The sequence below is a fragment of the Podarcis bocagei genome (genome assembly GCF_964188305.1).
Source record: "Podarcis bocagei genome assembly, chromosome: 1".
Classification (NCBI taxonomy): domain Eukaryota; kingdom Metazoa; phylum Chordata; class Lepidosauria; order Squamata; family Lacertidae; genus Podarcis; species Podarcis bocagei.
In genome coordinates, this window is record NC_138125.1 from 13,078,844 (window position 1) to 13,202,857 (window position 124,014).

Sequence of the window (124,014 nt, forward strand, 5' to 3'; positions counted from 1 at the left end):
GGCGGGCCGGGCGTTTTGTTTGAAGCGCTCTTCTCCCGGCCATGTAATGAGCGCAGCGGCGGCGGCCGGGCGGGCAGGGGCTCTTCCGCGCAGACCCCGCGCAGCCTGCCTGCGCCCCCGCGGAGATCGGGCGGCAGGATGGAGCCCGGGGATCCCCGCGGAGGTGGAGCAGCGGAGGCGGAGGCTGCCCCCCAGGTAGGGCTGCGTTGGGGGGGGTTATTTTTGCAATGCTGCATCCGCGCCGGAGGGGACGCATCGGACCGTGGGGAGACCCCTTGGCGGGCGTGCAAGGCAATGCATGCGTGCAGGCGTTGCATGGCGTGCAGTGCAATGCAATGGCAACGCGGCGCCCTGCATGCATGCATGCAGCTTCCACCGGCGCTCCGGACTTGGCAGGTGAGGGGGGTCCCCAGTGGGCGGCAGAGAGAGCCGGGAGGGCGAAGGGGAGCTGGGGGGAGCAGCGCTGCTCCCCGAACCGAGCCCGGGGGGAAACTTCGGCGTCGTTGCGCCGGGTGTTGGAAGCGGAGGCTGGCGGGGGCCCCTCACCTGCAAAACCTGGTCGCCTCTCATATATTTCGTGCATTGCATTCATCGCCCGCTTTCTCCTCCAAGGAGCTCCCGGGGGCGCGCGTGGTTCTCCCCGTGTTATCCTCGCAACAACAGCCCTGCGAGGTGGGTCAGGCGAGTGGCCCAAGGGAGCACCCAGGGATTGTCCTGGCCAGGTGGGGTGATTTGAACCCTGCTCTCTGCCCGGTCTTCGTCCTCATTTAGCCCCCACATGTGCATGACTGTGCATGACTGAGGTTTTCCCCCCTCGTCTTGGCTATGGTGTGAGTCTGTGCTGTTAATTAATGGGGTTCTGCCTTCGGAGAAGATGAGCCAGCCCTCAAGGAGGTGGTTATGTAATTTGCTAGCAATTCATGTCCCTCCCGGCGTGACGCTGCGCGCTGACGTCACGGGGCTGTAATGGTGGTGTGCCTCGAGATTTTTTTCATGAAACAAGTGTGCCTTTGCCCAAAAAAGGTTGGGAAACACTGCTCTAGTTATCTCTCGCTTGGACTACTGCAATGAGCTCAATGTGGGGCTACCTTTAAAGGTGACCCAGAAACTACAACCAATCCAGAATGCGGCAGCTAGACTGGTGACTGGGAGTGGCCGCTGAGATCATATAACACCGGTCTTGAAAGACCTACACTGGCTCCCAGTACATTTCTGAGCACAATTCAAAGTGTTGATGCTGACCTTTAAAGCCCTAAACAGCCTTGGTCCAATATACCTGAAGGAGCGTCTCCACCTCCATCGTTCTGCCCGGACACTGAGGGCCTTCTGGTGGTTCCCTCGCTGCGAGAAGCCAAGTTACAGGGAACCAGGCAGAGGGCCTTCTTGGTAGTGGCACCTGCCCTGTGGAACGCCCTCCCACCAGTTGTCAAAGAGAAAAATAATTACCAAACTTTTAGAAGACATCTAAAGGCAGCCCTGTTTAGGGAAGCTTTTAATGTTTAATAGGTTATTGTATTTTAGTGTTTTGTTGGAAGCCGCCCAGAGTGGCTGGGGGGACCCAGCCAGATGGGTGGGGTATAAATGATAAATAATAATAATAATAATAATAATAATAATAATAATAATAATAATAAATGCATGAAATAAATAAATAATGCAGTTTTACAAGCAGGCCACAAGAGGCCAGGACGACCCCAGGGAGTGTGCTCAAGAACACCAGATGACTGTCAAACACCGGTCTACTGCTCCTTGAAAATAAAAGAAAAAGCAACTATGATAAACCCTCAGCATCCTCCAGCTGCGTCCCAAAATGATGCATGCAAAGCAGAATGTATTTTTAAAATCAGGCTCTCCCATGCATGAACTTTCGATATTGTAAATCCCACTCATTATCCTCAAGAAAAGTAAGTAAATAAATAAAAAAGTATGTGTGTGTTGGGGTGGAGCCGGTTTTTTTGGGTGTGTGTGTGTGTGGAATTACCCTAGGGAAGGGAGGAGATACCTGTACTGAAGGGCGAGACAATAAATAATGAATATTACTCAGTAGCCCCATCCTGGTTTGCACAGACTGCCTTGTCCTGAGTGATTATGACCTTCGGATGTACATGCATGATTAATGATCTCGTTCCCTACAGGCAACCATAACAGGAGGAGGACTATGTCAAACCTGTTTGCAACAAAAGCCAGGCGTCACTCTGCAGCAGATTCTAGGATTACCGCCCACAAAATGACTATCCTTCCAGCTGGGTTTTTACACGGCAAGTGGGATTTGCAACAAAATGTTGCAGTGTGGCGTATTCCCTGATCAGAGTTGCTGTCTCTCCACCCCATCCCCTGCTTTTTAATTTCCTTTACCTTGCTGACATTCCATATCCACTGAAGCTGGTCCAAAGGCCCAGGACCAGGTGACTTAACTTCAGGAATAGCTCAGTTGGTAGAGCACGAGACTCTTAATCTCAGGGTGTTGGGTTCGAATCCCACATTTGGCAGAGGAATCCTATACTGTACTGCAGGGGGCAGGGCTAGATGACCCTTGTGGTCCCTTCCAACTCTACAATTCTATGATTCTGGCAGCATCTTCACCTCCTTTGCTTCAGAGGAATACCACAAAATAGCCCTCGTTGTTCAGGTTGCACCTGAAGCAGATACACGCTTTATGCTAAAAATATTTATTGTTGCTGAAACTTCTACACTGGCCAGAGTTGTATTATTACACTTATTGTAATAATGCAAATTTATTCTTGGAAATGACAAACCTAGAGAGCATCTTAAAAAGCAGAGACATCACCTTGCCAACAAAGGTCCGTATAGTAAAAGCTATGGTTTTCCCAGTAGTGATGTATGGAAGTGAGAGCTGGACCATAAAGAAGGCTGATCGCCGAAGAATTGATGCTATTGAATGATGGTACTGGAGGAGACTCTTGAGAGTCCCATGGACTGCAAGAAGATCAAACCTATCCATTCTGAAGGAAATCAGCCCTGAGTGCTCACTGGAAGGACAGATCGTGAAGCTGAGGCTCCAATACTTTGGCCACCTCATGAGAAGAGAAGACTCCCTGGAAAAGACCCTGATGTTGGGAAAGATGGAGGGCACAAGAAGAAGGGGATGACAGAGGACGAGATGGTTGGACAGTGTTCTCGAAGCTACCAGCATGAGTTTGACCAAACTGTGGGAGGCAGTGGAGGACAGGAGTGCCTGGCGTGCTCTGGTCCAGGGGGTCACGAAGAGTCGGACACGACCAAATGACTAAACAACAACAACATTCTTGGAAAATTTATTTTACTGGGGGGCGGGCGGGTATGAAGAAACAAAAACAATAAATAGATCAAAATAAACAAACCCCCCTGGTGCTTTTCCAGTTTCTATTCTATCCATCAATTCCAATTTGAAACTGCCCATTGCTGAGTGAGAAGACTAAATTAAGCTCAGCTGGGTGGCTCCAACGTTGGATAAAAGGAAACTGCAATGCACGTCCATAGAAAACGATGCAGTTCGTGGTGTGCTAATGTAATAGCGAGTTACTACAACATCATCATCATGGCTCACAGGGAACTGGGTGGTTAATGAAAGGTCTGAGAAATGGAGAGTGTGACAGGCAGGTCAGTGACTCAGGACAGAGGTGGTAGCCAGTGGTATCTTGGGAGATCTGGAGGAAACAAATGAAAGATGTCTGGGAGGCGGGAGCAGCAAAAAGCAGGGCAGGCTCTATCAGGCCGAGTGAGGTTGGTGCCACAGGTCTTGTGCCCCTGGCAGGGACAGCGTTGCTGAGTCTACAAACTTAGCCTTCTCTCCCTAAAGAGACTTGACTGGCTCCCACACTGCAATCCTTCAACGCCAGGTGAAAACATTTTTGTCCTTCACATTCAAAGCACATTTCTCCTCTCAAAGAATTCCAGGCACTGAAGTGCGTTAAGGTTTGTGGGGAACTATAACTGCAAGCAAACTGCAATGCCCAGAATTCTTTGAGGGGAAGAGGAATGTGTTTTGAATGTGCTGTAAAAGTATAGTGTGCGCACTGCCTTAGCTTGTCAGCCAGGTATCTCCCTTCTGAATGTAGAAGAATTTTTTAGGCTGGGGGAAAACAACAACCTTGGTTCATGAATGTTAGGAGCAAGCCAGCAATAAATCACACAGAGTACGAAAAGTACATTCTTTATTAGAAGAAACAAGGTCTGTTCAGGAGTGCCTAATGAGAACAGCAACTCTTCTTTGGTAGGTCCCGCCCCTGTGAGGCAGTTGTGGAGGCTGAAGGTCCCCACCTTCACACAGGTGCCTAAATCTGCTCCTCCCAGGTCCTTCCCAAGTAATCTGAGACTACGCTGGCACACCTGTCTTTGCTCCTCCCACTTCACACCTCTCCTGGTCCTGGGAGACCAGGTGTGAGCGTAGCTGGTCGCAGCAGGAGGGGGAGACACCCATCCTTCTTCACCAGCCTGACTCATCTCTGCCTTTTGGCTTCCCTCCTTCAGCTTCTGCCTCTGATTCTTGACTTCTCTCTGCCACAGGGGCGTAGGAAGGGGGGGCGGGGGGCATTCAGCCCTGGTGCCATCATGGTTGTTTTTTTGTGACAAATTATCAAGGAACAATTACTGCCCTGCTAGGGCGGTTCATAAAAAACGTTTTTTTTTAAAAAAAATACCTGCTCCAAAGGTCTTATCTTACTACACTAGGGATTATATAGCTATATCTGAAATCTCAAGCATATCAGTTAATATCTTGACCCTCCTCCACGAAAATAACGGTTTACTTGGCCGTTTTCATATGTCACGAAGGCTGAAATTTCAATTCAGTGGAGCCAAAACACAATCCATCCTGTAGATTTAAGTATCTGTCCACAGTCGCCTACTTGTTATCAGAGGCCCAGAATCCACATCCCTTTGTAAGAAAATATGAAATGACGCAAAACCATTTTTGCAGGCCAAAACCCCCCACAAAAAACCCCCCACAATGTGTGTGTGTGTGTGGGGGGGGTGACAAGAAATTTTCCACACCGGGTACCACCTGACCTTCCTACCCCCCCCTCCGGCTTAGCCATAGACTCTTCCGGCTCACTAAACCCTGTTACCTCTTCAGCTTTCAACACCTCCATCCTGGGTTCTGAGCCTTTCCCCCCTCTGTATCCAGCCAGTCCATGACAATGAAGCAGAATTTCTTTTCAAATGTATGCCACCCCAAGGGCAGAAAATTACAACTCTTGTTTATGTAGTGGTGTTAATGAACGCCAGTGATGCTGTCATGCATATCATAGGGAATGAATAGACGAGGTGGTCCTTTTTGGGGGGGGGGGGAGACCAGATTTCAGTCGCCTTTAGCACTTCTCTGAACTTCCCTGACAAACTGCACTACGTGACAATGAGAGATTTGGTAGGTCAATTTTACCATCCACAGACCTGAGATCTTCTGGTATCAAATGACCATCTTCTCTATCCTCCACCTCCCATCAGCCAACACAATCTCCTCAACATGCAATCTCCTCAACAAAGGATTTATTGACTAGCCACTTAAACAGCATTAAGGAAGCAATAATTTGATGATACGCCTTGATGTTCAATGGGGTTTGGCAAACCAGAAAACTGCAGAAGACTGCTCTAGTGACTGCCTGTTCATTCTTAAAGCAGGGGTGCTAAACCTAGACCCTGAGAGACATTCTCTAGTATGAAGGGTGCTTCCAGACAGGTATTTATTATGGGATTATTAGGATGCGGGTGGCGCTGTGATCTAAACCACCAAGCCTCTTGTGCTTGCCAATCGGAAGGTCGGCAGTTCAAGTTCGTGCGACGGGGTCTTGCTCTGTCCCACCTCCTGCCAACCTAGCAGTTCGAAAGCACACCAGTGCAAGTAGATAAATAGGTACCGCTGAGGCAGGAATTTAAAACGGTGCTTCCATACACTCTGGCTTCCATCATGGTGTTCCGTTGCGCCAGAAGTGGTTTAGTCATGCTGACCACATGATCCAGAAAGCTGTTTGTGGACAAACGCTGGCTCCCTTGGCCTGAAAGCAAGATGAGTGTTGCACCCCATAGTTGCCTTTGACTGAACTTAACTGTCCAGAGGTCCTTTACTTTTACCTTTTACCTATGGGATCAGTGCTCATCATGACTGCATGGTTTGCAGCATTTATATGACCGTGTTGTCTTCAAAATGGCAGCACATATTTTCCTCCCATTTAATCCAGATTTACCCTGGGGGCAGGAATCATATACTGTATATATATATATATATATATAACCTAACAACGGTTGCTAAGAACCCACTTGTGATATCTCAGTGACCCCTCGGCAAATTAAGCCCCTGTCTAGAAACTCCCTAAGGGAGAAGGACAATGCACAGTGCAAGCCAATGCGTGTTTATGAGGAAATGAGTCCCACTGTGTTTTAATGAGGTTTACTCCCAGGAAAGTCTGCAGAGAGTCACTGTTGTAAAGAACTCTTGACTGTGTTGGCTTCATCTTTACCACTAGGAAGCAGGATATAAACAGCCATCTCAAGGAGGACAACCAAAGGAGGGCATTTGCCAACACTGCAGTTCATTTTAGGGCTTACTGAGTGACCTTGGCAGAGTCCCTGCCCCTCAACCTAGCCTACCTCACAGGGTTGTTGTGGGGATCAAATGAGGAGGAGGACAACCATGTGTTGCACTTTGAGCTCCTTGGAAAAAACAGTGGGATATAATTGCAATCAACAATTTTTCAACAAACGCCATCAGAGACTAAAAATAATAATAATACACACAAACAGACCTCACCTGGAGTACTGTGTCCAGTTCTGGGCACCACAATTCAAGAAGGACACTGACAAACTGGAACGTGTCCAGAGGAGGGCAACCAAAATGGTCAAAGGCCTGGAAACGATGCCTTATGAGGAACGGCTAAGGGAGCTGGGCATGTTTAGCCTGGAGAAGAGGAGGTTAAGGGGTGATATGATAGCCATGTTCAAATATATAAAAGGATGTCACATAGAGGAGGGAGAAAGGTTTTCTCCTGCTGCAGAGAAGCGGACACGGAGCAGTGGATCCAAACTACAAGAAAGAAGATTCCACCTAAACATTAGGAAGAACTTCCTGACAGTAAGAGCTGTTCGACAGTGGAATTTGCTGCCAAGGAGTGTGGTGGAGTCTCCTGCTTTGGAGGTCTGTAAGCAGAGGCTTGACAACCATATGTCAGGAGTGCTCTGATGGTGTTTCCTGCTTGGCAGGGGGTTGGACTTGATGGCCCTTGTGGTCTCTTCCAACTCTATGATTCTATGATTCTATATGAGTTACTTACAACTATTCCCTTTGTTATAAACATGGCATCTTTTGTTAACAAAGTGTTTGCATAGATTTGCAAACCCCAAAGATTAGCCCAATCCCTCCTTGATCGCTGTTAAATACATTCCGTCAAGGAGTATCATTCCAAGTGATTCTGTCACAGGGCTCGGCTAAGTAACTTGATTTGAGAGGAATTCCAACCTGCTCAGCTAATCCCTGCACCAGATCACTGGGCCCAAAAATATTCTCCTAATTAGCTGGATGGCAGCAACATCCAGCAACATCCCCAATAGAAAAGTCAATTATCTAAGCTATCTGATTTGGCTGTGGCTCATATGAAGCTGGAACTGAAGATGCCAGGGTGTTAAAGGTAAAGGTAAAGGTACCCCTGCCCGTACGGGCCAGTCTTGCCAGACTCTAGGGTTGTGCGCTCATCTCACTCTAGAGGCCGGGAGCCAGCGCTGTCCGCAGACACTTCCGGGTCATGTGGCCAGCGTGACAAGCTGCATCTGGCGAGCCAGCGCAGCACACGGAAACGCCGTTTACTTTCCGCTGGTAAGCGGTCCCTATTTATCTACTTGCACCCGGAGGTGCTTTCGAACTGCTAGGTTGGCAGGCGCTGGAGACGGGAGCGCACCCCGCCGCGGGGATTCGAACTGCCGACCATGCGATCGGCAAGTCCTAGGCGCTGAGATTTTACCCACAGTGCCACCCGCGTCCCCTGCCAGGGTGTTAGGCGCATGGAAATGCTTGAAACCACTTTTCTTTGATTTCTTCAGAGACCCTAAAAAGCTCACTGGGTAACCTTGGGCTATTCACTACCTCTCAGCCTCAACTACCTCACACGGTTGTTGCAGAGTTCCAGTGAGGAAGAGGAAAGCCGTCTACGCCACCTTGAGCTCCTTGGGTCTCCCTCGGGAGGTGGTGGACTCTCCTTCCTTGGAGGTTTTTAAGCAGAGGTGGGATGGCCACCTTGCCATGGATGCTTTAGCTGTGATACCTGCATTGCAGGGGGCTGGACTAGATGACCCTCAGGGTCCCTTCCAACTCTGTGATTCCACGTGGATGGATGCCAAGCATGCATTTTAAGGAACGATTAACCACCCCAGCTGATCCATAGATCTTTTGGCACCAACTTTTTCTAGGTCACAATACCAACTGCAACGGTACGGAGCAGGTGGCGCTGTGGTCTAAACCACCAAGCCTCTTGGGTTTGCTGATCAGAAGGTCGGCAGTTCGAATCCCCGTGACGGGGTGAGCTCCTGTTGCTCTGTCCCAGCTTCTGCCAATCTAGCAGTTCGAAAGCACACCAGTGCAAGTAGATAAATAGGTACTGCTGTGGTGGGAAAGTAAACAGCATTAACATGCGCTCTGGCTTCTGTCATGGTGTTCTGTTGTGCCAGAAGCGGTTTAGTCCTGCTGGCCACATGACCTGGAAAGCTGTCTGTGGACAAACACCGGCTCCCTTGGCCTGAAAAGCAAGATGAGCGCCTCAAGTTGCCTTTGACAGGACTTAACCGTCCAGAGGTCTTTTACCTTTACTTTACCAAGTGCAACACAAAGTGGTGTGTAGAATTATTAACAGGTAGAAAGGTTTGCTTACCCAGCCAAGACAAGAGAAAATGCTTAGCAGTGTTCAAAGGTGAGAACTACACCAGCCCTATTTATGATGGTGACCCACCACAACTGATGCATGTATGGGGAACAGAAAAAACTTAAGATGAACTGCTGGATTATTCCCGCACACCCTTTCACTGACCTGGATCATCCTCCAGTTTTCTGGCGACTAGCAAAGGGGGCCGCATCCTGGTTTTCATAATAGATAGATAGAGTGCCAACTTGACCCCATGATCGTGGGTACCCAGCCCCTTCATGGGGAATTTTGTGGGTACCCAGAGCCTCTGCACCTATGATAGATGATAGATAGATGGATAGATAGATAGGAGCCAACGACTAGGGGCTGAGGTCCCTTCGCGCTCACACCACCCAATAAAATATTTGAGGGGCTGGGCTCCCCCAAAGTTAATGGCCAGGCCTATTGCCATTCAAATAGTGTGGGAGTGCGGTGACATGTGGTTGCTTATGCGCGGGAGGGGGGGCAGAATAGTATTTTATTCAAGTTGGCGCTCCTGGAAAGCAAGAAACGGCACCTCTCCCCCCCCCCCCCAGCTTCCAGTCTCGCCGCTTAGGGCTCAAAGAAGCAAAAGCAACGCGGCCGCGTGCTGCTCCTCCTCGCCGAGCCCGCCCCCGGGGCGCTCGGCTCCGCTCCGCCCGCCCTGCCGTCGCAACCAAACTCCTCACCAGCCGAGGGAGGAAGAGGGAGAGACGGGGAAGCCACCGCCGCCGCCACCCGCGCCAAGCCGCCGAGGCCGCACGGGCGCGCACGACGCTTGTGCCACGGAGAAGCCTCGACGGCGTCACCTGATCTAACCTGGCGGCTTGGCTGTCGGAGGAGGCAGCCCGAGAGGGAAGGGCAGGGCTGGGCTGGGAGTACCGGGAGGGGTGGAGGGAAGGGAGAGAGAGGAGGAGGAGGAGGGCGAGGGAAGCGAAGAGCCGCCTCCTGACGTCTGGAACCTGCTGTGCAAGTGAGCGCAGGCGGCGGCGGCGCTCCTTGTGTCCTCCTCCCCGGGGCGAGAGAAAGGACGATCCCTCGGTGCGCGGCCATGGCAGAAGCCCAGCAGCGCCGGATCCGGAGAGGCTAGGGGAGGCTGACGGTGCGCCCTGGGGCTTGGATCGGGCGCCCCGCACCTGGCGCAGCGTTGGAGGGCGGAGAGCCGGGGGCCGCCACGCCGGGTAAGGCTGCGCCGAGTCAGGGGTGGCGGTGGTGGTCGGGGCAGGCGGAGCCCACCCTCGGGGAAGGCGGGCAGGCCGGCGCGCAGGTCCGCCCCGCAGACAGGAAACAGCTGATCGCGCCTGCTGGGCTTTGGCCTGCGGCCTCCGGAGGCGCAGGGAGCACCTGGCCGCCTTGCGATGCGCCCTGCCAGCCCGGCCTGTCTGCGGGGTTGGAGAGCCGGGCATGCGGGGAGGAGGAGGGAAAGGCGCGCTTCCCTCTGCTGCAGGATCGGGGCTGGGGAGAGGAGGTGGGGATGGAGAGCAGACCTCTTGGAAGGTGATTGTTATTATTCTTATTTTGAGGGGGTGTATAGAATTGGTGGAGCTTGGCCAGGCCCCCCTCCCCATCTTTCTCAGACACAAAAGGAGGTGGGCTTGCTGCTGCTGCTGCTGCTGCTACTGAGGTCAGATTTTGAATGGGAGCGGGTGCATCTATTGGGGACAGAGGAGGGGGAGCATCTCAGATGGGGGAGGTGTCATTGAGAGATGGCCGCTGGTGCAGCAAGTACAGAGCCCAGCCCAGGTAAGGCAAGGGGAGGCCAAGCGAGGAGCTTGTGGGTGGATTGTGGCCAAGTCCTCTCCCAAATGGGGTCCCCGGAGCCTTGGAGGGGGTCTCAGCTGTTGGATAATGGGGGGGGGGGAATGTCAGTGCATCCAGCGTGGCAGGTAGGAGGTTCCCTTTATCTCTCAATGACGAGAGAGGTATATAAAAGAGCAGAAGGCCACTTTGGGTAGGGACTGGCGGCGAGGGATCAATAGAGCTGGAGGTTTCCTCTTCCTCCTCCCGGATTCTGCTGCTCCCTGCTAGCTTCCTACCAAAATAATACCACCCCCCTTCCCAGGGATTCACACCGCTCGCCAGCTTGGATTCCTGCTGCAGCCCCAGACTTCTTCCTAAACAAAGAGACGAAGGGGTCCCTCCAGTCGACTTATCTATCCACAACCCCCTGGAGGTTTGAATGCTCCCCCACCCCTCGAAAGAGAGACAAATTTATCCGGCTGGCTGGCTGGCTGGCAGCTTTATTGTTGCACCTTGGGTAGGGCTGGTGGCGAAGCTTCGGATTCCCCCCCCCCCCAATCCTTTCCTTGGGTGTGGATAGCTGCTGGCAGTCGCTTTGTAATGGTGGCAAGATCTGGGAGGAATCGCCTGGCTCAGCCAGTTGAACTGGCATCTGGTAGCACCAGGCAACCCAAATGCTAACCATCTTTTGCAGCTGGTTTTTCTCCCTCTTGCTTGTTATGTGTGCTGTCTTTTCTCGTTCTCCTCCTCTTGTAATGCTTTTCCCCCAATCACGCGCTTCATTTACTAACCCCTTTCCTCTTCTCACCCCTTCCTCCTCCTCCTCATTTCTCCTCTTCTTTTTTTAAAGCCTGCAACAAAAAGAAAACGAAAAAAAGGAATCAGGTGGCTTATGGTGGGCTTGATCTGTGGGCCTGGCTTGTGTGTTTTCCTTTAAATCTTCCCCTCCTGCTGGCAAAATGTCCATAATAAGCATTAGCTGTGGCAGAATCTGCTGCTAAGGGTTAGGGCGAGCTGATTAAAGCTACAGCCGCCGAGCAAAAGAAAAATGAAAAACGTGGGGGGGGGGGGGAGAGAGAGAATAGAGTTGCAGGCTTCAGTCGCTGCTCTGACTTGTGTCTGCTTTTGTGGGCCAATGGGGGCTCTTGCCCAGAGTGTTTATTCCCTTCCTCCTAGCAACAGATGCCAACATGCCCCTGCAGCTCCTAGCATGCACTGGAAGAGGGAGTGGGAAAATGCAGCGTGTGAGGCCTGGGTTTCAGCAGTTTCCCGGGAAAGGGCTATATAGCTCAGGGGCAGTGCATCTGACTGGCATGTAGAAGGACCCAGGACCCATCCCTCGCATCCTCAGGTGAGGCTAGGAGAGACCCTGCCAGTCAATTTATGCAGTGAGTTAGATGGACCAGTGGCATAAGGGAGCTTAGGTTCATACTTAGCTTTCGCATAGTGCTTTGTGAATGTTCAAAGCACTTGCATGAAAAATCCAGCATTGCAGGGGGTTGGTCTAGGACCTTCCAACTCTACATTTCTATGAAAACGTAGTGCTAAGGCTAACCTTGCATCAGTGCAAGCATTTGTCCTTGTGCAACAGGATGCCCCCCTTCTCTCTCTCTCTCTCCCCTGTGTGCCCCATAAATTTGCTCTGGTGGTTCCCCGTGATTTTGCAACACTGTGGGGTGTGAAAGTCCTGTTCTGCAGGTGCAATAATTTAGTTCACTTCAGCCCTTGATTCGTAGTGTCTTGCGAATCCACCTAACAGGAAGGGACGTTAGCAGATAGATCCAGCACCTTAAGACAGCAATAGCTGGATAGCCTACGAACAAGAGTACTTATTCAAAAGTGTACTTACTTCAGTCATTGAACATTGCATGGTATGCAGATAGAGGCATGGGAGGGGAGCTGCTTTGAATTAAGTGAGGCGCAAAGGGAGCAAATTTACAAGTGAAATCTTCCATGCAGGAGAACCTTCCTTCCTCTATCAGTGGTGAGGCAGCCTTTTCCCTTGATATGTTAAATTTCCTGCCCCAACTCTTACAGGGGGGATTTATAAAAACTAGGAAGTTGGAACATAATAGGCTTGACACTTATTTCCCCGCCCCCCCCCCACTTTCACAGCAGCCTAACACACAGAAACATCTATTTATTACCTTTTAAAATAAGCATCACCCGTCAATTGCTTTGGACATCTTGCACGTAAAATATATATATTTGCTTTTCCCTGACCCATAAGATTGGACCAGATGTCTGTCTTTCATCTCTGTTTTTATGACACTTTAGAAATTGCTTTCGTATGTTTGGATTTTTGTGCGTACTTAGAGGTTTTGAATATTCCGCAGTTTATAAGTGCTTTGAAATAAACAAATGGGGTTTATTTTAAGCCTTGAACTCTGCACCCCAAGTTGCTCAGGACAGCACACAGGGTCTCTCTTCCGCCAGTCATAGAATCTGAAGGGACCATGAGAATCATCTAGTCCAACCCTCTGCAACGCAGGAATCTTTTGCCCAACATGGAGATTAAGAGGAGTCTCATGCTCTACCAGCTGAGCCATCATTTATAAGCCAGAACATTGGAAGCTGATTTATAGTGAGTCAGAACACTGGTCCACACTGGTCCCACACTGTCACCAGCTCTCTGGGGTTTCAGACTGAGACCATTCCTACCTGGAGATGCCAGAGATTGAACCTTCAACCTTCTGGATGCAAAGCAGATGCTCAGCCACTGAGCCACGACACTAGGCTAAGAGCTAGTGACAACTCCAGGTCACCTAAGGAGCTCCATGACTGAGTGGGGGTTTGAGCCCAGCTCCCTCCAGTCAGTCCAACAGTCTTCACCGAGAATGAGATGGGTTGGCCCTCCAGAGATCAGACTACAGCTCCCATTACCCCTACCTGTTGGCTGTGCTGGCTGGGGCTGGTAGGACTTGCAGCCCAACAACAGCACCTGGAGATCACAGGTGCTCCATCCTTGCTCTAACCACAGGTGTGGAGATAAGGAGTGGGAAGAGTGCTGAATTCCTGTGTGTTAGTCTGCGGTTAAAGGTGTAGGATCAGGTTATAGGTCAAAACTTGAAATGCCTCTCTGTACTATGGTTTTCCCTAGAGCATCAAGTGGGCCTTCCAGGTGAGGCGCAGGTGGTAACCAGGAAGGAAGGCACTCAACTCTAATCTATCCCAGAGACATAGACTGGCTTGTTCTGTATGACCTGCTCTGCCTGTTTCTGTGTGTGGATGTTGTGCACGGAATTCTGTGAGCATTCTGTGTTTTCCTTGCCTCCGTTCTCCTTTTGTGTTCAGCTTCTTGGATGCTTTGTGCATGTAAATCCTCCTAGCACTGAAAGTTCAGCGTGGCCAAGAGAAAGGCTGCTTTTAAAAAAGAGAAAGGCAGAGGTTTTCAACCTTTTTGAGTCCATGGCTCCCTTGACTAACTACATTTTTTCTGTGGTACCCCTGCGGGGCTCAGGAGCCCAGTTATGTCGTTCCTTGCCTGTGGAGTCAGCAGCCCCTCACCCCTTTTTGAACACCCTCCCTTGGGGAGTGTTCCCTCGGCCTCCTCTCTTCTCCTTGGGAGTCCTCTGGGCTGCCGCAGCTGCCGCCCCTGGTCTCTGAGCTGCTCCCGCTGCCCCAAAGAGAGGTGCCTCCTCAAATTTCCCCACAGGGGCCTGGGAAGGCACCATTCGCCTGCGGAGCTTGTAGCCAGGGCTGATGCAACAAACAGCTGTGCAAGCCTTTGGGAGGCAGAGATGCGAGGGGGCATCAGAGGAGGGAGGGAAGGAAAGAGGGACAGAGGCCCGGGTTGCCCGTGGCACTGCTGACCATCATTCAAGGCACACTGGTTGAAAACTACTGCTATAAGGTGTTCAAGACCCAAGCTCAAGGGCTTTTAAGCATGATTCCAGGCTTGATGTCTGGTGGGCTTTGGCCCATACTGAACTGGGCTTTGAGATTGTCATCGGAAGCCCTTTTTCATGTGTCACCTCTGAGGATGGTGATGAGAGAAGGGGCCTTTTCTGCCCACCACTGATACTCTCCTTGGAGAGGCCCTCCTGGTGCCAACTTTGCCATGTTTCAGTGCCAGGCAAAGTCTGTTTTTGTTTTCCTCGGCAATCGGACATCACCAGTGAGTGGATCTTTTTGTTCTGTGTTTTTAATAGGCTTTTTATTCTTGCTGTAAAAAGTCTTGCTTTTCAGGACTTTTTGTTGTGGGAAGTGGTTTATAAATTCAGCAAACCTTTGTTTGTCTTCCTGGTTGGCTTTGGGTGGATATTTTCTCCATTTCCCTTTTATAATAACTCTGTGAACTACCAGAGTTGGGAGGCTCCCTGGCTCAGTGGTAGAACATTTGCTTTGCCCACAGAAAGTCCCAGGTTCCTTCTCGAGCATTTCCAGGTTGGGAAACTCCCTGGTCTGAAACCTTGGAGAACTGGTCTTGGTCAGCAAAGAATGGGGCTAGGGAATATCTGGATCTCAAATGTTGCCGAACTGCAGCTCCAAAGTTCTGCACACCTGCACCTGGGGGACCAGAGGTGGGCAAAGGGTGCATTAGGATCTGTACGGTTGGTGCATCTCTGGGTGATTTTGAAGTAGATCCGCAGGGATTTCTGACTCCCAGTTATTTAACAATGGCAATATCAAAATATCTAACCAGGAGCGGGTTTTTGTGACTGTGATCTCGGTTCAGTTTTGGTACCCACAACAAATTCCTGGGCTCAGGATGCTTTAATCCTAAATGCATGCTCCAGTTGATAGATATCTGCGTATTAGTAAAAAGCAAAGTAGATCTTGAAATCTGCTCTCATATGCTGTGGTAAAGGAATTAGTGGTCATGCTTTTTGTGCTCCTAACACTTGACATGGTTTGTTTGCCTTTGTTGGTCCACATTTTTTCCCTGGAACTTTTTTCTCTCTTTCATCTAGGATGGTGAAAAGTTGAAGTGCCAAACACCAAAATGAGTGTGACGTCATGGTTTCTGGTGAGCAGTGCAGGCATTCGCCACCGGCTCCCTCGGGAGATGATATTTGTTGGCAGAGAAGACTGTGAGCTGATGCTCCAGGTAAGTGATTATGCCTTCGTTCTCATAATTAGCACAACTTGGGTTTTATCTCTGAAAAAGAGCAAGGACACACAACCCCCCCTCATACATTTAGAACACTTGTAGTACACACTTTTTAACAGTTCTGGAGACCTCGGGAACTTTAGTTTGCTAAGGGTCCTGACTTTACTGTTGAAGTAGTGTGAGTGCTTCAAATACGGATTTTTCTTGAGACTCCAAATGCAATAGTAGAACTTAGCATGTGCCCCCAAACTGAAAATGCTATGGGTCTATGTACAGAGCGTATCTGAGTGCTCAAAATTTGGTGGTATTCGTAGTTGCTCTATTTCTATACGGACAAAGACTTTTAGCATGGTGACACCAGTGATTTGTTCCTGTTGGAATTAGCTTGGCACCTACAATCCTGGTATTTTATCACCTGCTGAAAATGTTTTTTTCTTTCTTTTCATTTCTTTGAGAGTTTTTACAGAATTGATCCAGGAGTGGTTGTTTGCTCTGTATTTTTTACATTTTATTTAACTTTTTTATTTTGATGGTTGTTTTGTATAGCACCACAATATATACATATATACATACATACATATACATGTATGTGTGTGTGAGAGAGAGAGCTGGAGGTTTATAAATTTTCTTACAATATAAATAATTAAACATTATCCCCATATTTCAGCAGGGGATAAATAGTAAGACTGATTGACTAGGAATCTGCCTGAGGCGCCTTAGTAAAACTCATGAGTTAGATTAGCAAAAGGTAGATTAGGATTTATGGGTAGATCTCTGGGCAACCAGAAGTAGATCGACAAGGATTTGTGACTTGATGGTTCTACAGTGGTAGCAAAATACACGCCCCCCCCCCCCCGCAAGCGAAGGTTCTTCTTATGAATATTTCAGTTCTGTATTTGTTTAAATCACTGGTTCTTTATCTTTTTTCATACCCTGCCCCTGGGCTCTGTTGGAGGAAGGGTGAGATTCATAAATACAATAAATAATAAATTAGGATAAATTATGCTGAGCACCAGGAAGAACCAACTAGATCAGGCCGATGGCATATCATCCAATTCTCGCGTGGCCAACCAGGTGCCTATATAGGAAGCTCAAAATAGAGGAAGGTGCGTGGAAGGCAGAGAGTGTAACCAGACATGGATTTTTGTGCAGCAGGACTGGGGCTGGGCGATAGCTGGTTTTCAGCTTCACGATATATCACCAACTAATGTATTTTCCCAGTGATCAAAACTCCTAGAAAGAAAACCTTGAGGGAAACCTTGTGTGAATCAGCAGTGAAAGAGTACAGAAATTGTGATTTCTGGCGTGATGTGGTGGTTTGAGTGTTGCACTTCGAATGGGGGCAGCCAAGTTCAAATCCCCTCTCAGATGCTCAGCTTATTATGTGATGTTGGGCTGCTTGCTGTCATTCAGCCTAATCTACCCCATAGGTTTGTTAGGATAAATTCTCTGTGTGTGTTGAAGAAGGGCCTTTGATGAGCTCCTTTGGAAGACGGGACAGTATAAGAATGAATGGATTAACACCATTCAGTTGATTCAGCACTTCTTCATTCATCTTTATAACTGTTCCATTCATCCAAGCAAGCATCCCAACTTGCATGTGTAGCTTAAAAAAAAGAAGCATTTGTAAGTGGGTGCTCAGCATCGTTCTTCTGCATACATTCTGTACGTAACCCATGTTTTGCTTTGATTTCATCCATGAATTTAGATAGGTCGCTGGGGGAAATATGGAGCCTGGAGAAGGTGGTAGTCTCGAAGCTTGGGTATTTAAATAAATTTTGCTGTTGGGGAAAAAAAGTTTAATCTTTCAGGAAACCTTCTGGGCCTACTTTACGGCTTGGAAATACTTAAAATATTTGTGAGGATTAAGAAGCATGTATTGCTGAATTTCAGGTTGTGATTAGAATATTTAGGGGAAAACAGCATGCATTTGCTCTTTTCCTGGGGGAGGGTAGGTGCTTAGCGCCTGTTGCAGGCTGAATTCTGCCACTCTTTGTGTGCCAGAAATGCAATGGGGTGTCTGCTTTGAGTGTTGTATTTAGATTTGGAAATGCTCCCAGACTTGCAGAGATCGCACATGTCCACTCAGTGTTCCGGGCTTGTGTGCTTGTGCCAAAAGATCAAGTCATGGGTGCCAGAAGTTCTGTGGAGGGGATAGGCAGGTCTCCCTCAAATTGTCTGTAGGTGCTGTAGGCTTACCCTAAACAGGCTTACTAGGGAGTAAGCCTCATTGAAACCAATGGAACTGCACAGGACTGAAGCTGCATGTCTTGCATTTATTAGGGATCCAGTGAACAAGAGTATAATGATGCCCAAAGAGCGTGTGTGTGGAAAGTTTGTATGCTGCAAGAGGAATTGAAGGTTAGGTGCATGTTAGAAGCCGCTTAACAAATGGGTTGTTTTATGTCCTGCTTCTGTTTTTGTGTTTTCGTTTTGCAAATTTGTTTTAATGGCTATTTGGATTTTGAAATTGGTGTTCAAAAGGCAGGATAGGAATATTCTGATGCAGAAGTTAAGTATTCGGGTAAGGGCTTTATACTGTGTCCTCCTACTTTGTCCATATAGCTTAGTGTTGTCTGCACTGACTGGCAGAGGCTCTCCAGAGTTTCAGGCAATGAATATTTCCCATCCCTACCTGGCGAAATTGAACCTGCCGCCTTTTGCATAGAATGCTAAGCAGAAGCTCTTCTCCCAGAGATTAAAGATTAAAAGATTCCAAAGATTAAAATTACCCAAATGCACTAGGATGCTTTGATGCCACCTGTGCTGCAGCTGACAGGTATGGGAGCATCCCAGGGTCATTGGTTAGGGCATCAGACTGGAAGACCAGGGTTCAAATCCCCCACTTCGCCATTGTGCTTGATGAGTGACCTCGGGGCAGTCACTGCCTCTCAGCCTAACCAACCTGTCAGGGTTGTTGTGGAGGATTAAATGAGGAAGTGGAAGGGGAACTCCTTGGAGTAAAAGGTGGGATAGAAATGACATGACATGGCATGAAATGAATAAATTAATAAAATTGCCCCCAAAGCCCTTATCCTATCCGTGAGCCATGATTGACGGCACAAAGGGGGAAAAGGAGCGATATAAGTTGGACTTTTTTCAGTGGGCAACCTGTTGACTGATAGAGAAATATGTCTGCATATATGCATATTTTTTTGAGCACAAGGGAACTGTGTGCCCCCCCCACTTTTCATCCAGAAGAACGATCTGTGCCATTGTACGTAAAAAAACCCATTTATTTCAAATTATTACCTATCATTCTCGCTCTAAAGTCTCAAGGCAGGTTGCAGCAGTTGGAGACGCTACATCCACCTCCTTGCTTTGCTTCCTTGTTTATGTTTGGAATAGCACATCCCATGCAATTAATTGCCCAATGAAATATAGATAACTTACCCTTTAAGCAGTAGATTTGGAGGGGATGCAATTCATCAAATGCCACATCCATTCCTAAACGACTGCAGCGCCTTTTTGAGAAGCACCAGCTGGCATGAAATGATAGCTTTGTATTTGGTTTTATATGTTTTGTCAAGTGTTAGTGCTCTTACAGCACAGTCCTAACCAGGCCTACTCAGAAGTAAGTCCCCCGTTGAAGGACCGTGGAGCATGTGAAAGACATCTCCCTGTGACCTTTGAGAACCAGGACGCAATACTGAGAGATCCTGGCCTGGAGGGGCAAATAGTATTTCCTGGAGTAAGGCAACTCCTTCCGTTTCTATGAATTGCACAAGAAACCAAGGCTACGAGTCAGTGTAAAATCATATTCATTCATGTCGGCACATTCCCCTCAGCTTCTCTGGGAAACATCGTAGGGTTTTGACACCCACTGCCCATAATGCACACTTTCTGCCTTTAAGGTGTAGTTTTTTCAGCTGATAGTAGCTTTCTTTTGATGGTGAAGATAACTCACGACAATTACAGAAGGGTGTAAAATGTGTGTAGAGAAAGAGGACAGAGGGGCGTTCCTCTCCCTCTCTCGTAATTCTACAGCTCGCAGCCGTCCGGTGAAACTGAATGGCAGGAGGTTCAGAACAACAAACCCCTGTGTTGCAAACTTGACGCAACAAGCAATACAATTAACCCGAAGACCAGTATACAGTGGTGCCTCGCAAGACGAAATTAATTCGTTCTGCGAGTTTTTTCGTCTTGCGAATTTTTCGTCTTGTGAAGCACAGCCAAGTCGCAACTGCACCTCTCCAAGCAATGCACCCTGGGTTTTAAGAAAAAGGAAACAAACTTGCAAGACGTTTTCGTCTTGCGAAGCAAGCCCATAGGGAAATTCGTCTTGCGAAGCAACTCAAAAAACGAAAAACTCTTTCGTCTTGCAAGTTTTTCGTCTTGCGAGGTACCACTGTACTAGATAGCACTGCAATTCTTTTTGCATGATATACATGATTTAGTACAACAAGAACACAATGTGTACACTTGTAAATTCTCTAATATATTTGAAATAAATGAACACACGTCTGTCAATCTTTGAAAGTCTGTAGAAGTATAATAAGTCTATGGTTGAAACAAAATAATAGATGCTATCCTGTGGGCTAAACGGTAAAACTTTTTTTAGGCGTTCATGGTGCTGAAGTAGTAAGTGAATAACAACGTAGGACAGTGATCCCGGATAATCTGACTGTTTCGCTGGAATCTTCTTCAGCACAACCCATAGATTAGAAAAATGCACATGGAGCAGTGGTCATGAGGATATTTACAAGTTTACACATTGTGTTTTTGTTGTACTAAATCATGTGTATCATGCAATAAGAATTGCAGTGGTATCTAGTATACTGGTCTTCGTGTTGCTTGTATTGTTTGTTGTGGCGGGAGGTTCAGGGCAGGTGAGGAACGGCTTCTTCACACAGCGCATAGTTAAACTGTGGAGTTTGCTACCACCATAGGCACCAACTTGAACAAAATAGGTTACCCCTTGCCTGCAGGGCTGGTAGCCCTTCACTCCTTTTCGAACACCCTCCCTTGGGAGTCCTCTGGGCAGCAGCAGCGGCTGTTGCCCCTGGTCTCTGAGCTGCACCCTCCTCCCCCCAAAGAGAGGTGCCTCCACTTACTGCCCCACAGGGGCCTGGGAAGCACCCCCCAGCCAGCCCCACAGGCACCATTCGCCTGGGGAACTTGTAGCCAGGGCTGCTGCAACAAACAGCTGTCCAAGCCTTTGGGTGGCAGAGATGCGAGAGGGCATCAGAGGAGGGAGGGAAGGAAACAGGGACAGAGGCCAGTGTTGCCTGCAGTGCCCCTGACCATCATTCAAGGCACCCCAGGGTGGCATGGCACACTGGTCAAAAACCACTGTCAATGTGGTTGACAACACATTAAAACATCAAATAGAACAGTCCAGAATAAAACAAATTCAAACTTCAAGGAAAATAATTCAGATCCTCCTCTACGTGACATTTTGCTTTCCCCAGTTGCCAGCCTGGCATCCAGAGATCTCCACTTGGTCGCAATTGGACCTGTGCCTGCCGCAAAAACACGCCTGGCACCTAGCTAATTTCTAACGCTGGCCAAATAGGGGCCTGGAGGGACACAGTTGGCAGCTAAACCTGTGCTTCCCATGCCACCGTAGCAGCATGCTGGATGAGACAGATAGCTAGGCTAGAGGGCAGACAGTGTCCCATAATGTTTATGGAAAGGAGCTCTGCATCACTTAACAACTTCTGTTCCTTTGGCTATCTCCACTGTCGGAGGCATTGTGGCTCCGAATACTAGTTTCTGGGAATCGCAAGTGGGGAGAGTGCGGTTGTGTTAATGTCTACCTTGCAGGCTTTTCACAGGCACCTGCTTGGCTGTTGTGAGAACAGGATCCTGGCAAACCAGATAGGCCATTGGCCTGATCCAGCAGGCTCTTATGTTCCTGTATTCAGGGCTTTTGCATGCCTAACAAACCTTCCTTGCATCCATTTTCCCCATCCTGTCAGTTTGCTGAGTGGTGATGGTGCTGGGGCCTTGGTCTTGCTTCTGGGTTGCGGCAGAGAAATACCGTATTTTTTGCTCTATAAGACTCACTTTTTCTCTCCTAAAAATTAAGGGGAAATGTGTGTGTGTCTTATGGAGTGAATGCAGGCTGCGCAGCTATCCCAGAAGCCAGAACAGCAAGAGGGATTGCTGCTTTCACTGCGCAGCGATCCCTCTTGCTGTTCTGGCTTCTGAGATTCAGATTTTTTTTTTCTTGTTTTCCTCCTCCAAAAACTAGGTGCGTCTTGTGGTCTGGTGCGTCCTATAGAGCGAAAAATACAGTAGAAACACTTGCTCAGCATCTGCGAAGCTTTAATTGCACATTCAAGGAGTGCCCTATTAGAAGAAAACATGCATAGCGGCTTTGACTAACTTCCTGTTTCTGTCCATTTATTTAGAGAGGGTCGGCAGGGTGCAGATTGTGTCAATGTTTACCCTGCGCAAATTAGAAGCTGCAAGTTCTCATGTTAGGAATTTATACAAAGTCCTTTGTGTGCACCGGGGGCTGCTATGTGCTGTGAAGTGTGAATTCCCCCTAAAACACACAATTAAGTAACATGGCTCTGCTTTTTGACATTTGTTTTGTTTTGATGTAGCCTTGTTCTTAGACAGATGCAGATGAGGTGTTAAAACTCTGGACTAGGGATGTTGTCAATGGGAGCAGAAATTACCTGTGCTCTCTTATTTGCCCTTTCTCCAGAATGGATTCAGCGAATACGATTGGCATTTGCTGCTGTTGTTTTCCAGTCTGGAAATGATATGCAATTGATGATGTACCCCCTTCCGCTAGGGGTGAACCAATGGAGGAAAAAAATTGAAAAATATTATAATCTTAGAATATCTAACTGTGAAGATGCATAAAATGAAAGGGTTTAAGGTCAGTGAGAAGGAGGAGGATTGGTTTGAGAAGATATTGAATTATTTGGGTAGGTTTGAACAATTTGGGGCAATTAAAATGTTAAAAGTTAAAATAAACCTTGTGGAGGGAGGAGTGTTAAAGGTATATAGAATTGTACATATGGTTGATTTGAATACGTTATTATTGATTATGTATACCCAGTGTATCAGACACCTGGGGGGGGGGGTTCCACTGTTTGTGTTTTGGTTGTTGGTAAAAAAATAAAATTAAATATTATTAAAACAAAACTCTGCCTTCCTTCCCCCAGTCTCGCAGTGTGGATAAGCAACATGCCGTCATCAACTACGACAAGGAGAAAGATGAGCACTGGGTGAAGGATTTGGGAAGCTTAAATGGGGTAAGTAAGGGAGTCGGCTGCTGGGTGGGACGGCTTCATTACTGCTGGTGTTTGGCTGTGCGTTTCCATTTTGCTTTGCTGGGAGCGCTTCAGAGACCTATGTGCTGAAGGCTATTGAAGCATCTCAGCGCAAAGTCTGTAGGGTTGGTGCTAATCATGGAAAGATAGTGAGCCTATTTTGGTGGAACCCCTGGGTATAATGGATAGGCCAGCCCCAGCTGTACCTCCATAGATGCTTCATAGTCTTTGGCTGGATCTGCCAGACATTCAGTTTTTCTCCTCCTTCTCCTCCTCCTGTTATGGAAGGTCCGCAAAGGCCTGAAAGACATTTTGACTGGTAGCAATGCTGGCAAGGGTTGTTCTGCTTTCTCGTGCATTGAAACAAGACTTCCGAGTTGCATCTTCTGCTGTAGAACTTAAGAAGAGCTTGCTGGATCAGGTCAGAGGACCATCTGCATGCAGGCTTCTTATAGGCATCTGGTTGACTTCAGTGAAAACAGGATACTGCCCTTCAACTGATCCAGCAGAGCTCTTCTTCTTATGTTCCCAATTGATGTATTTCAGGTATTTCTGTTGTCCAAATTAAATTCTATCTATCTGTATTACGACTCGCCTTGTATTAAGGTATTTGGCCTTACCGGCAGCTTCATTTGTAATTTTAGTAGAAAGTTTTGGGTTGCATTCAATGTGCTGCTAAGGTGAATGTTCTGCTGGCACAAGGATTTCTCCTTATGCGATGCGGTTCCCTCCCTCTGTTCCCCTTGTATGCAGCCTAAATATGTCCTAGGTTTACTCACAACCCTCTGGAGCAGATGCCATTGCTCAAGCCCTAATAGTAGCAAAATAGGTTTGTTGAATACTGCTTATCCCTCTCTGTGTGCATAGTTTTCTATGGAGCATCTGCGCCTGCTGGTAAGCAATAAAACAGGCATAGGCAAACTCCGGCCCTCCAGATGTTTGGGACTACAATTCCCATCATCCCTAGCTAACAGGACCAGTGGTCAGGGATGATGGGAATTGTAGTCCCAAACATCTGGAGGGCCGGAGTTTGCCTGCAATAAAATAAACAGCAGCATTTTTTTAAAAAAATGGGCTGTTAGAAAGGGAGTAATTCCATCAGAAAACATTTGGAAGTTTTTATCGCTAAAGAAATAAGACCTGACCTCTGAAATAAAAGTAGACAACTTTTCAGAGAAACCATGGATAAATCAGAGGTATTGTTGGTGGTAAAGTATATAAACTTTTGAAAACTAAATAAACACTTAAAAAAAAAAAGCTTTTCGGAGAAATGAGCTTTGAAAATTTTTCAATGGCATCAAATGAAAGAACTGAGGGCTGAGCTTCTTGCTGAGAAGGAATGTGACTTTACAGATCCTGTAAGTAAGAGGAACTCAGTCAATGTGACTGTGTACTGGAAATACAAGTATTTCATAAAGAGAGATACATGCAGAACCACTGACTCATGCATGACTATCTCCCAGGTTGACAATCTCCGAGCTACTCTGCCCCTGTATTCTACCGCATGTACAGATCTGGACATCAACGCCATCTCCCATAATCGGTTGGGGTCCAACAACATCTGGAAGGCTAGAAGTTCCCCATCCCTGGGTTAGACCTTGTTGCTGGGGCTAGATGAATATGGCAGCTCTTTAACTTGGGTCTCCAGCTTTTTTTGGACTACAACTCCCATCATCCCTAGCTGGCAGGAATGATGGGAGTTGTAGTCCAATAACAGCTGGAGCCCCAAGTTTGGGAAACCCTGGCCTAACACTTCTAAAGCAGAATTCCACTTCTGAAGCATTGTTTCAAATTGAGATTGGGAGCACAACCGTGGTTATAGCAAAACCACGCTGCCCCATGGTTAGCTTCAAGAATGAAAGGGGATGGGGTAGAAAGAAGAAAGAGAGGAAGGAAGCAGGACAGAGTGTTTGAGCCCATGAGATCTCCTCTCTGTAGGTAAGGGATCCACCAAGCAGAGTTATTGATGTCTGCAACAGGCCTTAGCTTGCATAAAAGATGTACCTTGCACAAGGCGCATAGTGAAATGATTTTAAATGATTTCAGATATGTCCTGGTGCACAGAGCTCTCTCTTTTGGCTCCCCAAACCCCCTTCTTCACCTTGTGCGAGCCCCACTGTTTTATATCTGTGCTGTCGCTGTGGCAACATACGGCGGCACATAATTTCCTGTCTCTGTTTGCTGTGCGAGTCCCATCTGCAAAAGATTGCTTGTGCTCTGGATTTCCAAATCCAAGTGCAGCTGTACGTGGCTTGGCTTTTCCAGCGTGCCAGCACATGTTTGCAATGTATTTGCATTTTAAGGGTGGAGAGAAGGCATTTGTTTCTTTGCACGTGCACACCCTTGACTGAGCAGAGCGGCTTTGTACCTTAGGTTCAGGGCAGGGGCTCGGAAGCTGTCTTTGCAGCAGACCTCCAGTAGTGCCTTGGGTGAAAAACCTCAGGGGTCAAATGTGGCTGCCTAGGCTTCTCTTTCTGGCCCTTGGCATGGGAGACAAAAGCAGAGCAACTCAGACCTGTCTCTGTGCCCTCTTTGCACCCCCAACTAATCCAGCAGCCACAAGCTGCCGCTGCGTGAAAATGACAAGGGAAAGAAATCTGAATTCCGCAAGCTTTTACAAGCTATGCAAAGCAGAGGAGGAGGAGAAGGATCTTATCCAGCCCAAGGAACTGCCCAGCTTCCTCTGTGCTTGTCCTTCAGAAGTACAGGCCATAACTTTCTCTCTACAAGACATTTGCACAACGGAGCTTAGGTACCCCTGGGAATTTGGCACCCCGGGCGTTTGCCAGGCTGGCTCCAATTAGTTGGCCTTGGCTAGCGGCAGATCCATTTGGCTGGCCTAATTGGAAAGGGCTATGTCGAGGATACAAAACAGAACTGAATGTCTGGTCCCCAGAATGCAGTCTGTGTGGTTTCATTCTGGTCCACACAGCGGGCAGGGGCCACGGTTAGACCAGTGCCGATGGTTGAATTTGCCCTCTGAGCCAAAGGCAGAAAGCCCAGCCAGCAGCCAAACGAAGCCTCAAGCGGTGGTTCCCACAGTGCAGCAACCCAGCAAAGGGGATGCAGCAAGGAAAACCACCGTCACCTCTCCGCTGGGAAGCGCTGAGCAAAGGCGAGTCCCCAGGCAATGTGGCCGATCTGATCGGCACAAGGCATGCAAGCTCCACTCCCCAGTCGTTCTTAGACTCCTTATTGGGTGAGCAATGCAGCCAAGCAACACAGCTGGAGCCTCCCTCCTCCCTGGCCGGCAGGGAGGGAGGGAGGGAGAGGAGCTGCTTCCTTTGAAACCCGGGAAATTTAAGGGACATCATCAATTAAGGGACACAGCGCTGGGATAACGGAGTTTCCCGCCAAATAAGGAATGGTTGACAGCTATGGCTATGCTCTATTACAGATCTTATGGCCTTTCCCCATTTTCCTGTGCTGCCCACCTTTGGGCTTAGAATGAACATACCTCTTCCCAGCTGAACTGTCTGTGTTAGCTGCTTTGTCATTGTTATCTCCGTGGGGCCTCAAATAGGTTTTATTTCAAAAGCCCAAGGTCTTGACTTATGAAAGCTCACCAGGCCGACGTCTGAGAACACTCTGCTCTAAAGTTCAGAGCAAACACATTTACTAGACGGCGGCTGCTCTCTAGCATCGCCAGCTTATCAAATTTCAGAGTCTCTTCCTTGCTGTGATGCCAAACCACTTTGAGTTTCCGTGGGCTGCCTGCAGATGTGTAGAATTCGTACTCTGCTTGGGTGAATAGTCCGAAAGCCTCTCCTCACATGGATTGTTCAATAAATACGGCAAAAACCAATTGCATCTCTCTGAATCTCTCTCAAGGCGGATAAAGTGTTTGTGTGTGTGTGTGTGTGTGTGTGTGTGTGTGTGTGTGTGTCACTGTAGGAATCGCAGTAAAGGGTGTCTATTGCATTGCCTGGGCAGGGTTAGTCAGTGTGGTGTTCGGTTAGCCAGGTATTGTTCAGTTCCAGCCAGCACAGCCAGTGGTCAGGGATGATGGGATTTGTAGTCCATAACATCCGAAGGATGCCTCATTGGCTGCCAATTAATTTCCAGGCCCAATCCAAAGGGTTGCTGTTGACCTATAAAGTCTTAAATGGCTCAGAATGGCAATACCCCAAGGACCGCCTCTCTGCAATTGAACTGACCCAAACCCTGCAATCATCATCTGAGGCCTTTCTTCATGTGCCGCCTCCATGAGAGGTCTGGAGGATGGCAACATGAGAAAGGGCTTTTTCTGCAGTGGCCCCCCGTTTGTGGAATGATCTCCCCAAAGAGGCTCGCCTGGCATCTTCATTGCATATATTTAGATGCTAGGTGAAAACGTTTGTCTGCCCCCACGCATTCAACTCATTAGCATTCTATAGATTTTTAAATACCGTATTGGCCCGGATATTGACCTGGATATAAGACGTTCCCTTAAAATTCCGCAGGCACTGACACCCATTTCGTTTTACCGTAGGTCTGTTTCAGCAGCGATATCGTAAAAGCCATTTTTTGTAAGGTCACGAATTTAAGCTGCACTTTAACTTTTCACAGTTGGAATTTGGGGGGGGGGAGTGAAGCTTATATTCAGGCCCACAAATGGTATGTTTGTGGGAGGGAGGTTATTGGTTTGTTACTGGTTTTGTTTATGTATTTTGTATTTATTTTTCTGTTGTGAACCGCCCTGTGATGAAGGGTGGCATACAAATTTTAACAACAACAACAACAACAACAATAGTCTTTTAAATGATGTTTTGCCCTTCTCCACAGACTTTTGTGAATGATGTGCGGATTCCAGACCAGAAGTACATCACGCTAAGACTGAACGATGTGATCCGTTTCGGCTATGATATCCTTTTTGGGCAGGATTTTGTGGGACACTTAGCAACGTCCTTCCTTCCCTGAATAATAATAATAATAATAATAATAATAATAATAATACCTTTATTGTCAATGTACAACCTGTGTACAATGAAATTAATGCACTCCTTAATGAAATTTATGGTTATTGCACTCTCTTGCAGCCTCATTTTGGAGAGGCAGTGTGGTATAGTGGTTAAACTGTTGGACTAGGACTGAGAAGACCCAGGTTCACACTTCCATTCATCTGTGAAACTCATGGGGTGACCTTGAGGCCTATTGCTAGCACTCAGTCTAACCTACTTTTCCGTGTATAAGACGCATCCTATTTTTGGGGAGCCAAACTTTAGAAAATGGGGCAGATGGCACAGAGTTGTTGAGCTCCCCCCCCCGCCTCTCATTTGTCCCCTCGCCGACAGAAGCTGCCAATCACCCGCTCAATTACCGCAGCATCAGCCAATCAACACCCCCCATTGACTCAACAACCAATACCACTCCCAATAACTGTTGACATCCGTGGCAGCAACCAATCAAACGTCCACCCTATGCAATATCCATGTATAAGACGACCCAAACTTCTTAGCATAATTTTTAAAGGAAAAAAAACGTAGTCTTATACAGTGGTACCCCGCAAGACGAACGCCTCGCGAGACGAAAAACTCGCAAAACGAAAGGTTTTTTCGTTTTCGAGTTGCCTCGCAAGACGAATTTCCCTATGGGCTTGCTTCGCAAAACGAAGCTTGCCCCGGGGACAGCGGGTCTAGTCTTTTGAAGCAAGGGGCGGCGGGGAGATTGCTTCTCCCCACCGCCCCTTGCTTCAAAAGAGGTCCGGGGGCAGCGGGAAGCTGCGGGAACACCTGCCCCAGCCGCCGAGCTTCGTAGCGCTGCTCCGAAGCCGGGCGGGGGGCGGGAACACCTGCCCCAGCCGCCGGGCTTCGTAGCGCTGCTCCGAAGCGGGGTGGGGGGGGGCGGGAACACCTGCCCCAGCCACCCCGCTTCGGAACGCTGCTCCGAAGCGGGGTGGGGGGGCGGGAACACCTGCCCCAGCCACCCCGCTTCGGAACGCTGCTCCGAAGCGGGGTGGGGGGGCGGGAACACCTGCCCCAGCCGTCGGGCTTCGTAGCGCTGCTGCGAAGCCGGGCGGGGGGGGGGCGGGAACACCTGCCCCAGCCACCCCGCTTCGGAACGCTGCTCCGAAGCGGGGTGGGGGGGGCGGGAACACCTTCTGAAGGCGGGCGGGGGGCGAAAGTCTTTGTCCCCCCTGCCTGCCTTCCCAGGGGCTTTTAAATCGCCCCGGACAGCGGAGAAGTCCTCCGCTGTCCCAGGGTTTTTTAAAATGCTGGGGGTGGGAAGAAAAGCCCTTGTCCCCCCCCAGCCTTCAGAAAAGGTCCGGGGACAGACTGTCCCCGGACCTGGTCTGAAGGCGGTTTCCCTAGGAACGCATTAATTGATTTTCAATGCATTCCTATGGGAAACCGTGCATCGCAAGACGAAAAAACCGCAAGACGAAGAGACTTGCGGAACGAATTAATTTCGTCTTGCGAGGCACCACTGTACACGGAAAAGTATGGTACTTCACAGGGTTGCTGTGAGCAACTTGCTCGTTTATTTATTTGCGGCATTTATAACATGCATATTTATTTGCAGAATTTATAACTCGGTTCATTTATTAATTTGCAGCATTTGTAGCCAGTAAGTAGTAGTTTGTAAACGTCTGTCCTAAGACGGTCCCTGCCCTCAGCCTCACGATCTAAAACATCGTTTCTCAACCTGTGGGTCCCCAGATGATGTTGGACTACAACTCCCATCATCCCTAGCTAGCATGGTCAGAGCTCAGGAATGATGGGAGTTGTAGTCGAACAACATCTGGGGACCCACAGGTTGAGAACCGCTGATCTAAAAGGACACAACACACAAGGAAAAGGAAATGGGAGGGACGAGGGGACACTAAAGCAGTTTGAATCCTCTTGGTGGGGTGTGTGTGTGTGACTTGAGGGAGTTATCCTGTCCCATCGCCAATGCCTGTGGCGGTTTGTATTTGGACAGTGAGTTAATGTAGGTCAGTCTGAGGATATGAAATGCGGGATATGAAAGCAAAGTTCTTTCCCTGAGACTCTCGTGGAAGAGCATGCTTTACATTTCACCCTACATCTCTTGGAGGTTTTTGGACATTTGGCACATGAAAAAATGTTTGCATCCTGGCCTTGAGCAAAGCCAAACAGTGGATTTTGTTGGCTTCAGTGGGGAATTCCCTCTGGATGCCCCTAAATTGGCAACAACAGCACTCTTGCTTTCCATCCCTGCCTCCCAAACCGGGATCGGTTGAAAAAAAATTCACTTGGCATCAGCTCCAGAGGGAAAGAATGCAATTGCTTAACTCTTTTGGAAACATCTGTGAGATGGAGCTGCAGAAGCTTTTGAGGCTGGGCTTTTAACCTCTTCATCGGAGCATCGTCTCCCAGTTGTCTGGTATCTTCAGCCAGTTACCAGTGTTGCGATCGCTTTCTGTGTGCGCTCTAGGTCCCCCCAGGCCAGGATTTTTAATAACAGTTGGCAGGTGGACGGACCATTTCCTCTGTGACAGAACCCATGATTTGCCTGAAGAAGGTTCCAGGTTAAATCCTGCACACCTGAGGTTAGCAGGTGCCAGGAGAGATCTCTTGCCTGGCATCCAGGCAGCTGCTGTCAGCTGGAGTAGACCAGCCTTGTAAATAAGCCCCCAGAGGTTACAAGCCTGCAGCAATTACTACTAGTGTGCTGGGACCTGTGTTAGAAATTAGCCGGGTGTGTTTTGCGACTGGCATGGGCCCAATTGCGACCATGGAGATCTCTGGTTGGCGACTGGGAAAAGCAAATCTTCACTTGGAGAAGGATCTGAAATAATTTCCTTGAATTCTGGATAGTTTGATGTTTTAATGTATAATGACCCGCTTTGAGATTTGTTCTTTAAAATATAAAGTGCTATAGAAATGAAAGGAATCATCATCATTCCCATTGGGAAAAAAACAACACCTGGACATTCCATTGCTGCAACCGCAATTTAGGTTTAAGGTGCCATTTGGTGATTACGTACTGTATTTGAGTTTTTAACTCTAGCTGAGACTGGAGCAAGTTGATAGAAAGGGATGGAGAGAGCTAGGAAGGGCATGGCTGAGAGGACCTTTCACCTCTGGCACATGCTAGGTTTCCGTGCTTGGCATGGTCCCCTCATTTTTCTGCTTCCAGCTCTTCATTGCCTGCTTGCGATACTCTTCTTCTTCTTTAGTGATCACTCGTAGCTGAGTAAGATTGTCTTCCATGAACCTGGTCTTAACAGTGAGTCCATAAGTGACTGTGGAGGCCAATTCTGGATCCACACGTCCTTCCACAGTGGGGACATAGGTTTCCGGGAGGGAGTTGATTACGGTGAAGTTTTGCCAAGCATGACTTCCTCTTAGCACGTTTCTCCCTTTCGTCCTGAGTTTGAGCGTCTTCAAAGTCCATTTGGTAAAGGCTGTTCTCCAGCTGGAGCACTCGCAGGCCAGTGTTTCCCAGTTGTCGGTGTTTATACTACTTTTTTTTTATAGATTTGCCTTTCGAGAGTCTTTGAACCTCTTTTGTTGACCACCAGCATTACGCTTACCATTTTAAAGTTGGCAATAGAGTACAGTGGCACCTCGGGTTACAAACTTAATCCATTCCGGAAGTCTGTTCTTAAACCAAAGCTGTTCTTAAACTGAGACGTGCTTTCCCTAATGTGGCCTCCTGCTGCCGGTGCCCTTCCACCGTTTGGATTCCATTCTTAGAGTGAGGTAAAGTTTGCAAACTGGGACACTACTTCCGGTTTTGTGGAGTTCGTAAACCGAATAGTTCGTAAACAGGGCTGTTCTTAAACCGAGGTACCACTGTAGTTGCTTTGGAAGACGATAATCAGGCATGCGCACAACATGACCAGTCCAACGATACTAAGTGCTTTATGGCTACCAGGCTTAAATGCAAGGCTGGAATGGATAGCACTGGTCTAGACAAGCAAATAGTCTGACCTAGTTTAAGGCCACGTCTGCTTCATGCATTTAAAGTTCTCCTATACCACTTCAAACATCCGTAGTTTTCCCGCACAGAACCCTGGGAGCTGTAGTTTGCTAAGGGTGCTGAGAGTTGCTAGGAGAAACCTATTCTCCGTGCAGTACTGCAATTCCCAGAATCCTTCAACAACCCATCCTCCTTCTGGTGGAATTGTAACTGTGGGGTGGGTGGGGAGAAAAATAAGGGATTAGGCCACGAAGATGATTTGGTGTACGCGAGTTCATGACACCTGAGATTCTTTCGGTCCATATCCTTTTCCTTTTTTTGATTTGTTCGCCAGGTTGTGGCTTTGAGGGATGTATGACCACAGGGGAAAAATCACCTGGCCCGTACTGATATAAATAAATGAAATATAAATATATGAATTTATATTATTATAAATTTGATAAAATAGTAAAATAATAATAATAATAATAATAATAATAATAATAATAATAATAATAATAATATGCTGGTACCGAGAGTAAATGGGGAGGGGAGGATGCTAAACTTAGCTTATCCTGCTATATGTACGATGAACGGTGGTGTTGCAGAACAGCTCTCTGGTGTGACTTGTGCCTCCAGCCTATTCCCACCCACCACTAATTTATATTGACCTCCTTTCATTAAACAGCCTTGATGCTAAAATCAGGTCAATGGGCAAAAAATTCCTGATTAGCAAGGCATTGATTTTTAAGAAGGTTCCTGAATTACCCCACGATCCATACTCACTTCTGGCTTTTTAATTTTTTCTTAAATTTGTCTACATTTCAACACTGTGTTTTCTGATGAGTGCAAAAATGGGCATTATTCCGCTTTAATGTGCTTTGTGGAAAAGCAAGGTTCTCTCTCCCAAATAGAGTGTGGCGGGGCTGGCATTTCAGTGCATCTTGGCAGCAGACACGGGTCTCTCTGCAGGCCTTGGTGTTTGTTCGGATCCTTGTGGTGTGTTTGTGTCGGAGGGAGAGAGACAGAGAAAGGGCAGCGGTGGTTGCAGGGCTGGGGAGAACCTTTTGCTGAAATGGAATCTTTTGCAGGTGAAATTGCATGCCTAATTCCTGCAACCTGATGCAATTTACTCCGTCCCCTCCCTACCACCCGATGGGCATTTTCCCAAAAAGCATTCTGCCTGTCCCCTTCTAGTTCAGCTCTTTATAGCTCGCATTGCCTGAGTCAGCAGTGTTCTCATGCAGAAGGCGACGCATCTGCCGGCCGCGACAAAAACTGGCGGGTTTCCCCAACTGTGCCCTTGTCCTTGGTCTGTTCCCCTCTCTCTAAAAGCAACATGCACAATCCTTTCTTGCGGTTCCAAACATTCCCAAACAACCTCCCACCCTCCTCTGTCGGGGAAGTGCAAGCCAGCTCTTCTGTGCAGCTGTAATGTGAGCTGTTGTCAACGTTGCCCGTTTAAAACGGTTCATTGTGCTGTTGACGGGGCAATCTTTTGTGCTGCGTCTATACTTATTGCTCCGGAGGCAGAGCCTGGTGTCTGGGTGTGGCAGATGCATTTTTGCACAGTGCTGCTTCATTTGTGTTCCTGCCTTGCCTTCCCATTTCTCTCCATCCCAGTTTTTCCATCGTCTGCCTGCACACAAAGCTCCCAGGATACAGCCCTATGTTCCATTTTAAGCTGGAGCCTGTCTGGGCAATGGGCACCAATTCATGGTGGAGCTCTGAACTTTCATTTTCATTTTAGCCCGCTCTTGATTGTGACAAACAGGGAAACCTTTCCTTTCTTCCAAATAGATAGATAGATAGATAAATACAGATGCTTATAGCATCTCCGCTTTCAGTTCATAGAGCCCTTTCTACAGATCAGTTACATTCAATGGGACTACAGTAGTACCTCAGTTCTCAAATGCCTTGGTTCTCAAACGCCAAAAACCCAGAAGTAAGTGTTCCGGTTTCCGAACATTTTTTGGAAGCCGAAAGTCCAATGCGGCTGTCGGCTATTGTTTTTGGGGCGCCTGCACCAATCAGAAGCTGCGCCTTGGTTTTCAAACATTTCGGAAGTCAAACAGACTTCTGGAACGGATTTAGTTTGGTGCTTTTGTTTTTGCTATTTATTTTTCATTTTTGAGGCTTTTCCGGTTAATTTGTTTTTGTGACTGTGTGGAACTCAGTTCAGCTACTGATTGTGTGACTGCGGAAATGGATAAAAGCCTCCCATCCAAACAATGGCTATCATCAGTGCAGGTAAGATTTTTTTTTTTAAATCATCCACAATACTGTCTTACCTATTTTATAGTACAGTAGTACATTGATTATTGCTTTCATTTTATGGTTCAATGGACTTGTTAGATAGTAAAATCCATGTTAAATTGCTGTTTTAAGAGTTGTTTATAAAAGTCTGGAATGGATTAATCCGTTTTGCATTACTTTCTATGGGAAGATGTGCCTTGGTTTTGGAACGCTTTGGTTTTGGAATGGACTTCTGGAACAGATTAAGTTTGAGAACCAAGGTACCACTGTAATATTACAGACAGTATGAGGCTGGAGGAGGAGGAGAGAGAACGGGGCAGATAGCAAACTCTGGTATTTTTACATGGTGTGTGTGCGAGGTTTTGGTGTCAGCGTCATGTGGGTAGGTTCTTTATCTATTACTTTATTAGTTTTTGTTGGCGATGAGAGAGATTGAGGGGCCCAGGACATGGTTGGAAAGCCTTTTTGTCACCTGAGCAAACCTGGACCACCCGTAGCTGGGTTTCTCAAACATCCCCCTCTCCCCCTCTTTGCTCTTAAGGGTGCTGCCTTTCACCTGCACGGAGTGGAACAGGCCCAGCCAAGGATTCCTCTGGCAGCGACTCTGCCCTACCCATGTGATTCTGGAAGCTGGACAGCTCAGTGCCCGTGTGCCACAGTGTCTGGCAACATGGCGGTCAAGGGGGCGGATGTGCACTTTCTAGCTGCCTCTGCTGAGCAGTGACCAAGCAGGGACGTATGGTCTGTGCAGCAGTGTTCGAAACTCCCATTGTTCTAGGCCAGGCATCCCCAAACTCGGCCCTCCAGCAGTTTTGGGAATACAACTCCCATCATGTCTAGCTAACAGGACCAGTGGTCAGGGATGATGGGAATTGTAGTCCCAAAACAGCTGGAGGGCCGAGTTCGGGGATGCCTGTTCTAGGCACATTTTGCGATAGGGAGTTTCAGTAGTGTGGGCATTTTCTGAGCTCTGGGCGCAGTACTGCGCCTAAGATTTCAAGATAAAAATTGCAGAGTGGAAGGAAAGGAGGACCTTTTTCTGCCTCCCCACTTCCAGCTACTCTCCGAAGACTGGAGAAGAATACAAGAATATTACAGGGGGTGGGCGGGGGAAGGACTAAACAAACGTAAAATTTTAGCTGCAGTTCATTCATTTTCAGTTTTGTATTCTTGTTATTTAAAAGGCACGCCTAGACATTCCGTTGTTGCACCCATAACCTGGGTTTAAGGTGCCACATTTATGTCTGTGAAGAGGCCTGCGCGACAGCATTGGTTTTTCGAACTCTGTGCAGTAGTGATGACCATTGACTTGGATGGCCTTACACTGTCAGAACCGAATGCTTGGTCTGATACAGCAGGGATTTTCCTAGGTGGTTCTTCTTCAAAAAATCTTTTAGTGTGAGCAACCCTTCATAGGAGAACTAACTCATTTGAAATGAATGGAATGCACTCTGTTTGTTGCAAGGGCATGCCCTGGATTGGTGCAGCCTTTCAGGGACTCTCAAGTGTCCTCCTTGCCAATTGAAGTATAGCTTAATTTAATTGCAGCTGGATGGATAGGTGTAAGAGGACTTGGCAGAAAGGGTGTGTGTGTGGGGGGGAGAGGCAGGCAGGGAGAAAGGAATGATGTCATCACATAAACTTTCTCCTCCTGTGATTCTGAATCACCTGTTTTTCCTCTCTTGACCACCTGAGGTTTTCATTTTTTGTTTTACTTCCTTGTAGAAATGATGTAAGTTTTGGCTGCGAGGTGATCCTAGCTGGTGTGTTGTGTATTATTTTTCCTTTTGAAGATGCAGTGACTTCCTTTTCTTCATTGATTTGTAGAATTTATATAATGTTCTCTCTCTCTCTCCCTCTCTTTATGCAAATCATGATCGGCAGATATAATTGGATGGGGGATCTATATCCGATGTACATATACAACAGTAACAAATGACACCTTCTAAAAACTAAGCAGAAACAGAATAAAACTGTATTATAAGTAAAACTGGGCAGTGTATGATTGAAAGTTGGGAATTGAAGACCTTGAAATATTGTGTAAACTTCTTAAAGAGGCATCTAAAGCTAGCGTCTGTCTTCCTCTCAAACAACCAGGGGGACAGTATTCTAAAGATGGGTGCTACAACCCAGAAGTCCGGCTTCCTCATCGATAAGTGATAATCTGCTGGTCATGGGATGACTAACAGGATCTCCTTGGAAGATTTTAAAGCTCTGTTGGGCCTGTGCTGAGACGGCCAGGGATCTGCTGGATCCCAAGCTGTTGCATCACTTCATTGGGCCTGATCTGGGGCTGATCATCCTGCTCTGCAACTTCCACCCCAGCTGTCAGGAACAGCAGGCCTGCAGATGTTTTGATAGCTCCCCACTGGTGGGAGTGGGAAAATTTGGATTGCACCTCAGCTATAACAGCAATGTTCAGTTTTGACATATGCACCGCATCGCAAACCAGTCTTGTCACAGATGGTGAATCTGCATCCCCTTACATACTTTCCCTTTCCAGCCGCTGTACGATGAATGTTTATTTATGGCTCCTTTGAAATCATCTGACATGACCGTGTTGGGAGAGGAGTTGCCGTTGGCTTCTAATAATGTTACAGTAGATGAGTCTTGCAAAAAAAACCCTCTGCCTCTTTCCTTAACGTGTTCTCTACATGCCAACATGTATGTGCTCGAACACATCCAACACAAGGTCCCAGAAGAAGCATTAAAGGTGAGCATTTGCATTCCTTTTTGTGTTTGTTTGGTGGGGGGGGATGAGAATAAGGGGGGCTATTTATGACACACTTCTTGCGCTAGTGAACTATTCCTACAGCTCAGGGAGATTGCATGAGTGGCTCGGCACCATTTCCTTTCTGCTGCTTAGCTTACAAAATCCCCCAAAACGGGCGTCGGGGAAATGGGATTTCCCACATTCATAGGAGGCGTGGGATCTGGTGCCTCTGAAAGCTCTCCTAGCAGTAGAAATGAGGGTCTGCGTGGCTCAGTGGTGGGATGCATGCTCTGCATGTTTCCGTGGATAACGAGATCAGCTGATATTGGGAAGGTCATTTCTGTGTCTGTAGAGAGTGTCAGGGAATTCTACTCAGTATTGATCCAGAGCAGATTCCAACGTATAGTTAGCAGAGTAAAAACTTAAACACGTTGCAGGATTCCCCAAAAATAGACCAGAGGCAATTAATATTTCATCTAGCAGAGCTTTACTGCTACTGAAGGCAAATGAGCATAATGGTCACAAATCCAATACAATCAGGATTGGCACTTTCCATAAGAAATCCAGTTGCAGCAGACTTAAATTTACAATAACTTATAATAACACGAAACCTTAACACTAAGCGTACAGTCATACCTCGGGTTACAGCCACTTCAGGTTGTGTCTTTTTGGGTTGCAGACTGGCAAAACCCAGACGTAACCCTTTCCGGTACTTCCGAAACCCGGAGGTACCGGAACGGGTTACTTCTGGGTTTCGGCAGTTGCGCATACGCAGAAGCGCTAAATCACACTTTGCGCATGTGCAGAAGCGCCAAATTGCAACCCGCAGATGCGGGTTGCGAACGTGCATCCCGCATGGATCACGTTTTCAACCTGAGCGTCCACTGTACAGTGGTGCCTCGCAAGACGAAAAGAATTCGTTCCGCGAGTCTTTTCGTCTTGCGATGTTTTTCATCTTGCGAAGCACGGTCCGTCGCAATTGCGCCTCTTCAAGCGGCTTTAAAAAAAAGGCGCAAGATGTTTTCGTCTTGCGAAGCAAGCCCATAGGGAAATTTGTCTAGTGAAGCAACGCAAAACTGAAAAACCCTTTCGTCTAGCAAGTTTTTCGTCTTGCGAGGCATTCGTCTTGCGGGGCACCACTGTACTATGTACAGAACACCACACCAGAAGGAAGAGAGACACAAAGAGAAAGTGAAGCCCAGGCTCCTTCTGGCCTTACTTTTATAGTCAGCATGACCTTGACTGAAAGAGATAACTGAACCAGCTGCACTCAGCTTCTCGGAAGGCATAACCCAAACACCACGAACCTTCTGCTTGTTTCTTTCACACAGAGAAGTTTCCAGAACCCTCTTGAATCAATTAGAATAGGAAAGATCTGTACACATCAGATCAATACTTTCTGCGCTAAGAAATGTAAACGGACTCTCCCCCTGCATCTGGGTAGATAGTATTGGCTTAAGCTTAGGTGTGGGGAACATTTGGCCTTCCAGATAATAATAATAATAATAATAATAATAATAATAATAATAATAATAATAATAATAATAATAATAATAATAATTTATTTATACCCCGCCCATCTGGCTGGGCCTCCCCAGCCACTCTGGGCGGCTTCCATAAAAACCAAAAATACAATAAAATATCACACAGATGTTCATATAGGGTTGGGAGGGGCCCCCAAGGGTCATCCAGTCCGACCCCCTGCAATGCAGGAATCTCAGTTAGATCATACAGGACTGATGGTCATCTAACTTCTGCTTAGAAACCCCCAGTGGAGGAGAGTGAGTGTGGTGTGCACAATTCATTCTGATCTTCTCATTCAGCCTTGTTGATGAGAACAGGTGTTGTGCAAAAAGCACAGATGCACCTTTGCACCACCACTCCCATTTATTTCAGAGCTTTCCCATGAGAAACACCCAGTGCAGTATGCTGAAACAATCTTAGATCAGAGTTAATCCCCACCTGGCAGTTCCGTGTTTTGCCAAGACTGGTACTTCGCTGATTATTATATATCTCCACCTGTTCCATAGGATAGGCTGCCTTCTTCCCCTTGTCAAGGTTTTGGCCCATAGTCATGAGCATTAGCAATTTCACTTACTTATTCTTTTAAAGCCAGCCAATGACAAGGTTCTTGTGAAAGTCCGTGGCTCAGGCAAAGTTGTCGGGCAGGATTCGGGCCATGTTTTGGCTGCCCAAGCCTGAGAAAATAATAAGCACATCGTAAGAAAGAAACACAACAGTGCAGATTGGAGATCTTGTGTGAATTCTGTGGCAGGGCAAAAGAGCTTCTACAAAAGATCGGGGTGTGTGTGTGTGTATTTGGAAACAGTGGCTTGTTTCAGCAACGGGTTATAAGAAATGTCTCCAGCCTTCTTAGAAACCCAGGAAGCTGCCATGGACACACAGACGCAGCCCATTTCACAGAAAGAAAAACTAGTGATGATCGCCTTTCCGAACAACAACAGGCAGAACATCTGCAACCCCCACAAAAAAATAAAACATGCACACAAGTAGGCAGGCTCCCCAAGCAGGCAGACCACCTCAAAAGTCCAACCCCCGTCAGTTTTTTAAAATATTAAAAATAAGGGGTCTGAGGGTGCCATTGTAGGCACTGCCCCAGGACTGCAAAGAAGCCCCATTTCTCCTCAAGCTTCTTGCCTTTGTGCACCCCCCCAGCAAAATACCGTATTTTTCGCTCTATAGGACGCACTTTTTCCCCTCCAAAAATGAAGGGGAAATGTGTGTGTGTCCTATGGAGCGAATGCAGGCTTTCGCTGAAGCCTGGAGAGCGAGAGGGGTCGGTGCGCACCGACCCCTCTCGCTCTCCAGGCTTCAGGAAGCTATCTGCAAGTCTTCAGAGCGCGGCGGGAGTTCTTTGCTCTTTGGGGCTGGGGGAAAAAATAATTCCCCCCCTTTATTCCCCCTCCCCCAAAAAACTAGGTGCGCCCTATGGTCCAGTGCGCCCTATAGAGCGAAAAATACGGTACTACCAATTTTTTTTCCATTTCCCCATTCCTGTTTAATCCTCACACTGTAACAATGACAAATTATTAATTTCAATTTCAATGTTCCTGCATTGCAGGGCGTTGGACTAGATGACTCTGATGTTCCTTTTCAATTCTAAACTTCTTTGATTCTGGGTGTCCCCCCCACATGGGCCAGACAGTTCCATCCAAGCACCGACTAGGCCCAGAGATGCTTTGCTTTGTCCCAGTGGCAGCTTCATATGCATTCAGACCCATGCCCTGAGTGTTCACATCAACCTGTTTGCAGGTGTTCACACCAGCTGTTCCTCTGTGCCCACACATACTTCCAAGTCACACCTCTCACCATCCCTGACTTGTTTTTGCCTGGCTGGAATGTGTCCTTGAACAGTGCCGGATTTACGTATAAGCTAAACAAGCTATAGCTTAGGGCCCCGCTCTCGAGAGCCAGTGTGGTGTAGTGGTTAAGAGCGGTGGACTCGTAATCTGGTGAACCGGGTTTGCGTCTCCGCTCCTCCACATGCAGCTGCTGGGTGAACTTGGGCCAGTCACACTTCTCTGAAGTCTCTCAGCCCCACTCACCTCACAGAGTGTTTGTTGTGGGGGAGGAAGGGAAAGGAGAATGTTAGCCGCTTTGAGACTCCTTTGGATAGTGATAAAGCGGGATATCAAATCCAAACTCCTCTTCTTCTTCTTCTTTTGGGCCACCCCTCCCCCCCAAAAAAATCAAAGGAAAAAATCCTGAATGTACATTTCCAAAATATAAGATAAAAAAATAAAAATAAAACCTACATACAGCAACAGTGTTTTGTGTTCCTGAGGCTCCTATGATGTTAGTAATGGGCCCCGCCTGCTAGCCTGCTCCCTGAAATATCACATATAAAGGGCCCCATTACCTTCAGTAGTTTAGGGCCTCATCAAATTAAATTTTCATTAAATCCGGCCCTGTCCTTGAACTCCGACAATACTTCTTGCTTGCCTGGATAGTGGCTAGAGAGTGTGCGAATAAGCTTGCCCGTGAATAAACTTAACGCTTATTTTGCTCTACCCAAAAATTGTCTCGCGGCCCCCGAAGGCTTGCTCAGACTGGGACAGTTGCCCTTGGGCTGGGAAAGGGTTTCCCCCCACCCCACCTTTGCGCTATAGACGTTTGTGTGTCTCTCTTTTGCCCTTCAGCATGAGAAATACACCAGCCAGCTGCAGATGAGCTTCAAAAGTGCAGTCATGAAAAGGGTAGAGCAGCCTTTGGAGCACGGCGGAGAGACCGAGTCGCCCCAAGCGAAGCTGGAGAAAGGCGAGAAGAAAGCAATTACAGGTACCTGTATGGGAAAACCAGTTGGCCGGGCACCGAAACGAGTCTCTCTCTCTCTCTCTCTCTCTCTCTCTCTCTCTGTTGCAAGTCTTGATTTTGCCAGTGATTAGGAATTAGCTGTTCAGCAGGAGTGTGGGGTTGCCATCGTGGATCTGGTGCAATGTAACCTTGCCTCTTCTTAAAAGGTAAAGGGACCCCTGACCATTAGGTCCAGTCACGAACAATTATGGGGTTGCAGCGCTCATCTCGCTTTATTGGCCGAGGGAGCCGGCGTACAGCTTCCGGGTCATGTGGCCAGCATGACTAAGCCGCTTCTGGTGAACCAGAACAGCACACGGAAACGCCATTTACCTTCCCGCCGGAGCGGTACCTATTTATCTACTTGCACTTTGATGTGCTTTCAAACTGCTAGGTTGGCAGGAGCAGGGACCGAGCAATGGGAGCTCACCCCGTTGCGGGGATTCGAACCGCCAACCTTCTGATCGGCAAGCCCTAGGCTCTGTGGTTTAACCCACAGCGCCACCCGCGTCCCAGATTGCCTCCTTACCCATGCCAAAATGAGATCTGCGTGAGATTTGAACTCGCTCCCACAGGAGGCAGCGATGGGCTTGGGTGGCATTAAAAGAGAACTTTGGCAGATTTGCGGACGAAAAAGTTATGAGTGGCTACCAGCCAGAATGGCTTTGTTCTGCCTCCATGGACGGAGGTAGCAAAACTTAAACTGTGGGTTTTTAAAAATTGTTTTCGTTCATTATTATAGTATGTATTTTTGCGTTTTTATATTGTAAACCTCCTTGTGATGGGTGGATGAAGGGCAGTATAATAATAATAATAATAATAATAATAATAATAATGATGATGATGCTAGTGAATAGCAGTTCCTGGAAGCCGGAGAGGTGATTGCTCTTGTGATAAAATCCTGCTTTCAGCTTTCCCACAGACATCCAATCGGCCACTGGCTTGATCCAGCAGCCCTCTCTCTTCATGTTACTATTCTTAAGAGGGTCTTCTTTGATTACTTTTTATCTGGATATACAGGCATGATGTTTAAGGCAGCTTTTTAGCTGTTCTGCGTTGTCTCGCCATTTTGCTTCTTACGTCGACGCTTTTATAAAGAAATAATAAAAGGAATAAATAATAAAGTTGCATTTGGTGCTGGTCATACTGAGTCGACCCATTAATGGACTTAGGTTAGTCATATCTGTTCCTTTTCAGTGTGACTAGCACTGACTACAACCCTAAATCTCTGATAAATGGGGCTCAATCAGAACTGCATCAAATATAAGGCAGGTTCTTCCTTCCCTTTCCCCCTGTTTTCCTCATGTTTCTCTATTTCAGGGTCAAGCAAAATCTCACTTTCAAATAAAAGCGAATCCTCTTGATTCCAGGCGTTTCCTCCTCTGGGGATTAGCCCGTAAGCCAAATCTTTCACCCAGTTTCATCATGCACTGAGGTGGGAACAGTGGCGTAGCGTAGGTTGTCAGCAGCCGGGGCAAGGCAAGTAATTTGCGCCCCCTAACCCGTGGATTTGCGCCCCCTAACCCTAACCCCCAGATGTGGCACCCGGTGCGGCCGGCCCCCCCTGCACCCCCCACGCTACGCCACTGGGTGGGAAGAAAGGCTTCTCTCTGGCATCGCCTGAGAGGCCGCCATCTTGAGTGGCAGGTGCCCTCTGGTTTTTGCTGGACTCCAGCTCCTATTAGTCCTGCTCAGTACGGCCAATGGTAAGAGATGGTGGAAATTCCAGGCTCGCACCATGTTTCCTGGCCATCTGCCTGGCCTTAGGCCTGATCTAGCAGCCAGACCCTTCTCAAGTTCTTATTGGAGGTCCGCAGTTTGAGACAAGGCTGGTGTGGAGAACAGAATAAATAGAATAAATGTCTGGAAAGGGTCTGAGGAGAACTAGGCCGAGGATTATAGCTCAGTGTAGTTGCTCTTTAATTGAATTACCGTGTTTTCTGCCGTATAAGACGACTGGGCGTATAAGACGACCCCCCAACTTTGGAGAATATTTTCTGGGGTTCAAAAGTCATCTTATACGCCAGAACATACAGTAATTATATTTCAAGAATGCACACACCTCAGTAAAGCTTAAGCGATATTCCAAAAGGTATGGGACAGGGGTGGTGAAAGCTGAAGAGACCGACCGACCCCTTCCTCTCCCCTCAACCACCTATTATTAGCGTTGTCTTGAAGGCCAGTTGTTGCCCTGGCAACCCCTTGTGCGTTAGAAGGAAGGAAGGCAGCCTTGCACAGGGAAGTTTTGATGCTTTATTCTGCTTTATATTTGTTGGAGGCTGCTCCAGAGTGGTTGGGGCAACCCAGTCAGATGTGCGGGGTGCAAATAATGCAATTGTTGTTATGATTAAGACTGACAGGAGTCTCCTTTCAGTTCTTCCCCCCCCCAAAAAAAATATTTATTAAAGTTTTTAAAATATAACAATGAAAATGAAAAATAAAAAGAACAAAATACAAAATACAACATAAAAACAATTAAAAAACAAATAGTTTTCCATAACATATCTTCCTTACGCTTATTTCCCTAGACCTCCTCATACTTCCCTTCTTTGTATTCCACTTCAATTTGTTAGTTCAGCAAATCCTTACCATTAAGCTTTTACCCATTTGTAAACCTTTTTTTTTCGTATCTCCTAAAGCATTACAGCTGGAAACCCCTTAGTTTCTTTCCAACATCCTTCTAACATTCATTAATTTTACAATATTTCTGTAAATAGTCTTTAAATTTCTTCCAGTCTTCTTTCACCAACTCTTCTCCCTGGTCCCAGGAGTCTCCTTTCAGTTTGCCCTTAAAGCCCATCTCAGTTGCAAAGGGAAGGGAAAGGGATCCTTTGCTGGACTTATGGAGGCTGGTCTCAGTGACGGCAGTTTCTCGTGACCTTAATCTTCCATGCAGGCGTATTTGTCCTTGCAAAAATCCTCTCTAAGCTGGGATCAGGTATTAAAGCCATGCTTTCCCTGTTGGTTCTCTTTGAGCTGAGAGTTCGCAGGCATGCAACTACCTCTTTTTCATTCATGTGTTGTGTTCAAAAGGCACACCTCCTGCCTTTCGGGGCTTGTCTCCATTTACCTTTCCTCCGTTCGTTCCAGGCACAGTCTATGATTTGAAGCTCCAGGTCCAAGAGCCCTTTTTTGCCTTGAGCTTTCCCTGCCAAAAAACCCCCAGCTCTTTTTAAAGCTCGATCGTCAGTCCGAGGAAAACCCGAACTGATGTTTGCTTGGATTCAGCTTAAAAGAGCTGGTTTCTGTGGGGAAAGTTCGGGGCAAATACAAATACAAATATAAATGCTTGGACATTGAGCTTTAAATCGTGGAAAGAGAGGGGCAAAATATAAGGGTGAGCAACCCCTGTGTGGCTGGTGGCTGTCAGTTTTACCTGTGACGTCTCCGGCAGACATGACAAGCTCCATTTTGCATTGCTCGGAGCGAGCCAGGAGTTTGCGTTCAGCAGGAGCCGCTTCCCGTGATGAGCTGCGACAGCAGACAAAGGTGAAAGGAAGCGACTGTCTTCTCAGCCCCGAAGGAAACTTTCCGGTGGCAACAGCTGTCATGCGAGCCAGATCCTTGCCGTGCCGTTGTAAAGCACAACCGCCCTCCCGTGTCAATCCCCAGAGTAATTAATTCGCATCCCTTGCCCGTCTTATCTTGTCGGCTGCTGGAGATTACACAAGTTCGCCTACATCTGGGGCAGCCAATGTGCCATCATCCAGATTCTGGACTGCAGCTGCCATCATACCTGACCATTGGCCGTGCTAGCTGGGGGTGATGGGAGTTTCAGCCCAGTACCATCTGGAAGGCTGCCACGTTGACTATGCACCTTGCAAACTAACATTTGCAGTAGTTCTGTTGAAAATTGGTGGGATGTTTAGGCATGCTCAGAGTTCTGTTGGAACCCATCTTTACAGGTCTGCAGGCCATCCTGCTCCTTTTGAGCTTGTTGGCTGTGCCCGTCTGTTGCCTGCACATTTGCAAAACTAAACAGGGTCCGGTATGGTTTCAGATTGGATGGGGGGCTGTGTGTTGAGATTCCTGCATTGCAGGGGGTTGGACGAGATGACCCTGGGAGTCCCTTCCAGCCCTACAATTCTATGGTTCTATGTTTAACATTACTAAGAAGAGGATCTAAGTGTGTACAGCTGCATTGCTGCAGCACCTTTGGGTGCCTGGGGTGTGGCCAGTTGGGTGCTAGGTGTTTGGAGCCATGGCCAATAGACGTGGTCTTGCCTTCCCTGCCATGCATTTTTGGTGTATGGGCAGATGTCTCTCCATACCACCTGCCTGGGCAAGTAGTAGTAGTAGTAGTAGTAGTAGTAGTAGTAGTAGTAATAATAATAATAATAATAATAATAATAATAATAATTATTATTATTATTTATTTATTTATACCCCGCCCATCTGACTGGGCCTCCCCAGCCACTCTGGGCGGCTTCCAACAAAATATTAAAATACAGTGGTGCCTCGCAAGATGAAATTAATCCATTCCGCGAGTATCTTCGTCTAGCGGTTTTTTCGTCTTGCGAAGCAACCCTATTAGCGGCTTAGCGGATTAGCACTATTAGCGGTTTAGCGGCTATTAAAGGCTTAGCGGCTTAGCGGCTTAGCTGCTAAAAGGCTATTAAAGGCTTAGTGGCTTAGAAAAAGGGGGGGGGGAGCGAAAAAAAATCTCAAGACTTGCAAGACATTTTCGTCTTGCGAAGCAAGCCCATAGGGAAATTCGTCCTGCGAAGCGCATTGAAAAACGGAAAACCCTTTCGTCTAGCGGGTTTTCCGTCTTGCGAGGCATTCGTCTTGCGGGGCACCACTGTACAGTAATGCATCAGACATTAAAAGCTTCCCTAAACAAGGCTGCCTTCAGATGTCTTCTAAAAGTCTGGTACTGTAGTTGTTTATCTCTTTGACATCTGACGGGAGGGCGTTCCACAGGGCGGGCGCCACTACCGAGAAGGCCCTCTGCCTGGTTCCCTGTAACTTTGTTTCTTGCAGTGAGGGAACCACCAGAAGGCCCTCGGCGCTGGACCTCCGTGTCCGGGTAGAACGGTGGGGGTGGAGACGCTCCTTCAGATATACTGGACTGAGGCTGTAGCTGTATCAAAATCCAGATCTGGAAGTGTGTGTTGTAAAAGTGATGTGAAGTACCTTGGGGAACCGCAGTTTGTTAAGGCTGCAGAGCAGGGGTAACCAATGTGGGGCTTCCAGATGTTGTTAGACTACAACTCCCATCATCAACTGCTGGCTGAGGCTGATGGGAGTTGTAGTCCAACCATACCTGATGCTGATTGCCCCTGCTGCAGAGCACTTTTGCGTCAATTTAACACTCATGGCTCCCCTCAAAGCATCACTGGAGCTCTGCAAAGAGTGCAGAGAGTTGCCTATTTGTGTCACAGAGCTACAATTCCCAGAGTTCCTTGATTGTTAAACGACTCTGGGAATTGTAGCTCTGTGTGGGGAATAGGGGTTGCCTGTCAGTTCTCAGCGCCTTTAACAAACTGCAGTTCCCTGGATTCTTAGGGGAAGCCATGGCTGTTTAAAGTGGTGTCATGCTGCTTTTAAGTGTATTGTGCGGATGTTGTCCCACCAGAGCAAGGACTTCAACGGGAGCCCTGCAGTGCAGGCGGAACATGGTAGACTGACAGGGCAAAGGTAAAGATGAGGCCCCTGTTATTTCCGCCATGCCTCGCCAATGCAGAGGATTCATAATATCTGCCAATTACAACATCTGATGTTACACCCCCCCCCATTCACTTCTGAGGCGGAACAGGGCTCCAGGGCTTGAGCACTTACCGTATTTTTCGCTCTATAACACGCACCCGACCATAACACGCACATAGTTTTTAGAGGAGGAAAACAAGGAAAAAAATATGCTAAACGAAACAGCGGATGTATGATTTTTGTGGTTCATGCTGTGGCCACAGACATGTGATCTGACAGTGAGTTTGGAGTAGCCCAATGCAAAAATCCTGAGGATCCATGTGGATCCATGCTTTGTAACCACGTTTTTGCACCACTGCGGCCCCAGGCAACAGTGGGTGCATTATTTTTTTGGTGCAAGATGTAGCCATGGACATGCTATGTGATCTGATGGTGAATTTGGGGTGACCCAGTGCAAAAATCCTGAGGATCCGTGCTTTGTAACCACATTTTAAGTGGGGAGGGAAGGAAAAGCACTCAAGGGACAAAGAGCATGCGTGAGGTGGGTGGAGAAGGATGCTGCGAATAATGAAGAAGAGGGGTATAAGGGGAGAAGGCTCCTCTCCTCTCCCGCTTTGCTCCTTTAAAGCAAGCAGGCTCTCTGTCCCTCTCTCCTCCCAACTCAGCGGCTCTTCTCCCGCTTTGCTGTTTCAAAGCGAGCCACGGAGGAGGGAAGGAAGGGGAACCATGGATCCTCTGCTCACGACTGCAGCAGATCCCCCCCGCCACCCGTAGGCATTTCCTCCATAACACGCACAGACATTTCCCCTTACTTTCTAGGAGGAAAAAAGTGAGTGTTATGGTGCAAAAAATACGGTAGTTGTCCCAGGTCACTCACAAATTTAGATATCAGGCTCAGGCACATTCTATGTTCTGGAATCCGTTGGTCTAAAATTGCTTGCTTTCCACAGGCAGGGAATCTCTTTTTGAGGAAAGGCAAGGGGAAGGAAGGAAGGAAGGAATAATAATAATATACAGATTTTTTAGTCTGGGAAAATATGAGAAAGGTCTTCAGTGCCAGAAAAGCTAGCAGAGTAGTCCCAAGGTGACCCTCCCCTAGAGAGAGCATTCCATAATTGTGGGGCCACCACTGAGAAGGCACCTGCCTCACTTCTGATGCTCACCTGGAGAAAGACCTCCTGCAAAGGGGTTTCTTCAGTTGCTGTGGTCCTGAACTGTACAGGGCTTTATGTGGGGGATGCATTCGATTATGTTCCAGGCTGTGAACCACCCTAAGGTATTTGGATGAAACATACAAATTTAAACAATAAATAGTTGATCATTTTTGTTGGGTTGATTATTAAACCGATTAGTTTTAATGGGGTTTTGAATAAATGTTCAGTTAATTGCCACTGCTATGAATTCCATTGCGTTATTGTGAGACTTTTAATCTCAGGGTTGTGGGTTTGAATCTCATGTTGGGCAAAAGATTCCTGCATTGCAGGGGGTTGGTCTAAATGATCCTTGTGATCCCTTCCAACTCTGATTCTATGCTTCTACGTTATCCCTTCTTCATTATTCTGAAGGAGTACAACGATCCCACGAGGGCTGTATTGCACTCTTCTCAACGCATTGATCCGTTAATGAAAGTCTTGTGCAACAGGTGTGTGGTTTTGCATTACACCACCAATCTGGCTCTTGTAGACCCTTTTAGTCGTCCCCCTCCCTGAGCTTGAGGATTGGAAGTGGGTTTAAATCATTAATGGAATAAAGAACATAATACCTTTAGCAGAAAAGTGGGCTTACTCAGTCATGGTGGAAAAGAAGCTTTGGAGGGAAAACTGCTGGGTTAAGCCTATAGGTATTTAGTAATTTGCTTCTAGCAAATTGAAGCGAGCTCCGAGGTGAGCAAATTTCATTTGTTTGTTTTCCTTCTGTTGGAAGTTGAGAGCCCAGGAGAACCACGCTAGGAATCCAAACAAGTAAAGCCTCTTTCATTCCCTCTCATTGCCTGCAATATGTTTTTGTAAAATGTTGAAAAAAGCAACACAGTGAAAGTTTGTATGAGATGATGATTATTTTGCTACCTTTTCTCAATACATTGCAGAAGCCAGCTTCAGCAAGCGTCATTCCACAGCCCTGAGAACTTTTATTGAGACCCAAGTCTGTTTCAATTTCCAATTGTCAGTTGCCTGTGCCTTGCAATATTTTGTTTTCATTTCATAAAAACAGAATGGAAAAGAGAGCTCTGTCCTCTTGCGATTTAGGAATTAGCTGATCCCCCTGATTAGATTAGGAAGGAGTATAGCACATGATTTGTCCCTGGGCTCATCCTGCAGCTCTGAAGTCATCTTCCTTCTCTTCTGAGCCCCAGGTAGGTTTTACCATTTGTTTTCCTTTATGCACGGAAGCTGGCTGCAAATTTGCGTCTTTTGGAAGTGATTGGTGGAATAGCACAGGACTTTGACAGTCAGGGTTGTGGATACTTTGCAGGTATGAAGTGATTTAGTTCTCTTGGTCAGCCCAAAATACTGTTTTAAACCGCGGTGCGGCCCTAAGTATATCTACTGTGAAATAGCCTCACTCTGTTCCATGGGGCTCACTCGCTTAGGTGCTAAATTTGCTTAGCATTAACAATTATCTCCCCCCTACTTTTTTTTTTGAGAAATGAATGTGGTTTTCAAAGAGATGTGCTCTTGTTGTGTTATCTATATCTATCTATCTATCTATCTATCTATCTATCTATCTATCTATCTATCATCCATCTATCTATCTATCTATCATCTATCTATCTATTATCTATATCTATCTATCATCTATCTATCTATCTATCTATCTATCATCTATCTATCTATCATCTATCTATCATCTATCTATCATCTATCTATCTATCATCATTTCTATCTATCCCTATCATCTATCTATCTATCTATCTATCTATCTATCTATCTATCTATCATCTATCTATCTATCATCTATCTATCTATCTATCTATCTATCTATCATCTAATCTATCTATATCTATCATCTATCTGTCTATCATCTATCTATTATCTATCTATCTATCTATCTATCTATCATCTATCTATCTATCTATCTATCTATCTATCTATCTATCTATCTCCTGTTCTTCCTTCTGCTAAGAAGGCTTTGGTATTGTTTAAAAAACCCTGCAATACCTGTTTCGCCTGGACACAAAGGATGTTTGGCTGGTACATTGTGGCCGGTAGGACAGATCTCTGATTTAATCCCTGAAGTTCAAGATGCAGTTCCTCTCCTACCAGCGAGAGTGATGTGTGTCTGAAAATATGTGAATGAGCATATTACTGTGTGTGACTGGGCTCTTGGAGGAGGTGACTGGACGCCCCCTGAGCTGTAAAAGATTAACTGTCCCTCTAATTCTTGAGGAACGGGTGCGGAGGGGGAAGGCTTGAGCACCTACTTTCCCCCCTCACCATGTTCTGAACCCTGCAGCAGCTGCCATGATGGAAACTGCCAGGCAACCGGGCTTCCTCACCACAGCTTCTGCTCACTCCAGGAGAAGTCTAGAAAGCCATAGAAATAGGCCAGAAAGTGATCCCTTCTCCATTCAGAGCTTCCTCACTCTAGGCATAGTGATAGGAAAATGGGGGCAGTGGTTGGCCAGAAATACATACCTGCTGAAAAGCCCTGCTCTTTAAGCTGGATAGCTCAGTTGGTTAGAGCGTGGTGCTGGTCTTGTCAAGGTTGCAGGTTTGATCCCCGTAAGGGACAGCTGCATATTCCTGCATTGCAAGGGGGTTGGAATAGATCAGGCATAGGCAAACTCAGCCCTCCAGATGTTTTGGGACTACAGCTCCCATCATCCCTAGCTAACAGGACTAGTGGTCAGGGATTATGAGAGTTGTAGTCCCAAAACATCTGGAGGGCTGAGTTTGCCTATGCCTGGACTAGACGAACACAAGGGCCTCTTCCAACTCTACGATTCTATGATACTACTTCTTCTTTGTTGATCACTCGTAGCCAAATAAGATTGTCTTCCATGAACATGGTTTCCACAGTAAGTCCATAAGTGACTGTGGAGGCTAATTCTGGATCCACACGTCCTTCCACAGTGAGGACATAGGTTTCTGGGTGGTGTTGATCATGGTGAGGGTTTGCCAAGTGTGCCTTCCTCTTAGCATGTTTCTCCCTTTTGTCCTGAGTTCAAGCGTCTTCAAAGTCCATGACACCTTTGGTAAAGGCTGTTCTCCAACTGGAGCACTCACAGGCCAGTGTTTCCCAGTTGTCGGTGTTTATATTACATTTTTCAAGATTTGCCTTGAGAGAGTCTTTAAACCTCTTTTGTTGACCACCGGCATTACGCTTTCCATTTTTAAGTTCGGAATAGAGTAGTTGCTTTGGAAGACGATAATCAGGCATCTGCACAACATGACCAGCCCAGCGAAGTTGATGTTGAAGAATCATTGCTTCGACACTGGTGACCTTTGCTTCTTCCAATACACTGACATTAGTTTGGCTGTCTTCCCAAGTGATGTGCAAATTTTTTTGGAGACACTGTTGATGGAATCTTTCGAGGAGTTGGAGATGGAGTTTATAAATGGTCCATGTTTCACAAGCACTTGCAGTACGCATGGAAACTGAATGAGTGTCTCATCAGAGGAACGTGCCTTGGCCAGGACACCATGTGTAATGCTCCTTTGGTCCAGCTGGCCTTCGCTGGAGTCCAACATGACAGCATCCACTTGGTGTTGTGACCCCATGATCCACCTTTAGCTCCCAACCCCCTCGTTGAAGACCTGTGATTTAAACCACCAAAGATTGAATCAGATTCCCCACCCTGCTTTTCTGCTATTTTTTTCCTCACTGCCAGTCCATTCGTTATCTGTGTCTGCTGGAGATGGAAGCTGTTAATAATGAATGGGGAGAAGGCTAGACTGCAGTGGTATGGATTTTCATTTTGAGAGAGATGCCTTTGTTACAAACCGCCTGTAACAATCCACCACTTTTTCTTTGTCTCTCTGAAGGATGCTTTTCCTTTCTTTGGGTGTGTGTGTGTGTGTGTGTGTGTGTGTGTGTGTGTGTGTGGAGAGGGGTCACTTAAAAACTTCAATTGGCAGCCCAGGCACTCGTATGTGTGTGTGTTTGTGTGCTACTTTTGTGTGTGTGGGGGGGGGGGGAAATGTGCAGAAATATTTTGGTTCCAAAGAAAATAGAGTGAACCGCTGCCATGATCAAAGCTGCAGGAACCATCAATTAAAAGCCGTCTCTTGGGACAACTGCCCTTATTCCAATGCCTGACTCTCCTTCCTCTGATCTGCCCAGACGGTATTTTTAGATCAGCACTCAACTTCATTGTCTGGAGAGAGCTGGTGCAGTGCCCTCTTGGCAATCGCTCATTTTATTTTTATTGACTTTTTAGTGGGACAGAGAGGGGGTTGGGTGCTGCGCTGCTTCTCCTAACACACTGCTGGGTTGATCTAACGTGGCTCCTGGCCTCCCATCCCAGTTATGGCTAATGGCTCCCCCTCCCCACCTCTCTCTTTCTTTACCACTTTCTGCCACATCTGCTGGGGAATTCCAAACTCCGCAGAACTTGCACGCCATAGATGTAAAGCGCATCCAACACGCCGTGCCCTTTCAAGTGTGTGATGCGCCCTCTGGTTGCTGTCACCACTCAGGTCCCAAAAACCACAGTTTGCTGCCTTTGTGCATTAACCATGTTGTCACCCTCCTGCAATCAGCTCGTACCATGGATTTGTTAGCACTGTTTTCCCCAGTACTCCCACTGGCCCTCAAATTCCTTCTCCCATGAGCTTGAACAAAAGAGTTCAATCCAAAAAACCGAACAGGGCATCCCGGAAATTCAGGAGTACCAGGATTGGGAAGGACTCTGTCCCCCAACCCCTTGTGACTCGAGGGAGGTGGGTTCAAGAGATGCTGCCAGTCAGTGCTGGCAGTGCCAGGAAGAAACCGTCCGTGGCTCAGGTGAGGCAGCACTGTTCATTCGTGGGAGAAAGCTGCTTTAACTTCAGTGATTATTGTTATTATTTATTAAATGTATACACCGTCCTTCATTCGAAGTTCACAGGGTGGTTTACAGAATAAATTTGCATATATAAGGTACCCTCCAACATCCAGGTGATCCAAATTGGGGCACTCGGGGGGGGGGGGTTGGTCCCAAGCTCTCACAGGAGCAAGCTGACTTGCGCCATAGTGCTGGACCAAAAAATGGGACATTCTATGATCCACTCAGAAGCCAGGATGGTTTCTGAATTTCTGGGATTGCTCAGTGGTATGCTGTTGTTGTTGTTGTTGTTGTCGTCGTTGTTAATTCCCTGCCCATCTGGCTAGGTTTCCCCAGCCACTTGGGGCTGCTTCCAGTGCATATAAAAACATAATAAAACGTCAAACATAAAAAACTTCCTGATACAATAACTTCCCCATACAAAACTTCCTGATCTAATAATAAGAACAACAATACAAAACCAATTGTTTGCTCTGCCAAAGGCCTGGTTGTAGAGCAACCTTGTTGCCTGGCTCCTAAAGATATGTAGTGAAGGTGCCAGGCAAGCCTCCCCGGGGAGAGCTTTCCAGAAACAAGGAGCCACCGCAGAAAAGGCCCGTTCTCATATTGCTGCCCTCCAGACCTTTCATGGGAGAAACATGCAAAGAAGGGCCACGGAGGAGGATCGCAGGGTCCAGGTTGGTTCTTATGGGGAGAGGAAGTCCTTGAGTGTCTTGAGCTGTGAGTGATGGCAAATGGGACCTGCAGCCAAATTTTGCAGCATGGAGTGCTCCTATTCAGGGTGTGAGCTAGTCATGCCTCCCCCCCCCCCCAGTATATTCCATCTCTCCCTCCGCCACCAGTTTTCCACTGAACACATACACAGTCTTGTGGATTCTCCCCTCTCGAGCCTTGATTCTACTACCCAACTTTTCTTGTTGTATTTCTGCAAATGTTGAGATTCTCCCCCATCATCCTCTTGTCCCTTCTTTGGCTACCTAATAATTGGCTCCTGGAGAATTAAGTTTGTTATTAGTATATACATGATGGATGACACCTTATTCTGGAACTCCCATAATGCTTTGCTGGGTTAAATACAATCTACTGGAACTCGATAATTTTGATTGGCGGTGCTCTGTTGGTCTTTCTTTTATTCATTTTTCCTTGCCCATTTTTATCTTGTTAATCCCATTCTCGCTCCCTCCCCGCCCCCAAATGTCGGTAGTGTTTGTAGTATCGCTGCCACCACCCAACAGTTCAATATTTATCTAGACTAGTGACCTCGATCCTGTCATTTAAAGGGATGCTGTTCCCCACTTTGCCCTCCCTGGGCTGTCTGGCTGGATTGATGAGCCAAGAAAAGTGCCTGAATGAATTGGAGCCATCTGGACAGGCTGGCATAAAAAGTTGTGGCAGAGGGTTGGGGCGGCGGATGGGTGCTTAATGAGCCAGGCTCAGAGACACTGGCTCTAATACAATTAGGACGACAGAGCTGTTTAGTTACTTTTCACTGAAGCTTCAGGCACTGCCGGTTGACTCTTTACGTAGGCTTCTTCTGTGCTGTGGGTTAGGGGGTTTAGGCTGTAACCTTTGGCTCCAGGGCATGGCTGCTGCCTCAGCAGGTCCAGGTGAGATCAGTGCTTGGGATATAGGAAACTTCCCAGAAACCCTATTGCAGTGGTGCAATTCGGTGGTTTTAGAATCTGGACTTGATGGTCTTATCACAGGGTGGTTTACAATATAAAAGCACAAATTGTTGTTGTTATTAAAATTTCTAAAACACTGTTCACCCGAGGATCACAATATAAAAACAGCTCCAGCTAACATGGTCAGTGGTCAGGGATGATGGGAGTTGGGAGTCCACAAGTGAGAGCCAGTGTGGTGTTGTGGTTAAGAGCAGTGGACTCGTAATCTGGTGAACCGGGTTCGATTCCCTGCTCCTCCACATGCAGCAGCTGGGTGACCTTGGGCCAGTCACACTTCTCTGAAGTCTCTCAGCCTCACTCACCTCACAGAATGTTTGTTGTGGGAGAGGAAGGGAAAGGGGAATGTTAGCCGCTTTGAGACTCCTTAGGGTAGTGATAAAGCGAGATATCAAATCAAAACTCCTCCTCCTCCTCCGCACAAACATCTGGAGCAGGGGTCAGCAACCCTTTTCCGCCGTGGGCCGGTCCACCGTCCTTCAGACCGTGTGGTGGGCCGGACTATATTTTGAAAAAAAAATGAACAAATTCCTATGCAGCACAAATAACCCAGAGATGCATTTTAAATAAAAGCACACATTCTACTCATGTAAAAACAGCAGGCAGGCCCCACAAATAACCCAGAGATTCATTTTAAATAAAAGGATACATTCTACTCGTGTAGAAACACGCTGATTCCCGGACTCTCCGCGGGCAGGATTGAGAAGGCGATTGGGCCGCATCCGGCCTACCCCTGATCTGGAGGCACCATATTGCCTGTCCCCAGTGTAGAGTAATTTCTAACCTGACCCTTCCGGCCCCTGCCCCCTGGTCTCCATAAGAAGAGCCCTGTTGGATTGGACCAAAAGATTTATCTAGTCCAGCATGGCTTTCTCATGGTGGCCAACCACCTGCTTCTGGGAAGCCCACCAGCAGAATATGAGCATAATGGCCCTCTCCCTATCTGTAAAATGGGTATAATGATGACCTACCTCAAAGCAGTGGTTTAAGACCAGGATGGGGAACCCTGGAGCCCAGCAGATGTTGTCGGACTGCAAGTCCCATCGTCCCTGATCACATCTGGAGGGCCAGAGCTTCCCCATCCCTGATTTATGGCTAAACAGTAGAGTACAGCAGTCTTCTGTGAGAGAAAAGTGCTACAAAAAGCGTTGCTTTTATTAATAATGATGGAAGAAGGATGGGCAAGTCGGTACACATCATGGAAAGAGATTTCAGGGGAGGCATCCAGAAAGAGAGCAGTAATTATGTGTTTCAAGTTCTTGCTTGCTTTATCCTCGACTCTTGGGGTGTGAATTATAATTTTAAAAGGGTACACAGCATGTCCAGGGCTGGATTTAGGTTTGATGAGACCTTAAGCTACTGGAGGTAATGGGGCCCTTTATATGTCCAGCTGTCTTTTGTCAACAACAAATTGTCAATGTTTTTAGTGTTGAATATATGCTGTATGGTAATTTATGGACCTAATAGGTATCTAAAGACATTTGCACATAACAAAATAGGTATTTTATCAAAGTAATTGTTGAACTGAAATACAATTTAGAAGTGTATTAATAGTGAAATACAATTAAGAAGTATATTAATAGTGAAATACCGGTAATTATTAAGCTCTAACTGTATGTAGGTTTTATTTTATTTGTTTTTTTATCTTATATTTTGGAAATGTACATGCAGTTTTCCCCCCCTTTAATTTTTTTTTGTGGCCCCCAAGAGAGTGGGGCCCTAAGCTATAGCTTGCTTAGCTCATACGTAAATCAGTCACTGAGCACGTCAGGCTGAAGCAGAAGCCCTGTGCTGAAGATTTCACACCCCTTTTAAACCACTTATGCTGGTCCCCACAAACCAACCTCGGTCTTCTGAAGATAAAGTTCAGGGATTGGTGGGTTACTAGGGAGGCCAGTCATCCAGAGCGAATGTCTTTGTGCAGCTGAATTTGCTACACAAAGGAAGCAGTTGCAAGAGTACCTTTTTGCTTGTTGGGATGCGGAGGTGATTCTGCACAGCTCTCCCAATATGACAATAAGTGCTTGTGTGTATTTTTAGTGGGGTGTGTTATGATGACTGGAAGCCCAAGGAACCTGTATTTCCTGTTCCCCTTGCTTATTTCTGCATGGGAAATGGCTCTCAAGTAGCTGAAGCTCTTTGTTTAAGTGCCCATGTGCCCATTTGCATGCATGGTACTGAGTTTACGCCACTATCTCCCTGGCTGGTGTGAACTGGCAGGGTTTTGGATGTGATGCTAGATCTACCACGCCATTCCTCTCCTGACCCCACTTAGGATTGCTCTGTCTGTGCTGTAAGAAGTCTGTGGATGGGTAAAATAATACTTGTAAGCCTCCTGCAGGTTTAAAACTACAGTGGTACCTCGGGTTACAGACACTTCAGGTTACAGACTCCGTTAACACAGAAATAGTACCTCGGGTTAAGAACTTTACTTCAGGATGAGAACAGAAATCGTGTGGTGGCAGCGGGAGGCCCCATTAGCTAAAGTGGTACCTCAGGTTAAGAACACTTTCAGGTTAAGAACGGACCTCCGGAATGAATTAAGTTCTTAACCCGAGATACTACTGTATATATCTGTCTCGTTTAAATCTCTTATTGGTAATACATTGTTAGCACCAGGACTTGTCAACAGCCCAGTTTTAGAAAGACTCGGAAGGGGCGTCCTTATTGAACTGGCTTAACAAAGTTTGGCAATTGGCACTGACAGAGAAATTGACCAAACAAAATACCACTAGCTGAAGTACAGAGACGCAGAGACTCATTTAAAACTCACCGCTACTGTTTTAGCGAATAATAATAATAAAGAACTTCTGCAGGCAATCGAGACTTTTTTGGTTGGTCTAGGTTAAATAATAGTCCACGTTTTAGATTTCTGACTGTGTGCTATGCTGTGTTTTCAGTATATGCCTTGCAATGTTTTTTTTAAAAATAAAAAATAAAAACCAAGTTACATACGTGTCTTCAAGTGAACCATGATTTGGCTTGCCAGGTATTCTAAATAACCAAGGTTTGCATTTCGTCAAGTAGCACCATTTAAAAGCCAGTTTGACTACTTCATAAGCCTAAGCGGTGAGCAGTTGGTTTATGGAACACCTTTCATTAAATATTGTTGCCCTTAGATTTCTAAAAGGTGTCTTTTGGAGTAGGTGTCCCTTTGCCACCATCTTGAACTTGATAGCAATAGCTGCCAGCAAACTAATGCTGCCTTTTGTGTGTGTGTGTATTGTCTACCTCCAGAGACGACAACTACTTACCGCACACCCCTTTACGGCCAGCCATCATGGTGGGGGGAAGATGATGAAAACAATAAGTTGGAGTCAGCAGATGACAGAAGGCAAGAAGAGCCGTATCCAGGTAAATATACCTGTTGCTTCTCTTTTCAACAGTTAAGGGTGAATAGTGTGAATAGGAACTTTATATAACTGTGACTTTATTTAATTGCATTAATTCATTTTCAATAATTTGCTGGTGTTGTGTGCTTTAGCTGTATTCTACTGTGTTTGGTTTACTTTATTTATTTCAAACAATTTATATACCGTTTGATTGTGGGGGGGACGGGACACTTCAAGGCAGTTTACGAAAAAGATAAAGAAATAAAATGATCACTAAAAGATTTGCAACCATATTTTAAAACCTACAGAAAGTTAAAACTGCAATAGAATAGACTAAAACGGATTCAAACTCGTAGAAACTTTCAAAACTTCTACGTAGACTTTGATTTTGATATTGTGATGTTTGCTGTTGGGTTTTTTTATGCTTCTGTTGTGATTGTTGTGAGCTGCTTTCTGCTCTGTGTTTGTTGTTGGAAAAGTGGAAGGCAAGTATTAAATAAAATAAAAATAAAAAGCTTTGATTTCAAATTAAAAGAATAAATAATACTTCCCCCTTTACCCCGCAGAGAGAACAAAAGACATAGGTCAGCACGGAGAGGAAATCAATGGGAACATCACCGGCTACAGCGATCCTCAAGGCGACTCTGTCTATGCCTTCCGAAGGGAGCCTAGTTACTTTGAAATCCCGACAAAAGAATTCCAGCAGCCGGTGAAAACTCCAGAGGCCCAAGTCCACGAAATCCCCACCAAAGACGTTGACGCGGTGGCGCTGCCCGTCGTGCAGAGCCACGCCTCTTTCACCATAGAGTTTGACGACTGCACCCCGGGTAAAATAAAGATAAAAGATCACGTCACCAAATTTTCGCTCAGGCAGAGAAGGAACCTCGGCAAAGAAGGGGGCCACGCAGAAATGATCTCGGCAGAGAGCAAAGTGGCTGACTGGCTGGTGCAGAACGACCCGAGTCTCATGAGGAGGCCGTCCCCGGGAGAGGACGTGTACAGTACGAAAAGCGACCTCCCAGTTCACGTCAGGACTCTGAAAGGTAAATGCCAGTTTTGCTAGAGTTGCTAGCTGTGGTCCAGGACGTTCGTTGGCTATAGATGCCTTCCTTATTCTTATTTGAAGGGATGGGGCGCATTTGAAATTACAGACATTTGGAATGTGAACTTGCACAGTTTGGAAATCCCCACTACGTTGTGAACTTGAGTTTCGTTCTCTGCATTAGGCCCTTGTTCGTCATGGGGTTTGTCCTGCTACTGGCCATCTTTCTGTTCCATTTCCTTCCAAGGATACTTACTCTTCCCAAAGCGAGGGAGGAGTTTCTTGGAGCTGGGTGGTCTTGCTTTTGGGTGCACAAGAAATCTTGCAGGTCTGCTTATGCTAGTGAGCATGCCCGGGAGCATCATCCCGCCAGGGTTCATGGGATTTGTAGTGTCCTGCGCATAGCTGTCAACCTTATTTGGTGGGAAACTCCCTTATCCCAGCGCCGTGTCCCGCTGCTGTCCCTTATTGATGATGTCCCTTAAATTTCCCGGGTTTCAAAGGAAGCAGCTCCTCTCACTCCCTCCCTGCCGGCCAGGAAGGAGGGAGGCTCCAACTGTGTTGCTTGGCTGCGTTGCTCACCCAATAAGGATTCCAAGAACAACTGGGGGGTGGGGCTTGCATGCCTTGTGCCAATCAAATCGGCTGCATTGCCTGGGGAATCGCCTTTGCTCAGTGCTTCCCAGCGGAGAGGTGACGGTGGTTTTCCTTGCTGCATCCCCTTTGTCGGGTTGCTGCACTGTGGGAACCACCGCTTGAGGCTTCGTTTGGCTTCTGGCTGGGCTTTCTGCCTTTGGCTCAGAAGTTGAACATACCTGTGCTTGGAAAATCCCTTGTTTTGGCTGCTGATCCCTTATTTTCGAGGCTGCTAGTCCCTTATTTTCAAATCTGTCGACAGCTATGGTCCTGTGACCCCTCACAAACATGAACTGGGAGGCACAGAAAGCCGTGAACCCCAGCAGGAGATGTTGTCTACCTTTAAGCAGAAGTCTGCAAGACCATTTGTGGTCTCAGTGAATCCTCTGTGCCAGGAGTTTGCCTGTCCTTTGTAAGCATAAGTCTGCTTGGAAGTGGGGACACTGGCAAGGAAGGGGAAGGGTTGCTTTCCTTGTATCCCTCCACCCCGAAAAGATTAGCCCTTCTGGGGGACAGTTCACTGAGTAAGCTCAGAAAAAAACAAGTTGTTTCCCAAGGGAAATAAACGGTGTGCATGGTTAAACCATGGAATTCACATTCTCAAGATGTAGGTATGGCCACCGACTTGGATGGCTTAAAAAGAGGAGGGGACAAATTCATGGAAGATAAAGCTGTCATTGGATAATAGCTGCAATGACTATGTTCTGCGTCTCCTGTTGCAGGCAGTATTCCTGCAAATCCCAGTTGCTGGGAATCGTAAATGGAGAGAAAATGCTTTGGCCACCCAGGTCCTGCTTGCTGGCTTGCCATGGGCATCTGGCTCATCACTGAGAGAGTAGGATGCAGGATTAGATGGGCTCCTCTGTTGATGTTTGGGGCAGTGGCACAGCAGTAAGTACTCTCTGTCCCAGGACAACTCTAATTGCATATCCACTTCACAGGGAACAGGCATGAAGATGGAACTCAGAGCGACTCTGAAGACCCAGTAGCCCCCAAAGAGGATGAGACTCCTAGTAAAGAGCATCTGGCCGAGCAGGCCCGTCTCCAGCGCCAGATCCGCCGCGACCCTCAGGAGATGCTCCACAACCAGCAGGCCTTTGTCATCGAGTTCTTCGACGATGACACGCCTCGGAAGAAGAGGTCTCAGTCCTTCACACACAGCGGCCAGTCCAACCAGAACGACGTGGACCCCGCCTTGAAGACCAAGATTGAGAAGCGCAAGATTACCGTGCCCGCGGAGAAACCGGGGGGCTCTGTGCTCTCATCCCATCTGCCTGTGGCGGGAACCAAGGGGCCAAGCAACTCTTTCACAGCCCCTAGAGCTGGGTCCTTTAAGCGGGAGAAGACGGAGGAGCGGATCAGCTCATCGTCATCGTCGAGGACCTCTGGAAAGAACCATGGCAGCGTGGGGAGAAAGTCGAAAATCACTCAGGATTTTGCTGCCGAGTGTTTAAGGGAGAGCTCTCAAGCTGCGAAGGCTAGCGTTGAGAAACCAGCCCCAACACCGGCGCCGCTCACCCCGCGAGTTGTAGCGCCGCCACTGCCGCCACCAGCGCCCGAAATAGTCCCTGAGCCAGTGGCAGCCGATCCTAAGTTGGTCAAAGCGAGGAAGCAAGAGGAAGACGACAGCTTGAGTGAAACGGGCACATATACCATTGAGACGGAGTCGCAAGATAAAGAAGTCGAAGAGGCTCGGAAAATGATCGATCAGGTGAGCCTGCCATTCTTCGGAAAATTGAACTTTGCGTAGTTTGGCCCCCTTATATTATTATAATAATAATAATTTATTATTTATACCCCGCCCATCTGGCTGAGTTTCGCCAGCCACTCTGGGCGGCTTCCAATCAAGTGTTAAAAACCACACAGCATTAAATATTAAAAACTTCCCTAAACAGGGCTGCCTTCAGATGTCTTTTAAAGAGAAGATAGCTGCTTATTTCCTTCACATCTGAAGGGAGGGCGTTCCACAGGGCGGGCGCCACTACCGAGAAGGCCCCTTGATAGTTGCAGCAATTGGTGTAAACAGAGCAAGGCCCAGGGCAAATGTAATGAAAGAAGTCAGATCCTGCAGGGCCCTGGTCTTATGAGGCAGAGTGTTCCACCAGGCCGGAGCCAGTGTTGAAAAGGCCCTGGCTCTGGTTGAGGCTAATCTAACTTCTTTAGGGCGCGGGACCACTAGGGTGTTGCTATTTATGGACCTTGAGGGTCTCTGTGGGGCATACCGGGAGAGGCGGTCCTGTAGGTACGAGGGTCCTAGGCCGTGAAGGGCTTTAAAGGTCAAAAGCAGCACCTTAAATCTGACCCTGTACTCCACCGGGAGCCAGTGCAGCTGGAAAAGCACTGGGTGAATATGCTCCCATGGCAGAGACCCCATGAGGAGCCTCACTGCAGCATTCTGCACCCGCTGGAGTTTCTGGGACAGCTTCAAGGGTAGCCCCGCATAGAACGAATTACAGTAGTCAAGCCTGGAGGTGACCATCGCATGGATCATGCATCACAAATGTAATGCTTGTTGACCTCATGAATAGGAAATTCACTGTTTTGTTCTAAGCTGCCTTCTCTCCATCTCTTGGGTTTATCAGGTGTTTGGCGTTTTGGAGTCTCCGGTATTTTCCAGAATTTCCCCTGCCTTCAGGCCCGTCATAAAAGGTGAGAAGGAGGAGCTGGCTCACTTGATGGGCGAAAATGGCTCAAGCCCCAAGGTTACCATGATGCAGGTCATCGCTTCCAAAGTTGCCAGTGAGCATCACGCGGAGATGCAGGTACAGTGAATGTGTGAAGGGCCCAGCTCTCACTTTGACTTTCCTTGCGCTTGAGGGCAACTCGCATGCCTATTTCTGGCCCTCGTGGCCTGCGAAGGTTTCGTTTTGTTATTTACTGAACAAAATTGTAGACCTCATTGACTGGGCCTCAAATGAAAGACCCGTAAGCGATTTAGAAAAAACTTGTTAAAAATACCTATAGAAGCAAACTTTTAAAAACAAGTTACATGAAAAAAGACTAGCGGTTTTATTAGAGGTGAAAGTAAGTGAGCGAGACTTTGCTAGTAACAATCACTATTTGTTCCCAAGTATTGCGTGGTGAATAATGCGGAAGCCCTGCCTGCAGGCTTGCAACCTAATGGAACTGTAAATCTTGCTAAATCGCCCAAGGCAGTTTGGCGACGGTGCAGGCTTTGCAGAAGAGATCAGGGAACAAGACTTCAGTGCCCTTCATAGCTTGTTAATCTTCTCCATGCTTTGCAGGAATAGAATAAATTATGTGAAATAAGTAGATATATTTGCATCATTTATACGGGTAGCAGAGTTTAGCGCTTTCCTGAGCCTAGGTGGAACAGAGGGCACACACAAGCCCTGCCTGCATGTTGAAACCTTAATAATTTAAAATTACCAAACAACAGTTAATTAGCTGGCTTTCGGCACCTGCTAAAAACTTCTTTGTTCGGCAAGCCTGCCCAGGCATGCAATTTGATTATATATCTGTATCTATGTTTTAAAGCTATTGATTTTGCTTATATTTTGATATGATTTCATGTCAATCTGATTTTATCAGCATTTTCAACAAATATTTTATATTGCTGTGTATCCGGGTTTCCCAAACTTTGTTCCCCAGCTGTTTTTAGACCGCAACTCCCATCTTCCCTAGCTAGCGGGACCACAATGGTCAGGGATGTTAGGAATTGTAGTCCCCCCAAAAACCAAAAAATATGCAGATCTAAGTTTGGGAAACCGTGCTCTACATAAACCACTAAGAGCCTTTTGTCGAGTTAATCAGTGTATATATTTTTCCCCAATAAATGAAATAAATAAATGAATATAATCCTGTTGGATCCAAATTTGGCTTACATCTGAGTAGGCATGTAGGGTTGAATTCAGCATTGCACATTAGCATCATTCCATCGGCTCAAGAATTTCTGCGTTCCAGATCTCCCCTCCCCTCCCTCTGTGCGCTGTTCTGCACATTCTCCCACCCACCCCAAGCCAGTTTGGAGGGGGAGATCGGGGAGGAGGAAAGCCCCATTGTGATAGCAGAACTTCTGCCAGCTCATGTTAGCGCAAATAATAACTTGAGTCTTGCCCCATAATGTATACTTGTTTTCTGTGGATATCCTCAGGCAATGATGGGTTGTATCCAATTGTACACTGCCCTGGGACCTTTTTTTAATGAAGGGTGATTTTGAGTTTTTCAACATAAACCAAACAGACAAATAGCGCCCCTCTGGTTACAGAAGGCTCGTGGATCCAGGTACAGTGGTGCCCCGCAAGACGAATGCCTCGCAAGACGGAAAACTCGCTAGACGAAAGAGTTTTCCGTTTTGGAGGTGCTTCGCAAAACGAATCTCCTATGGGCTTGCTTCGCAAGACGAAAATGTCTTGCGAGTTCCTGCGGGGTTTTTTCCCTCCCCCCTTTTTCTAAGCCACTAAGCCGCTTATCAGCTGATCCGATAAACTGATAAGCCGCTAAAAGCCGCTAATAGCGCTAATCCTCTAATCCGTCAATGGGCTTGCTTCGCAAGACGAAAAAACCGCTAGACGAAGAGAATCACGGAATGGATTCTTTTCGTCTTGCGAGGCACCACTGTATCAGTTCTTTTCAAGGATTATATATTGGCATAGCATAGCATTTCCTGCTGGGAATTGAGCCATAGCAAATGTTGCCAAAAACAAAATGGCCAAATACTGTGCATTATGATGAGAGTTTGTATGAAAGGTGTGGGATTTCCCCTCCTCTCTCTATTTGCAGTTACCTCTGGCATCTCAAGGTGGTCAGAAATGGGTATCGAGATGGGCAAGCCTTGCAGATAGCTATACAGACTCAGGATCTGCTCCTGGAGTTGGGGACGCTCACCTGCAGGGCCCCCTCTCTCAGGCTGGCATAGGTAAGTACAGCACCTGGAGTCATTTTCACATTGCCAAAGGACTTTACCTAAAAAGGGGCAGGTGAAAAGCGCCCCTGGTTCGTGTTTCCTCTTTCCGCTGCTTGATGCTTAGGCCCAATGTTCTATTCTGAGAAGTCTGGAGGGGGCAACACGAGAACGGGCCTTTTCTGCAGTGGCCCCCTGTTTGTGGAATGCTCTCCCCAGGGAGGTTCAGCTGTTGCCTTCATTATACACCTTTAGGCGCCAGGCGAAAACATTCTTCTTCAACCAGACCTTTGGTTGATTGACATCCAATGCCCTTTTAAATGGGTTGTGGGCGAGGGGGTTATTGGTTTGTTTTGTTCTTATTTTTATTGTGTACAGTGGTACCTTGGTTTTTGAACAGAATTCGTTCCAGGAGTCCGTTTGACTCCCGGAATCGATTGAAAACCAAAGTGTGGCTTCCAATTGGGTGCAGGAGCGTCCTGCAGCCAATCAGAAGCTGCGCCGAACGTTTGGCTTCTGAAAATTGTTTGAAAACCAGAACATTCACTTCTGAGTTTCGATTGTTCGGGAGCCAAGGCGTTCGGCTTCCAAGGTATGACTGCATTTCGTGTTTTTTATATTGTAATTTTATGTTGTAAACTGTCCTGAGATCTTTTGATGAAAGGTTTTATATCATCATCATCATCATCATCATCATCATCACTAAACTGCCTTTTTTGTTGTCTTCAGTAAATGTATTTTCTTTTCTTTTTTTGTATATATTTTTATTGGGGGTTTTTTAAACATATTTCCAACAATCATATAACATAACTTCTTATCTTATACAATGTTTTAGACTTCCGTCAACACCTCTGATGATTTTTTGTTCTTTATCACTTATTCTGCATTTCTTAATTTCTCTATTACTCTTAATTATTATTCTCCTCATAGTCTTTCTATTACTCTTAATTATAATTCTCTATTACTCTTAATTATAATTCTCCTCATAGTCTTTCTTGCAATATTTCAGATAATCCTCCTTACAAAACTTTTTGCAGTCCTACTAGCGTAATCTGTTCATTACAATTACTTTTCAAATAGTTCGTATATTTACTCCAGTCTTCTAAGAATCTCTGATCCCGCAGGTTTTGAACCCTTCCTGTTAATTTATCTAGTTCTGCATAGTCTCAGTAAATGCATTTTCATTCCCCTTAGAAAAGGACTGCGGTCCCAGAGTGGCAGAGTCTGAGAGCTCCCTGGCGTTACGGACGAGGCGTCTTCTTCCTCAGCTCCCTCCTGGTGACAAGCCAGAAAGCCCAACGCCAACCATTTTGATTTGTCCAGAGGCATATTCCGACGTTTCACCAAGGAACGCTGCTAACAGCCACGTAGCAGAAATGTTTGTGGATCCTGCCAGCCGACTGGTGGTTCGGGAAGATTTGGATCCCGATAGCCTTAGTGACGCCAGCAAATCTGACGACGGATTTGGCTTGGAAAAACACAGGAAGAGCCACAACAGCACCAAAACATTGGAGCAGAACCAGGGAAAGGCGGAAAACGTGAAAGCCAAAAACCACCAGCACACGGTGCCGAAACTTTCAGGTCTGAGAGCTTCCAGCGACCCGCTGTCGACATCTTTCTATATTGGCGACGATGAAGAGGAAGTCGGGGTTCCTTCGAAACTTCCTTCCAGCATTTCTCCTACTCAGGCGGAAAAAGAAGAGGCTCTTTTCAAGTGTGGGAAGCCGGTGGCCAAAGGTGTCAGCAATACCTACGTCAGCTCCAATGGGAAAATGGTGATTTCGTTGCACCAGGGGCTTCCGCTTCCAGAGCAAGAAGTCGCGGCTGTGAAAGAAGCGTCGTCCTTTGTCCGGCAGGAAAGCTTTACCAAAGAGAAATCGAGCAGCAACGTTCCTCAAAACCGGCTGCCGCATATCTCAAGCCATCCTCTGCTCAAAGATCTCGATGTCACCCGAGCAAATCGCATGGACTATAACCCAGACACCCACCTCCTCCTTAAAGATACCGAAACTGCTCTGGCCGCCCTGGAAGCCAAAATACTCTGCCAAACCAACCAGCTCGACACTCTGGAGAATTCGCCGGGGCAGTTGGAAGACTCCTTGTCCGGAGAATCTGACGTGGACACGGCTAGCACCGTCAGCTTGGTGAGCGGCAAAAACTTACCCAGCCACTCGCCGAAGGGCAAACCCGTGACAACCTCGCAAAAAGAGAAGACTTCTCCCACGCCTTCTGCCCAAGATCAGAGTCTTCAACCCAGCGCAAGGGAGAGGCTTTCAGAGAAGCGGAAAACTCTTCCGCTTGAGGCAGGGAGCAAAGGCGAAAACGCGAGGCGCTTCCAAGTTAAGCGTAGCCCAGGGACCGGGGGTTCCCTGGACTATACAGATGATGAACGAAGTAGCAGCCTCCCATATCTGCCGGCGAATGAAATCGCCTCATCGGACCATGAGCAATCCACCTCGAGGCCTATCTCCAGGAAGAAGCCCTTCTCGCAGTCCACCAAAGAGGAGCACAGCAAAGTGACGCCCACAGTGCAAAAGATCCAGCAGGTTCTCACCAGGTCCAATAGTTTGTCTACCCCAAGGCCCACCAGAGCCTCCAAACTTCGCCGAGCCCGGCTGGGGGACACCTCGGACAATGAGAGCGCCGATACTGAGAAAGCGACGCCTCACCACGAAGGAACGGCGGCGCCTTCCAAGCAGCCGGCGGAGGCCAAGAAGCTGTCGAGGCTCGACATCCTGGCCATGCCGAGGAAACGGGCGGGGTCTTTCACCGTGCCGAGCGACTCGGAGAGCGCGCCAACCAGGCCGACGTTCTCCGGGCGCAGCGCAGAGTCGTATTATTCTACCCGGAAGCCCCCCGTGTCGGAAGCCAGGAACGCTGCTAGGAAAACGGCGGCAGCAGTTGCTGCTTCGAAGCAGCCTTTCAGCAGGACACGCTCCAGCAGTGTCAAATACTCCTCTTCTTCTAGTGAGTAACTGTGTGTGTGTGTGTGTGTGTGTGTGTGTGTGTGTGTGTGTGTGGAGTGCTTGATTCTGCCATTGCTTGGAGGTAGAGCATCTCTTTTGTGCGCAGAAGGTCCCCAGGTTTGATCCCCGGCATCTCCAGGTAGGGCTGGGGAAAAGTCACCTGTCTGAAATGGTGGAGGGCTGCTGCCAGTCAGTGTAGACCCTACTGAACTACATGCACCCAAGAGTCTGACTGCGCAGGGGTTCCCAAACTTGGATTTCCAGATGCTTCTGGACCACAACTCCCAGGGATTGTGGGAACTGGTAGTCCAGAAACAGCTGGAGACCCAAGTTTGGGAAACCCTGGACTATGCTATAAGGCAACTTCCTATGTTTCCACATGTGTTTTCCATTAAAAAAATTCCAAGCCAGAAGAAAACAATTTGGAAATAAATCTGCAGCCCTTTGCAACAGATACAGAGCCCTGTACTTTTTAAATATTAAGCGCTGGGATTTTATAACCCAAAGAGAGTTGCCTTCTCCCTTGGTTTGTATCTGTGGCGGATATTTGGCTGCCATTGCAATGCAGAAGCTCTGACAGCCCAATATCTGGTAATTCTCTAGCATAACCCAGCTTGATAGCTTCCTGAATCATCTGGTGGTATAGACAGAAAACGCTAAACTGGGGTGGACTCTTGGCTTGTTGCAATAAGGTAATTATTATATACTCTCAGTGCCCTTGCTTTGATTTGCTCTGTGACTTCTGAATACTCACTAGCTGCTTGTTCTTACGTCAGGCTTGCCTCGTCGCTTGCGGTGAGTACAGATCTTCTCCTGGCAACCAGACAGGGGAACTTGTGGAATTGCAGGAAGGTTAGAGTTTGAAACTTTTCAGCCAGCAATGTGCTAATCAGTCACAAACATTTCTTAGGCTAGTAAAATACTTGTGGACCAGCAATTTTTGCAGAACTTTCTTTTCGCAAGGTTATCTTCAGTAGGTTATTTTTTTCACTCTACATAAAGTCAGATCTTCAGAGGAAAATGTTTTGTATGTCTATTTTGGGTGGGTGGGACACAATACATGTAATCATTAGGATTATAACTTTTCGACTCCCCCCCCAACCCCAACCCCCAATTTCCTGTATCATAAAGGGATGAACTTTTACTTAGAAACACTGAAAAAGGGACTAATTTTTCTCAGTGGTAAAAAAAGGGGGTCACCCCAAAATGAAAAGTTGGGCTCACCATATATGTAACCGTTACTACTCATATTAGTATTAGCACTTTTAATAAGTGTATGGAACTGTGTAGAACTTTTACAGCTGCCTGGAACTTCCTGAAACTGTGTTGGAGAATCACTGGAAGCAGGAGCCATCCATGCTCCAGATACCAAGAAAGAATCAGTGTGTAGAATGTGCAGTCAAAGTGATGCGGGAACTTTATGGTGCTTGCAACGGAAACAAAGGCAAACTGTAACCTTGATTGATTCTAAGCAATAATGTACATTGTACAAAACATTGTACAAGTATTAGAAAGTTTGCAAGCCCTATTTTTCCTGTGTACATGCTATGTATATAACATAATACATTGCACAGTTACATATACAAAAAATGATTTATTGATTTCGGGGTCACCTTTCTTTTCAAAAGATTTGGAAATGACAGTTCATTCCTTTGTTTTTAGGGGAAAGTTCATCTAACTAATCTACAGGAACACGAGGTTGTAAAAAAGGTTTATAACCCTAGTAATCATATGTCTTGTCAGACGTTTGCAAGCTGCAAGAGTCGCCCAGCATTAATTCCCCACCCATCTGCATTGAACATGGGGAAAATAGTCCATCTGATGTAGAGCACAGCTGGGGAATGTCTGGCCCTCCAGCTGTTCTCGGGACACAGCTTCAAACAACCCTGGCCATTGGCCATGCTGACTGAGGCTGATAGGAATGGGACTCCCTACAGCATCCTGCAAACTGACCTCCCCCTCTTCCCAGGAGTTAATTCCTATTAATTTTCATTCAGCACAAGCACAAACTGAGATTGCAGGAAGTTCCTTTGACCTGATGCACTCCTAGCGGCTGAGCCTTGGGTGATGCAGTTCCTTTTAATTTATGAGTAGCTGCTGCTTGTTGCTGGATAATGCTTAAGCCGTTCACCGCTACAATGATTTAAACTTTGCAGATGACACTGTGATTTAATGGTGCTGTGTGCATAATAAAGCGGGGATCGCAGTGTGCATTGTTGGTACTGCAGAGCTGAAGTGGTTTAATCGCCATGACTTCCCTCGAGGAACACCGCCGAGTCGCGTTTGCTGAGAGACGGCGGCCCATCCTAACCGTGCCTAATCTTGTTCCAAATGAATTGGTTTTGTCTTCCATTTCCTTTGCCCCAATGGCTAACCGGGTTTTAGTGCCAAATTAACCTTGGGAGTTACTACGCATCAGTATACGACTAACACGACTAACCTACTAATTCCACAGGGGTTATGGACCTTGTGCAGGTGTTATGCTTGGTTCTCATGTCATATATGGTGCCAGGTGTGGGACACATAAGGGCAGGCCCTGGCGGAAAGGCTGTGCCTGCAAAACCCTTTGGGTAGCACATCCCAAGTACTGACAATTGGCTTGTTTTGGGGCAGTGCAGAAGCACTTTGCAAGCCCTGTGCTTGTCACTTGGGGAGCACTGAGCATGGGGCTTGCAAAGTGATCCATGCTTGCAAAGCCCCTTTTGGCCAAGCCTCGTCCTTTCCCATGCCTGATGTCATATAAAATATCAGAGGTGGAGCATGTTGGTCGTGGTTCGGCTGAAACAGCCTTTTGGGCCAAATGGGGAGGGCTGGTGGGCCCAATTTGGCTCATGGGCTGGAGGTTCCCCACTGTTTACACACACACTCAGAGTCTGGGAGAGGGGATTGTGGCCGCTTTGCTCCTCGCTGCTTGTCCCACTGTTGTGCTGCGCTATGCCACGCTTTGCCTTAGCATGCCTTCCAAAGCCAGGCGCTCTCAGGGGTAGAACATCTGCTTTGTACACAGGAGATCCTTGGTTCAATCCCAGCGTCGCCAGGAGAGAACCCTGCCTCAGTTCTTGGAAACTCGGTCAGTGTAGACAATAATGAGCTAGATTGACTCAAATAGTCTGATTCAGTTTAAGGCAGTTTCATATGTTCCTGTGGGCTCTGCACAGCAGCAGAATGACCAGGGGTGAGCAAAGCGGTCGCAGTCTCCTCTACCAGAGCCTGTGCAAGAGCACTAAGCCAAGGTTTGGTGTGGTGTGTTGTGCAAACCAGACGACAGTGTTCCAGCTTCCCAGTTATGTGTCTTTTTTTCTCGTGAGCAAATGGATAAGAGAAAAAAGTCAACATGGAGAAATGTAAACACCGCAAAGCAGCTGATAATCACTTATCAGAATTGGTGCACTCTGATAAAGCACAATAACTTTGAAGCTGAAAAAAGGATCTTTCCGTAGCCCGGTAAAAGAATTTCCAGGGAAACAAAATGAGTGGTTTCTCTCCCCTTGACCAGGAACATCTGTTTTGGGTGTATAAGGGTGTTGCCTGTAAACTGCAGCCAAATGCGGCGTATAAATGCTGCAGGGCAAACCCAGGGATCTCATGGAAATAATTATGACCATGAACATGATGTGAGCAATCTCCAAATGGGGCTGCCCTTCTGGTTGAAGTTTCCTCTTTCACTTGGCTGAGCTTGTTTACACAGTCAATAATCCCGAGGCAATTAATACTCATGGAGTTGTTAAATGGTGTGCATGAAGCAAGTCAAAAGTAAGGGAAGATCCCTCTGGAACCACCAGGCCCCTGAATTTGCCACTGTTCTATCTCGAGGCAAATAACCCATATAGTAACTTAGCATGGCTGTTGCGTTGGGTGTCAAGAGATGCGGCAGAGGTTCAGGGGAAAGGCCCCTAGCTCAGTGGTAGAGCACCTGCTTGGCATGCAGAATGTCCCAGGTTCTATCCGCAGCAAGAGGGCTAGGAAAGACCCCTGTCTCCTGAAGCCCTGGGAGAGCAGTTTCCAGTCAGAGTTGACAATAATAGATGGGCCAGTGATCTGGCTTGCTGGAAGGCAGCTTATGATATTTGGAAAGAACCTTCTCCAACGTGGTGCCTTCCACATATTTTGGGCTACCCCAGCCAGCATTGTGCAAATTTCAATCAGGAGATCTTTTATGGAACAGACTCATAGAATTATAGAGTGGTAGAGTTGGAAGGGACCCCAAGGGTTATCGAGTCCAACCTCTGCAATGCAGGAATCTTGGCTAAAGCATCCATGACACATGGCCATCCAACCACCCTTGGGAGGTTGTGGACTCTCCTTCCTTGGAGGTTTCTAAGCAGAGGTTGGATGCCTGTTATGGATGCTTTAGTTGAGATTCCTGCAGGAGGTTGGACCAGATGACCCTTGTGGTCATTTCCAGCTCTACCATTCTATGATTTTATGATGCCTTCGGGGCTGGTGGGAGTTGTTGTCCAAAACATCTGAAGGGTACCAGGTTCAGGAAGGCTTTTTTGGAATGTAAGTAATAATAATAATAATTTATTATTTATACCCTGCCCATCTGGCTGGGATTCCCCAGCCACTCTGGGTGGCTTCCAACAAAGTATTAAAATACAGCAGTCAGTTAAACATTAAAAGCTTCCCTAAAGAGGGCTGCCTTCAGATGTCTTCTAAAAGTCTGGTGGTAGTTCTTCTCTTTGACATCTGGTGGGAGGGCATTCCACAGGGTAGTGGGTGCCACTACTGAGAAGGCCCTCTGCCTGGTTCCCTGTAACTTGGCTTCTCGCAGTGAGGGAACCGCCAGAAGGCCCTCGGAGCTGGACCTCAGGGTCCGGGCTGAACGATGGGGGTGGAGACGCTCCTTCAGTAAGCAGGCCATGAGTGCTATGATGGTGCTCCAGCTTTAGGGACCCTGGCCTAAATCAGGGTGGGGAACCTGCCGAGAAGGGAAATAGCCCAGTGGTGTAGAACATCTGCATTGCAGGTTCAATTTCCTAGGTTCAATTTCTGGCCTCTTCAGTTAGAGCTAGAAGAAACTCCCTGCCAGAAACCCTGCCAGTCAGTGAAGACAACCGTGAGATAGATGGACCAAATGTACTCACTCGTACACATCTTCATCTGTTTATTGGGAGGAAAGTGTATTTGGATGTACCTGATGCAAGCACCTCAACCCCTCTACTCCCCACCTTTCATACCATTTGTGCCCATCACTAAATTTGAGAACCACTGGATTAAGGATGACAACACTGGATCTCTGTAAACAGACCAGGGGTTTCCCGAGTGTGTAAACAAGCCAGCTGTTTCTGCTCTCCATCTTGGAAGTCCTTAACCTGTGTGGAAATGAAGTCACCTGAACTGGTGGTTTGCCGAGGGGGGACACCTGGAAGTCTAACCTGCCTGACGGTTCCTCCTGGGGCCTCCTGTGCATGTGGCCATTCAGGACCACACCCCACTCTGGAAAATTCCTCCAGTGGAAGGCGCTTCCGTACAGGGATTCACGCAAGGTGCCTTCCACACAGGAAATTTGTAACATGAGCGTATACATTTTGCCACCATAGAATTGCAGCAGCCTTCTCTGTTGCGACTGGTTAATTTGTGGAAGCGGAGGGCGGGTACAAATGGCCATTTCGCCCAAAAAATCATCACACGTCTGCACCTGATCTGTGGTAAAAGAATTCTCCTTACTATTTGACTGGCTGGTGGAAATAGCCCTCCACTGTTGCTGCAACCACAGGGTAAGCTCTCTCTGCCCGATTGTGGTGTGGCTGCCTTTATCTTCCTTGCCTTATTCCTCTGCCATGTGCCAGAGAAACAAAACTTTAATATCTGAATAAGAGGGTGATGGGGCTTCACTCTGGACACAGCCCCCAGTGTCATCTGCCTGCTCAACTTCACCCATCCAAACGTTTGCCAGTCAGGCAGAAATCTGAAGGTGGAGCCAGCTGTCCTCACATAGGTTCCTTGACATGATCCAAATGGGCATGTGGTACCATATTCTCACTCGTCTCCCCGCTAATGCTTTTAAGGCGGAAGTGGGGGGCAGGATCTGGCCAATGGGACCAAGTCTGACAGGTTTGTGGGGGAAGCCTGAGACGCCCAGGTTAGACCCTCAGGTTGCCCCTATGCTACAAATGAGCTCCTGTCAAGGGAGCCAAATATTTTATTATTTATCTGTTTAAGCAATTTATATGCTGCTTAACTGCAGTAGTCCCCTAATCGGTTTACAAAGGGGCAATGCAAAAGAAACGAAAACCCGTTAAATCTATAAAATTCCAAGGTCAGTTAGAATGCCAGTCAATTAAAGATCAGATGCGGAAGTGCGATTACGTTATATGGTGGTTGTTATTTTTTTAAAAAAGGTGGCATCTGTATTCGCCCACAGTAAAAATGCAAACAATTCCATCTTTTTATTCCTCCAAAGTTCTCTCCACTTGGTGGGATGCACAGGAGTTTCCTAGTTCACCTTCCTGCTCCTCCTGCTCCTTGGGCTGTTTTTGCATTCACATTTTTTTGTTTGTTTCTTAACCTTTTGACGCCCGTCTCAAAAGTCTTTTTCTTTGCCTTCTCTCCTTCCTATTCTTCTTCCCCACCACCACCGCCCGAAACCAATTCATTTCTTATAAGCTTCAAGGCGGCGGCCGCAGGGCTCAGATTACACTTCCACTTCCGAGGAGGAGTATGGCTCAAACCACAGCTCCCCTAAACACAAACGCTCCCATACTTCAACAGCCACCCAGACGCCCAGGACCCGGGGCTCCGGGCTCAATAAACAGAAGCACAGCAACAGCAGGGAGACAGAAGACGAAGACTACGACGATCACGACCCCTACAACTTCATCGCGCAGACGGCGGAGATTGCCGAAATTGCCAGGTGAGGGACGGGTTGCGGCAGTGTGTTGAGCCGTTGAAACCTAAACCATTGGTGGCACACTGTGGGTCAGGTGAGAAGAGAAGGTAGGAATGAATGGGGGGGGGAATATTGTGTAGTGTTATGCAAGGTAGAAAGAGCTGGGGTCAGGGGTCGGCAAACATTTTCAGCAGGGGGCCGGTCCACTGTCCCTCAGACCTTGGTGGGGGGCCAGACTATATTTTGAAAAAAAAAATAAAATAAAAAAATGAACGAATTCCTATGCACACTACACATATTTTATTTTGTCATTACGGTCACAGACCAGTTCCGGCTCCAGACAGCCTGCCCAAGATGGACACACTGGGAAACCTCCAGTCTCTGTTCACAACTAAGGGCAGCGGGGCAGGACAGTTCTCTTGCATTGCCAATGGCTCTCAATGGCCCTATATCGCTTCTTAGTGGCCCTAGCATGGCCAGGTCATTTTGCATATTCTAGCCCAGGAATTCCTCTGTAGTTTGTATTTCGCCCTTCACATCCCAAATCATCAAAATCCTACCATTTATTAATTTCTTGGCTTTAGCCCTGCCCCCCAAATCTATAACAATACATTTAAAGCCCACCCCACTTCTAACAGTTGTGGCTCCTCCCAAAAAAATTATGGGAGCTGTAGTTTGTTAAGGGTGCTGAGAGTTGTTAGGGGACCCCTGTTCCTCTCGCAGAGCCACAATTCCCAGTGTTGCCTGGAGAGAGGAACCTCCCTTGGGAAGTTGTGGGCTCTCCTTCCTTGGAGGCTTTTAAGCAGAGGCTGGATGGCCATCTGTCATGGATGCTTTAGCTGAGATTGCAGGGGGTTGGACTAGATGACCCTTGGGTCCCTTCCAAGTCTACAATTCTAGGATTCTGTGATTGATAACCACTCTGGGAATTGTAGGTCTGGGAGGACAATAGGTTTTGGTTTTGACTCAACCCACGGTGGATATGACAGCAACCATGGTTCTGGGAAACCATGGTTAATTAGAAGCCTGGTTGCTCATGATGCAAAGGGAGGAATGAAGGGTTTTGTGTGCTTGAGGCAAAAGGGCCTGTTCTCCAAACTATTACTGTCCAAACTATTCATTTGGCACCTTAAGAACAAGCAGATTTATTGTAGCGTACGCATCAATCTAGGCTGACTCAGTGTAAGGCAACTTTCTTTACCAATATGAAAGGTTGCTGCAAGGCTTACTGAGATAATGATAATCCCCCTCAACACTATAATAAGGTTAAGTATTATATTATTAGCATTCTCCTTTTAAAAAATCATATGCGTCAAAAAACGCGTAGGAAAAGTTCAGGTTGCACAGCTGTTAACGGGGAAGCCTTGTGGGAAGGTTGCGTGACACAATCTTGCCGTTGTAGTTGCTGAATAAATCTGGCGGTCGGCTCATTCTGGTGCGGTACGTTGTCTTCTTGACAATGGCACAGCTGGGTGTTTAAGGGATGGCAGCTCTTCAGGAATTTAAGCATTACACAGCTCTCTGTGTTCTATAAATACTTTCTGCTTAAGAAACCAGCTCTCACAGATTGCAGAAGCTAAGGCTGCATGCTTGCCTGTGATCCGTCTGGCGTCAGGGGCAGAAAGTGCTCTGCCGGATTTTGCAAGAAGGCCGCCCCATAATTGCAGTCTTTGCCTCCCGCCTCTGCCACGGCTTCTGAATCAACAGGGAGGCACAGTCTAGAATAGCAAGTGAGGGTTCAAAGGGAAATTAGTCCCCCTTGTTTACACTGGGCTTAATCACGTAATTGAGGCATCAGAAGAAACTGCTTCGGCCCCAGACAAACCTAGCCGCTCAATTAGTCATGCAGTTCTGAATATTACTCCATTTTAGCTCACTTGTGCCTTTTTGTTTCCAAGGAAACAGCTGAAAGGTACCGTATTTCTATAACCTTGCATGTTTCTGCGGAATCTTATTCACTGCATAGAAAACAGGACTGCAACATTCAATCCCTTTAGCTGGTAAATTAATCAACTAAAGTTTTAGCTGATAAATTTTCAGGAGACCAGTTTTCATCAGTGAAACTGAACATTCAGAGCACACTTGCCTAGTTTCTGAGATTATCTTTATTCTGCTTTGTTGCACACCAATCAGGCATTTTAAAAAGAAAATGTTAACAGTTGACATTTCCATGTAATGACAAGTGACAGTTTTGATCAAATTGTGACTTAACTGATACTTCATTTAGTATTGCAGAAAGGTGTTGGGAAATTCCAATTTATTTACATGTCATTGATTAATAAATCCATTGGTTAGAAACAAACGATGATCAATTAAACCCCCCCACAAAAAGACAACAGAAGAGATGATGCAAGAACCAGATTTTAATGTGTTGTCCTGAGGTAGCAAAATAGACGTTCTGCAATTTGATAATTTAATAAGTGTAACTGCAAAGCTAAATTGCATTTTTCAAGGGCAAGGATCTTTCCCTTTGTGTGTGAGAGAGAGAGTGAGTGAGAGAGAGAGAATTATAGTTTCAGGTTTTTTCTTGAGTACAGTGGTACCTCGGGTTAAGTACTTAATTTGTTCCGGAGGTCCGTTCTTAACCTGAAACTATTCTTAACCTGAAGCACCACTTCAGCTAATGGGGCCTCCCACTGCTGCCGCGCCGCCAGAGCACGATTTCTGTTCTCATCCTGAAGCAAAGTTCTTAACCTGAAGCATTATTTCTGGGTTAGCGGAGTCTGTAACCTGAAGCGTATGTAATCCGAGGTACCACTGTATATCCCCTGTCTAGATAAGATGAAGACAAGGGCTGAGCATGATGGCTTTGTAGTTGAACGTTCCTCAGTCCTTAAGTTCTCCATGCTGTTCCTCCAGATTGAGCCAGACCTTGGTGAAGGACGTAGCGATCCTTGCTCGAGAGATTCATGACGTTGCTGGAGATGGAGATTCCCAGAGCTCATCGGGAACGGGGCCAAGCACCTCCCACAGTTCTGTGCCTAACACCCCTGCCTCTACCATATCAGCAAGGGAAGAGGTAAGACGGCGGCTTAAGACCTATGCGGTAGTGAATGCAAGCAAAATACAGAGGTTAGAGGAAGCTTCATTAGGTCAGAGCAGCGTTTCCCAAACGTGGGTCTCCAGCTGGTTTTGGACTACAATTCCCATCATCCCTGACCACTGGTCCTGCTAGCTAGGGATGATGGGAGTTGTAGTCCCACAACAGCTGGAGACCCAAGTTTGGGAAAAGCTGAGGCAGAGGCTCCCAGTCGACTCCATCCCTGTTTCAGAAAATCTGTACTTCCTAAGGCCCATCTACCTTCCCCTTGATTTCCTCTCCTTCTTGGGAGCACTCCCCAAGCCCTCTCAATTTAGTAAAATTAACTTTAGCTCACCCCACCTATGCCCTTTTTGCTAGTTCTTTCTTTTGCAGCAAAATGAGGTCAAAAGCTGTTGGGACACAAAACCAGTTCTCCCCAAAATGTTTCGTTACAGAGACTCCTGCCGTATTTCCGCAACCCACTCAGCAGCTTCCAATAATGGGGACCAGGAACAGGGACTGTGATGGGATGCCAGGCATGGGGTGGTGGTAACGGCAGTCCCGTGCCCAGTTCCGCCTCTTCTCCAAGTGACGCTTGGTTCCTGAAATGTGTGACCTGTCTTCATCACACCCTGTGTTTCTCTGCTCCCACTCCTTGTGGCTGGTTATTGGTTGCTGTTAGATTGGGGTAGGAACATGCACAATGCCGTGATGTTACGTCTTGTTCCTCCCTATGTTTTGCAATCAGTTTCCCTTTCACAAAGAATTCTGGTGCTGGATATTGGAAATCTCCATTCTTGTGGTGGATATTGGAACTCTGCTGTCAGCTCTCCCCACTGAAAGTCAAGACTTCGTTTTGGGATTTTTATATGACATGGTGCACTCCCCACAAACACACACCCTTTCTCACTAAGATTCAGTAACCGGCTAGCTTTTCTACATTACATCCAAGTTTTATACTCCACGATCATTCATTTTGCATGCACATTCATATGTAAAGCTGCAACGTGTATCTTTTCAGTTAAGGAGAGAGTAAGAGCTACTTCTTCCCAGCTGGACTCTCTGTCATAGCGCCATTATTGTGCATGGCTCTTTACAGAGTTCGAGCGAATTGGTCCCTTCCTCCAGGAGCTTATGACCAGAAATTCAACACAGGAGGAAGTGAGAGAGGAGACAGGGAGGGAAGGGTTAACAGACTCCTGTTCTTGAAAACAAAAGTACTAAAACTCTTGGAGCATGCAACTGTGGTTAATGGGGACTGGGGCAAGATCAGGACATTACATCAATGTTTCATCACCTTCAATGGCTTCTAGCCAATTCAGAGTACAGGGATTAATGTCTAAAGCCCTAAATGGCTTGAGGTCAGGATACCAGAAGGATCGCCTCCCCTGTACATACCTGCCCGGACTATAAGATCCTCACTGGAGACTCTTTTTCCAAGTTCCCCCACCTAGTGAAGTGAGGTGGATGGATACTAGGGATAGGGCCTTCTCAGTGGTGGTGCCTTGTTCCTGGAATGCTCTCCCCAGAGAGGTTGGCCTGGAGTTTGCATCGGGAATTTTCAGTGATAGCGGGGAGACCTTTTCATTTTTTTAGTTCTTACAAATACTTTGTTTTTCCCCTGGTCGGTTGTTAGTGTTGTTGCATTGATCTTATGCTGCCTTGTTCGCTGGTTTTTGCTCATTTTATGTAGGTGCTGCTTTTATATTGATTGTTTTCGTGATGGTATTTAAATTCAATGAAATGCAATTTCTGGACTGCCCAGAGGACATGGTTAACCGGGAGGTATTAAACGTGATTGCTTTGCAACTGAAATCTCTTTCGCTTGCACAGCCCTGCATCTCTCTAGTTTGAGACCTCCATCCGATGGTTGCCCCCTTCAGTTCCTGAGCAGGAGGAGCCTGTTCTGCCAAGGCAGTTTTGAGAAGAGCAATTCCTCTTTTAGCAACAATAGCTATTCAAGGGTACTGCCAACAAATCCAATTCAGCACCTCTGAAAGCAAAGACAGGAAAAGTTTAGCTAATTAATAATACAGCTGGCACAGTGCAGTGGTTAGAGGGTTGGGCTAGGACCCAGGAGACGAGAGTTTGAATCTCCACTCAGCCATGAAGCCCGCTCAATGACCTTAGGGTAGAAATATAATCATACATGTATATGTAGTGTCTTGGCCTCCTCACACTGGACTTAGAACCCCTACTGTAAACCACTGGAAAGGCCTTAGTTCTGTTGTTATGTTCATCTGGTGGTTGTATATTATGATTTACCAAGGCAGAGCCCGGGGCACTCAGTTGGGAGGGTGATACTTTCCCAACAGAGAATGGGTAACGTTGGGTTATTAAATTACTTACTTGCAGATCTTGTTGTTTGAAGCTGCCAAATAACCATTCTCCCTCTTATCTCTCAGTTCCATATGGACTTTTTATTGCCTGTAAGTAAAATATTAATAGAAATAGATTAGTATAGAGAAGTCTTTGTGTGTGTGTGGTGTTTTGTAGACCTGCTGTACTTCCCCACCTTTAAAATCTGGTTGAAATAGCAGTGATTTGTAGGTGGAACAGAAACCCTGTAGCTCCCACTCTCATACAAGCAAGCTTGGCTTAGATGCATGTGGTGGTCTGTAAACTATGGGACTTGATCTTGTTTCTATAAATAAGGATACCTGCTGGAAAGGTTGGAGAACTAAGATGTTAAAGTTCAAAGGAAAACACCGTTAAAATATGATAACCCCTACCTGAACGTTTTGTTTGTTTGTTTGTTTGAGCTATAAGTGCAATCCTAACCCCAACTAATGGAGATGGTGCAGCAATTGGGTCTGGATTGAACCCAATGCCATCCTGTGATGGTGGGTGGGGCCAGCTCAGCCACTCTGCACCCCCATGTTGGGGCTTTTGGCTGGCTGCCCCCAGCAGCAGGGAACCTGCCAACAGCAATGCCCCCTCCTCCTGCACATTTGGTGGGCATAATGGGGAACTTTATGCCAGTGGAGTGCCTCTGTGCAATCCAGCCTCCCCAGCCTGGCACAAAGTGGGTTTGGATTTCACCCTGGGACCTGAAAGGGGGACACCCCCTGCCCAGAATAAAGGCTGCCTCCTTCCCATCACCAACCCGGAGACAAGAGGTCGTGGCTGATGCTGTCAGTCTACTTGGGGAGTTTTGTCCCTCCCTCCCTTAACACTAGTTGCTGTCCAGCAGCCTGCAGGCTTGACTCCCACCCCAAGTCCAAAGATCACCCTACAGTGTCCTTAAAAGATGCTCAGCGTAAGATTTTAGCAGCACTTCAAGGGCTTTTCTCTGTTGCTTTGGGACATCTGCTGAGTGCCTCTCTCTGTGCTCCAGTCCAGTTTTGGTGTCTAAACACAGCTCTTTAAAAAGCAACCAAGAGTCTCTGCCATCTTAAAGCCATATCTTGCACAATTTTCTATTTTCCATAATTTTTCAGAATCTTGACTCACCATAGTGTCATTTCCTGTTAAAAGGATCTTGGGTACCAGGGCTGGGAAGGAGCCGCCATCAGTTCTGCCAATCAGAACAGACAATTCTGGACAACATGGATCCTAACTCAATAGGAGGCAGTTTTGCATGCTTGAATGCTATGTTTGAACTTTCTATGATAACATTGCCGCTTCTTTGATCTGCCTTTTGCTTTCTCAGTTACATTATTCTGTACTTTTGCCTTTTGGCTCACCCTCTCTGTATATGTGTGTGCAGATTCTGTTGCTCTTATGATCAACATTGATCTCTCTCTTTCTATCTCTTCTTTTTCTTTTCTTTTTTTTAAAATGCAGATTGCTCATTCATCTTTGCGGGCAGCAATTCCATCTCAGGTGCATTTTCCATCCCACTTATTTCTACTTTTCAAAGCGCTCTTAAAGTTGCTTTTTAAAAACAACAACAACAAAAAACCTCATTTAAATTAATATGTTTTAAGTTAGGGATGTAGGGTTATTTTTAATTGAAAAAATTATTATTATTTGGCTAATCTTTATGGCATCACCGTTCTCTGCCTTTGTTTTCTGTTGGAATGAAACCACGACAGACGAGTAGCAGGTGTCATTGAGAGGCATCTGCCGGGCGAGCCCCGGGAACTCTCTTTTATTGAATATTACAAACATTGCCACAGGTATGCTTGTGGCTGATTGGTTGATACAAACACAAAGCAACTTGTTGCTGATTGGTTAACATAAGTACAAGGTGGGAATTACATGTGAACATTAATCACCGATAGATTAAAGGCTGGGAAACGAAGCTGGAACTAGACAGGCATGAAACCTCCTAATTAAATTATAACTAAAGATTGATATAGCATGACTAAAACAATTACTAATGATTGATCATAACATGAAAAAATATAATAATTGAATTCCGTAGATGTGGTCAGCTGTGTATTAAGTGCAGGTCATAGTGTTTTTCATGAACTTAGCAATGAGGGAATGTCTTGGTATTTAGAACAGGTTGTACAATGTGTGTGGAAGCAGAGAAAAGCTTATAAGCGAGACTTCCCAGAATGCAAGAGAAAAGAAGCAATGCTTCCCCATAATGCAACAGTTATGTGCAGAAAGAGAACTTCCCTTTAGTTTTCCTTCCCTGCATTTTCTAGCATTGCATTAATTGCATTTCTTTGATCTGGTTATGTTATACATTTATTAAAGATGAAGTTCAATTAGGAAAAGATGCAATCGGGAGCCGATTATTCCTCCTCGCTCCTGCCCCAACTTTCCCCACCCGTGACCTGAGCATGTTTGACACAACGTCTACATGGCATGTATGCACTTAGAGTTCTGTTCACCTATGCCAGGCCTGTGATATCTTTTCCCTTTCATTATTGGGCTTTTCAGAACACTGGTTTGTGGAAGGTGGAGTGAACTTGATAGCCCCATTCCGAAAGAAAACGTGCCACCCCCTGCCCCAATTTCTGCTTGTTTGGTGGAAGTTCCGAACTGAAAGCCTGCATGCATATAACTGTATATCCCGGGCTACTTCAAGCCATTTCACTGCATGAAACAAAGGACAATTTTCATATAGAGAAGCTGCCTGGACTGACAGCTGAATTGTACTACCATATTGGCCCGAATATAAGCTGCACTTGCAAATAAGCCACACCTTTACAATTCGGCGGCTTGGGGGAGGCTTGGGAGCGGTAGATGGGCTAGGTGCCGTTGCCCCACACTCCCAGGCTGCTTCCTGCTGGTGGTGGTGGGGAGAGCTGCATCGCTTTGCTGGCAGTGTAAGATTGTGAATATAAGCTGCACTTTAACTTTTCACAATTGGAATTGGGGGGGGGGAGTGCAGCTTATATTCGGGCCAATACGGTACTTCAGCGCTGGGGACCAGACAGTGTCCATCGCTGCACCTAAGCTCTACAGGCCAGATTAGGGCAGACTGTGTGGTCACAGAGCTGTGTCTTTCACACACACACACACCGGCCCCAGCATCTGCCACTTGAGGCAGCTCTACCTAATGGTAGAGCCAGTTGTTTGTATGTGCATTTGTTTCTGCCATACGGCTGGCAACCCTGCACAATACGGATCCCAAACCGCTTTGAGGAACCTGGCACTGCACCCACGTAGGCCTCTCGTTCAGACCTCCCACCAAATACGCAGAGATTTGGAGGCAGAGCCCGTGGTCCCTGGGCGCAGCCCCCTTCCCTCTTCTGCATGTTCCTGCATCACAAAATCGTATAGTTGGGAGGGGCCCCAAAGGCCATTCAGTCCAACCCCCTGCAATGCAGTGAAAGTGCAAAGGGCATTTTTTGAAAAATGGTAAGGGTTGTATGTTCCTTGGGTTTATGCGCACAGTAACCTAAGCAGATATGCGCCATTAATACGTGACAGCAGGCATGTGCAGACTGGGAGCATGCTTGCCTGCCACATGTCTGGCTTCACCCAGTTCAGCTGCGATGTAGGGATGTGCAGATCTGTCTGTTTTAGTTTCCCTCTGTTTTTTCTCGTTTGTCAATTCATTTATCCCCATTTTCACATCAGTTTGCATTTTTTAAAAAAACACAATAAAATTTGTAGGCTTTTTTGTGTCCCTTTCACATCATGTACACATTTTTCCTATGCAGTTTTGCCTAATATACACCTTTCTTGTTTGCAAGCACCCCCCCCCCAATTTGATGCTTTCTTGTGCACTGATAGAACCGTTTTGTCACCTCACTTTCCACGATGTACACTTCTTTAAGAAAGCATTTTTTGCTGGTGGGAGAGCTGCACCGCAAAATTCGGTGAACGACTGGTTGTCACATTTTGGGTATTTGCGTGGAAAGGGCGAGTTGGATAGCTCCATGTTAAATTGGGAACTGAACACATTTTTTCCTTCCATCCCTGGAGAGATGCAAACAAACGTAAGAACTGCCTGGGAAACGGGTTAACTGAGCAGTGAGCTGAATAGAAAAAGGTGTGCAGAATGCCTTGTGCTATTTTGATAGTGAAATTTTGACTAAACCTAATGGGGGCGTTGGGAAAAGGCCTCAAAATTTTGGAATGGCTAAGGCTGAAAAGACGCATGACATAGGAATGCTGTTGAAAGTGTCGCTGCATCGATAATCTGTTCTTCCCTACTCAACCTGTGATGGGACACCATCACATTATGAGTTTTTCTTGTGGTTGTAGCTGGTGTTGTCAAACTGGGGCAGGAAAAGGGGCTGTGCGATGTCATTGGGTCACATGGAGGGTGTTCGTACGCATTAAAGAGGGAAAGAAGTAGAGGTGGGGCTGCCATTTCCAGGCATTTCCCTGGGACACATGTAACATGTAGTTCGGCCTACATGAAGCAGGGCATAGTGTTCACCTATGTCAGGCATGCCCAGAGTCTGTTTCGGGGGCTTAATCCTGCCCACCAGATGGTTTAATCCATCCCCTGTGGCAGTTTATTTTCAGGGGTAAAATCCCAAAAATACTCTCATAATTTTATAATTTTGGGGTAAAATTATAAAAAAGGTGAACAATTTCTATCCTATAAAAAAGGTTGTCAACTTTGGTCGGCCCTCATGGCCCTTCACTTCATCAAATCTGGCCCTCTTTGAAAAAAGTTTGGACATCACTGATCTATGTGCTTTATCCTACACTTTTATTCCTCTGTCCCGAACGGCGATATACAATAAATTCTCTCATCGTTCGTTATGTATTTCAAAGCTGGTGCAGCACATACCAGAAGCAAGCCTGAACTACCAGAAGGTGCCTCCTGGCTCAATGGGATTCCACGATTATGACCAAAATATGAATGACAGCCGAGAAGAGGATCTCACAAGGAAAACAAGGATAAGAAACAGGGAAGAGGTAAGTTCTTGTCAAGTGTGCTCACAAGCCACACAGCAGATAGTTTACAGGGCCGCCCACCTGTCAGTCACCTGACGTCACATAGAGCACAGCTCTAGGCAAGCTGATCAGCTGATCCCCAGGGCATGTAAGGAAGCTGGGCGTGGCTCAGGTCTTGCGTTCTAATCAGGCCCATGGACCTGGAGGTTTCCAACCGCTGTTGTAGACAGTCGGTTGGGAGCAGCGCATTAGTGTTAAAAATGATAGCTCTTCAAAAATAAATGAATTGTGCCTCATTTATCAGCAGCTTGTTTTAATTCACGAATGGGGAATCTGTGACTTTCTAGATCCTGGATAATAATAATAATAATAATAATAATAATAATAATAATAATAATTTGTTGTTTATACTCTGCCCATCTGGCTGGGCTTCCCCAGCCGCTCTGGGTGACTTCCAACAAAAGATTAAAAATGCATTAAAACATCAGTCATTAAAAACTTCCCTAAACAGGGCTGCCTTCAGATGTCTTCTAAATGTCAGATAGCTGCTTATTTCCTTCACATCTGAAGGGAGGGCGTTCCACAGGGTGGGTGCCACTACCAAGAAGACCCTCTGCCTGGTTCCCTGTAACCTCACTTCTCACAGTGAGGGAACCTCCAGAAGGCCCTCAGAGCTGGACCTCAGTGCCCGGGCTGAACGATGGGAGTGGAGATGCTCCTTCAGGTATACCATCAAGCCCAGCCAACATGATCCAGTGGTCAGGGATCATGGTGGTTGCAATCTAGCATAATCTAGAAGGCCACAGGTTTCCTATCCCTGTTTCAGTTTAGCTGATCGAGCAGTAGCCTTTTTTGTGATTATTTTTTTAAATTGTTTTTAAAATCATGGATTTTAAATCTGCTTCAGCAGATTAAAACCAGTTTGTGTGGAAAAAGTACATTGGCTAGGATCCTATGAAGTTCTAAATGTATACACCAAGCTTCCCATGCAACCATTTGTATTCAGCCTATTGGCACTTATCATATCAGGTTATAATCTGCCAGTGAAGTTCTACAACAGCCTCTCTCAACCAGTGGGTCCCCAGATGTTGTTGAACTACAACTCCCATCACCCCTAGCTAGCAAGGCCAGAGCTCAGGGATGATGGGAGTTGTAGTCCAACAACATCTGGGGACTCACAGGTTGAGAACCGCTGTTCTACAAGAAGACCTGATCCCACACAGCCAGTGTGGTGTAGTGGTTAAGAGCGGTAGACTCGTAATCTGGGGAACCGGGTTCGCGTCTCCGCTCCTCCACATGCAGCTGCTGGGTGACCTTGGGCCAGTCACACTTCTCTGAAGTCTCTCAGCCCCACTCACCTCACAGAGTGTTTGTTGTGGGGGAGGAAGGGAAAGGAGAATGTTAGCCGCTTTGAGACTCCTTAAAGGGAGTGAAAGGCGGGATATCAAATCCAAACTCCTCCTCCTCCTCCTCTTCTTCTTCTTCTTCTTCTTCTTCTTCTTCTTCTTCTTCTCTGTTGTCAGTAACACAAAACATTGTTTCCTTTGGGAAAACACTGTGAATATATCCTCCAAACGCAGGGGTCTAATCCTGTTGTAGAATCACTTCTGATAAACACCAGCTTCTGCTGAACGAAATGTTGCTGTTTGTGGTGTTGCGTTTCAGGTAATCTTTGACAACTTGATGCTGAATCCAGTGTCCCAGTTATCCCACACCATCCGGGAACACACAGAGAACCTGGCGGAGAAAATGAAGTGAGTGGATGCCCTCAGTCTAAACTTCACAGTGGTGAAGCTGTGGAGGAACCCTGTTGCACGCTACCTCAGGCTCCTGGTCTCGAGGAGATGACTGATTCAAATAGCAAGGTTTTTGCCTGCCAAGATCTGCACATTTCCCAAGGCCTGTTAGAGATAATGTACTGTATATTGCCAGAGAAATGTGGACAATTTGAGAGCCAGTGTGGTGTGTTGGTTAAGAGCTGTGGACTCATAATCTGGTGAACCGGGTTCGCCTCCCCGCTCCTCCACATGCAGCTGCTGGGTGACCTTGGGCTAGTCACACTTCTCTGAAGTCTCTCAGCCCCACTCACCTCACAGAGTGTTTGTTGTGCAGGAGGAAGGGAAAGGAGATTGTTAGCCGCTTTGAGACGCCTTAGGGCAGTGATAAAGTGGTATATCAAATCCAAACGCCTCCTCCTCCGCCTCTTCTTCTTCCTCTTCCTCTTCTTCTTCTTGAAATATTATGTGCACATTCTCCTCAAGGCCTTCTGAATGTGCACTGTAGCAGGTTGTCATACATGTTAATCCCTCCCTCTCTGTGGGCTCATTTAGAAGCCTAAATTGGAACTGCTGCCTCCCTCCCATTGCCCCTGACTTCAGAATGCAGGGGAGCTCAGAGAACGGTCTTTGATAGAATCACAGAATTATAGAATTGGAAGGGACCCCAAGAGTCATCTAGTCCAACCCCCTGCAATGCAGGATTCTCAATAGATCACACGTGACAGGTGGCCATCCAACCTCTGATAAAAACTTCCAAGGAAGAGGAGAGTCCACAACCTCCCGAGGGAGACCATTCCACTGGCGAACAGCTCTTAACCACCAGAAAGCTCTTCCTGATGTTTCATTGAAATCTCCTTTCTCGTAACTAAGGATGATCTTAATGCATCGACAGGCAGATGTAGGAGGTAGAAATCTATATGCCAGGGGTGGGGGAATCTGTGGTTGTCCAGTTGTTGTTGGACTACAACTCCCATCACCCCCATCATCAGCTTGGGCCTGATGGGAATTTAATTTTTAATTTATTAAATGTGTAGACCATCCTTCACCCAAAGATCTCCGGGCGATTCACAACATACAAATACAAAAGAAGAAGATAAAATACATAATAAAAGAGAGAGAGAGAGAGTGGAGACCAAAAGGGCCACAGGTTCTCCACCCTAGTTTATTACTGTATTGGAGACAATTATTGCTGAGCATGTTCCTTTTTTTTGACAAAACATTGTCTTCTGTTGTATGTCAGAATTCTGTTCCAGAATACTGAGCGGACATGGGAGGAGATGGAGGCCAAGATTAACTCTGAAAATGAAGTGCCAATTCTAAAGACCTCAAACAAGGTGGGGAATATTTGCCCTGAACTGTGTACTTGGTTTTACAAGAAGTCTTTGTCGATCTGCAACCCTTAGACTTACATGCGCAAACCTACCTTCCTTCTTTTATTTATAGATGGCACAGTTGAGATGAATGCAGGGCACTAGAATGAGTGCAAGGGGGGGCATGATAGAGGTGCATAAAATTATGCGAGAACTCAGGGACAACCAGCAAAACGAAGCTGAATTTTGGAAAGTTCAGGACAGACAGAAGAAAGCAATATCTTAATGGAGCACATCGTTAAATTATGGAAAGTGCTTCCACTAGATGTAGTAATAACCACCAACTTGAGTGACTTCGTAAGAGGATTATGCCTCTGATTATCAGTTACTGGAAATCACAATTGGAGAAAGTGCTGTCACTTTCAAGATCTTCCCCTAAGCATCTTTTCAGCCACTGAGAATATGATGTTGGAATAGGCAGCCTCTTCTTCTGTTACGTTCATTGAAATGTGCATCTGAAGCGGAAATCTCGAAACTTGGCTCGTTACAGATTTTGGTTCTTAATTTTGTCTCCTTTTTTCACACTTCTTTTTTTCCGAAAGGGTACCGGTACATGGCTGCTCTTAAATGTCAGCAGCAATATCTGCACAATTTGTAAGGTCAAAATATTGAGTTTTACTACTACTAGAGGGCGGGTGGGGTGAAGCTTTCAAAAACGAAACGTAACTTTAAAAACCTTTAAATAGAAAAAAAATAGAGGCAAATTTAGAAACTTTGCCCTAGTTTGTTTTAATATGGGAAGTTGAACAGATCTGGAGCTAAACAGAAATTGCTTTCGCTGATAGAATAAACGTGTTCTCAGTCCCTTGAGCGTTTGAATTACTAAACATATCGTTCTTTATTACTAGGAAATCAGCTCTATTTTGAAGGAGCTCCGCAGAGTCCAGAAACAACTAGAAGGTTTGCCTTATTTTGACTTCCCTGTTTCTCTTTGATTTGCGTTAAATGCAGTTCATTGTACTAAGAGCTGGGCTGGATCTACACTGACCTTTTTAAACGTCATTAGAGCGATATTGCCGATGCCGTTCTAAAACGTCACAGGGCATACTGCAAAAATTACATTCATTACCTTATTGTTATTCCTCTGTAACAGCAGTTCCCCTTACTGCCTGGTTCCTGGTTGCTCTGCAGCGCCCTCTGGTGTCACATTTACGAACGCTTTATTAACCTTCTTAGCAAAACGTAATGTGACCCTTACCTTTTGAAAATCATCCCTTAACTCTTTCTTAACGTTATAAACCATGAGTGTAGATCCACCCACAGATAAAAGGGAAAGAAGAACATATGTATGTTTCCGAGCACAATTCAAAGTGTTGGTGCTGACCTTTAAAGCCCTAAACGGCCTCGGTCCAGTATACCTGAAGGAGCGTCTCCACCCCTATCGTTCAACTGGGACACTGAGGTCCAGCTCCAAGGTCCTTCTGGCGGTTCCCTCACTGCGAGAATCAAAGTTACAGGGAACCAGGCAGCGGGGCCTTCTCGGTAGTAGTACCCTCCCTGTGGAATGCCCTCCCATCAGATGTCAAGGAAATAAACAACTAGCTGACTTTTAGAAGACATCTGAAGGCAGCCTTGCTTAGGGAAGTTTTTAATGTTTGATGTTTTAATGTTTTTTATTTATTATTATCATTAATATTTTGTTGGGAGCCACCCAGAGGGGCTGGGGAAACCCAGCCAGATAGGCGGGGTATAAATAATAAATTATTATTAAATTATTATAGCACCACCTGCTGCCCAGCTCCCTGCATTCCAGGTTTTATATCACCTGGCATTGTTTTGGAGATGATGATGATGATGATGATATTTATACCCTGCCCATCTGGTTGGGCCTCCCCAGCCACTCTGGGTGGCTCCCAACAGAATAATAATAATAATAATAATAATAATAATAATGTGATAAAACAGATAATACTTAACAAACAAAATAAAATAGAAGACTTTGATCTGCTTGACTGCCAGCCGTCAAGTGTGAAGTAACTGGGTGTTAGCGTTGAGTGGTGAGAGAGAGAGAGAGAGAGAGAGAGAGAGAGAGAGAGAAGGAATGAGAATGTGTAGCCCTATAAATCCATCTTAAGTCTGACTTGGCTTTCTCCCCCTCTTTTCTGCAGTTATAAATGCCATCATTGACCCAAGTGGAAACTTGGATGTGCTCGCCAATAACAAAATGTCTTCTGCTGCAACACAGTCTGTGGCGGCTAAAATCAGGACTGCTAACAACATTTCCGGGTCCATGTTGGAGGCGTTGTCTCCTGTCAAGAAGAGAAGTTACGTTCAGAAATCAAACTTTGGCTCTGCTAGCCTGCAGGATGCTACGTTTGTTCCGGATGGGGAGAAATACGTGATCTAGCAAGAAAGTTTTCTGTCACTTTTCCTCTTGTATGTAATTTGCCGTGGTGTTAGTATTGTGTACGAGTGGTTGTGGGGAAGTCCGTGTGGAGCAGTTGTTTAGATTGCTAACACATTGCACAAAAGAAAAGGAAAAGAAAAGGTACAATCTCTGCTGTGTGAGCATGAATGGCGGGCCTATGTATAGGCCTTTTGGAAGGGGAAAAATTGGACTAGCACTGTGGAACAGCACATACTCAGCACAGAGGCAGACTCTGGTTTTTTTATTTTATTTTAACAGAAAGCAAGTGATGCATAATTTCTCCAATGTGCCATAGCAAACAGGCTTTGCGTATTCTTCACTCTGTACTGCCGAAGCTCTGATATGTTACTGTATTTAGCCTGTTTATAGCTGTCTGTTTTAGTTGTATAGAGGCTCCGTTTTGAAAATGTACCTTTTGGGGGCACTGGCTGGCTGTTGCTGTATATTTAATTTTAAATACAAATCGTTAAATGGTTCAGCCAAAACTGATTTCCCCCCCCCCACGCTTGTCAGCTGAGCAATGCACCATGGAAGTCTTTTTTTTTTCCTTTCAGAGATCCAAGAGCAGTTAACTTGCAAACATCTCCAAAAAGGAAACCAAGATGACATTGAATCATTCCGCTTCCAATCACACAGCTTTTACGATTCCTCTGGGAATGTGTAATAAAGAGTACAGATGATGGAGAGGCAGTGATTAAGTTCGCATTTTTGATTCCCTTATTGTAATCAGTAAAAGAGAGGGTGGGGTGAGAAATTCAGGTGCAGAGGAGGCGGCAAATTAGTCACAAGGTCAGGATTTTGTATAGTGAAGTTGCCAAATTTGTACTATTTCATGGCAGTTGTTTCATAACCAAGTTTTCGGGTGGTCAAAATGTGTTTTTAATGCAGTCCACAAAGTCTCCTGTTTACGGCATAGAATTCTGAAGGCGCTAAAGAATTGAGTATTCCATGTGTGAGCAATTAAGATTTTGATCATAACTCACCACCCTGTGCTTCTAAACCTCATTGACATGCACAGGAAGTTGAAGAGTGTAAGAGTTGAGCTGCTTTTTGCACTCACAGGAATCCTGTCTTGAGCCTCGTTCCTCACCCTGCGAGGCATGCTAAATGGAGGCCTCCTTCATAGAGCTTGAGGGGTGCAAATTGAGGATTGTCTCATGCAGCTCTGTTGAGCCAGCAAGTCCCCAGGCTACTCTTTTGTGCTCTAGGAAATGGCCAGCTTGTCAATCATTTGGCAGCTTGTCAATCACCGATCGCAGGCACGGCACCTTCTGCAGTACCCCAAAATGCAGGCTGGCAATAATAAAAGTTGCCACAAATCGTGGTGAGATTCCAATTTTGTACTGCCTTACGTTGATCGCATGAATGTGGATTTCGGGAGTCCGTCTTAGAAGCATCCCACCTGGGGTTTCCATAGGTGGGTTCAGAGTTCACCCTCGTGTTGTCTCTGTTACCTTATTTGGTCCCATTTTGTATGTCGTGTCAAGCATTCCTACCAAGATGAATGGGGAATTTGAGCTGGCAAATCCGGACAAACTGTAATGGTGAATGTATTGCTCTCGCTCTCCTCCTGCAACACGCACAAACAGCTGGAACCTCAGTTTACTTCAAGCACTGTGGCCAGCCTGTCACTGTTGAATCCAGATATGTGAGCCCTTCTGGCTAGTAAGGATTAAGTGAGTGAAGTGGCTGGCTTTTAAATACAGTATTATTGAAATGATCTTAATACTTCCACCAATACAATCTTGGATAAGGCCAAGGATAGTTTTGCAGCAACTCTGAGGTGTATGCTAATAAAAACACAATTTTTAAAATAATAATAATAATTTTAAAAATTCATTATTTCCCACTCCTACTTGCCAAATTAGTGCTTGCTGACTGGGAGGGGGCTGCACTTATTGAGATGCCAGTGAATTTTTTTTCTATTACAATATTCCTCTTTTGCCTAAGTAGCTAAAAAAAATAATAAGGAACGTGCGTCTTTATTGTGAAAAAGACAGTACTGAACTAGCTTGGCCTTTCCCAACCCAATGCTCTGCAGACATTTTGTGTTACAACTCCTGGGGGTTGATGGGGGTTGTAGGCTAAAACATCTGGAAGGCTGGGGAAGGCTAAGCTAGGTGGACCTAATGATGCAAACCAGCACCATCTATGATTTCTGGTGGTAGAAAGATCATTCTTTTTAGAACTGACTTCTGTAGTCTTGGGTTCTCCCCCAGTTATGTATACTTAACCCCCATCTCTTATGGGACTTATGTGGGTAAGGAGAGAAGACAGGAAATCTAAGCAATTGCAGTTAGAACATCTTGGGCATTTGCAAAGAGGTAATGCTCTTTATCCTAACGACTGTTTGCTAGGTTACTTTGTTGTGTTGCTTGCTTAGCAAACAGGTTATCTGCATGGCCCTGGCAGTTGACAAGGAGAATTTCACTACTCCCCGGTCTGGTTGGGTTCCTGACAAGGTGCAAATGTGGAGTCAAATTCCCTTCATCACTTGCCAGAGTGATACAGAGGACTGTACATACAGCCCTGCAATAGCTATTTATGAAGCAGTAGGTTTCATGTATTCATCCTAAGTCTGTGAAATTGTACGCAAAATGTCTTAACGCTGCCGGGGTAGATCTCGTGTCCATCTTTTTGAAAATGAATGAAACTGAATGATTTTATGGGGGAGGGGCGCTGTTAGTCTGATGATCCCCAGTTGCTGTAGATGGGGGTTGGGAAAGGGGGTTGTGGTGGTTGTTGTTGTAGGTGGGAACCTACTGGTAATGTGGGCCTGGGGATAGTGGCTGTATTCAGTAGAGAAGATGGCTAGTCTATTAAATGGAATTTGTTTAAAACAATGCTATAAGATGGCAGGAGGCAAAGTGGTCTGGCAAGAGAACAACATATGCAGCCTCCCTGTGTTTCTCTAACGGCTTGTGGAAGATCCATGATGTCTAACTGGTTTTTAGTTTTATGGCATGTGTCTTTCTTAGATCAGTTGGTTGTGTACCTTAGAATGCTGCCATTGCTGTAGAGACACAGCAGTAAAGGTTTCCAAAGCTTTTTCTATTTACAGAAGGACCCAGCAAGTTACACATTCAGTTATTTAGGTCAAATCCACACCATACATTTAAAGGGCATGGCTTTCCTCCAAAGATTCTTGGGAACTGTAGTTTTAGCCTTTCCAGAGGTACGATTCCCATCAAACTGCAGTTCCCAGGATTCTTTGGGAGAAGCCATGTGCTTTGAATATATGGTGTGGATCGGACCTTCAGTTCCACATGGGGGGTGGTATTTGCCAACTCAGCTTAGGGTGCATCCAGCCACGTTGAGGAGATGTCAACTGTTGATCTCGGCATGTGATTAGCCGAATTGTTCCTGTCTGTGAAATCAATAAACCACATGGGAATGGTGGAGCACATCAAATTCACCTAAACACCTACTTCAGACTGGGTTGTCCCACAAGAGGCTGAGAAGAGGCTGTAACCTGGGCAATGCTTGTTTGTATCCACTTGGCTTTTTAGGCTGAGAGATTATTAATTTTTTTTGCCTCCCCCTTGATAAAGTTATTCAGTAATATATTCCAGGACATTATTCCAGGACTTTGAAGTAATGAGCAAACCCAGAGGAGGTGGCTGGATCACACCATCGTTTCACTTCCCCAGTTCTTCCCCATGATCAAACAGAGATGCAACACAACTCTTGTGTTTGCCAACACCAAGTCCAAATGTGATTCTCTCTTAATATAATGCTGTATTTTTTTTTTTAACACAGGCTTAGTTTGAACAAGCTTAGAACACCCTTAGGGAAGGAGGATAGTATCTGCCAACTTCTTGGATATTCCCACATAGGTTGTAATGCTTTCGTAGGGTCTACAGATGTAGACCCAAACTACACTGTAGTTTACCTTTTTTAAAAAAATAAATCTGGGCTGTGGTCCTGTCATTCAGGTCTAAATGTGAGGTTTTTTTGTGTGCACACATGCTAGGCAGGTACTACATTTACATGTGGATATTCTCTTGACTCTAGCATCTGGGTGGCAAAGGGTGATCCAGTCTGTTTTCCTACTGCACATTGCATTACAGGTTAATCAAAACAGGGCCTGCAGCTTGGGCTGTATTAAATTGTCACATGTAGTTATGCCAAAGAGGAAACCTTATGACTCTAAACTCTGTCCAGCTTTGGGTCCCTCTGACATATACATACGTAAATCCCCAGTTTTATGCTGCATACTCTTTGTTAAGTCTTTGTCCTGATACTTCTTGAGTAGTCCAGATCCTATTTACTTTAGGGTGTCAACTTTTGTGGTTTCTTTCTTTCCTAGAGTGTCTCGGGATTAATCCATTGGCTCAATGATCCCTTCCTGTTTTCACGTATATTGTCATGCTCTGTTTTTTTCTTCTTCAAATGTTTATGCTAAACATCTATCTTTGGCTCGTAAGTTTTCAGAGAAATAAAAAGCCCATATCCCGTTGAAATTAAGTGGTGAGGTGGGTATCAGTTTGCCTCAGGATTCTTTCTGGAAACTGAGCTTGGTTCTATATGTTGCGGGGGGCGGGGAGTGAGTTTTATTTTGGGTATGTTAACATGTTACATTCTTGTTGTTCATAATGATGGGATGGATGTATATATCTGAGAGTGAGAGAGTGAGCACACCTGGTTGCATTGAGCATATAATATGCAGCCTCTCACTCTCATGCTGTTGATGACGACAAAGCTGAATTAAGTGGCAATTCGCAGGACCATTTTTAACCAGGTCAAAGTCTTTGCACAAGTTCGAAGCACTCTCTTCCAACAATTCGGCATGTGCCTAGATGATGAGTCCAAGATGTTTGAGATTCACTCACCCTGCAGGGTTCTACCCCACCCCTAAATTCTGGAGCTTTGTTCACAGGTTCAGTGACCAAACATGTCCATTGGGGGGAGGTTGGAAGTGGAATTGGCTTGTGTTGATGAACCTGAGAAAACGTGACCTGCAAATCAGCTGGGGCGTGGGGAATCTTCACACATTACAGGCAAAATAACGTTTGTCACGGGAGCGTGCACTGATTGTATTAGCATGGTAGACCTATTCTCCTCTTTTCCTCTCACACACACTTCGTTATTTTGGGATGCACTTAACAGGTCTTAGGTGTAAACCTAAAACCCATAATGTGTGAATGGCCCCCAACTCATCCTTCAATGAGTTAAAGAAAACGTTTACAGATTACCTACTTTAAAGATAAAAGTGTATGAGTGCATAGATGCTACTGATATTGGTAAACTGATGCGAGGTCTTTCTCTTTTATTTTGAATCCAGCAAATGTATACATTGCAGCTGTAAAATGTACATTAACTACCTGTTCACTTTCTGATGTGCCCCTTGCTGAATTGTGCCTAACTATATGCTGTTGTTATGCTGCTGAAATCATTTTCTGCTGTTCAGAAACACACACAAACTGTTCATGGAGTCATTCATTCCATCTGCATGCGACACAAATGCAAGCTGGGCTGTATAGCAGAAATTCAACTTTGTATAATTCAAAACTGTTTCAGTGACTTGTCTTTTCTTTCGTTTCCACACCCTCTCTTGAAATACTCTGTATAATTTTAATCCGGAATACCCCTGTCAATTCGTACATAGTGGGGCATTTCCCATCCTCCCTTATTTTTTCTTTTCTTTTTTTTAAAAAAATGGTAATTTATTTCATTTGGTTGATAGGCAACTTATCTGTATATTTTTGTTCCAAGGTGATGTTGTGGATGTCTTTAAAAACAAAATAAATTGTTATTTTATATAATTTTATCATAAATTTGCTATAATAAATCATTCTTTTTTGTTTTCCACGAGAGGTTTTCTTTCATCTCCAAAAATGTTTTCTCAAGTCCTTTTAATAAATTGAAATACAGTGGTACCTCGGGTTAAGAACTTAATTTGTTCCGGAGGTCCGTTCTTAACCTGAAACTGTTCTTAACCTGAAGCTAATGGGGCCTCCCGCTGCCGCCGCGCCGCCGCTGCATGATTTCTGTTCTCATCCTGAAGCAAAGTTCTTAACCCGAGGTAATATTTCTGGGTTAGCGGAGTCTGTAACCTGAAACGTATGTAACCTGAAGCGTTTGTAACCCGAGGTACCACTGTAAACGTCAGGGAAAGGATGAAAAAGGGGAAAAAATATATACACCTCAGTTTTGGGAGCACAGCCAACCTGGATCAAATGTAAATTTGGGGGAAGGCCCAGATGACTATGATGGCTAGTGGCCTTATCCTTTGATACAAGAGTGGAGAGCCTCAGGTTCAGGGAACAAGCACAGTACTCCAGGCCTCCCTAACTGGTCCCCAGGGCTTTCTCTAAGCTTTGTATCCTCTCCCCAAGCTGCCACACTCCTGACTGGCCCTGCTCCACAACCTTGAGGGCTTCCCAAGAGGAAGGTTGCAGAATTATGATGAAGTTGGGGATGAAAAGCGATGGATGGGGGAGCGAAAAATCAGTTTGAAGAGAACAGAGCATGCTCAGCGTTCACATGTTGATGGGGCGGGGGGGGGGAGGAAATCTGAGGGTGAGGCAGAATGGAATGGAGTATTCTTGAAAGGGGGGTGGATGGCTGGGACCCTGAACAGAAGAAGTATTCCACATTTTGTTGCAGGTCCTACTTGTTGAACTCTTCCCCCTGACTACTGTAATCTCCTTTCTAGCCTTCTATTGTGTCATTTCTATTCATCACCCTGCCGCCCGATTCCTTCCCCACTCCTTAAACTCCTACACTGGCTTTATGCTCTCTTCCAGATCGAGCACTGATTTGGGATCTTGCTTAAAACCAGCTTTTGCTAGACGGCATCAAACATGGGCATTGCAAAGGGGTGCCTCAAGAGGAAAATTACGTCCTCCCGACCAGCCCCTGTTTGTGCAAAGTGCTATGATTTGCTTGTGGTGTTTATTCTCATCCCACAAAGTACTCTGGCAAGCAGGTTTTTGCAGCCTTTCAGAAACCTGCTGAAAATAATATACTGTATTTTAATATTTTGTTGGAAGCCACCCAGAGTGGCTGTGGAATCCCAGGTAGATGGGTGGGGTATAAATTAATAATAATAATAATAATAATAATAATAATAATAATAATAATAATAATAATTTATAACCTGTTTGACCAGAGATGACAATAGTATATACACTTAAGGGCAGTGATCCCTCTACAATGGTCCTGACATTTTTGGAGAGATTTAATGTGAAACTATTCACTTCTTGAGGGAGTGTGTGTAGCACAGATAGCCACAGATAGATAGACTCTATTATTCAAATCTAGCAGCTGTGAAATTCTGGTTTGAAAGGGGAAGTTCCACTTGTGGCACTGTGGGGGAGGAAAAGCAACACGCACGGCTTGTGGCCGGTTGATGAAACCCCGCTCAAACAGTAGCAGAGTGTTACTTGCTCCTCTGAAGGAGGTAGAAAGACTTCTAGCTGGAACGACCTAAGACGGTGAGCATTTTTGAATGATTCGGAGACAATTGGTCACTGATTACTTAAATGCATTAGTGAAGGTAAGAGATGGTTTGGGTTGGGGTGCTCAGTAACAGAGGGCATGTCTTTGTGTGCAGAAAATCAGTCCCTAGTAACTCCTCTTAATGAAGGGGGTCTTAGATAGCAGGTCCTGGGAAAGACCCCCAGCATGAGACCTTGGAGAATTGTTGCCAGCTGAGGTAGATCTGGTGGAGAACCTGTGGTGTGTTGAACCTTGCAGAGGTTGCTGGATTCCAGCTGCCATTGCCCTTGAACATTGGTCATATTGTCTGTGGGCTGATGGGTCTTGGGGTCCAACAACACCTGGACAACCACAGGTCCCCCATCCCTGGGCTAAATGTAGCAACTATCTGACTCTGCCTAAGGCAATTTCATCTGAAGTAGACTTTCTGGGAGCACTGAAGCCATTCACTCTATTTCTTCCAGTTCCTTGCCATGCGTTTCTGTGTTATAGATCATGAAACACGCCCCAATGAACCCACTGAGGACAAACAGGCCCTTTTGTTTGAAATCGCACCCAAGCGAGCAAAGGTGCATTAATGTGGTAAGTACCAGAATAAAACCAAGTTGCACCTACTGGGCGGTGAATAAAATGTCTCTCTGAATTAGCTTGACAAAGACAGAATCTTAGTCCTGTGGTTGAAGAATATAACCCTCTGTGTCAAGTCTTTAGGAGGGTTGTACTTCAAAAGGGATGCGGGTAGCGCTGTGGGTTAAACCACAGAGCCTAGAACTTGCCGATCAGAAGGTCGGCGGTTTGAATCCCCGCAACGGGTGAGCTCCCGTTGCTCAGTCCCTGCTCCTGCCAACCTAGCAGTTCGAAAGCACGTCAAAGTGCAAGTAGATAAATAGGTACCGCTCCGGCGGGAAGGTAAACGGTGTTTCCGTGCGCTGCTCTGGTTCGCTAGAAGTGGCTTAGTCATGCTGGCCACATGACCTGGCTCCCTCGGCCAACAAAGCGAGATGAGCGCCGCAACCCCAGAGTCGGTCACGACTGGACCTAATGGTCAGGGATCCCTTTACCTTTACCTTTACCTTACTTCAAAACTGGTTCCTTCACTCCAGTCATCAGCCAGCAGAGAAGGGTGGTCAGAGAGGGGTGGGAATAGGTTGGTGAATGTCCCCTCCAGTCTTTCAGTGTCAGTTTCCTCTTGGACTCTTGACCGTCATTCATGTGATGGGTGGGGTGAGGGACTACTGAAGGACAAAGAGACAGGCACCATTTCAGGAGGTGCAGAAGGACAATCCTGTTACTGAGTTGACATAGAACAGGATGAAGCAACCTTCAGGCTACACAGTGAAGGGTGTCAGCAATAAAACACACAGAGTAAGTGAAGTCAACTCTTTACCAGAAGAAACAAGGTTGCTCAGGAATGCCCGGTCTAATGAGCAAAGCAACTCTTCTTCATAAGTCTTGCCCCTATGAAGCAGTTATGGAGACTGAAGGTCCTTGCCTTTCCATAGCTGCCTAAGCCTCCTCCTCTCCTGGGTCCTTCCCAAGCAATCTGAGACTCCGCCGGCACGTCTGTCTCTGTTCCTCCCTCTTCATACCTTTTCTGGTTCTGGGATAGCCAAGGGGAGGGGAGCTTGTCACAGCAGGAGGGGACAACACCTTGGCTTCGTCACTGGCCTGACTCATCTCTGCCTATTGACCTCCCTCCTCTCCTGCTTCTGATTCTGGACTTTGATCTGACACAGACTCTCCCTGCTCACTGCGCCCCGTTACTTCTTCAGCTTCTGATGCCTCTTCCTCCAGCTCTTCTCCCTCTGCACACCCATCGTCCCACCACCAACCCCTGGGCTCTGAGTCTTCTTCCCCTGGGGGGTCCCCAGCTGGTGCCTCCCTCCATTCCTCTGCATCCATCCAGTACATGACAAAGGGGGGGGGTATATATTAACTGATGTCTGAATAGTACAGCAAATGTTAGCCCAAACAGGGCCCATGATGAAATGTTGAAGAAATTAAGGATGTTTAACCTGGGTTCTAAATGTTGCCTCAGGGAGATCAGCAATGGTAGATAATCCCAAGATCAGCAAGGTGCCGATAATCCCAAGGCTGCAGGTTCAATCCCTGGATGGGACAGCTGCAGATTCCTGCACTGCAGGGGGTTGGACTAGATGATCCTCAGGGTCTCTTCCAACTTTACATTCCTATGATCCTATGATTACCTTCCCTAAAGAGATTACTTCTACTGCATCTACTGCTACTACTCAGAAGGGCTGTAGGTCAGTGGAGAAGGGCCATACCCCAGTGCTGGAGTCTGTGTCTGAAAGCTGCTGCCAGTCAGTGTGGACAATACTGACCAGTGGTATAAGGCAGCTTCCTATGTGCTACTACTATGTATAAAGCATTTAACCTTTTTTAAAAGACAGTCCCTGCCCACAGGCTCCCAGTCTAGCTAGCATAATACAAAAGGGAAAGGAATGGAGGTGCAAGCAAATTTAGATACCAAGCAGAATCATCTGATCTGGGTGGCAGGGCTGCCTCTGCCATTGGTTGCTGTGAAGTGGCCTGGCTGCCTCAGGTTGCCTATTCTGGTTGTTTAATGAAAGCCCAGCAAATTGTTAGTTATTTAATTTATTTTTTACTTCCCGGGAGAGGTGTTTGTGGAGTTTTCTGCCTCGGGTGCCAAAATAACCCACCTAACCTTGAGTACCATACACTTTGGTTTGCGGGGAGAGGGGGCACTGTTTGCAAGTCCTCCTCAGGCAGCAAAATGTTTTGCTTCCAGCCCTGCAGGTGGGCTGCGCTGACATTTCCCTTTACTTTATTATAACCGCACTGTGATGAAAATATAAAGAGGAAGTCTCATCCACCTGCTATATGACACAGGCGGATGGTTAGCAGAGTTTCACTTTGTTTAATAAATGAAACTGGTTTTGAGCTTGAGAACTGAAATGAGACTTAAATCCATTCTCTCCCTCCCCAAATTGCAGATGTGGTAAAAGGATGGATTATGTGTGTGTACCGAAGGAATAGAATCGAAATCCTAAATTTGATATACTTAACTATATAAAACCTATGAAGGAACAGATTCACACTCTAACCTTCCTATGGGCTAATAGACATTGCCAAAAGGCTACTCAATCTCAGGAGCTGGTGTGGTTAAGAGCAGGAGTTACAAGATCCCTGATTTAAATCTCAGCAGTACCAGAATGTTATTGGGCTGTTCAAGGCAAGGCTCTTTTGTCCCTCCTCCATCTTTCATTTGTTGTCGTTGTTTAGTCGTTTAGTCGTGTCCGACTCTTCGTGACCCCATGGACCAGAGCACGCCAGGCACTCCTGTCTTCCACTGCCTCCTGCAGTTTGGTCAAACTCATGCTGGTAGCTTCGAGAACACTGTCCAACCATCTCGTCCTCTGTCGTCCCCTTCTCCTTGTGCCCTCCATCTTTCCCAACATCAGTGTCTTTTCCAGGGAGTCTTCTCTTCTTATAAGGTGGCCAAAGTATTGGAGCCTCAGCTTCACAATCTGTCCTTCCAGTGAGCACTCAGGGCTGATTTCCTTCAGAATGGATAGGTTTGATCTTCTTGCAGTCCACGGGACTCTCAAGAGTCTCCTCCAGCACCATAATTCGAAAGCATCCATTCTTCGGTGATCAGCCTTCTTTATGGTCCAGCTCTCACTTCCATAAATCACTACAGGCTCGGAGGAGTGCTGCCAGACAACATTTCATGCGTGTTCTTTCCATGTTCCAGGTGTTTGGACTGCTTGCAGCGGCTGGGCTTCTGTTTGTGATAAGAATTCATGTCATGAAACCCTCCACTGCAGTTTCTCTGGGAGAGGAAGACTGGGTTCTCAACACCCACAATAACAACGACCAAAACACAGAAAGAGACAGAGTGATTGAGAAGGACAGCAGCCCTAGATGCAATGATTCATGCAAGTAAGACAAGCAAAGAAGGGGGTTTTTTTCTGGGGTGTGTGTGTGCGTTTCCAGTGCCTTTTTTGGTCCCAGCTTAAGAAGTGCCCCTGCAGGATGAGGCCAGTGGCCTATTTAGTCCAGCATCCTGTTCTCACAGTGGCCAACTAGATGCCTGTGGGAAGCTCGCAAAAAGGAACAGCACTCTACCTATTTGCAGTTCCCACCTACTGGCATTCAGAGCCACACTGCCTTCGAGCATGGAATAATAATAATAATAATAATAATAATAATAATAATAATAATAATAATAATAATAATTTATTATTTATTCCCCGCCCATCTGGCTGAGTTTCCCCAGCCACTCTGGGCGGCTTCCAATCAAGTGTTAAAAACAATACAGCGTTAAATATTAAAAACTGCCCTAAACAGGGCTGCCTTCAGATGTCTTTTAAAGATAAGATAGCTGCTTATTTCCTTCACATCTGAAGGGAGGGTGTTCCACAGGGCGGGTGCCACTACCGAGAAGGCCCTCTGGTTCCCTGTAACCTCACTTCTCGCAATGAGGGGACCACCAGAAGGCCCTCGGCACTGGACCTCAGTGTCTGGGCTGAATGATGGGGGTGGAGACGCTCCTTCAGGTATACAGGACTGAGGCCGTTTAGGGCTTTAAAGGTCAGCACCAACACTTTGAATTGTGCTCGGAAACATACTGGGAGTCAATGCAGATCTCTCAGGACCGGTGTTATGTGGTCCCGGTGGCCACTCCCACACTTGCTGTGGCTAGTAGCTGCCACCTTTCTCTTTTTAAAATGTAAGTGTTGTGAATGTGCCTGATACAGCATGTAAGATTACTTTATTTTTATTTTTATTTTTAAAAATGGTGTGTTTATTTAGGTATTTGCATATTGACTTTCACAGAGCATTCCAAGGCGGTGCACAAAAGAAAACATGCAATCGTTCGTTAAACACATTAAAGCAGTGTTAAAATCTTTGACAACTAAGATACAACAGTGATCCAGGGCAAAAGCAGCATAATTCCACCCCACATAGGGTTGCCACATTTCAAAAAGTAAAAACCAGGACACCCCGAAAGTTGTTGAGCTTTTTAAAAATAAAAACACCCCCCAAAATCCCATGATTTTTCTATTGACTTGCCTGAGATTCAGGACAAAGCGCCACCTTTTGGAAATTCCCTCTGCCTTTGAAATCCCAGTAATGTCCGGGAAAATCAAAATGTATGGCAGTCCTACCTCACAGGAATGACCTGGGAACAGAGATATGTCTTCAAAAGCCACTGGAGTATCCAAAAGTGTTGGGACTGTACGAGTTCAAGGCAGAAGTAATTCCACAGAAAGGGGGCCACTACAGAGAAGGCCCTCTTCTCCTAGTCAATACAAAATCAATACCAATCTATAATAGAGATACTGTCCTATACACACACATTCATTATAGGGAAAAGTGTATGTGATTGAATAAAGGAACTCATCAAAATTACAGCTGTCACCTATATTGGAATGAATTTGTTTTACATACTCCTTCCTTCTCTAATTTGGATGTGATAGGTTAATTTTGGCATAATTGCAAAGCCTGGAACATAGGAAGCTACCCTATACGGAGTCAGATCATTGGTTCATCTAGCTCAGGGTTTTAGATGAGAACATTCCTAGCCCTACCTGGAGGTACTAGTGGTTGAGTCTGGAATCTTCTATGCGCCAAGCAGATCCTCTGCCACTGGGCCTCAGCCCTTGTCCTGTGTGTGAGCAGCCAGAAACTGTCTGACACAAGCGGAACAACACATTTCTTTCAATCTGAGGCAGCAGACAGCATGTCTCTTACTAAGCCAAAGGGCATCTTTTCTATATTATCCCGTTCATTTGTAAATTACCCTGGAATAAATGTTTACGAAGGGTGGTATGCAAATTCCTTCAGTCAAGGGTGGCCAAACCTTTTCAGCCTGAGGGATGTTTTAAGGGTTGGCCACCCCTCTGATGGCCGTGTGCCAAAGATGGCCGCCGCCAACCCATTGACGTGTACACCAACTCTTGCTACGCTTATGACACACGAAAATTGCCAGGCAGGCACACAAACATCCAGACAGGCAGAAAGCCTGGAAACACACAGACACACACACACACACACACACACACACACAGCAGAGGGATTGTTTTGCTCCCTCCCTGAGTGGCTGGAATGCGTCACTGAACTCCTGAACTGGCTCTTTAGCACACATTTAGCACACCAAGCATGCACACACGCTAGAAGGCTGATTCTAACTTCCACTACTGCTTTATATAGCGCTCCAGTACAACGTAACTGTAGCAACTTTCTAAAACTATCCAATCACTGAACGTCACTTTCGATCCCTTATTTGCATAACTATCTACAGTATCCCCTTGCTGGCCCCGGGTGAGAACTTCAGTACATAACACCTACTAGTCATGATGATTACGTACTGCCTCTGAAAGCTAGTTGCTGTTTTGTTATTATATTTCATACAATCGTGGAAACATATAATTGTAGAGTTGGAAGGGATCACGAGGGTCATCTAGTTGAACCCCCTACAGGAATTTCAACTAGATCATACATGGCAGATGGCCACCCAACATCTGCTTAAAAACCTCCAAGGAAGGAGAGTACATCCGCAAGGGAGTCTGTTTCTCTGTCCAACCACTCTTACTATCAGATAGTTCTTCATGATGTTTAGTCAGAATCTCTCTTGAATGCATTGGTTCAAGTCCTTCAGTCAAGGGTGGCCAAACCTTTTCAGCCTGAGGGATGTTTTAAGGGTTGGCCACCCCTCTGATGGCCGTGTGCCAAAGATGGCCGCCGCCAACCCATTGACGTGTACACCAACTCTTGCTACGCTTATGACACACGAAAATTGGCAGGCAGGCACACACACATCCAGACAGGCAGAAAGCCTGGAAGCACACGCGCGCACACACACACACACACACACACACACACAGCAGAGGGATTGTTTTGCTCCCTCCCTGAGTGGCTGGAATGCATCACTGAACTCCTGAACTGGCTCTTTAGCACACATTTAGCACACCAAGCATGCACACGCTAGAAGGTTGATTCTAACTTCCACTACTGCTGTTTTTGTTTTAAGACAGCTAAAAGTAAAATATAATCTGGCAAGGGGACTCGACATCTTGCCTTTTACACAAGCCATTTTGAAAACAATCCGGAAGGCTGGTTGGTCTGACATTATGATACAGATGTGGCTAATTCAGAAAAAAAAAATGTTACCAAGCTTTTCTCTCACCCTGAAGAGTCTACCCTGTGAACTGGGGACTTAGCTCAGGTTGTCTTGGCGGCAACTGTTTTGACTGCGAAGTATTCTGCTACCCCTTCCGTCTTGCAGTTTCCAGCTAGTGGAAAGCCTTCCTTGGGACATGCCTTATGGACCAAACAGCAGTGCTGCAAAGCCTTTATACCAAGCATGGATGGAGTTGTTAAATATAACCCAGGAAAGCATTCACGTGGCTTCTTATTATTGGAGCTTGACTGGAGAAGACCTTGGAGTAAATGACACATCGTCTAAGCAGGTGAGATAAGAAAGGGTTGTTTTTTAATAATACCGTATTTTTCGCCCCATAGGGCGCACCGGCCCATAGGGCACACCTAGTTTTTTGGGGGGGAAATAAAGGAAAAAAATTTTATTTCCCCCCCAGGCGCGGGGCTGGGGTGGGGGAAGCCCGAGCTTCCCCTGACCCCAGAACAGGCTGCTATCCGCAAGCCTAGGGAGCCTGGCGGGAAGTCGCGCCGGTCTCCCCAGGCTGGCGGATATCTGCCCGAAGCCCGGGGTGCGCTACTCAGCGTGCCCCGGGCTTTGGGATGCAGGCAGCTCTCCACAAGCCTTGGGAGACTGGCGGGAACTCCCGCGGGCTCCCAAGGATTGCGGATAGCTTCCTGAAGCCTCCAGGCTTCAGCGAAAGCCTGCATTCGCCCCATAGGACGCACACACATTTCCCCTTCATTTTTGGAGGGGAAAAAGTGCGTCCTATAGGGCAAAAAATACGGTAATAATAATAAAATCAGCAGCTGTGTGTAGGCAGCGTTTTCAAGGATGGGAAGACTTTACCACCATGCTGTCGACAAACCAACCAGTTTCGCATCCCCTGATCTGGGGGGATATTTCCCATGCAGAATTTGGCAAGCGTCGCCCCTCGTTTGATACAAGTAAGTGATTTGCCTTCTGTAGGGTGAAGATGTTCTTAAGAAATTCAAAAGCCTGCTTCTGAAGAACGTGTCTGTGTTTATTGCAACAAGCGTGCCATCTAAGGCTAAACATTCAACTGATCTTGAAGTCCTGGAGAAAAGAGGTAACTGTTTATTAAAATACTTCTGTTCTGCCTTTTGGCAGAGCAGCCCACCCACCCCCCTCCCAGCAGCGAACAACATGAAAACAGTCATAAGATGCTTACAACCCCCCATCCCACTGAAACAACATAAAATCCAGCAACTAAAAATCTTACACAAGAATTAATACACAAGTATTAAACTGCAGGGCCTCTTAAAACTGCCATATCTTTGTTGCACACCAAAAGGTGAGCAAAGAGGGAACTAAATGAAGCCTACTGTTAAGTTGTGGGTGAATATATCAGACGACACAGCGATTCTTCAAACAGCTCTTGTTTATTCAGAGGCCAGAACAGAACTGAACTGAAGGGCTCAGTCAGCCTGCTTACATAGAGCTCCAGTACAACGTAACTGTAGCAACTTTCTAAAACTATCCAATCACTGAACCTCACTTTCGATCCCTTATTTGCATAACTATCTACAGTATCCCCTTGCTGGCCCAGGGTGAGAACTTCAGTACATAACACCTACTAGTCATGATGATTACGTACTGCCTCTGAAAGCTAGTTGCTGTTTTGTTATTATATTTCATACAATCGTGGAAACATATAATTGTAGAGTTGGAAGGGATCATGAGGGTCATCTAGTTGAACCCGCTACAGGAATTTCAACTAGATCATACATGGCAGATGGCCACCCAACATCTGCTTAAAAACCTCCAAGGAAGGAGAGTACATCCCGCAAGGGAGTCTGTTTCTCTGTCCAACCACTCTTACTATCAGATAGTTCTTCATGATGTTTAGTCAGAATCTCTCTTGAATCCATTGGTTCAAGTCCTAACATCTGGAGCAGGAGAAAACAAGCTTGCTCCGTCCTCCATGTGGCTGCCCTTAAGATATTTGAAGATCACCACCATAGCTCCTCTCAGTGTCTTCTTCTCCAGGCTAAACATACCCAACTCCCTCAACCGTTCCTCATAAGGCTTGGTTTCCAGATCCTTCTGAGATCAACAGTCTTACTACGTGCCTCAGTCCCGCAACTCTGTAGGGGGTATTTAGTGAATTTGCATAAGGGCTTCCAGTGAAGTAAATGTGTGTTACGGCTTGAGAGCGTCTCAAGAAACAGTTCTTCGATCTCTTAAAAAACAACAACATTTTTTCCATAGGAGCCCACATAAAAAGGATTAATTTTGGACAGCTCACCAAAGGTGTCATGCACACCAAATTCTGGATTGTAGACATGAAACACATATTTCTTGGTAGTGCCAACATAGACTGGAGAGCCCTGACTCAGGTGAGAGATTTAAGGCTATTAAGCTGAAGCGGCACAGGGGTGGGAGTGGGGAGACTGAGTTCACAAGATTTAACAAGACGACTAAATTTGCACGGAAACATCCTGAGAACCAGTTCTGTTAAGACGGGTGATTTTATTTGGGGGAGAACATAAAAACTTAAAGAGTCCATCTGCTTACCTGGCCAAGCTCAGTTGTCTTCTTTCCTTCCAGCTGTCGGAACATTTCGTTAGTCTTATACTATCTATCTAAAGATGCAAACGAGCTTGTCCTACATTTCTGTTTCTAACCATAGCCACTCAAGTTGTTACGCTACATCGGTGGTTTTCAGATTTTTCTGCCTTGAGGGGACTCTTTCCATGTTGCCTGCCAAGGCACTGCTCCAGCTTGGCTGTGTGTTGAACAGGATTCTGGGTATACACTCCATTCACACATGGTATTGCTATGGTTCTTGGGCCACTGTCATCCTGTGCCAACTAAGGGCCAAACTTGACATGATGTGGTAGATCTGCAAATTGAATTTTTAGAGCGCTTCTAGCTGCAGGGCAGTTTGGATCGGGAGTATGGCATTGAGGGAAAATCCCTTCCCCTGCACTATTTCCCCAAAGCCCCCCACCCCAGCTGCTATTTCCCCATACCGTATGGTTAACTCTCCTTTCCCAAATGCTCTGGTCCACCCAGATCTCCAATGTCACACCCACTTGGGACCTCAGATTGCACCTTTGCAGCAGAGGCGCCTGGTGCAGTCACACCAAGCGCTGCCCTACAGACGGGCGCCAAAACAATCCTGTAGAACAGAGTACGAGAGGTGGGATGGTGGGTGGGCACTGAATTATAGTGTCAAACAGGGCACTGCTGAAATCTGAGAGCCCAATTCTGCCGCTGTTTGGAGACACCTAACATCTCTCTATGGTTGCATGTTATGGAGAAAGATCAGTTCTAGTGGGCAGGTTTATCCATCAGGAAAGCTAGTCCATTGTTACTGCTCTTTCCGTGAAGATGGAGTGATTAGGTAAAGAGAGAGAGAGAGCTCAGGGGTTCTTTAATAGTTTTATAGAAGAGGGAATTTCAACAGGCCTAGCTCTCCTGCTTCTGCAAGAGAGCTCTCCTGCTTCTGGGGTTACCCTACTTGGGTGACCCCTGACAAGTTCCTAAGAACTCAAGAGTTCTAATATTTCACACACATTATCATAGGAAGCTGCCTTGTGGTCAGGCTGGTTGCCCGTATAGCACAGTATTGCCTACTCGGACTGGCAGCAGCTCTCCAGGTTACGATCCCCAGAACCCAGGTTGTGCTATGCGACTGCAGAGGTGTTGAACTGCTGAGCTCCGAAGCACTTGTAAAAGGGCATTTCCGCTTTCTGTATTTTGCTCTATGATTTCTGTTATGTAGTGTAGTTTCACCCTGGTCCAACAGGGGGATACTGTATATAGTTTTCACTCAGGTCTGTAGATAGTTTTCACTCAGGTCCGCGGCAGTTAGTTTAGGCGGGAACTCTGAGCTGTTGTGGTTACAATGTTGACAGCCGGCTGCCTATAAATACAGGCCGGCTGAGCTGTTCGCAGTCAGTTCTATTCCAGCTTATCTTAATAAAGAGCTACTTGAAGAAATCGCTGTGCTGGCTGCTATGTCAACCCACTATTTAACACTGGCGACGAAGGTGGGATCGGATGGACATCAGAGCACAGCCAGATGCGGCCAGCCTCTGAACTGAGCTGAATCACAGAGCGAAATCACTGAGCGAAATCACTGAGCGAAATCACTGGGCAGAACCAATTCAGAGCTGACTATTTCTGGCTAGAGCACTGTGTTCCATCCATCGCCCTTCACGCCGGCATCGGAATCATTGCTTCATTTGTGCCTCTACCGCCGTTTGCGCCAGCCTCTGAGTCATGGGACTCCTACCTCGCTCGGTTCGACTGCTACCTCCAAGCCAACGAGCTGACAGCAGTATCAGTGGATTGGAAGCGGGGCCTATTCCTCAGCCTCTGTGGGCCTGAGGTGTTTGAGACGGCCCGAGCATTGGTTGCGCCGGAAGCAGTCCAGGCAACACCATGGGACACGATCCAAGAGAAGCTCCGCAACCACTACGCACCAAAGCCGTCCAAGTTTGCTGCCCGCCATGCGTTCTACCACCGGAACCAGGCAGAGGGGGAGTCAATCAACAACTACGCCACCGCCCTGCGACAGGCTGCAATGCACTGTGAGTTCCGAGACTTAGACGATGCCCTGATGGATCGAATCGTCTGCGGGGTCCGGGACATCCATCTGCAACGGCGTCTCCTAGCCAAGCCAGACCTCACGCTACAGAAAGCCATTGAGGAGGCTGTGGCCTCAGAAGCTGCTGAACGCTCCGCCCAGGAGATCCGCAAGTCCAGCAGCCCGCGTCTTGCTAGGGGGCCAGTTCCGGTGCATCATGAAGAGGCCAGCAGTGATGAGGCATCCTCCAGTGAAGACGATGACGTGCACCAGACAAAGCGGGAGCGCAGGAAGCTCCAACAGAAGTCCAAGGGCCAACCGGAATGTGCTGGCTGCGGAGGCGACCATTCCCGTGCCAAGTGTCGATTCAGAGACGCCATCTGTAGGAGGTGTTCCAGAAGGGGCCACATCGCTAAGGTCTGCCGATCGGCTCCGTCTGACACCCCCCCTTCATCGACTCGCAAGTTCAAGTCTTCACTCCAGTCTGCCAAGGAAAGTTGTTTCGCTCTCACCAACTGCCGCTGCCCGTCTGGAACCACGATTGGCCAAACCGACTCGTCTACGTGACGCAAGCTGAACGTCACGGTGCTCATTGAAGGAGCTCCATGTGACATGGAGATCAACACCGGGTCTGCCCTGTCCGTCGTGTCATGGAGCACCATCAAAAGACTGGTACCCAGAGTATCCAAAAGGCAACTCGACTCTCACCGCGTACAGCTGAGAGACTACCAGGGAAACGACATTCCCGTGGTAGGCGTTGGCCGGTTCCGGATCGCCTTCAAGGATTTTTCGGGCCTGCTCCGGTTGGTGGTGGTCGAAGGTCAGCGGCCAAGCCTCCTAGGGCTAGACTGGTTTGATGCCCTCGGCCTGGAAGTCACCGGCATCAACTGCATCTCTAACGCAGAGACTGAGGGTCTGGTCAAAGACTTTGCCGAGGTTTTTGACGGCACCTTGGGACAATATACTGGTACGCCTATCTCCTTTAGCCTTGATCCACAAGTCGCCCCCATCAAGCTCAAGCCACGCCGGGTTCCCTTTGCTCTCAAGGCTAAGGTGGACGAACAACTGGACAAACTGATCGCCCAAGGAGTTTTGGAGCCCGTTGACCACGCAAAGTGGGAAACCCCCATCGTCACGCCTGTCAAGCCAGATGGGTCGGTGAGAATCTGCGCTGACTACAAGTGCACAATCAACAAGGCACTTCAGCAGCACGCTTATCCGGTTCCTGTTGTCCAACACCTGCTGCATTCCCTGGGTGAGGGTAAGGTCTTCGCTAAGCTGGACCTTGCCCAAGCCTATCAACAACTGCCAGTCGATGATGCCACTGCTGAAGCCCAGACGATCGTCACCCACCGGGGGGCATTCCGTTGCCGCCGGTTGCAGTTCGGGGTGAGTGTGGCTCCTGGCATCTTCCAAAGCCTTATGGAGCGTCTCCTGCAAGGGCTTCCGGGCGTGGTACCATATTTTGATGACGTCTTGGTGTCTGCAGAATCACACCAGCAGCTGTTCGAGCGCCTCCGTGCCGTGCTGACCAGGTTCCAGGAGGCCGGGCTCAAGGTAAAGAGGGAGAAGTGCCTGATTGCCGTTCCACAGGTAGAGTTCCTGGGCTATCTTATCGATGCCTCCGGCCTTCATCCAACCACATCCAAGATCCGCGCTATCCAGCAGGCCCCCACCCCAAAGGACAAAACGGAGTTGCAGGCATTCCTGGGGCTGCTGAACTTTTATAACATGTTCCTGCCCCACAAAGCCACAGTGGCTGAGCCTCTTCACCGACTCCTTAGCACTAAGACGCCTTGGGCCTGGGGTCATCGAGAGACGGCGGCCTTCAACGCGGTCAAGGCTCTCCTTTCTTCAGACAGTGTGCTGGTACAGTACAGTGAATCCAGGCCGCTGGTCCTTGCCTGCGACGCCTCACCTTTTGGCATCGGTGCTGTCCTTAGTCACCGTTTTCCAGATGGAAGAGAAGCACCGCTTGCCTACTTTTCCAGGACACTATCTCCGACGGAACGGAATTACAGCCAGCTCGACAAGGAGGCATTGGCACTTGTGGCTGGAGTGAAGAGGTTCCATGAATACCTCTATGGCAGGACTTTTGACCTCATCACTGACCACAAGCCACTCCTGGGCCTCCTCACCGGTGATCGTCCAACTCCACCGGTCCTCTCACCACGCATGCTGCGATGGACTGTTTTCTTGGCTGCCTACCACTACCGGCTCATCCATCGCCCGGGAAAATCGATGGGCCATGCCGACGCCCTCAGCCGTTGCCCTCTTCCAGCATTTGTGGAAGACCCGGCTCCAGCTTCATCGCTCCTTCTGATTGAGGATCTTCCGGCAGCGCCTGTATCGGCTGCCACTGTGGCCTCCGCGTCTGCCCAGGATCGCACCATCAGCCGGGTGCTCAACTGGGTGTGGAGGGGGTGGCCACAAGGGCCTTTTGCATCGGAGTTCCAGCCCTTCGCAACCAGACAACATGAACTCTCAGCTCATCGCGGCTGTCTGCTGTGGGGAGACCGCGTCGTGATTCCCCAGGGACTCCGTCAGCGTGTCCTGGAGGCTCTGCACGTTGGCCACCCGGGAATTGTCAAAATGAAGGCGTTGGCTCGGTGTTACGTTTGGTGGCCTAATATGGACGATGCCATCACTGCCTGGGTGTCCGCCTGTCAAGCGTGCCAAGAGTCGAGGCCTGCACCACCGGCAGCTAAGGGACACACCTGGGAGACGCCAAAGACACCCTGGTCGAGGGTGCACATCGATCTGGCTGGCCCCTTTCACGGCCGGACCTTTATGGTAGTGGTGGACGCCTATTCCAAATGGCTGGAGGTCGCCCTGATGCCCTCCACCACTACCGAAGCTGTCATCCGGGTGCTGCGAGGCCTGTTTGCAACGCATGGGTGTCCTGATGTCCTTGTCTCTGACAACGGACCGCAGTTCACGTCAGGCACGTTTGAGTGGTATCTTTTGGGACTGGGCATCCGCCATGCCCTAACGGCACCTTTTCATCCATCCAGCAACGGGCAAGCGGAAAGAATGGTGCGCTCGACAAAAGAGGCACTAGCGCGCCTGGACCGGGGAGACTGGCATGAGCGGGTCGCCGAATACTTGTTCGCGCAACACATCACTCCTCATGCGGCCACAGGGAGGAGTCCTGCTGAACTGCTTATGGGCCGCCGCCTCAGGTCACCGCTCGACCGGCTACACCCAGACTTTGCCGTGGCTGAACCCCCAGGCTGTGCCAACGCACCACGGTCATTTGTCCCAGGAAACCAGGTCTTTGCCCGGAACTATGTGGGGGACATCCCTTGGGTGCCAGCCACAGTAGTGGGAGTCACTGGACCTCGCTCGTACCAGGCGGCACTCGAAGACGGACGTTTGTGGCGACGGCACATAGACCAGCTTAGGCGCAGGGTTGGCGACTTAGACACTACCGAGGTGCCCCCAACTGCGCTTGCGGCTCCAGAAGAGACACGTACAGATGGCGAGGCCCCACCTACACCTCCCTCGCAAACTGCCAGCGTGGAGCCGAACCAAGCCGTCTCAGAACAGACTCAGACCACTCCACTTGCGGAGGCTCCACCCATAGCAGCGGATCCAGGGGAGTTGGTTCCAACGCCACCTAGGGTCGCACCACAGCCTCAGCGAGAACTGTGTGGCCCTCCGGACTTGGCTACCAGTCCCCGGCAGTCTGGCAGAGTTTCCAAGCGCCCAACTCATTTAAAGGACTACGTTGTTGGACAGGTATCACTGTTGGTCTAAGTATGGGAAATGTAACTGATATGCTTTTGTGCCTAATTGAACCATTACGCGTAGTGCTGTATATAAGGAAACCATCACGATTGTAACTAACGCCTTATCTCGGTGGGGAGGGGTGTTATGTAGTGTAGTTTCACCCTGGTCCAACAGGGGGATACTGTATATAGTTTTCACTCAGGTCTGTAGATAGTTTTCACTCAGGTCCGCGGCAGTTAGTTTAGGCGGGAACTCTGAGCTGTTGTGGTTACAATGTTGACAGCCGGCTGCCTATAAATACAGGCCGGCTGAGCTGTTCGCAGTCAGTTCTATTCCAGCTTATCTTAATAAAGAGCTACTTGAAGAAATCGCTGTGCCGGCTGCTATGTCAACCCACTATTTAACAATTTCATTCAAACTTATGCCCTTGCTAGATATACTACCACACCAGTACAAAGAAAGAATGAAAACAACAATTTCCGCTGTCCCTTCCCAACAGGTGGACGGGGTTTGCGAAACCAAGCAGGCTTACCTGGTCTGGTGCCTCCCACCTGGGTCAGGGTGGCTATCGTCCCGCCCCCAGCCTGGGAGAACAAAGGACGTCCAGCTGGGCGTGGGGCAAAGGCCAAGGGAAAGAGGCCAATCCCTTCGGCCAAACCTCACTTTGTTTCTTCCTCTTCCAGGTTTGGTTTGGCATATTGGTCTCCAGTTTCTCTCTTTCTGCAGGTGAAAGAAGTGGGGGTTTTGATCAGCAACTGCAGCTGCTTAGCTAAGGATCTCTGGAAAACCTTCAAAACCTACTGGGATCTTGGGGAAGCAAACGCCACCATCCCATCTCCATGGCCAAACAATTATTCTACCAATATCAACAGCCACAGTCCTTTGGAAGTGCAGCTAAATGGAACCAGCACTGAAGCTTATTTTTCTGTAAGCAGACAGTTCCTAAGCATGTTTTCATCAGATTAACCCCACTGAATTCAGTGGGATTTACTCTCTACTAAGTGTGCATAGGATTACAGTGAAACCTTCTGTAGGAAATGTTTGTTCTCATTGAAAAAACATGGGGATCAATAGATGATGTAGTAATTAAACTTTTCCTTTGCTCTAGGCTTCTCCTGCTTCCTTTTGTCCAGGGGGTCGCACCTTTGATCTCGTGGCAGTTCTCGATGTTATCTACGATGCAGAAAAATTTGTCTATGTCTCCATGATGGATTACTTCCCTACAAGCCGCTTCAGACACCCGCCAAGGTATGAAGTGAAACCTGAATATATGTGCACCCTTTTATATTCTTAGCTAAATGCTAATTAGTTGTATAGGGACGCGGGTGGCGCTGTGGGTTAAACAACAGAGTCTAGGACTTGCTGATCAGAAGGTTGGCGGTTTGAATCCCCGCGACGGGGTGAGCGTCCATTGCTCGGTCCCTGCTCCTGCCAACCTGGCAGTTCGAAAGCACATCAAAGTGCAAGTAGATAAATAGGTACCGCTCTGGCAGGAAGGTAAATGGCGTTTCCGTGCGCTGCTCTGGTTTGCCAGAAGCGGCTTAGTCATGCTGGCCACATGACCCGGAAGCTGTACGCCGGCTCCCTCGGCCAATAAAGCGAGATGAGCGCCGCAACCCCAGAGTCGGTCACGACTGGACTGGTCAGGGGTCCCTTTACCTTTACCTTTAATTAGTTGTATGACTGCTCCCTGCACCATCAGCTCTAAATTACACAGGTTTTGGGGTGTCGCACTGTAAAAGCAATGCAGGTCAGCTTGGGCTTCATGGGACAATAATGTAGTGAAAGACAGCTAGCTAGCACCAGAAGCTGTTACTTCTCTGCTTTAGTAGGAAGCCCAAAACCAAATAGTTCTTGTGTCTATAAAGCTCCCCATTGATCGTTTTACAAGCGTTTGTGGCTGCTGTTCACTTGGACTGGTGAGGTGTAAGGCAGGAAGCCAACAGTAGGCGGAGCCAGAGCCAATGCTAGGCAGAGCCAATGAATTATAGTTTCCTTCCCATCCTCCTCCCAAGTTCTACAAGGGCAACTGAGATGAAGCAGGAGGAAGTTGACAGCTAGTACCACGCTCTGGCTTGGTTGTAAGCAAGAAGGCAGGCAGGTAGGGGGCTGAAACTGAGGTTAATGGGGCAGTACCCATTTGCCCTTATGGTTCTACCTTACTAATTGCAATGTTGTTTTTGTAGATACTGGCCACCCATCGACAATGCTCTGAGAAGTGTGGCGTTACACCAAAATATACACATACGGCTTTTAATCAACTGCTGGGTCCATACTGATTCTTCCATGTTTCGTTTCTTGGAGTCACTGAGCGTCCTTAGTGATCAACATGCCAACATCACAATCGAAGTGGTAAAAGAAGCATGCTTTTGGGCCATGGGCTCCTTACAGATGCACATGTGTCATGTTCCTGGTATTGACAGTGACTTAATATAGCTTGTACACCGAGTTTTAAGGGTCTTTTCTGGGTCATATATCTTAGTGTCAAATGTGAACATGACAACCCTCAGACTTTTTCTGCACCTATAATGCCAACTTTTAAAAAATCTACACTGGCTAGAACTGGACTGCAGTTTTAAAATGCTTTTCTTCTGTTTCCTATCCATGTAGGATCTCTTCCCATAGGAATAGTGGGAGTGATGCTCAAATGCACTTTTTGTGCCATGTGTGCTAATGCCACAAGAAGGAAAGAGGAATGTTACATTGCTGGATGGGGAAAAATCTCAGGATGAAATGGGCTGAAAAGTTATTTCTCCCTACTGTAAAAACTGTAAACTTAGGTACTAGCAATGATGTTGGGCAAATGTCAACAATCAATAAATTAATTAATAAATAATTAATTTATTAATAAATTAATAAATTATAAAACGTAAGCAAACCTATAGATCGCTAAACCTAAAGTCTGTCCCCCCCCAGCAGGAAATAAGCCACAATTTAATAAACAAAAATTTCTTCTCACAGTTAAGAAGAAAAAATAAATTTTGGTTAAAATTAGTAATACGGATCGTTTCCCATTCCTCCTCATGTAGCAGAGCCAAAATGGTTTTAAAAATAAATGAGCTTAAAGCACATTGGTACATGTGCTTTACATCCAGGTTAAAAAGCTGTGTTGATATGGGTTTTCACCGTGTAGATATAAATGGCAATTTTACCACACGATGTGCAGTAAAATCTTTCTTGCTCTTTGACAGGATGATACAGATAGTGACTACAGACAGTGTCTCTGCACATATATTTTAGCCTAACATCCTTTTTTGTAAACCACATTGAAGTTTTTTTTTTTCTACAAGCAAGTGGTATATCAATTTTATGAAATAAATACATCCTCTTTCGTTAGCCATGGGAGTTGCAGTGGAGGGCCCCCCGTTGTCTACCTCCGCTTGACACTACAAATGACCAATTCAGTCACGGCCACCTGATCTGTGGTAAAAAAAACCTCTTTACCATTTGACAGGACAACCGTCTTGGTTTGGCCATGTTATGTACTGAAGTTCTCACCCTGGGCCAGCAGGGGGATACTGTAGATAGTTATGCAAATGAAGGATCGAAAGTGAGGTTCAGTGATTGGATAGTTGTATGCAAATGAAGGATCGAAAGTGACGTTCAGTGATTGGATAGTTTTAGAAAGTTGCTACAGTTACATTGTTCTGGAGCTCTATATAAGCAGGCTGACTGGGCTCTGCAGTTCAGTTCTGTTCTGGCCTCAGAATAAAGAAGAGCTGTTTGAAGAATCGCTGTGTCGTCTGATACAGTGGTACCTCGCAAGACGAATGCCTCGCAAGACAAAAAACTCGCTAGATGAAAGGGTTTTTTGTTTTTTGAGCTGCTTCGCAAGACGATTTTCCCTATGGGCTTGCTTCGCAAGACGGAAACATCTTGCAAGTTTGTTTCCTTTTTCTTAACACCGTTAATACAGTTGCGACTTGACTTCGAGGAGCAACTCATAGAACGCGGTGTGGTAGCCTTTTTTTGAGGTTTTTAAAGACTTTGGTGATTTTTGAAGCTTTTCCAAAACTTTCCCGACACCGTGCTTCGCAAGACGAAAAAAATCGCAAGACGACAAAACTCGCGGAACGAATTAATTTCATCTTGCGAGGCACCACTGTATGTTCGCCCACAACTTAACAGGCCACTGACAGAATCAGAGAGTGGCAGAAGGTCTTGCTGGCCATCCATTTAGTCTCTGCTTGAAGATATCCAGTGACCAGTGCTTTTTTTTTTCCTTGAAAAAGAGGTGCAGGCACTCACCATGAAGTTATTACAGTTAAGTGCCACACTTTTTAACAACAACAAAAAGAGATGCTAGTACTACGTACCTTTGAGTACGCCCTGGGGAAAAAGCACTGTCAGTGATGAAGAGCCTACGTCCTCTCTAGGGAACCATTGGTTCCATTGCCAAACCAGGATTCTCCTAAAGTTCAACCAAAATCTATCCTCCGGTAGCTCAAGCCCATTAGATGAAGTCCTGCCATCTGCGATAGCAGAGAACAAGTATTTGCCCTCTTTTATGAGACAGCTCTTTTTATGTTTGAAGAGTGCTTCTTCAGGCTGAATACAACAAAGTCTTCCAAGCTTTCCTCATAGGTCTTCTTTCCCATAGAGCTGACCATCTTTGTTGCCCTCCTCATCTGTGCCAATTGAGATGATGTGCACCCAAAAGGCACTATTAAATGCAAAGCTCTCTTATAATTTTTAGCAGTGGGTTTTTCCTTTTTCTTTTACTGGCGAATGGAAGTGGAAAGTCTACTCTAGCTTAGCCAAAAGCTATTCCTATTTTATTTCCATTACTTGGGAAAGGCAGGCAATTGTTGGAAACTCATAAAGTCACCTGTGTTTAATTCCCACTCATTGTAGACATGTTTTTATATTTACATCTTACCAGAAAATCTTCACTGTTCCAGTTGGAAATCACACAAACATCCCCTTTGCAAGGCTGAATCACAGCAAATATATGGTGACTGACAAGGCAGTCTATATTGGTAAGTGTTGTGGCCTGGTAGAGATTGTGGTCTGCGTAGAAGTCAGCTATACAGCTGCAAATATAACATTTTAAGCGCATTATACAAATGCAGTGCTTTTTTCTAAAAAAATGTTTAGGGGTACTCTCATTTTCCTACTCATATTGAAATACCGCCCCTCAAATAGGCCAAACGTAGACTCACAAAATGTTTAGGGGTATGTGTCCTCCTGCGTCCCCCCAGAAAAAAACACATGTACAAATGTGGCACTAGATGGCGATGGTGAGCTTATGGCAAATTCAATATATTTTTCAGAAAGTTTTTTTTATAAAAAAACATTTTTAAATATGTGTCTAGATTCCACTCTAGAACACATTGCAAGAATCAAGTCTTGAGGTTACTAGGGCATGAATCACCATGTCCAAGAATAGCCATAAGCTGGTAAAAAGCACTCCTAGTAATTCACATTAGTTTTGAGGGTCCTTATGGGTTTTTCTTGACACTGGATCCTGCCTGTTTCAATCTCTTTCCTCTCCCTCTTCCTTGAACTCTGCAGCTTTTGCTTCAAGTGAATATTCTAACAATAGTGCTTTCAATTGTTTGAAACCAGAAGTCTTATACGTTTGCCATAACGGGGAAATTTGAGCTTTTTTTGGGGGGGGTGACTAGATAAATTAAAATCGCACCAGTGTATAAAATACACTGCATTTTATACATCTCTAGGAACTTCTAACTGGTCAGAAGAATACTTCAGCATCACGGCAGGTGTGGGACTGGTTGCCAAGCAGTCTTCAACAGACGCCACAAAGAGAAACCCTACAATACAGGAACAACTGAGGGCTCTCTTTGAACGAGACTGGAATTCCAAATATTCAGTAAAAATGGAAGACCTGCCAGGGCAGAAAGACTGTGCTTGGGAAGATGGATTTAAAAGTTCTTTTAAAAGCTAAATTATTTTTATTTTTTATAGCTAATGGGAATTCAGTTATGAGCTTTCTGCGTGTGAAATTTAGGATCGTTGTGGATTTGCCAGATGACGAATGTTTTAGTTCAGGATGTATCAAACCTTGATCACGGAGTAGTCCCGTTCACAAATTTCATTTTTATGGAATCTGTTATGTACTGAAGTTCTCACCCTGGGCCAGCAGGGGGATACTGTAGATAGTTTTCACTCAGGTCCACATATGCAAATAGGGGATTGAAAGTGACATTCAGTGATTGGATAGTTACAGAAAGTGGTTACAGTTGCATTGTAGTGGAGCTCTATATAAGCAGGCTGGCTGAACCCTTCAGCTCAGTTCTGCTCTGGCCTGTGAATAAACAAGAGCTGTTTGAAGAATCGCTGTGTCTTCTGATATGTTCACCCACAACTTAACAGAATCGTATAGCTGGAAGGGAACTTGGATGTCATTTAATCCAATACACTGCTCAGTGCAGGATCTACAATGCAGGATGCAACCGCAGTGTCCCTGGAAGGTGACCATTAAGCCAGTGTTTCCCAACCACTGTTCCGCGGCACACTAGTGTGCCGCGAGATGTTGCCTGGTGTGCCGCGAGATGTTGCCTGGAGGGAGGCGGGCGAGTCGGGCGGCGAGAGGCGGGGCGGCGGCGGCGAGGAGAGGCCGCCCAGCGCGGGGCTCTCGCCGTCTGCCTGCCTGGCTGCCTGCGAGCTCGGCGGGCAGCGCCTCCGTCCGCAGCGCCCGCCTCGCGGCTCTCATTCCCTGCCCCTGCCAAAGCTCACCCAGCCAAGCCGCGCTCTCCTTCCTGCCTCGCTTTGCTGCCTCCCCCCCCCCAAAGCTTGGAGGTTCCCCGGCAAGGGGGAGGGAAAAAAAATTGAAACTTACACTTTCGTGTGTCCCTCCCGGCGTGACGCTGCGCGCTGACGTCACGGGGCTGTAATGGTGGTGTGCCTCGAGATTTTTTTCATCAAACAAGTGTGCCTTTGCCCAAAAAAGGTTGGGAAACACTGCATTAAGCATCTACTTAAATGCACTCAGTGAATGATAGCCCATTGCCTCCCAAGAAAGTCTGTTCCTAACAGTAAGAGCTATTTGACATGGAAGTTTTGCCTAATGTTTAGCTGAAACATGCTTCCCTGCAATTTCTGTTCACTGGTTATACAGTGGTACCTCTGGTTACGAACTTAATTTGTTCTGGAGGTCCGTTCTTAAGCTGAAACCGTTCTTATCCTGAGGCACGCTTTCACTAATGGGGCCTCCTGCTGCACGTGCGCCTCTGAGGCGCGATTGCCATTCATATCCTGGGGCAAAGTTCACAACTTTCGGGTTAGCGCATTTTGTAAGCTGAAGTGTTCATAACCAGAGGTACCACTGTAGTCATGTTGTATAAAGCAACAGAGAACCTGTCTGCTTCAACTTCTGCACAGCAGTCCTTCAGATATTTGAAGACCACTATAATGACTCCTCTTAAATCTTATCCTCTCCAGGCTATGCGTATCTGCAGCTTTGATCAAATATTGTGTATTGTTTAATGGCTAGGTTAGAAGATGTATTATAAGAGGGTACATGAGAATTGGCCATCACTTGTCGACACTTGATCCTTATCCTTATTAATACTGTGACAATAAATGCTATTCTATGGTGGTGTGTGCCTTTTAGTCTGCACCCTTAAAAAAGTGATTTCAAGCCAGCACACTCAAAAAAATAAACCCCAAGAAGGGAAAGTTAATTCTTTAGTTGTACTGCGCTGAAATTGTGCAAATACTCATTGGTTGTACAATTTCAAATTGCAGCCCAGAGATCAAAATAGAGTTATGCAACCGGGCAATTGTTGCATTTGCAAAATTCCACAAGGTGGCAATGTTTGAGAAAATTATGGCCTGCTTTACTCTGCCCCCCCCCGCCCATTAAAAGCTGTGCTTCATAAACCACTAACATTCTGTTTCTCAGTTCAGAACTGACTTCATCAGCACTGCTTCAGAAAGGTTTGAAGACTGTACCCTCAATTCTGCCTGAAAAAGGCAGCTGCAGAATAGCAATTTTAAAAAGCTTTGTCTGCTGTTGCCAGCGAGAGTTGCTTATTAAATTAGATTTCTATGGCCTTCTGTATTACTGTTCCTTGAATTTAAAGGTGGCTAGTAACATTAATTGTTATATCTGCCTTGTATTGGAAGTCATTTCTATTTTGCATTTAAAAATAGGGAACTGAGGCTACCAAGTGAATTGACCCAGGCCTGCCTAGTAAATCTGTGTCCAAGCTGGTTATGGGCTTGAATATGGAAATTGTATTATGTTTTCTGTATACATTACTGTGGTATATAATTATGTAAATATAGATAAATAAACATTTTGGTGTGGGTGATGTGCGTATTTCTATTGTCACCAACTACTTATAAGGCCGCTTTACACCTATTTTCTCCACATGGAAAAATAGGACATATATACCTGTGTTCAGCTTTCTGTGTTGAAATCATATGACTATATATTTTGCTTTGATAATTTGTGTTTGGGAGGCACAGTGCAGAATGAGCCTCAACTAAACAGACGTGTTTTAGATCACATGATCCATCTTCCTATTGCTCCAGATCTATAAACTATGGCCAGAGTGAATCCATCTTCTTGTTTCCTGGTTTGAATGGTTATTCTCTAGTTCTTTCCTTGGCATGGGCATACGTGGACATCGTATCTCTGGTTTTGCAGATGCTAGAAACTTATGTTTTCTAAATAAATAAACAAATAAATAAAATCTGGATATCTGGGGATTGTGGTATGTCTACATAGGGTGGAATGGAAGGACGTGGTTGGGTGGGGCTGTGGTCTAAACCACAGAGCCTAGGTCTTGCTGATCAGAAGGTCGGCGGTTCAAATCCCTGCGATGGGGTGAGCTCCTGTTGTTCGCTTCCTGCTCCAGCTAACCTAGCAGTTCGAAAGCACGAAGTGCAAATAGATAAATAGGGAAGGTAAACGGCGTTTCCGTGCGCTGCTCTGGTTTCGCCAGAAGCGGCTTAGTCATGCTGGCCACATGACCTGGAAGCTGTCTGTGGACAAATGTCGGCTCCCTTGGGTAGTAAAGCGAGATGAGTGCCGCAACCCCAGAGTCGTCCGCGACTGGACCTAATGGTCAGGGGTCCCTTTACCTTTACCTTTACATAGGATCCTTTCCCAAAGTTAATTCCTGTGAAAGCCAGTGTTCCTTGGACCACAACGTATGGTTGTCTAACAGGCTGAATTCCTGCCAGGTGATCCTCAGCTTCAATGCCCAGCTCTGGCTTGGAGGATTTAGGTTTGATGAGGCCCTAAGCTACTGAAGGTGATGGGGCCCTTTATATGTCCAGCTGTCCGTTGTCAACAAATTGTCGCTGTTTTTTGTGTTGAATATATGCTATATGGTAATTTATGGACCTAATAGGTATCTAAAGCCATTTGCACATGCAGAATGTAGGCACCCTATATATAGAAATGAGCAAACCAGTGATATTTTAGGGAGCAGGCTAGCAGGTGGGGGCCATTACTTACATCATAGGCGCCTACACAACACAAAACACTGTTGCTGTATGTAGGTTTTATTTTATTTGTTTTTTATCTTATATTTTGGAAATGTACATCCAGGTTTTTCCCCCTTTAATTTTTTTGGGGGGGTCACCAAGAGAGTGGGACCCTAAGCTATAGTTTGTTCAATATGTAAATCCAGCACTGCCTTAGGCCCTGTCTACTGCTGGCCTGTCAGCTCCCTCAGGAAGTGGTCCATGAAGAAATGTAGTCCTTGGGCTTAAAAATATTCCTCCACCCCCCTTTATGTATCTTATAAATAAAATAGATACATAAAGGGGGTGGAGGAATATTTTTAAGCCCAAGGTCTACGTATTTATATACTACCCTCCCATGAAATATCAGGTCAGTGTACAGCAATTACAAGCACTTTGAATGATATCTGGAAATGAATAGAGGCCAGGGTAGCTGAAAAGCTGAACACTTAAGTCCTTTTCTAAAAAACCCCCTGCTTTGAGTAACCTTCTTGTGTGGCATTATATCATTTTAAATGGACTTGCTTTTACACTTTCTACTTTTAAAGGCTTTTTTTAAAAAAGCTTTTTTAATCAACACCACAGGGCAGGGGTCAGCAAACGAAGGCCCGGAGGCCGGATCAGGCCCAACTGCCTTCAGGATCTGTCTGGCGGACTCTCCGTGGATCGGCATGAGGATTCTGTTCGTTCGGGCTGTGCCATCCCCCCCCCCGCACCATTCCTTTCCCCCCTCTCCCTCTCCCACACTGCGGCAGCGCCTCCTCCCTCCCTCTTCCTGGCTTCTCCCCGCCCTGCCTAGAGGAGGGAGGGGGCTGGGCTGAGCACCATTTTAAGCAGCCCCTCTTCCCTCCACCGCCACCGCCACTGCCCTGGCGCTCCTGTGGACCAGAGAGCAGAGCAAACAAACTCCCTCTGCCTACCCACGAGAAACAGCAGTGGCGGCAGCCCCTGGGAAGGTAAGCACAGCGGCTGGGGCTGGGGAGGAGGACTACTTGCCCCCCTTGCCTATTCTTGCAGCTCCCCCTCCCCGGTGCCGCTTCTCCAGCCTGCCACAAGGACTGAGGGACAGTGGACTGGCCTGTGGCTAAATTTTTTGCCGACCCCTGCCACAGGGCAACCCAGTCAGAAGGTTGGCATATAATTAAATTGTTGTTGCTGCTGCATCAGAGGTTGACATCTTCAGGAAATTAGGTAAAGGGACCCTTGACCATTAGGTCCAGTTGCAGACAACTCTGGGGTTGCGGCGTTTATCTTGCTTTACTGGCCGAGGGAGCCGGCGTACAGGTTCCAGGTCATGTGGCCAGCATGACTAAGCCGCTTCTGGCAAACCAGAGCAGCGCACGGAAACGCCGTTTACCTTCCCGCCGGAGTGGTACCTATTTATCTACTTGCACTGTGACGTGCTTTCAAACTGCTAGGTTGGCAGGAGCAGGGACCAAGCAATGGGAGCTCACCCCGTTGTGGGGATTTGAACCGCTGACCTTCTGATTGGCAAGCCCTCTGTGGTTTAACCCACAGTGCCACCCACTGGACATTACTAAGGCCCTAATTTCATGGGGGAGTTCACCAATGGCCTGAGATTCCACAGTGCAGCAACAACAACAACCCCGGTCACTTGCCCACACCTGTGGGTAGGGCAATTTGACTCCCTCTAGCTTCTCAGTGCCACACTGCCTTGTGGGGAGGAAGACCAGTTGGCATATTGCCCTGGACTCTCTAAATCCGGAAAATGACCCTGATGGCTAGCGATCATTCGCTTATTTACATCACAAGATTTACATGTGGCTTGATTGTAATAAACAAATAAATAACCTTGAAGCAGTTATCATTAAAATCTATGGCACAACGTAAATGGGCTGTAACTGGCAAGAGTATAGAGGACTGACAAATTACCCACCC

General features: G+C 46.7%; 2 protein-coding genes and 1 long non-coding RNA gene across 11 annotated transcripts; all 3 read left to right on the top strand.

The window, feature by feature from the left end:
• Nucleotides 1-9,563: 9,563 nt before the first annotated feature.
• CEP170B (centrosomal protein 170B) lies at nt 9,564-90,041 on the top strand. Of its 6 annotated transcripts, none has more exons than XM_081191045.1 (20): nt 9,568-10,042; nt 15,515-15,651; nt 22,779-22,868; nt 27,651-27,729; nt 36,641-36,699; nt 40,860-40,998; nt 57,568-57,684; nt 58,229-58,705; nt 60,282-61,051; nt 61,923-62,102; nt 64,084-64,219; nt 65,399-67,171; nt 73,780-74,026; nt 76,862-77,021; nt 80,811-80,849; nt 84,159-84,302; nt 85,947-86,035; nt 87,300-87,393; nt 88,278-88,329; nt 89,538-90,041. In XM_081191045.1, the coding sequence occupies exons 2-20, from the start codon at nt 15,547-15,549 to the stop codon at nt 89,774-89,776; spliced, it is 4,989 nt and encodes a 1,662-aa protein (XP_081047171.1). In that variant the 5' UTR covers nt 9,568-10,042; nt 15,515-15,546; the 3' UTR covers nt 89,777-90,041. The 6 variants fall into 6 exon arrangements, with proteins under 6 accessions (XP_081047176.1, XP_081047171.1, XP_081047175.1 ...); XM_081191049.1 differs by having other exon boundaries at nt 73,885-74,026; XM_081191046.1 differs by lacking the exon at nt 9,568-10,042 and adding an exon at nt 10,297-10,358.
• A 908-nt stretch (nt 90,042-90,949) lies between these two features.
• LOC308587499 lies at nt 90,950-95,608 on the top strand. The gene is made up of 2 exons (XR_014008415.1): nt 90,950-92,611; nt 92,657-95,608. It is a non-coding gene; the product is annotated as an uncharacterized lncRNA (long non-coding RNA).
• A 1,328-nt stretch (nt 95,609-96,936) lies between these two features.
• PLD4 (phospholipase D family member 4) lies at nt 96,937-119,115 on the top strand. Of its 4 annotated transcripts, XR_014007844.1 has the most exons (12): nt 96,937-97,298; nt 97,733-97,822; nt 100,977-101,164; nt 104,514-104,697; nt 105,354-105,474; nt 106,617-106,744; nt 113,401-113,601; nt 113,783-113,922; nt 114,861-115,026; nt 117,557-117,653; nt 118,356-118,751; nt 119,021-119,115. XR_014007844.1 is itself a non-coding variant. In XM_081192953.1 (11 exons), exons 1-11 carry the CDS (start codon nt 97,251-97,253, stop codon nt 118,580-118,582), a joined length of 1,590 nt encoding a protein of 529 aa, XP_081049079.1. In that variant the 5' UTR covers nt 96,937-97,250; the 3' UTR covers nt 118,583-118,971. The 4 variants fall into 4 exon arrangements, 3 of the variants coding, with proteins under 3 accessions (XP_081049079.1, XP_081049080.1, XP_081049081.1); XM_081192953.1 differs by lacking the exon at nt 119,021-119,115 and having other exon boundaries at nt 118,356-118,971; XM_081192954.1 differs by lacking the exon at nt 119,021-119,115 and having other exon boundaries at nt 97,733-97,819; nt 118,356-118,971.
• Nucleotides 119,116-124,014: the final 4,899 nt, after the last annotated feature.

Bases quoted from the DNA above. Each gene is read 5' to 3' on its own strand.
- CEP170B (XM_081191045.1), top strand. From the start codon at position 15,547: ATGAGTGTGACGTCATGGTTTCTGGTGAGCAGTGCAGGCATTCGCCAC. The intron at 58,706-60,281 runs GTAAATGCCAGT...TCCACTTCACAG, and splicing joins TCACGTCAGGACTCTGAAAG to GGAACAGGCATGAAGATGGA. The intron at 61,052-61,922 runs GTGAGCCTGCCA...TGGGTTTATCAG, and splicing joins CTCGGAAAATGATCGATCAG to GTGTTTGGCGTTTTGGAGTC.
- PLD4 (XM_081192953.1), top strand. From the start codon at position 97,251: ATGATTCGGAGACAATTGGTCACTGATTACTTAAATGCATTAGTGAAG. The intron at 101,165-104,513 runs GTAAGACAAGCA...TCCGTCTTGCAG, and splicing joins AGATGCAATGATTCATGCAA to TTTCCAGCTAGTGGAAAGCC. The intron at 117,654-118,355 runs GTAAGTGTTGTG...ATACATCTCTAG, and splicing joins TGACAAGGCAGTCTATATTG to GAACTTCTAACTGGTCAGAA.